Source organism: Phallusia mammillata, chromosome 1 (assembly GCF_965637545.1).
Source record: "Phallusia mammillata chromosome 1, kaPhaMamm4.hap1.1, whole genome shotgun sequence".
Classification (NCBI taxonomy): domain Eukaryota; kingdom Metazoa; phylum Chordata; class Ascidiacea; order Phlebobranchia; family Ascidiidae; genus Phallusia; species Phallusia mammillata.
The window spans coordinates 3468776-3612954 of NC_137252.1; the positions used below are offsets into that span (position 1 = coordinate 3468776).

The window sequence follows — 144179 nt, forward strand, 5'->3', positions numbered from 1 at the left end:
CAGGTGTAAGTCCTTTTATGGCAGTAACATGTGCTTCGAACATTCCTTTTTTGGAACCGTATCACCATATTTGTCGAGTGCCCTCCATATTTGGGCGTACGCTCCATCGCCATGTATTCATCCGCGCGCAAGAATGCGACCTGAAATTCGCCTTCCTGTTGATGCACGGCAAATTTATTTCGGTAAATTATGTAATGCATATATATTGAGTCAAATTGGATGAGTTTTAAACTAAATGTGTCGGCAAAGGAAGCAATTACCGCTGCGACAATTTTATTTTTTCGCGCGGATGGTTTGTTTCGTCACAAACCCAGTCAGCTGTTCGCGTCAGCAGCCAAATACGGAACTGAAGCAGCTGCGAACAACACAGCGCGAAATTTTAAGCCAGAATTCTCGTTTTTTGCAGATTTCGTAAATAATTTAACATTTTTTGTCAACAAAAATGAAAAGCCTGAAAAGATCAAGAATAGACGCTGGTTTAGACAACATGAGAGCAGATGAACATTTAGCTTTAGACTCAGACGACGACGATTCTTTGGCTTTGGACGATAATTCAAGCCATGGTTCCCGTCCTGGAACCCCGCAACCGAAATCAGGGAAGAAAACCCGCGGTCGTGTGAAGATTAACATGGAATTCATCGACAATAAACTTAGACGCTACACGACTTTCAGCAAAAGGAAGTCTGGAATCATGAAAAAGGTTGGTTTTATTGGTTAAAATTGTACTTTATACACGAGGTACTCAAAAGTTAAATATGAAAAATGACAGGCAAACTTTGTACAAAAGTTTACCATGCTATGAAGTACTAATCTAAGCAGCATAGTGCAAGCTTGTATAGAGTAAGTTTGAAAAACAGGTCATATTTTAAACTAAAAAATGGTAAATATATTAACTTTAGTCTCAAATGATTGGTTTCCTTGCAATGAATAAATGAATATAAAGTCAAATTTTAGGAATAGTTTTCAGAAGTATCTAGATAATATTATCAGTTACAGCACCATGTTTTCATAACTTAGCTTATTGTAAAGTGTGATGCTAATTGCTAACTATCTGTACCTAATGTACATGTGTTGTTGTAAATTTAGTGGGTCACTCTTAAATTAACCATCAAGACAGTGAATTTGTTTGCATTTTTTATCAGTGCTGATGTAAAACACCCAATTTTTTATTAAATGGTATCTGAATATAATAGCACGAATCAGATTATGTGTATTAGTAAATTGTGATATCATTTAGCACAGTTACGTAAACTACCTTCTTGAGTCAGCTTTTTCTGTTGAATCAACTGATCTGGTGTCATTGTATAGTACGAGAAGACGCAGGAAACGACTTGACGTCATAATTCATTCATAGACCAGTCAGAGCATGCCCTCACGTTGCAAGACGTACATCGCCCTCAGTTTAATTCAATACGCGTCAGTTGACCTTTTTGGCCAGTGTGATGTCACAAAAATTCCAAACATGGCCAAATTGCAGAGGATTCCTGTTCGAACCTTTCATACCAAATTATGTCACGTCCTACACACTATCGCATTCTGATGATTTCCTGGACTAATGACCAGCCTAATGGCACCGTTGCATGTAGTTTTATTCATAGAATCTGGTTTCCTTGCTACTTTGTCAATTGAGTTTAACATGTACTAAAGGTTTGCTTCCATATATGGTCAATCAAGTGAGTTTGTGTCTTCCTTATTAGGAAGCTTCTCATTGGCAGAAAGTTTCTGCTGAACTAAATATAAATTTATATTGATGTTCTGCCAACCTAATATCTTTGGCTTGAAATTGGTGTCAGGGGATAAGATAGCTGGTACATCATGCCCAAAAACATTACAGCTTACCATGAATTTGCCTTATTCCATGCTCCTTTTGTTTCATGAGCTAAGATTAAACTGTATTAATGTTTTTTATAAGAACATTAGTGAAATAAATACAATCACACATTGTAATATTGTTGGACGAAAAACAAAATTTTTTGTACTTTCTATTATTGGTGAAACATTTTTTCAATCTTTGTACCTTACTCCACAGGCACATGAACTTGCTACACTTACCGGAACTCAAGTAATGTTGCTGGTTGCCAGTGAGACTGGACATGTGTACACCTTCGCCACACGAAAACTTCAACCAATTTTATCAAGTGAAGCAGGTAATTACATAATATCACCAATGCAAATTTGTATGTAAGTGCCATTTCCAACCTAAATCTTCAAAAACAAAATGAATCATTTATTTGAATGTCCCTGAAGTAAAAAAATGCACTTGGGTATTAAAATTTGACTATTTTGCAAAAAAATTACGTTTCAAAAATTTTGATGACACTTTACAATTAAAACTTAACTGTCCCTTTAAATAGCCTTTTAAATTTTGCATAATTTTAAAAATTGAGTAGAGCATAGTGGGTATATCCATGTTACATTATATTAGAGTTTTTAAACAAACAATCATTTACCTGTGTTTGAAACCGGCCAATATAAATTTGATAAACATAATAAACAAAGGTCAATTACAAATTTGTGCAGGAAAGCAATTGATCCAGACATGTTTAAATTCTCCTGACCCTGGAGATTCATCGGCAGCTGTGAACTCCGCACAAGATGAACAACGCATGAGCGCACAAGGCTTCGAAGAACCTGAATTGTCATACATTCCTGAAGAAACAAAGGTAAAAAAATGCTTTTTCAATTTTTGGGCTGCACAATTAATGGTTAAAATCCTGCCAAATTGTATACAATAAAAAATGTTGCAACTCAACAAATTTGTAAAGCAAGTAAGATAGCATTGTGTTTTGTAAAATTGTTTGATACAGTTAGTAATAAAAAAAAAAACATTTCAACGAAAACACTTCTCATAATTTTTTTTACTTTCATTGTCATTCTTTGCTGCCAAATGTAGTTACTTACAATGTTCATTTTAATTGCAGGATGCAGTCCTAGCACAGAAGACTTACCATATCATGAACAGCATATCGTCACAACAGACCGAGCATTCACCAACTCCACCAGCTCAACAGGTAAGAAAAAAATTACTTGCAAGTCAACGAAATGTCCAATCTTCGTTTCTCGTTTAAAAAAACCGAACAATTAATATAAAAATAGATAAAGAATTTACAATAAAACATTTTATCTTTGAAAAAAAGGAAAAAAAGTGCTTGTTGTTTGATAGCTGTAATGTACATAGCTTTTGTAACAAAGCAATTTTTCGTTTTTAGCAGCAATCATCCCTGCCCGTAAACCTTGTGGCCATGAGCAATTCAGAAAGTGTGAAAGGGCCAACAATTCATCTGCCTTCTGCCCAGGGCCTGGCACTTATGCAGACGCACCATGGTATGTTTGCAGTTCTTTTTGATTCATATTTTGTTCCCCTGTTGGTGTCAGGTTCGAATTTCCAAAATGGTTGGTTTCAACCTGTGGCAAACATGTGTTTTTGTACTGTAAAACCATTTAGCAACTGTGCTAGTGTATCACAACACATATGTAGTCCAATATTATAAACAACACATACAGATAAAACATTTCATACATTTTCACTGCAAAACAACCCTGTTACCTTAAAAATAGGGTGTCAACTTGAAATACACTAAAAAAAGAACATAAAATAGGCCAGTGTACACCAAAGTATATGGTAGCATTATCATAGATAACAAGATTTCACATAGATAACAAGATTTAAACTTTTTTGCTTGTTTTAGTATTTCATTCTTTGTTGTTAGCTGCACTGTAATGTGAGCCATCGCCAACCACAAGTTTTTAATTGTATTGTGTTTTATTCTTTAGGTGGAACGCAATTGGATCATCAACACTTACTATCATCACACTCTCCTTCCAGGTAAACAAAAGTTTTTGTCATTTATTCACATTTGTTTGAGAGGCACATGGTCGAAAAATAACTGAATACATGATGTTAACAAAGAAAGGTTTTGTCAGTCCACATGAAATACATTGAACCCCGGACTGTTTTAACCCAAAAATTTGTCTGCATTAAGATTAACCGTTCCGTTTACAAATCAATTGTGCCTCAAGTTTTGTCCCAATTAGGCGAAGATCCAGAATAGCTGATGTCGATTAGTTAAAGCATGGGTGGGCAACCTTTGTCACTGTGGGGCCAAATACAATTGCAATAATTAGATTGCGGGCCGCACCTTTATATAACACAAAGTGATTTTACTTCGTTGTATACCAAAAATGCCTTAATACAAGTAAAATTCGCATTTGATTCTAGCAGCATATTGTCAGGTCGCAGAAAAATAGCACCGGGCGCATTAATCTGCTCAAAAATATATAATAGTTCAACTCGTTTGCCAGTACATTTGAAATTCAAGTGTCTCTGCGGGCCGCACAACTTTAATTAAAGGGCCGCAGGTTACCCACCCCTGAGTTAAAGCATTACCACTAGTGATGGAACGGGTACCTGGTACTCGGTACTCGGTATCGATACTCGTACTCAGTATCGAAATTTTTTGTCTCAGTTTTCGATACCAACGTGCGAGTACCAAAGGCCGATTTACACCATAAGAATACAGGAAACTTTATGCCAATATTTGCTTCGGACAGCATAAAATTGGAAAAGAGTTCTGCCAGTTTACGTATATCTTTTTCACTATCACGTTGAGATTACATTTTTCGGCATGTGTGTGTGCACGCTTGTACCCCGACCATGGCAGATAAATTAGCGAGTGATATACAACTAAGTACAACACTGTAGTTAAGTACTCGGTAATCGTACTCGGTACCGAAGGTATCTACATGTGGTACTCGTACTCGGTATCGATACTCGCTTCAAAACCTGGTATCGTCCCATCACTAATTACCACATTACAAATCTTTTGTAACTAGAGTTTTGTCTGAATTAGATGAAGATCCAGGTTTACCGCATCCAGTTAAACCAATGTTTACTGTATAACTGCATTTTTAGCAGGAAAGTCTCATTAAAGCTTAGTTTGTGTTAAGAGTTGTAGTTCTAAATTGACTCACGCTTAACATTTCCCTTGAAGAGGCGAGATGAACATGTTGTTGTTTTTGTTTGTAGCATGCACATGCTTCCTTCACATGACCCATCGACCAATATACATCACAGTCCACAACATAAATACCTTTACTGTAAGTAGAAATTTGGAAACAATTGTAAAAAGTAAATACTTAACTTTACTGTATAATTTTGTTCAAAAAAATTTGTAAAAAAGGTAAATCCTTTGTAATGTAAGTAAAATTTTACTGCAAGTAAAAACATACAAAAAATGATAAATATATTTCGTAGGTAAAGAAATAACATAAAAATGAAAAAAATACAAATTGGTTTTGAATGTTTTGGAAAAAACGTTCTAAAATCTAATTTATAAAAACTCATTGTTTTGTACTTCTGGCACACACATAACATTTAGGTGAAGTAACATTGTTTTCAATATGTAGAGAAGTAGTCAACTATTAAAACCCGTTCATTGTGTTTCTGTGAATTTAGATGTAGACACATATTTTATTCTTTATTTTCTTATTTCAGCTACAGCAAAAACATCAGCAGAAGAGGCACCGATCACTTTATTCAATTCATACGCTGCCTTCCCCAGAACAAGTAAGTCAACCTTTAAGTTGTTACATAACTCTCGAGTTGAGTCAATTGCAAATTTAATTTTATTGTGTACTGTGTGACCTAATTGCAGCCTTTCATTAAAAACTATTTAGTTAATATTTGTCAGTTGGGAGTTTTTGTTGCATAAATGCCTCTCCTACCTAATAATAGTTGTGGATGTTTTCCAAAGCAAGAAAAAATTCTTGTTCACATAATCAACTGAAATAATAAACAGAGAATTAAGTGGAAAAACTTATACCTTGTAGTTTGCATTCTTTGGTAAACGAGCATAAATACGATAAAAACAAATTAATGTAAAAAAAATTCATGAAACTCTTTTTTTGCAGACGTTCAACCATTATTGGTGGCAGATACAAGATCTTTACAAATGCAACAAACTCAGGTAAATAGGACTTTCCTCAACTTTACAAAAATTAAAAAATAAGTATAAACATATTGAATATAAAAGTGAATTAAATGTCATAACCCAATAAACCATTGTAGAAGTAATGAGAGTTATAAAAGAGAAACAATTCCCAAACAAAATTACCTTGCAATTTTTATTTTGGTTTTAAAACTTGAGTTAAGTCTGCATTTATTCACCAGTTTGTAAAAGTTGATATTTCAAAAAAAAATTATTGAAAAAGTGCCATGAAAAAAATGATTTCAAAGTGTTTTGCTTCTCTTTTATGGTTTGTTTGCATGTACACCACCTAGCGGTAGAATTAATTACTGTATTTTACGGACCATAAGGCGCAATTTAAATCCTTTTTTTCCCACATAAATTGATCGTGCGCCTTATAAGCCGGTGCGCCTAATGTATGGATCAAGTACTGCTTAATTGCCTAGGCTACACTCAAAACCAGTACCGATACTATTATTATATAAATAAACCACCGTCTTACACAATAAACTACGGTAAAGGCAACTGTGATATTCAGAGCTTTATATGGGACTTTAATGAGCTTTATACGGTAACCTATACTCCTTAAAATACGTTGCGTTCTATAGTCCGGTGCGCCTTATGTATGAACAAAAAACTAATCAAAGCAATTTATGGACAGTGCGCCTTATAATCGGGTGCGCTTTATGGTCCGTAAAATACGGTATTGTGTTGTCACAGTTCTAATTTTTATCATTTAATCTCAGGTGGCAATCCATAATCAACAGAATCACAAAAAAACAACACGATAATACAAGCTCCATCTTTTCGTCATAAACCTCATGACCCAAAAGTTGTTTTTCTTTCACATTTTGAGCCAAAGTTCCTGTATCGTTCATTTTGTATCACGTACATCGTATGCACTTGTTTTTTTTCTACCAAATTGCTGAAGAACAGTTAAAGAAAATTTTATAATAACTTGAGATCTATTTGTCATTTTTAAGAACTGTATTTCAGCACTTTGGCATTTCTGCTGTATTTAATTTTATGTTATTATTGCATTTTTACCCCGCTGGTAAAATACTCAGAACTAGTCCTATTTATATATTCCCCAACTGTGTTTGTTCACCAAAATATTTACTGAATTGCCAAGACAAATTTGACCATCTAACATCAAGTAATTTTATGTCAAGAGCAAAAAATTTGTAAGAAAACTTTAAAAGGGCACTTTTGCCTTTAATTGCACAAAATGTTCTAAATTTAATTAAAATATAAAAGTTTCTTTTTTTCCTTAGTAGTTTCTATCACATCATTGCCTGCCAATTTATGTCATGTGCCTTTACAGACGCTTATAAATTATTGTTTTTTAAGTAGAGATTACTCACTGATGTCAAAATCTGCCATTGATTTGTTTAGCGCAAAATTTTGTTTGGGCTTTTTCATTGCCATACCAAGCATTAAGTCCAAGTCAGCTGTGTATAAAAAAGGGGGTCTTGTGATCTTAAACAAATAAAAATGGGGTCTTGTGTAAAACAATCAAAATAGGGAGGGGGGTATGCACCCAGTATTAAGTTATATTTTTGTAATTTGGTTCTTCTTTTAAACATTTAATCATTCACAAATTCGACATTTTTCGGTTTCTTGAAATAGCATGATTATGTCCAAGTGTATTGACACAACCCTTGCGCTCACGGTGGACAATCACCAAAACCCGTTGGGCGGTCTGTGACAAGCAATTGCTACCTCCTGAAAATGGTAGATTACTGTGCTAACCCAGCTGAAGTACATTAAGCTTGGTAGCAGTTACTTTTGTCATAGTACATCAAGTATTTCTGGTTTAGTAACAAACGGCGTCACCTGCTGGCAGGACCCGAATATCGTCCAACTATTTGCAGTTCTTCGTTCATTGCCCTTTATTTTATCGTTGGTTTTGTTTTCAATGTTGCCTTTTATTCATTTTGTCGCACATATAAATATATGATAAGCGATTGCAAGAAAACGAGTCTTAAGTGTTATATGGGTAATTATGGGTCCTCTTTCCTGAAGGGGACACATATTGTTTTGTCCCTATTTTTTTTCTTTTTGACACTGGTTTTAGGCCAAGAAAGAGTGCTTTAAACTTTTTACTGTTGAACATTAGGCTGTAATTGTAAAATCTTAATCTTTATGGTTAGGCTACACAAATACATACTAGGCACTTTCCTTTGATGCTAAGATGTTCATTTCAACACAACTGCTTTAAATTCAATGGGTTGGTGCTTCAAAGCTCAGCCTGGAGTCAAACTCCATACACTTTCAGCCAGGCCCTATGTTCAAACACAAGCAATGGCATTTTTTGCCCACTCAGCAAAAATAAAACACTTGTGAAAAGAAACCGTTTGTGAGAAAAAGTGAAAAGATTGTGATATGGAACTTTATTTCGCACATCTGTAGAGGACAGTACCACTATACAAAGGTGCTGTGAGGTGTACAGAGAAAAACAAGTAATTTCATATTGACAAAAACGAAATATAGTTTATAACGGTCTTACTTTAGTTTGGGAAATGAACAGAACAGCTTTTGAAATTTGTGTGTCGTGCACGAAGTTGCTAATGAATTTGAACGTACAGTATATTGCCCATTCCCAATCGTTTTCAAAAAAGGCACAATCACATCAAACGAAATCACTTTTTAGATTTGGAATACTGTTTAGCATTTTTTTACTCCACATCGCCACCTAGCGACAGGGTATATTCTGAATTGTAAAAACCGACGTTCATTAAAAATTATTGTTAACCCACGAAAGTTGTTTCCTCGCAAATTTTAAGCGATTTTGTTGACGAATAAAGAAGAAACTGCGACGCAGTGGAAATTTACACACTAAAATCGTCTTGTGAAAAAAGTCAACACTACATAAACAACAACAACAACAATATACGTAAAATGGCTTCTACCATCAAGAATTTTCTCAATTTGCCTTTGAAACGTTAACAAATTTTTGAAATGCTAAAACAATTTGTGAAATTGTAGATTTTTGCAAAACGCGTAAAAGTTCGTTAAAGACAAAGTTTAGGAAGTTAAAAAGCTAAAAAACTGAAACGAAGCCTAGTTTATATAGGTAGTCGAGTTTGTATGTTATGCAAAAATGGGGAAGTATTTTGGTGTTGAAAATTAGACAACCTTATAAAGGCACATATCATTAAAACACCTTTATCGAAGTCTCAAGGAACAAAAAATAAACGCACCCATAACCTGACGAACGCAAGCACATAAAATCTCCTTTAAAGCACGATAAAAGTTGCAAAGCAAAATGTCTTGATACACCAATGTCAGAAAATGCAACAATTATAAAATCTACTAAAACGTTTTTTATAGATCAATTTGTCAAATAGATTTATACTAAATTATTCAGATAATGTCACATGTACTATTAAGTGGGATTTAAATGTGCTTCAGACCTTAATGAGTTAAGATAGGAAAATACTATTACAAAGTTCCGAAAAGCAAAAGCACTTTAACCCAAAACAACTAGAACAATGACTTGAAAAGGCCAAAAAAGAATCTTAGCACCAATATTTCACTTGGAAGCACCAGTCATTGCTACAAGGTGTATATGAATTAGCATTTAAAAAAACAAACATTACATGGCGAATCGACTATTTATGATACAGTTAGAAATAATCAAACATATATGACTGCACATTTTGTTTAGTGTACATTATTCACTTGTAGATGTAAATACTCTTAACTTGTGAAAAAACACATTAGTGTAACAATGCAATGCTATTCAAAATGTATAAAATTGGATACAAAAGTTTTTGCTTCAAATTGATAAAAAAACATGATTGAAAAAACTGTTTTTTTTAAGTTCTAAACTTTTTTTATTAACGACCATTAGGTAGGAGGACTATTAGTAAAAGATCTGGCCTTGTTGACAAACCAGGGGATGTAAAAAACATAACTTTCAACCTGCATCTAAGCCTTATTTAAATTTGTTTCCTATTGTGGTCTGTAGAACTTTAACGCTTGACATTAAGGGAAAACAAAATACAGTGAAAAAACACAACAACAAAATCAAAAGAGTGAAAAATAAAAAAGAACCAGAAAAGAGAGCAGCAAATTTGATTGACATGCATACACTGGTTGGCGTTAGAGTGAGCCACATTTGCATTGTGCAGCATAGGTGTATGTGAACAAGTGGAAACACCAAAATCGTTTGAAAACCTTTCACGCCAAGTCCATTTTATTGTTGTTGCCAATTCGAAGAGGTTTCAACTGCTCTTCCTAAAAATATGATTTATATGTTTTATTTGTCTAATCACAACACTTATTGCAATAATTCACAGAAAAGTTCTAACTTAACTTTATCTAATTAGCATTATTCTCTACTTTTTAAGTGCCTTTTTGTATGATTATTTAGTTTGCTTTATGAGTACAACACAACTGTTGATAAAAGCGTATGATTTAAAGCAGTGGTTCTCAACCTATCGTACAGATACCACTAGTTGTTCGCCGGAGCTTTAAAAGTGATAAGCAAGTAGCTTTTTGCTAAACTTTATTCAAGTTAGATCATGAGATGCAACTTCCATAAATGGTTTTGGATAAAACTTGTGTTTTCAACATTAGTTTGGAATTGCTAGCCTTGCTGGTTTTCGAAATATGGTTGTACGCAGAGATAAAAAAGTTGTAGTTGGTACACGATCACTAAGTTTGGGAAACACTGATTTAAAGGGAATTTACACACAATTAAAGTTTGAACAAATAAGTAAAAGCTGGCTGTTTAAAGTGGTGAAAAATATTACCTGTTGTTTTCTAAACATACTTCTTCGCTTCCAATGAATCACCTGAAAATCAACAAAAAAACATATAATTACCGCAAAATGGTAAATAAGTTACCTTGATAATCTACAACAACTTGAAAAATCTACAAAAAATGTGCTTTGGTGTCATTTATAGAACAGGAATTTTGTGCTACTATATGCTTAACGATTCTTTTTACACCAAGACCACACAGTTAGCAAAATGTTGGAAATAATGGTCTTAAACCATTGTAGACCTCATAAAATCATAAAGAAGTTTTACAAAAAAAAATAACAGAATGTACAAACCTTGCATGTTACAAGAAGAATGACGATAAAAAGAAAGACCACACAGGAGGCGATGATGACTTGTCGGATAATCACTTTCGATGTTTCAGAACCATTCTGAGATGACACAGCCTCGGGATTCGCAGTGATTGACGTCGTCAAATCCAACTCATCATCATCTGGTTTATCTTCATCAGGTGCTGCAGAACATAAACTGTCTTATTATAAACATCCGACAAAATAATAATAACAGCATATTGAATATAGTGTCATTGCCAGGCATGTTTTATGAACTTTCTATTTGTTCAACCGGCAAATATAAACAAAACATCCCATTTCGGAGTCTGTGCAGGGTAGCTGACATTACCCTGATTGAGACACTCCTAATGAGACGTCAATACATAGGATGATTTGTTTATTTTTGCTGGAAAATCCCCAAAATAAAGTTTTTGCAGCATAATGTTTGATGGGCCACCAGAAAATAGCTTGGCATTCTTAAGTTATATCAGAGTGAAAGGTAGCAAATCATTTAAGTCGACCCAAACCACTTATTTTTTCCCAAATAATGCAGTCATTTTTAAACCAGAATCAACACAAAAGTGGGTATTTTGGTCAAACAAAACCAAATAATTGCCTTTTTTTACTAAAATTTTACAGGTTATGTAGTATTCAGTCAGCGAACTGGTGAAAATACCAGTATTGAATACATACTAAAAACAGTGTAAAAAATTGCATGTACTTACAACTAATTTGTTCTATCATTCATGTGTGTAATTTTAATCAGTTTTTAATGGAACCACTGGTTTGCAAACAAAAAGTAAGGGCTATTACTATAAAGTCCAGGAACACTGGTTGACAAATTTAGAATATGGACAACTGATAATGGCACGAGTATTTGCTAAAACGTTTAAACAACTAAGCATGTGGCATTTACGTCTATTTGGGCTGTTATTTTCCTCATTAAACTTGGTCAGCTTTAAGAAATAGTAACAGATTTGTAAAATTTTGGCACCACGCCCAGATCAGTTCATAAAAGCTGGTTGTGCAAACAAAGCACTTGTGTAATTGAATGGCAGGTAAAAGTGGCTACTTGAGAGTACAGAGTCTTACGCTCGCTCGCAAACCAATCTTCATGTTGACACAGGGAGAAGCAAACAAACCACACGATTTAATAACTGCACAAGCGCTTTCGTGGCAACATAAAGAACTCCCAGCTAAAAATTCTTCCAGGAAATTTCACAAAAATGGCGTTTAAAACTTACCATGTGTGCAGTTTTAGGTTGCAATTTTATTGGTAAATGTTTAAACCCATTCTTGTAGAGCCGTTTATGAAACTGTTAACCCTATCAGCCATGTACATATGCACTATTTGAAATCAAAATGATCATGAAAGACAGTTGTACTCTATTACATTTTAGGCAACACAGAAATATTGACTAAATAATTCCTATTTTAGGGGTACACTAATACACTTTTTCCATGTTTAAAACCACAACCAATTCCAAACAAAGCTAGTAAGCCTGTAGATCAGGGGTGGGCAACCTTTGTTACTGTAGGGCCAATTATAAATGTCAAAATTGGATCGAGGGCCGCACATGTGCATCACACAAAGTGATTTTGCTTTGTTTCTTACCAAATATGCTTAACTACAAGTATAATTCGTGTTTGTTTCTAGCCACATTTTGCCAGATCGCAGAAAACTAGCATCAGGCGCATTAATCAGCTCAAAAATATGTAGTAATTGAACTCGTTTGCCAGTACTTTTGAAATCCAAGCACCTCTGCGGGCCGCACAAGCTTTATTGAAGGGCCGCATGTGCCCGCGGGCCGCAGGTTGCCCACCCCTGCTGTAGATTGTTAGAAAATAAACAAAATAATTTTTCTTACATAAACTTACGTATTTCACAAAATACTTTTTCTTCGTTTTCATCGATAAAGTACGAAGTACACGTGCAGTCATCCGTGACACATACAGCTTTGGGGTAATTACTACACGATATAAACTGACACACGTCGGGTAACGAGCAATCCTGACAGTTTCCCAAGTCATCCTCATCAATTTTATCCAACGGATTCTCATCATCTTTTTCTGAAATCAGACAAAAATAACTTTTATTCTTCACACTTTGCAGCAAAACATGCAGGAGTTGTTATTTAATTGATAAAAAGCAGAACAACTTTACAGAACAAGCCTGTTACATTTGAAATTTGCTTCTTTATTTCTATTTCTACGTACTTTCTTTCTATGTAGTTATTTATATGTCATAATGTTAAAGTTCAGTTAAAGCAACGTATATTAATGTAAAGCAATGGTTTCAGCTTTATGGAGATTACATAAGCAATGCACAATGCATAGAACAGTGGTTCCCAACCTGGAAGGAATTTCTCCCGAGGAAGAAATTATAAACTTGAGGGGAGGAATTTATTTAGATTTTTTACATGTGGTTTGTTAATAGACACTATAGCTCCGGGAATATAACCTGTGAAGTTGATAATATAACCAATTTCAAATAATCTTTGTATGGTTGAGCATCTACTATTTAGTATGTTAGGAACAAATATAAATGTTATGAATTGTTGAGAGAGGAATTCGTGAAAAAAAGTTGGGTACTACTGGCTTAAGTAGTTAGTAACCCAGATTAAGTTAATGTGGTAAAAAAGCTCAGAGGGTTTAACAAAATACGCAACATATAAGTAAAAGCAGAAGTCTACCAACTAATGTTGCAAGTAGTTAACTGACACGGCAGTGAAAAAATACAAGACTTTCTAAATCAGGAGGTGAACAAAATAGGGAAAGAAGATGTCAGTTAGCAAATATTAATTTAATGTGTTTACACTTGATTAAAGATACTGATGGTGCTATAAAAGCGAAATATATATATATATATATATATATCTTAAAATCAAATGTCTTGGACAAATGTCTTAATGTTTTTCATAAATTTCATAAACTTGAATAAGCATAAGGTTCATTATAGTCTTCAGCCACCAAGTAACAAACTGGGAGATTCTAGTTTAAAGTACAAGTATTGCAGTTGAGTGTAGAACTTTATCATAGGTTAAACCTTTTTTGACCATGTTATACTATAAGTTTGCTGAGATCTTTATTGATGTTTGTAACACCTGTAGTAGGTTACGAAACAGTGAGTGGTGTATTTATGAGTTTAACACGTGTTATGTTGGCTGACACATGTAGTAGGAAATGTTCTTGAGCGTTAATCTTACCAGTTGGATCCGGAATCAGTTGCAATCCAGGGATAAAGCCCCATGGTGGTTCTTCTACTTCTGTATCTACAACAACAAAAATTTTAACTATTTTAATGCAAATTTTTTAACTATTTAAAGAGAAAAGTTTCAAAGTAAAATTTAAAAAAAAATCATGTAAAACAAAAAATTAAAATATAAAAAATGTGACAAACTTTTTTTTTCATATATCTTAACAGGTATATAAGCCAAAAATATTTGATAAAGGCTACAAAAGTCATTATTGCACAAGTGTACACAACCATAAACAAACATCTAATTGCATTGTCAAGGACATATGCAAGTTTAGTTACTGCAGAGAAAATGCCAACTGTGCTATTTTTAAACAAAAAATCTGGTTACTAAAGAATAGCGAAACGAAATCTGGCTTTCGACCGCATTTTGCAAACAAACAGTCAACTTAAGTTGGCTAAACGAGGGATAGGTTGAAGGCAATGCAACTAAAGTGGCGTGACAAGCAGTTGAAAGCAGATGTAGCGGACCCCCGGTAATGACTCAACAGTCCAGGACAATGGCAACTGGTATTAAGTGACCCAGAGCGGACATAGGCAGACACCGCGACGCTGTAACACTCTCAAAAATGCCACAGGTTGCATTTGTGTTAAGAAATCTACCTTACTGATGGCTAGGTTCTTAGTCACGGACAATTGGTAATGCCTAGTACACAAATAACAGGGTTTAAAGTAGAGAACCTTAAAGGTAAAAGCTTTCATGCACAATGGCTAAAAGGGTGAGCAAATTCGCATTTTACAGACAAGAACTTTATAATCATTGCAAACACACTATAGCTATTTAACAACTGTTCTGGATATGTGTGCTATAAAATACTTTTCCTGTGAGAATTACCAGTGTTCAAAACCTTAAAAAGTCAAACACAACTTTAGCATCTTGTGATATAAACCCAGGCCACAGCTAAACATTTCGCAACAGTCTGTTATGCCACCTAGCCATGAACATACCAGAGGGCTTAGGAGTAATTTTGATGTCGTCCCTGCAGCAGATGGATAATGAAGCTTTCGCCACCGTGCATCGATAATCCTCTGGGCATTGATGCGCGTCGTTGCTGCACACCACAAGGTCGCCGTTGGACGCACGCATAGCGGCACTGTCACATGTCTTGTTCACGTCTGTGAAAAGGTTAAGAATGTCTCACATAATCGTTCTTGTATATAAGAATGTGGTAAAAGAACCACTTGAAAACATGAAAAAAAAAATGTTTCTGTGGTTTTACTTGGTTTAAAAGTGTCAGTTTAGAATTTTAGACACCCAGCTATTAAATGTACATTTTGAAAAAAAAATTAACCTCTATTTTTGGACAAATTTTGATATGAAAAACACTTGGGTTAGATGAAAAACAGGTTGAAACAAAAAAAGAAAACAATTTATATGCCCCATTTCCAAATGAGACACATAACTTTAAAAAAAACTTAAGTTTCATTAGTATTTGAGTTTCTGACAATAAATGTACTGCAATATTCATTTTACTGATAACCGGTAATTATAATGCCAATAAATAACACACATTCCAATCTATGTACTAGTGAATATTAAAGTTTTGGATATAATATATGTTTCTGATTGAGTCATTTCAAAAGTTTCAGTAAATATTTAAGGTGTATCGAATGGACATGACAACAATAGGTTTGGAAGAGCGCTAGAATAACAACATCTAAGAGAACAATAGCTCGGTGCTCGGGCACAAAACACAACAGACGCTTGCGATTTGAATTACAGATTCCCCTTGATGATTTGATCTGGGAAATATTTTGTTTCCCACGTGTGAAGAGCCTAATTGTATTGAGGTGAAGCTGGTTTGATGTTTAGGGATTTCGACGTTACTTTGATCAAAAATGCATGACAGGTCATTGTCAATGTGAAGTAAAATATTAATTGTGAATGCTTGATAGTTTCTATGCTACATTTATTACAAAATTATTTTCAACAAGCAATCTCTGAAAGAACCTCCAAAAAAAGGAAAAATTAATACACATTTACTAGACAGAAGACAACAATTGCATATTGATGTGCGAAAAAAAGAAATATATATTATATATATACTTCAAATAAAACATTTATCTGTGGGTGAAGGTGTAAATTGTGTGGATGTTTTTTAACTTGTTGATATATTCTTAGAGTATAAAGCAACATAATAAATCAATCTTTGGCATCAAGTTGGACATGACATATATCAAACAAAAATAGGGTTTTATCTAGCCCTAACTGTTAAAATTTCTAAACAAAATAAAGTTGAGTTGAAATTTACACAAGAGCGCCTCCGTGTTTAGCCTTAAATCACACTCGCCCACTATTATCTGCGTTGCACTGATGGGCCTTTTCATTTTAGCTTAACAAGACAAACAAGGGGTGAGTCAGGGCGCTTGACAAGAGACGGCTCGAGGCAGAGCAAGTAAGGTTGCCACAAGCATGTTTTAACACCCACACAAAACTACGAAGCACGCAAGCCAGGTGTTTTCTGACAAGAACATTATACTTTTACTTATAACCCTACCATTTTGTAAATCTATAGGGTCTCCATTAAACTTGAACAAAAAACTTTGGAATATTTCACTTTTTTTTCTTGTGTGAGTTTTTGTAAAAAAAAGCTTTTAACAAAAACCTTTATTCTTTTACTGACAGTTAATATTTATTCAACAATTACAATTTAATGTTGGTAAAGCTACAATGATACTGTTACAAAGCACACATAATCTTGATGACTGATAAATAAGTGGGTAGTATACTGTATGTACATATATCACATACGTTATTTGATAAAACAGATGTATATATATTTGCAAAAAAAATAATCTTAAAGTTGCAAATTTTTTTTTGTTAAAATGAGCTTTGGTATTTTTGATAACATGTCAGGGCTCATTTGAAGTTCAAAGGTTATCAAAGGTCGAATCTTTTTCATATGATGTCCCAGGTCATTATCCAACGCAGTGAGTTTGGGTCGCAAATTATTGGCTTAAAGTGGGAGTAACCCTATACTGTGTTTGGATAAAGTATTTAGTGAAATGTACCAATTTACAGTGGTATTCTATTTCCATCAAATCTTAATGTTGAAAAAAAATTATTCATCTCTTTTTGGTAGAGGATAAAGTATTTAGTGAAATGTACCAATTTACAGTGGTATTCTATTTCCATCAAATCTTAATGTTGAAAAAAAATTATTCATCTCTTTTTGGTAGAGATTGGTTTTATAATTTTAAAAGTGGTCAAATTTTAAGTAAAAATATTTTTTTACTACAATTTTGCAACCTTCATCAATTTTAAAAACTGCAAATTTTTTCTGTGGCAATAAATACATTTATAGTAATTTCAAATTTATCACGTTGACACGACATTATTCACTGTCAGTGTGTGCCAAGCCCATCTGTACTCATAAATCCTTGGGGCCAGGGAAGGGCTCAACAGAGACACAGGAGCAATCAATCAGCATCGTACAAACAGACATAATCCTTACCTATACACTGCGGTAGTTTGGGACAAGGCTTTTCATAGCAATGAACTTCAACTAAGATGCACTCTCTGCCCCCTGAACAGAAGTCCTGAAATTTAAGAGACAGTTTTATTATTGTTTTTTTACACAACAAATAGCACCTAGTGATGCGTGAGGCATGTGCAAGCACACGATTTTTTCCTGTTTGTTCGGTTTCGCTGACGATGGGTTGTTTTGTCAGGATTGAATTTCTTATTGGCACGAGCTTGTTTGTGAGCTTTGGTTGTTGCATTGTAAAGTGACAGAAATTACAGAAGTATACAATTATCAGTATTAAAAACATGTTTATTTAAATTTTTAGTTGGCATTTATTTCAAATTTAGAAAAAAGTAAAACAAACATATAAATAAATATGCCATTTATCCCAAAACCTGGAAATTTTACTGTTCATTCTTATGATCTTTGTGCTTCATACTTGAATATTTGTAAAACATTTTTTCCATGAACATGACTTTTAGTGTATGTTTAAAGCTATAGATAAAGGCAAACCAAATTGTCGATGTAGTTCGAATTACAAAGCTAAGTGTTGCGTGATGACACATTATCACATAACTGACAGAATTCGGCCCCAGGCAACAAATAACTCAAGTACATTTTTGTGCAGAAACGCGCTGCTGATCAACAAGCACAGCGACTCGGGCAAAAAACAAGCATCAACTGATCGGAACAAACATTTCTCTCATATCCTGAAGCGTAAAAGTAACTGGTCAACGAAGCGCTTGACCTTAAAATCAACGACCCACAAAGTTCAATTAATTTGACTTGATCAGGGCAAAGGTGTTGAGATTGTCGAATTGGAAGTGGTTATTTTGGGGGCTGGAATCTTTTTGAGTTGTAAAATGTCAAAGGGAATAAACAAACCTTTAGGTTTTGCACCTACACCAAAAAAGCAAGTAAAAACTTGTGTGGTATTGTAAACAACTTTGTAAATAAAGGCAAATTGCTTGCAAAATACCCTTTAAAAAAGTTGCACACAGAACAACATTCAAAACTATATATAACAGAAGTTTGGGCAGTTGCATTTTACCCTCTATCATAAAAGCTAATGCTTTGAAGGGGAATAACAACATATTTCTAACATCAAGCTCTTATTTTTACATTTATTATCCTTACAAATATGTCGACATTAAGAGTTTCACTCAACTCCCATATACAAGTTTCATTGTTGCCAACCATTTATAGTTTAGTTGTCATGTTCAAGATGGGCAACATGACCGCAAGAACATGAAAGGAAGTTTAATGGTTTTTCGATGTAAGAGGTTGTGGTTCACTTGCAAAGAGCAAGAATTCAAGTACTGAGTCTTTGTTATTCACTTTGCGCTGAAGATCCACCCAAGAAAAAAATGCAATAAGTATGAAGTCAAAAAAATGTGACTTTGGTGCCATATCTGTACCTGATTTTTTTTTTTTTTTGCATACACATAATATTCTTGTAAAGCAATGAGTTTTAAATAAATGAAAACTAAAGCAAAAGGGGACATTATCAACAGAAAAAAGGTATGGCCAACAGTTCATATTATAAACCACCAAATGCATTCAGAAAAAAAATGTTCTGTATTTTTTGCATATGCACACACATAGCATTTTTGCAATGCCATATTTTTCAAATGTATATGTCAATAAATACTAAAGCAAAATACTACATTATCATTGGAAAGAAAGTACGACCAACTGTTCACATTACAACTAGCCACAAATTGCTTTCGGAAAAAAACCTTCCTTCCGTATGGCTTCCTGCGGGGAAAGCAATTTAATCAGATTATAGGGAAGGGAACGCACTTGGTGTATACCACAGCTTTCAATCTAAATAGCTCCCAAAGCCACAAAAAGGGCAAATGGAGCTCAGGGAATTGACTTTACTTCCCCTAGGCCGGTGTAACTTATTTCCAAGGCAATAATGCAGGTTGAGTGCTTGAATATTGAACGTGACATACACACCACTAGAGCTCTCCCACTTGAGCTATTTCAATTCAATTTATATCAACCCCTGAACCTTTTTAAAACAGGCAAGTGTTTTTACAGTTCTGTATACATAATATCTTGTTTTTTACATTTTGTAGCGAACAAATGGTGTCCAAGAAAAAAATCTACTCAAGTTTTTTTTAGCAAAGGTTATTAAAAACACAACAGTTGGATATTTTTACAGCACATGTACACTAAAATATGTTTTTTACAGATTGCTGGTAACAGAATAAGAGACCAAAAAGACCTACCCACATTTAATTCGTCAACATTTGGAAAATCAAAATTATATTTATTGTTTTTAATCCATAAAAATTAAAATGTAACTTACTGAAGTACATGTAGGGTTGCAAATACAAGGCTCACATGCCATAAAACCACCTAGGCCACATTTCTCATGGCATTCTGGACAAAGAAGACCACTGGATGTGCCCAAAAGCACTACAGCTAAACATATAAAAACAGTTTACATTACAAAACGCTTGGAAATAAATTTTTAAATTTTAAACTGGATAAATTTCATTGCATAAACATCTAGCTTTGTTGGTAATTTGAAAAAAGCACAACAGCTGAAAAAATATGAAGACAGTTTATATTGCAAAATGCTTTGACGATATATACTTCATAAATTTGTCTTGCATAACATCTAGCTTTATTGGTCATCTGAAGAATAAAATCATGCAAATACCCTACAGCTTATGTAACATATATTTTATATCAAATACTAAAAACACAACATTAAAACAAATATATATCAACTTACCTATTATGAGAATACTAATCATGTCCACACATTTAACCCATGTCAATTAATCAATTTTACAAAACAACAACCTGTTTTTTTGAAAAAATATCCATTTGGTTAATTTTAAAAAAACTATAAATGTTTTAAAGACTATATATAGTTTATTCTCCTGAAAAAATTATATTTATTAGTAAAATAAGAATAAGCCACAGGTTTGGTATGGATAAGGCATCCAGTACATTAGATTAAACTGTAAAAAAATCTACATAACATGTAGCACTTAAGCTACAGAATTATCTAATTGACAAAAAATCTCCTTTAGAAGAAAAATGGACAGGTATAAAACAAGGCAACTGTGTAATGATTTATAACATGTATATATACATAACATTTACAGGTAATTCATTTTCAGATGTATTTACTTAACAAAATGCAAAACCAAAAACATATATATATATATAGAAAAATGTGCCACAAAAGTTTTTAAACAGACTGAACAGTGAACATCAATTTATTACAAACAGAATTTTTTTAGTGCATTAGTGTGTAATAGGCAACTACATGCCAATTTTAAATTCTAATCTCTGTAACAGAAACCAATAACTGCGGAAATTGGAGTTTCAAGTTACATGGAAAAGTAGCTACAGGTGGTATGAGATGAAAAGATATGGAAATTGCAGCTTGTTGCCATTAGGCAGAAGATACAAGTTTTTAAAAAATATAACAAAGTAAACCTGGTTCAAATTAAGCAATATGCTAAAATTAATTTCTCACTGAGCAGTCAGAATTTTGACACAAAAATTTTACACATCAATGTCAAATATTAGAGCCTAAAAAGCGGTAGAATGTAAAAATAATGCAAACAACACACACATAAATGTTACACTATTTAGGATCATTTTATATCAGAACCTTGTAAATTTCTGTTGGTTGTAGTTGTACATTCAGTTTTTACACAAAACATATTTTAATCTGTGCATAAATCAGGTAAATTCAAAAGTTCTAAATAAAAAGCAGTATGCTGTTGCTGCTAGTTAACATTTCACAAAAACAATAAAGTAAACAATGTGGAGTAGAATACAAGGTAAGTTTCCAGAAACTAAGCTGGGAAACAAAGGTAAATTTGACGATTTTTAAAGTTACATTTACATCACAAATTTACACAGCTATGCACCTTAGCTCAACACAATAAACTTACAATTAGATATAACATAACACAAACACTACGCAGGCATCGCACGTTTCTTATTTTTTAATGATGACCTTGTTTTTAATACTATTTTCGCTAGCGCATTACATCGACCATTTCTCAATTAAAAGAATCATTCACATCACATACAAACGGTTTCAATTACAATTTATAATGAACCATAACCCACACAACTACAGACAGTTTTGTCAAGGTAAAGCTAAGATAAAAACGTAACAAACTTAATTTCTTGAGCTAAATAACGAGCTCTTCACACTCCACCGCTACATCGCTATCGAAGTTTGCACGAAAAACGTTGCTCCAAAAATAATTTCGAGAAGAACTGTGACCTTTTCTCGTTGTGACGTCACAGTTGGATGGAATGTTGCGGGCGAAAACAAACAACATGTGACTCTGCCCACTAGATAGCGTCGTTTTCGCAAGGCACTTACCAAAAAGCTTCCAGAAAACGGAGGAATCCAATAATTGCGATTATTTGCCAATTTTCAAATTAAATATCTAATAATAGTTAATGTTTCTTTTTACTCAACAGAACCAACAAATGCACTTTGAGTTAGATTTGTGATTAACAGCGCTACCCAACGGCGTTCAAACATATTTGTTTTTCTCGCTAAAATAGGTTTCTAAGTTAATTGATTGCTTGTTTAAGCATTTTACTTGTATTACCGGCAGTGGGACAGTACTAAAGTAAGTAAATAGTATTTACACCCTAAATCAACCTAAAACTTCAAACTGCGCCAAAGCAACAGTTTATTTTCTATTACTTTTCCGTTTGAGTTAATTTTTCACCTAAACTCAATAGTTCTACCTTTTTAAAAAAATTGGGTCGCAGATTAAACTTTAATTGAAATTTTTTTGCAAAAATTCAGTTATTATGTAAGCAAATCAAATGTTTGTTGATTTTTATAGCTTGTGGCAGTGAAACATAGACGTGGGATTAATCTTATTATCAAATGTTTAAACATTATCTCATGACCTTTTTAACCTACTTACAGCAAAGGAGACATTATTTGCACCGTGACGTCACAATGAGTAATAAAACGATTTTCTAGAATTTCTAAATAAGAGGTCGCGACCTTTTGGTGGCTCGTTTTGTGATTGTAAATACGTCACGTGATAATATGCAGCCTAACAACCAAAACGTACGAAATGAATCTGAGTTAAAATCTTGTCAGGTTCGGGCTTAACCTTAGGCTACATAAAATAGGCTTGATTTTGGCCTGACTTCAAAATTTGCATCAAGTCAGACAAAAATTGGGCTTAGTCAGGCTTTATTAATTCAGGCCGGCTTTCGGGCATGTACTTCATGGTTTGGACCAGATTCGGGCGACAATTTCAGGCCTGTCTACGAATCTGGTTCTCATACTGTTACAAAAACAAAGAAAGTAGTCATCTAAACTTTACGTGACGCCATAAAAATGCGACATTATTGTTTTTCGAATTTATCGAGACCAGAAACGTGACTAACGTCATAGAAATGTGTCGCATATTGGAACTGAATATAAAGGTATGTGTCTCGCAAAACAAGGTTGCATTGCTGGCCTCGGTATGTGTAGAATAAGATAAAAGACAGTGGTTTCTTACATATTTTTGAAAAGGTATCTTTATAAATGTTTTGAGTTGGATTAGAAGTCAAACTAGATTATATAGTTGTTTAATAAAGAGTTTGCATTAACCAACAAAAAATATTTTGATACCTAAAATTATGGTTTTAAAGTGATAGCGCCAACAGGCCCTTTAGGTAGAGGTTCGCAATATCACAAAAAAACATCATTTTCACATTTTTGGACTTCTGAGTCTGACAGTGAGTCGTGTGGTGCAAAAATTAAAAAAAATCGTTTATTAAACGTTCAAATAGTCATTTGTGTATAGCATTAATATCTAAACAAGGTTTCTCCAAATAAACTTATTTTTCATTTAGTTGCGTAAAAAATAGTAATTTCATGTTTAGTTTTAAATTTTTCACTGTATCTTTGCAATGATGAACCTACGTTGGTGGTGTATTCTGTTTTTTAATCTTCAATGCATTAATCGATTTCAAGCAAAAAGTAAATAAAATTGTTTTTAAATCATGACGTTATTTTGTGTGTAAGAAAGCAAGACACTCATGAACGGTGCAATTTAAAATAGAACTTGGGTAATTCACGAGTTTTTTATTTATATTGGCTGTTTTTACCTAATGTAAAGGGTGCACGCTCTTTCATAATGTAATTTAAATAAGGTAAAAACTTGGTCTAACTACGGGCTACAAATATAGTGGATAAGCCTTATTAAGTTTAAATGAAACGGCATTAATTCGGTCCTGACTTTACACACGATCAAATACAAATTATATCGTAATTTCACTTTAGTAAATCTATGTTTCAGGCCTAATTCAGGCATTAAAAAATAAATACATATGAGTGGGATTTCGGACATGTACTTTCGGGTTAGGGTCCTAACTTCGACCTCTCTTACAAGTCAAACTGCATCAAGATTTGCTTTTGCACTTACAATAAGTAACAATCCTGTGTACATATTGGTCACCAGATTGCAGTTCAATAACTGCATGGAAGGATGTCGTTTATACGTTGTCAGATGATCTTGCTGATGCAAACACTGCACAGAGAAATTGTTTAGAACTCGGAGGTCATCTTGCTGATGTCAAGCATGAAGCGATTAATAAAACACTTGTACAGCTTATGACAGAAAAATATATTAAAGGTTTGGTTTCAAAAACTTTTAGTAAACCTCATTACGTTAAAGTTGTATGTGAGACATTGCATTTAGTTATCACAGTGATGGACGAATTTTCGACGAATTTCTCACTTATTAACAATCAAATAATTTTAATTTCCTTACCATTATATTACATAGTAGATTCTAAACTATAGCTACAAAGATCATTTCAAATTGGGTGTTTTATCAACTTTACAGCTTTTTTGTCGGCTAAAGTGTTTATTTAGGCTATAAACCACATGAACAAATTAAAGTAAGTTCCTCCCCGGTTGAGAACCACAGGTTTTTTATTCACTTAAATAGTTGGTACATCCTACGTGATTGCTATACGTTGCGAGTAGATTAAGTTCAAAAAAGGTTGAAGAACGTGTACATTAAAGCCGTTTGAGCGTACGATTATGTACATGTATATTTCGTCAACACCACTTGGACAAAAACCTAATAATACAAATGAATTAACCCAATCTGTATTTTTGTCAAGACTTTAAAAGGGTTTGGATTTATCACACCGACAACTATGCTTATTATTTTTCCTACATCTACTCATTTAATAAGAACGAGCTAGTGTCAGACAACAATGGACGATATCATATTAACAACAATATTGGTGAACTTTCGTATGTGGATCTTTATGAAAGGTTGGTCATAGTTTGATATTTTCTTGCGTTTGTTCTGAACATTTTTCCACATCAGAATTTTTTTACGTAAACATGTTGTTATAAAACTTATTGGGTTAAACAATAAGGTCAGATTTGAGTTCAGCATCAAAATTATGTTTTTGTTGCAGCAAGAATAACCAAACTGACTTGGAGATTCTGTTCTGTAAATACGACCACGATTCAATGGTGAATTACCCCTGGGTGTTTACTACAAAAGAAAATTGTCCTGTAACAAAAAATAGAAAAGGTATATAATACAACATGAGTGTTTTTACTTGTATCCTTCAAAAACAATTTTGTGCTTTTAGAATTTAGATTATAGTAGTCTTCAAACTTTTTTATCCTAGTTTTTTTTACCCCTTGTGTACAAGGCCTGATGACAAAAGTAAATCAGTTTGTGGCAATTGGTATAAAATGCTAAAGTAAAATTAATATCCTTTTCACGCATTTAACAGTGTTTGTGCATATTTTTCAACAAACAATCGAAATCATATTTTTTGCACATGTGACAACCTGTCGTGTTCTCTCAGCTTTGGTGTTTCTTACACAGAGGGAGCTTAGCTTATGCACCCCTGGGTAACAATCCCAAATTCAGACGAAAAACTTTTATTTTTTAAAGCAACTCAGATCGTATCTTATGCTTGCGGGTAACTTGTTTTCATTTCAAAAGCATGAGACAATACTGAACAATATCAATTGAAAACAACCTTTTTCAGCGTACATACCTGGATTTACGATGTTTGCACCACGGACATTTTCACCTGGTTACAAACAAGTTTTCGTGTACAACGCGCCAGTGACGCCCATGACCATTTTTTCAGACATTCAACGGAGTAATATTAGTCATATAGTCGACACATTCTATGTTCCAGGTACACATAAAAGCATTTTAAGCTTATAAGTTTATTTCTAAATGAAGTGCTGGTTTGGTCATTACCATTTGAACAATAACGTTTGCAAATCAGTATTAAAGTATAACATCTTCTGTTTCTAGACATTAACGTTCTGATTGGAGCTCGCTTCAACACGTCACGGAACACGTGGTTATGGAGCGACCAATCAAGAGCCGACATTTCAACCGCAGGCTTGAACACGTGTAAACAAAGAGCTTTGCATTATGGGGTCGATTGGGAGCCAACTAACACAAAATGTTCCGGCGATCCAAGCTATTACGCTTGTCAGGCTAAATGTAAATTATAATGACCTCGTGTTGATGCCTGATGTGCGAACTAAACATAATTTTTGTTGCAGTGACGTCATTTGTGACGTCATCATCTTGTCATCCTTGGCATGCGGTGGTGCAATGGTCGGGACTTTCCCAAGTAATTGATCAATACGAGTTGACCGCAACGGTAATGTATAAGTTAGACTTGAACTTTACCTTAATTTAAACTTCCTTTTGAATGCTTAAAATTCAGGTTATGATTGAGCTTTTTAATCACCACGTGGCCACAGCACCTTATAACCAATCGTCGATCTTGCTCACCAATCTATCACCCAACATTTACGTTCTTAAGGTGCGTGTCTTCTACATAGTTTAAGTTTGTTGAACTGTTTTAAATCATGCTAATTTCGTATTCGAGCCAGGTTAAAAATATTTAAAGCGTATGTTTAAGAATTAAAATAAATGGGTTTACGTTATGTCTGACAGAAACGATAGTTGAGAATTAAAATAAGTGGGTTGACCGATCGATAGTTGATTAAAAAAAGTCTGAACCAAGAAGTACAGACCAGCATCCAAGGTTTTATTTAGATATTAGGTTCATTAGAAGAGGTTTTATAATAAGTTTGATCAAAATCTAACTTTAAGAGAATGTGCAGTGAAAGCACTTTATCTAAATTCATTGACTGGTATTCACCACCAAAAAGTTCTCTTAAAGTTTGGGTTTCGTTACCCTGTTTTGGTTTGATTTATCTAAAAAAAACTACAAAGCCAAACTTTTGCCTTTTTTCACAGCTTATTGTGGATTTGTCTGGATGTGGCAATGTTTCAGTTACATCAACTTCAACCTTTTCAGTTTATCCCTGGGCTAATTGCACCTCAGGTACGAACTCGTTAACTCTTTTTTTTTCTACGCTCGAGAAACACTTGTTTGGAAATGGTCGATTCTGCTTATTGGACACCAAAATCATAAATTTAGAACAAGAGTCGTCAAACTTATGGACAACGTGCCAAAAATCTCTGAGATTGACTAGCATAGCTACCAAAACGTACAAGCCCAAATGTAGGAAAAAAGCTGCAGGAAAGACACCCAAAATAGTTACTCAAAATTTAGCAATTTAAACTTGAATGTAAAATTCGTCCAAACCAATGGCAGTTCTCCATGCGTGAGGGCTCGAGTTCATTAACCAATGTGAACCGTACGATTAAGACCCGCATAAGGCACGCAAGTTGGTGGAATTACGACAAAATGAGCCCGAGCGTGACGTCAGGCCCGAATGAAGTCAGTTTATTTAAACCGAAGCCGACCTAACTTAGAAGCAAGGTCGCTTACTTTAGTTTTGTGCCCCTGGTTTCAAAATTGTTGGTTTAAGATATCTGTGGCTGTAACGTTCACAAAATTACAACTGGTGTAGATTGTTGCAATAATCAAAAGACCGAGTGGAAGTATGTAACAAAACTTTATTTTTGTGCAGGAAATGATCAAATCTTTTCATCGAGTCAACGCGATGGGATTATTGTGGGGTGCGTCGTTGGGTTTTCAATTCTCTTTATTCTGCTTCTCTTTGCTATCGGTTTCAGGAGAAACAAAAGGTACAATTATGTATGAGATCATAACACACTTGTTGCAGACTTTAATGATTAAAACACAGAGACAAAGAACGTCATTATAACGTAACGATTTATTATTTCTTTTGCAAATTTAAAGGAGTGTTCAAATACTTTTTTGATTATAAAGCATCCAACTGTTTGCAATCATGTATTGACTGTTTTCAATTTTTCTGGTAGTTATACTTTTGGCGATAAGAAACAAGACTTTTTATTTTGCAGAAGTGTCAAACGGTCGAATAAGGAAGTTGTGACGAACGAACAAATTCAGAGCATCAATCCAAACTCAATACGTTTCCCTACATTATATGAACTTCCAACATATGCTGAGAGTGGGGCGATCTACACACAAACAGGTTTGTGTTAATTTCAGTCACTTCAGCATTTTTCTTTTATTAAACTCGAAATAACTGACTGTCAGACAAGGCTTGCCCCAAAAAATTATTGCACAAAAGCTGAAAAAAGGTTTCATACTTCCAAAAATGCCCTGTTTCCAGTGGTGGTATTTAATTTTTTGTCAGCTGGTTCTATCACAAAAGTCATATTTTTAGTCGGTTCTTTTACAAAAAGTTTACTGACAGTAACCAGTAATTGCTAACCGATTTGCTGATGTCACAAAATTTCATGAGACGGTTCTGTAGAACCTGTGCGAACCGGATGAATCCCACCACTGCCTGTTTCTGTGTCTTTGATGCAAATGTTGCTTCTGAATCTTCAATGTTATGTGCAAAATCAAAATGCAATGCAGTATTTAATTCAGATTCTCCCCATGGATCATATCTCCAGCCAATCCCGATGAAGGATTATGTCAATACTGAATCTACAAGGAAAACAGACTTCCAAGCATCAGTGTATGAACCTTAATACTGGATCACATGTAGTGTAAACTGTAAAGATTGTTTCGCAAACTCGTTGTAAATTTTCGATCTCAAATCGAACATATTGACCATTTGGTGATAGTAGAGACCTCTAAAAATGTTTACAATTTTATTTCGAAATTTCAGTTGTAATAAAATTAAAACACATGTTTTTTACCAACGTGATAAAAAAACAGGCCTTTATGTGCCAGGTTATAAAAACTGACCTAAACATAACATAAACAAAGGATTTTTTGAAAACATACCTTAAAACAAACTTACTTGGGTGTATTAAACGTACAGTTTAAGATATTTTTTGAATTTTACTCAATGGGTGGCAAAGCTCTTTGATTATTTTTATGTGTTGCTATGTTATAATAACCAATACAAATACATTCCATGAGTATCAAAAGTTGTGAGTGAATTTTTACCACAAAAGATTAGACTTGTGGTACTAAAACAAAAATTGTTAAACCTAAACACATACTTAGCCTGCATTCCTAGTACAACCGTTTTCTAATTCAAGCTAAGATTACAAACGCAACATCAAGTATCAGCTCAAAACTAAGGCTGAAGTGAAAAGAAAATACAAAATAATTTTGGTAAAGGAACCAGTCAGCCATCAAGTGTGACCAAGCTAGAAATGTTAACAAAAGAACTAACAGTTTGCCTGTTACGATGACAATAATACCAGAAGCGTTTATAGTCAGCAATACAGCGCGAATGTTTCAATTTAAAATGTTACACTAACGTAGATATTTCAAAAAAATGTAATAGTTTGGCACAGAATAAAACATACTGTTACATCTTATTTGCCAGTAATTGATGATTTCTATTGATTCCCGCTTTTCCTCACTACAACTTGTGTTGTAATCTATTGCGTTGTGTGGCGTAATAATCGACTGCCAGTTTTGTGCGATAACGCAACGTGGTTTAGTTCTTTTCGTTGCTGACTTCCGTGGAGCACGGTGCTGCGTCGGTTGAATTAGAAAAGGCTGTTTATTGTCGTGTTGACGATTATTGGTGAGTCACTTTGTACATATGTGTTTAATGTCTGCCCAAGTGTGAATTATTATGATGAATGCGAACTTAACTGCAATGACCTAGAATGTCATTCGCTTTGTATTAGTTGCACTGTACGTGTTGTTGGGTTTAGACAAGGTGCTTAAGTTGCATTTTATTTACGCAGTATTCCTGTTTTCTCCTCGCGTGAAGCGTGACTTATTCCTGTACTGCCGCCCAACATATCTTGGTAAGGACTGTATGTGACGTCATAAAGGCTCATTGTGTTGATACATGTTATTGTATGTTTAGGTGTGTACCAGTAATTGATGTGAGTTGAATACTCTTGCTATTTACTCTCTCCGGTTACCACAACAGTTGGTAAGATTTGTGCTATATTTCTGCATTTAAAGCGCAGTGTGTTAATGTCATGCTTTATGCAGAAACCGTTTCCTATTCGTTTTCCATCGTCTCTTACCGTCCTCTTTGTCCTGCATTCAAAGAATTCGCGTTCACGGGACGTTACGCATACACCGAATAAGTACAATGCACAGACTCGTAGTGATAAAACCTTTGAAATGGATGGCCCTAGTTCTTTTATGGTCTACTGCACTTAACCAGACGTGTTTTCAGGGGCAAGTGATATCGCTTAAGTTGCAATGAAATATTTTTAGTTGGAGTTTGATTACTGCACGATTAGGAGGTACATTTGAACAACTTTTTATCAAGGCAAAATTTTATTACAGGTAAGTTAACAAACAAAAATTAGGCCAAATTAGTAGAGGAATATGATATTTCTTTTTGCTTTGTTTAACGCAAGACCAGTAACGTTTCTAGTTAGCTTTCAGGCACATTGTTTGTTAAATTTGTAATTACTGTTTGTACACATTGGTATTTTTAAACCTTAGCGCTAATGTAATTGAATTATACGTTTTTTGACAGAAATGACGTCATGCACTGATGTTCCTATATGCCAGTATTTTGTAGTTGTTGGTTTACTTTGGAATATTCTTAATGCAGTTTCTTTCTTGTTGACGCTGAGCTGCGGATCTCCAGAGAACGAATGTTGCTGTTTTCGAAAACCTGCGTATTCATTGTTTTGTTTTCTGGGTGGATCGCCAGGAATTAAAGTTGCAATGTCCCTGAGAATGTTTTGGAATTGCACACAAAAAGAAACTGAAAATAGTTCGGAGTAGTTTGGTGCTTTGTGTGTGTTTAAACCTATACGATGTAAATATTTTGTAATACATTAAAGTTCTAGTTGTTTAACCCAAAGTGTGGGTTTAATTAATTGTCTCACAGTATAATTATAAAAGTGATGAACTAGTTCCACGTAACTTAAATGGATTGAAGGGCAGAAAGCCCATCATGCACGAGTTTTTTATAGTTTAGTGCCTGAACCGATATGATGTACATATTTTGTAACATATTAAAGTTCTAGTTGTTAAACCCGATGTGTGCGTTCTATTATTTATCTCTGAATATGTTCACAAAAGTAATAAACTACAGAACGTAAAAAGTTTAAAGGCGAATAAGCCGTAATGTGTGAGAGAGTTTCAAAGAAGTAGCAGGGAGTGTTCAACTAGACATGACTTCAAACATAACTGACAGTGTCTTTCAGTCAGGAAACAAAATGATGTTGTTTTAGTATTGCACCACCATTTTTAACCAGTTTTAAGACAAGAAAGTAAGAAAAATAAAGAATATGACAAGAGAACTTCATCGCTATCTTATGGCGGTAACTTGTGGAGATTTTTGGGGAGTTTTGTTTGTCCAGGTATGTTTGAACTAAAAGGGCCATAAAACATCACCAACGTCCCAACTCCAGTCGTTTTTACTCACAATACGCTAATTATGCGCACCTAGCATTTCAATGTTGCGCAGCTATCTCCGGCTTGGTGATTGTTTTAGTGCAATTTTGTCGCTGGTTTGTTCTTTCACTAAACGAAATAAACTCAACTCAACACAAAGCCAGATTTGCAAATCAGTCAGGCGTTCTATGGCGAAACCAAAGTCTCGAACAAGGGTAATTCCCAGCAACGCAAGATGTGATCTTTTTCAGTCAATTGTAAATCTGTTTTCATTGTAAACATCGAGGCCTTCAGTATTGATCGTTTGGCCTATTGTATGTAGCCTATACAATCCATTACTGTAGGTGTTATTGCTTTAGTGCAAGAGAAAGATATCAAGCTAAAGTCTGGTTTACTTTTGTCGAGGCTCTAACTTTTTGATATTCAATCTTCAACAAAAGTACATTGGTTAGGAAAGCTACAAGGAATGTAAGAGAAACTGCAGATACTTATTTTCAGTATACGTAAATGTTATGGTAATTTAATCGGCTCCTGTCTTGGGCTCGAATCCCGTCGCACGCTTGGTGTTTTCTATCCGATATGCATTACCATACATCACGCCTCAGCCCTCATGAAATAGTCTAGCTGCAGTCCGTTTTTTTTTAAGATTTGATAAATTTATTTGAAAGTTTACTTTTTAAAACAGGAATTTATGTGTACGTCAACAAAAGCAAATTGTGCCTTTTGTCAAATGTTTACTTTCTCGTTTAAACACAATCCGCAAATCCGTAGTGTACGTACAACATTCGTGGTAAACAATGTGTCACCCGTTAGAATCGATATAAGTAGTATAAAATTAGAACAGCTTTGCAAGATCTGCGGCAAAATTGAGCAAGCCAAATGGTTGCGATGGTAACGCAGCCGATGAAAGTTGTGTCTTGGGAATGTTGCACTCAGTAGAATTCTTTACTATTTTTGTGATAAGAACAGAATAAGTTACAACATATTATGGTACTTTGTCTGTTAAACTGATGTTTAGTTTGACCTTTGGGAAAAAATGAAAGTGTTCTGTTATGCATTTTGGTAGGCTATAGTTACGTTTTACCCTGTGAAGGTCGACAAAACAATGGCAAACTAACTTTTGTTTTTTATTATTATTGACATTAATGTAAATCTGGGAATTTGGTCTTGACAAATTTATTTACATATTTGTTTTGTCAGCGAGTAATGAAAGCACACTATTATGAGCAAAGCAGGTGGGACACCGGCAAAACCAACTTGAACCGAAAAACTAACCGCAAACTGAAATAAGACTGGACTGTTGTTCGGTGGTCTATATACTATGGTCTGAGATACGTTATTTTAAAACGAACTTGGTAAAACCAATACACATAAAAGTGCAAATTCATGTTCATGAACATTGGTAAAAAAACTCGAAGGGCGAAAAATGTAGAGAAAAACTGTCTTGAGTGGCGATAGCATGGAGCTGGTTAAATTCCTTTGTGGTTCAATGAACACAAGCTCAGATGAAAAGTTTCTAGTTTGAAGCGTCACGTTGAACAACTCGAAGGTACATTTTCAGCAAGTCTTTATCAAGTCAAACTTTTAACAAGGTCAGTTAATAAAAATAGGTACAGCTTCATTAAGGAAATGTGTGTTTGAAGTTAATTATATGACCGAATTGTTTTAGTTTGTGTAACAAAAGAGTGGCGGTTGAGATAACTTTTGAAAATGTATTTTGAGTCTGGAAGCGTAATAAAAAAACAGTTGTTTAGTGAATTTAGATATATGACATTTTTTTAGATGCCGTGCAACTTTGACGAAGATCCTTGGTTAATATTGTTCGCAATCATCGGTGTGTATTGGTTTGTGCTAAATGTTTTTGCTTGTTTATTCACCTGGAGCAACAAACATCCGGAACAGGAATGCTGTGGCTGTGTTATTGGAGTGTATCGCTCGTTGGGTGCATCACCAGGAATAGCGTTGGGCAAAACGTTGAAGGCAATGGGCTTTAAACCAGTCGAAAATGACAGTTTTAGTGTGGTGTAGCAGTGTCTTCTTGCCCCACGAGACTACCATGAGTTAAATATTAAGTTGCCAACTTGTTATAACAAGACAGTTTTTAAACTATAGTTTGCAAAGCAGTTTGACACGCCATGTTATCAAGGATTTAGCAATTGTGGTGTATGGTCCTTATTGAGCGTGTAAGGCTCTAAATGCTCAACAGGCATATATTTATTTGTGTGTGACGCAACACTGGTATAAGCAAGCGCGACTGTAATAGCATCATTGAAATGCAACCTGTATATACCAGAGCTTTCAACAAAGAAACAAAAAAAAACATATACCTAAAAAAATAAAGCATATAGCCTGAAAAACTTAAAATAGTTTATCAAAAAAAAAATGAAAACATTTCTAGATTAGCAAGTAATGAGACGAAACCAAACTTTCGAACAAGGGGAAATCCCAACGACGCGAAATGAGTTCTTTTGGTATAAATTAGTGGTGTCAACCGCGCCGCTTAGGCGGCCGCGTAAGTTTTCGGGGTAATTTTAAACGTACTGCAGCGGGTTTTAAAACTTTTTATGTCGCTTTGTATGTCGCCTTTTTATGTCATTACTTTTTATACCGCACACCGCGCAACTTGCTTAATGACTTTTGTATTAAAAAACATCGACAATATGAACACAAATTTGTTACGTTTTTCTATCGTAAAAGACATGATTGCTGGTTATGTCCACATTCCAAAATTCATTAATTGTTTTATAATTTTTAGAAAAGTGAATGTTGTATTTTGTCGTTGGTTTTGCATGAAATTTATGATTTTGTAAAACCGTTGCTGTTTGACTAATTCATGCAAACTTGTAGCTTTTCAAGATAAACAATAAAATGTGTTAAATGTTTGCGTTGCAGACTTAAGAAGTGATGTAGGAGTTTATGGTACAATATTAGATGCGGTGCAGTACAGTGTCAACAAAACTCTTTTCAAAATTTGCAGTTTTGGTGCAGTTTGCGAACAGCTTCAAATTTCGCGGTGCGAACAAAAATTCCATAATTTCTGTCCGCGACATCACTAGTCTAAACACTAACACTAAAACTCACGTCAGCCGCACAATTAGCTAGCTTTCGATAGGTGGCGCAAGAACTGAAATATTTAACAGCAAAAGAAGGTTAGGGTTGGGAAGTAAGTTTTTAAAATTTTAAATTAGAAAGTAAATTTTACTTAGTCTTATTGAAGTTTTATTAATAATACCTAATCCCAAACCTAATACCCCTAACCTCCAGCATATTGTGAGATATACTGTTTTTGATAAGGTTTCTGCTCTTATTTCGTTTCTATAGTTAAGATAAGAGAAACCAATTAAAAAATCGCGACCTGCATTACCAGAAAACGACCTGCATCTTTTCACACTGATTGGTGGTGCCCCGGCTACAGCATTTGCTATGAACAACTACATCCGGCAAAACCGTAGTAACGTGGCTTATCAGAAAGTGTTCGTGGACCGTGCTTGTTTCTCTTGTCTTCTGCTGGCAATATGTTCTGCCCCCACACTGTTTTATGGACTTATAAGCTTGTTGCCGAAATGAGACGATCACAGTATTTCTTTTCATTTACAATTGTAGTTTCCACCATATAACAAATAGCCCACTCTTGTGCTTCCAACATTGTACACTTTGTAAACCACGTGTTTGAATGCTATCGCACATAACTTGTTAGTAAACAAAAAACTTAACAAAAACAAATATACAGGCAATGTAACATAACTGTACGCCCGATGCCATTAGAGTTTTTCAGAAAACTCTATTAAATAACAAAACAAAACCCGCATATATTGATTGCGGAAATAATGCTACTTTTTGCTTTGTACAGCAAGAGACAAACCTGGGGATTTGGGACAGAATTTGAATCCTGGACCAATATTGATATATTTGGCAATGGTTGGTGTACTTTGGACAGTTCTTCACCTACTTGCATTTTTCTTGACGCTTTGCGGATGTGCAGAGAACAACTGTGTGTGTTGCGGGAAAGAAATGTATCGAATTTTTGTTTTTTTGGGTGGATCACCAGGAATAACAATGGCAAAAAAGCTGAGAACATGTTTGGGTTGTAAACCACCCAAACATGAAAGTTGTTTAGTGTAGTCTTGTATGTTTAGCTAATACGATGCAAATATGTGGTAATATATTAAGGTCCTGGTTGTTAAACCCTATGTGTGCGTTCAATTTGTCTCACAGGATATGATCATAAAATTGATGAACTAAATCCACAGAACTTAATTAGAAAGACAAATAGCCCGTCGTGCACGAGAGAGTTTAAAATGAAAATATAGCAGAGAGTGTTGAACTACTGGCAACGTCAAACTCTCAGTTAGGAAAAAAACAATTTGCTGTGGTTTTCGTATTGTACCAGCACTTTTACAATAAAACATCTGAACACAAAACCAAGATTGGCAAAGTCAGGCGTTCTCTGGCGGAACCAGGGGTAAATACACGAGATGTGTTCTTTTTCAGTCAATTGTAAATATATTTACATTGTAAACATCGAGGCCTTCGGTATTGACCGTTTGGCCTATTATATACATACAATCCAGTATTATAGCTACTATCGTTACAGCGCAAGAGAACGTTATCACAGTAAAGTCTCGTACGACCAACAGGTTTACTTTCGTCGAGGCTTCTTAACTTTTTAAATATTCAATCTTCATCAAAGGTACATTGGTTAGGAAAGCTACAAGTAAAAGAAAAAAAACAGATCATTATTTTCAGTATACCTATATGTTATCTATCGTTTGTTTAACGAAGTTAAAATCATAAAGGGATATTTCTCAAACTGTGTGCAGCTTAAAAAAATGGATTCAAGTAGGGTATATGTTTCATTTATGCCAGGTACATCACTTAATTGATGACGAATTGTGCGTGTGTGTGGTAAACATTACAAACCCTTATTAAAATTTGCCTTCACCGACGAAGTAACACTATAAAGTGGCAAAGTAATTTTGTACAATAATTGTGATTTGCTCTAAAAGTGTTCCACAGCTATCCAGTATAGTCTCAGTGACAAAACCAGAACAAAATTTGAAAAGGGGACAACAAAATTTTAAAAATACTAATAGGTGGTTAAAAAGCAAAAATATTCTATGAGCAGTTATAGACAGGAATAAAACTAAATAATTTTGGGAACTAAATATGAACGTTAGGTTTAGAGTTATTTCAAACGCAAGCAGAACAATATTGACAGGATTTTCTTTTACAATTATAATCATTTGTTTTTCCGCAAACCTAACATTAGTTCCAAAATTTATCTTAAAAAGACTTATGGTGTCCATTGATTTTCCCCTATTTTTAGTCAGAATATTTTAATGCTTGAGTTCTAATGAATGTTATTAAGTTGGAGTCTGTATGCTTAAGATTACCAAGTATTACCAAGTCAAAACTTTTTGAAGGTAAGGTAACAAAGAAAATACGTTTATGAATAGTATTTATCTTAAACCCTAAATAAACAAAAACAAAAATCAGGCGAGATTAATAGTGGAATGAGTATTTATGTTTTGTATACCACAAGACCATTGTACGAACTTCAGGCACATTTTTTGTAATAACTTTTGTAATAAATTGTAATTGTTGTTCGCTCGTTAGTCATTTTCAATTTTAGCGCTGATTTTAATAATTTATATGTTTCTTGACAGGCATTATGCCATACAATAATGATCCTGTATTGGATTATTTGATATTTATTGGTGTCCTTTGGAATTTTCTCAACGTAATGTCTTTCTTCTTGACGCTTACCAGCGGATCCCCAGAGAACGAATGTTGTTGTTTCGGAAAACCTTTGTATTGGTTGTTTTGTTTTCTTGGTGGATCGCCAGGAATTGGGATTGCAAAAGTGCTGAGGAAATCTTGGGGTTGCAAACCTAAAGAAAGTGAAAATACTAGTTTGGTGTAGTTTTGCGTGTTTAACTCATGTGATTATTCGTATTAAAGTAGTTTTCGTTGTTAAAACCGACGTGTGCCTATATGTCGTAAAAGTGATAAACTAGTACCCAAATGGTTTGGAAGGAGCCCGTCGTACATAAGAGAGTTTAAAAAAAGAGAACAGGATTTTGATCTATACACATGGAACAAATATAGAACTGCGAACGTCAAACGTTTAGTCAGAAAAACATTGTATGCTGTTGTTTACGTATCATACAGCACTTCTAACAAGGTATACCTATCTTGACAAATAAACAACATATTAAGATTTTTAGTTTTCGCCACTATATATGTTCATAACATTCGAAGATTGTTCGACAATTTTGTTCGCCAGGGTATATAAGGTAAGGACTTGAAAACAATTAGCACATGAGACAGACAAAGTTGTGAGTCATGTGGTGACGAAACCAATGGTATAGTTCGCTTCTGCGAGTAAGAAGTTATTTTTCATGTAATAACAAAGGTATATAGGTTATTCAAGGCCCGAAAAAATGGAAAAGAAAATCAATACACATATTTTCTATATATATACATATATGTAAGATTATATGTAATATGTTTAAATGCGTATGTTATGAGCGTTATTTATAGTATTATTTATAGTAATAGATGTTATTAGCCCACAAAGTGTTCCGGAACCATGGCCCCTCCCAAATTTTCAAAGTTGTACATTGATAAACTTAAATTTAGTGTAGTTTCGTCCCTCATCATTATGGTTTTGTCTCTCAACTGTCAAAAGATTGTATAAATTACCAAAAATGACTTTTGTCACCAAGTTGTAGGCCGAAATCCGTGCTTTTATTTCTGCAGACACGAAATAAATCAATAAAGCGTTTGGCTGTACCGTCAAACCACATCAAATTATTTGGCCCCTCCCAAACTTTTTGGCTGCCTACGCCACTGCTTGCACTGCTGTGGTTGAGTCAACACATGACATTGTGACACTTTTTTGTTCAATTGTCGTCTATAGTTTCCATGATGAATAAATTAGTTGGTGTTATAGTTATACAAAATGCCGGGCTTAAAGTCAAATCAGCAATTCCTATTTTTGTGCCACACCAATGCTGTACGTAGTATTCCATCACAACGAATTAATTTTGGTTCACATATTCTAACCGTGTTAGGCTATCAAACTTTTATTTTATATTTATTTTTAAAGTTGCAAGCTAATCTAGGTTCAAATTTTGGGTAAAGGCATCATTCAGACTTTAAGTGTGACCAAACTCAAAATGTTAACAAATGGGCTGATAGTTTGCCTGTTATGATGGCAACAAATAATGTGAAAAAAGAAATACATTAGACATGTAGACAAAAAAAAGCAGTCAACCGCGCTATGGCGAAACCAATGTTTCACAAATGGGTAATCCCCAAGTGCACAAGACGAGTTTCTTTCCTGGCAATAGAAAATAGCTGAAGCGTTAACTCGTTTCATTGAAAACGTTCGAATTTATGTTTTGGCCGTCCGACTGAACAATCCATTAGCACAGTTATTATCTCTTTATTGAAAGAGAACGGTTTCAAATTGAGCATTGTACGACTGAAAGGTGTAGGCCTATTTAAATCGTGGCAATTTATTCTTCAACAAAGGTAGGTATGTTAGTTAAGAAAGCTATAATACATGAAACAGAACTGATATATAACTATGTCTTGTTATACGCTCTCTATAAATATATGTTATAAACAGTTTGATTCTCAAACTGTGTGCTGCAGAATATTCGACACATGTCTCTTTTCATGTTATTTGACTGGGTGACGTTTTGTAAGTGTGCATGGCAATCTTATAAATCTATTTTTAAGAGTTTTCCTGTAAAGACAAACTCATACATCGCATTGAAGTGGCAAAGTAATGTTGTAAATAATGATTATGGTTTTAGCCGCTGAATTTCGTTTTTGAATCCAGCGCTTAAGTCAAATGTTCATTTCAGGTATTGCAGAATAAACCACCGAAAACTATCACGTACAAAAACGGTGTGTTGCGAAATCAGTCAAGCTTGAAAGGTTGGAAGAAAGAAGGTAAGAAAGTCCCAAGTTTAAAACACTGCTTTGCACCTTGTGGCATGTTTGTTGTCAAAAGGATCACAACAACTTTTATGTACTGAAATATAACTTGCGATCGAAAATTGTACATGTTTTGTTGTGGAAAATGTTTTACCCTTTTGCCGGCACGTCGCGTTTTACGTAAGATCACACACATATTTTATCAGTTATGCTGAATAAAAGCCACCAACTCAAAACATGCTAATATGAACTTCTGCTAACTTACAATTATGTCAGATGGTTAAAACTAGTGATGTACCGAATCGGCTAAATTTCGATTCGGCCGAAACCGAATATTCGGCGGTTTTGCCGAATAAATTCGGCCGAATCAACCGAATCATTTTTGACGTCACGCGAAGTGGTAGGCTACGCTTTTGACATAAAAACATAAGTTTATCTATCAGGCAATTAGTGCAGAATGGTTGTGTTTCGTCCTCATTTTGGTTCTGTGGGGTTTAACATAGCCTTAAGCATAATTTGCAGCCCGACAATGAATTACTGATTAGTTGTCTGCAGTGGGAAAAACGATAATGTGTCAAAAAATACAATTATTTACGGGATTTTCGTTGGTACAAAGGAGAAGAGACACGCTTAACGCTTTAAATGTGTGTTCGTAAAAGATTCGGTTTCGGCCGAATCGCAACAAATTATTCGGCCGAAACCGAATCTTTGCAAAAGTGGCCGATTCGGCCGAATAAATTCGGCAAACCGAATATTCGGTACATCTCTAGTTAAAACCCTTACGTGGGCTGTCTTAATAATGTTTACGACAAAGGTATCATCACCATTATCATTCAAACGTCAATGAACTGATAAGGTAAACATATGCACATACTGGAATCAGCCATGAAGCGTCCATGCAGACCTGCGATCACGGCATGCTTATAAATCAAAGTGCGTCAGTCCCATTGAAGTCTGTGGTACCGAAAGCTTCTAGCCTGGGCCTTGCTGTATGGGATTGCTTGGGAGACCGGCTTGATTCGGTATCACTCATACAATAGGCCTGGCGTAACAGGAACCTTCAATGAAGCACTACAATTTGCGATCTATTTTGATCATGTGTTTTTTTAGGACGCTTCAACCAGGTTAATTAACATTTTTTGTTTAATTTGCATAAAAAAAGCGACATTAACTGGAAGCATTTTGAGGCAGGTTTTAAAAAGTAATCAAAAGAAAATATAAAAACACTATTGGAGATGACTGGCTTACACTGTTGCATCATCGATAAAGCCTATTAAAACGTCACATGATGAACTTATGATACGTCATATCCTTCAAACCTACGCACGCTAATGTGTAAGAGCAGGGCAAAGCGCTTAGCTGGACATAAACTTTAAACGGTCGCTGGACTTGTCATGAATCTTGTATGTAACCGTAAGGTTGGGCTCAGTTGCAGAGCACTCTATTATAGCTGTAGTTCGTTGTTAGGTAGTATCATTTTTTCATTTTCTCAGTTTATTTTTGCAACAAGATCTTTATATTTATATTAGTCAAATCGATTTATTTCAGTGACATAGTTTCTGCTGTTTTGGTTTTTTTTGCAGTTGATATTTAAATTAAATTATAAACACAAATATTAAATCTATGAAAAAAATATAAAAATGTGAAAACTAACAAAGTTTATGCTTTATTAGACGAAATTTTTGAAAAATAACTTGTTTTATAAAACAAATTGAAATTCTGTTATATTTTTCTCTGATATGTTCCCAATAAATACACACACAATGCAACGCAATTAAAACTGATGATTTATCACGTGAATAACTGAAACGTCATTTCCTTTACTTTAAACAACAACGGTATGTGGAGGTGGAATTGTTTGTCACAAACGGGCAGACAATTTAAAAATGGTAGATCAGTTAATCTGTTGCCGATGGCTTTCTGCAAAACTTGATTTAAAACTCGATAATGCAAGTCAGCCAGTCTAAAAAACAGTGATAATGTTAATTTGACGTTTTTTTACGTGACTGCAAATAAATATTTGGCTTTGTGCTAACGACACACCTTAGGGTGTAGGGTTGGGTGTTTCAAAACAAGGATTACAGTAGGTTGGTGTATAGAATGAACAGTTTGCATTATCTTAATGAAGATTATAGTGCTAAACTTGCTGTATAAACAGCAGTTGATTTATATTGCTTTACAAGTGAATATCATCTATAAGTTTGTTTCCCTATCTGATATTTTTCTGATTCGCTTGTTCACACTAATTAAACGACAAGTCATAAAATTTGGTAAAAAGTCAGCCAGTAATGTGTTGTTGTTTTAGTAAGATTATTAGGTTGTTTTTAAGTTTGGTTAAACATCCACACCAGAAGTTGTAAATTAAGCAAACTTTCTTCAACTGACAAGCAAAATCTTCAATCGACCGAGAATGGTATTTAACTTTTCATAACTTTCCAGTCATTGTTTAAAAGGTAAAAGGTATTCAAGTTGGCTACATGTTTTATTTATGTCAAATACAGCGCTTAATTGGTGACGAATTGTGAGTGTGTCTGGTAAAAATTGCAAACCCATTTCAAAATTTGCCTTCACCGACGAAGTAACACATTAAAGTGGCAAAGTAATTTTGTAAATTAATGGTGCTTTAGCTCTAAAAGTGTTTCAAAGCCATTCAGTATGGCCTCAGTGGCAAAACCAGAATAAAATTTGAGAAGGGAACAACAAAATTTTGAAAATATTAATAGGTGGTTAAAAGCAGAAATATTCAATAGACAGGGATAAGGTTGGGAAGTAAGTATAAAGGTTAGGAGTTATTTCAATTACAAAGCCCCACTCTCTTTCAATTTGCCATAAAAAAATTTGACAAAATCTTCTTTTCCATGTAAGGCCAGTGGTTATTACGCCACCTATCGACATTTCCTATGTCTTGTATTGTAAGAGTTATGGTGTCAAAAGATTTTCCGCTATATTATTAGACGAAAGTTTATGCTTTATTTTCTTTGAATTATTACTTAGTTGGAGCCTGACTGCTGCACGATTGAGAAGTACATTTTTACAAGTCAATAACAAGTCAAAACTTAACGGTGAGTTAACTAAGAAAAACAAATGTTTGTCTGAAACCCTAAATGAACAAAACAAAGTCAATGTTATTTCTTACAAAAAAAATTTGTATTGTAAATCGCAAGACCCCGATACGAATTTGAGACACATTCTTGGTTTAACTTTGTAATTATTGTTCCTACACATTGTCTGTTTAATTTTGATTTCGCTGATTTTATTGAATCGTACGTTTTTTTACAGTCATGGCGCCATGTACTGATGATCATATATTGGCGTTTTTCACATTTGTTGGTATCCTTTGGACCATACTCAATGTATTTTCTTGCTTGTTGATGCCTGACAACGAACCCCCTGAGAAAGAATGTTGCGGTTTAGGAAAAAAAATATTTAAGTTTTTTGTTTTTGTCGGTGGATCGCCAGGAATAGAACTGGCAAAATGTCTAAGAAAATGTCTCGGATGCAAATCCAACGAAAATGAAAATAGTTTGGTGTAGTTTTAGTCTATGTGTTTAACCTACGCGATATACATATTTTGTATTTGTGATTAGACCCGATATGTGCCTCCGATTTTGTCTAAGAAGGAAAATTAGTTTAGTACTTTGATACTTCACTGGTTGTGTTTTATTTATACTTTCATTTATACTGCTTTTATTTAGATCAGGGGTCATCAAACTATAGCCCGCGTGTCAGACGTTTTTTCATCCGGCCCGCTAGCGTATTTCTTTTTGTTATATATCTAATATGTTTTCTGAAAAAACTGAAGCTGTGGTCAACCGTTAAAATTTAAGTTAAAGTAACGGTATTTCTGCAACAACCTCTAGGATTAAGTTCACCTAGTTTCACAAAACGCATCAAAATATTCAAAAGCTGTTTGTTACATCACCGATAATACTAAAGTATCAATGTCTCCGTTATTGTGCGATAACAAACAAACTTCTATTGTTAATTGTGATGAAATAAATAAGTTTTGCCAGTAGAAAAGATTCTGTCCATAATTTTCAACACAATTTTACTATTCTACTGTAGCACTAACTGATTCTAAATGAGACTGTACTCGTGTTGGTCCCACAAAAACGCTTAGCGGAACAAAGTTTGGGAGTGGGCTGTGTTAGGTTTTGTAGTCTATGTGGCCCTCGCATGTTATTTTTAATTTATATCCGTACCGCCATGAAAAAAAGTTTTGTGACCCCTGTTTTAGATGAAGGGCAAGAAACCATAAGTTTATTGTATTGTTGTTTTATCCTGTGGTTTTGGCTTACACTGTTATCGATAAAGTCTATTAAAACGTCACGTGATGCTATAGTACGTCATATCCTTCATCTATACCTACGCACGCTAATGTGTAAGAGCAGTGCACATCGCTTAACTGGAAATAAACTTTAAAAGGTCGTTGGATTTGTAATGAATCTTTTGTGTACCAGTAAGGGCGGCTCAGTTGCAGAGCTCTTGTTTTCTAGCTGTAGTTCATTGTTAGAGTTAGGTAGTATCATTCTTTTGATTTTCTTTTCATTTCAATGTTCTTGCTCTATTAGACGTTAATAAAAAAAGAACTTGCATTATAAAACAAATTTAAAATCTTTTATATTTTCTGTACATTTAGCTAAATTCCGATAGGTGGCGCAGAAGCTGAATTATTTATTTAGCGGATAAACATGGGACCGTCTCGCGGGCTACCAAAAACCATTTCAGGTAAAGTGTTTTAAGTTGACAGATTAACACATTAAAAAGTTGTAATTACTGTAAAGCAAAAGTGTAACAATACATATTGTGAAACTAACTTAGACTTCTAAATAAAGTTACGAACTTTAACATAAATGTATAAGTAGGCGAAGTCATTTACCAGTTGAGTGAGGTTGAAAAACGATTCTGAATTGAAACATACAACTCGAAAAGTTTCTATAATTTTGTTCCATGCCTTTCCAAATGTATTTCTCGAAATAATAAAATGTAACTTGTTACTGCCCAAGAATATGCAGACCTAATGTAACGGTTTTGACGGTTAGATTTTTGCCCAGTCTATTACATTGTGCCCCGAAATGACGAAACCAAAGTACATTTGACAGAAACCTATACAAGATCATTATAATGTATTACATTAAAAGAGACGTAATTAATTCACAAAACTGAGACAAAAACTACTCAGGCGTATTGTTTCAGCAATTTTTTTACCTCACTAATATGAGTTGAGGAGCGAACAAACAAGTTACGTCAACTTTTCAAGCAACTTTCGTCCAGGGATGGAACCGACTGTTTATGAAAAGTCATACGCTTTATGTCCAATATTTAAAAAAATTATGAGATACTTGTTCCGATGTTCGGAAGATTTGTTTTCATTCTAAGCATTGTTTTTGTTATTCTCTTTGACATTTTATTGCAAAAATCAATGTCAATTTTTTTTGTATAAGTTACCACACAACTGCGTTTACGAATTTAAAAACAACATATCACGTTCTGCTCAAACACAAATCTCAATTTGGGAAGTTTGCAAAGGCACTTCGTATTTAAAAGAAATATCATCAGCTGGTTCTGTCACATGTATGTTCAGAACTATATCCATCATTTGGTTTATTATGAATTAAGATGTTCATCAAGAAAAGGAAAATTACTATTTACAAGCAAAATCATCACTCACACCAAATTAAAAACCAGAAACTTTAAAAACAAACAGAATACAAAAGCGAGAACAAAAAGAAAATATTAAATGTAGGGGGATTTAAATATATAAGACCGTTCCGATCCGCCGACAACAAAGGGCATATTATGTACAGAAAAACTTTTTGTCGTCAAAATACTCGCAAACAATGGTTCTCCCGATAAAAGTGATGCAAATAATATTACATAGTAACGAGTTCGGTATTAGTCCGGCGAGCATAAGAAGCACGAGCTTTCTTACATTTCTCCAAAACGCTGTCAATCAAAGATGAATAAAGCAACGGATTGAGGGCGCTGTTGATCGGAAGCAAAACCGCAGCTGCAAGCACATAAACGATGTCCGACAATACTACACCACCAAGCGACAAATAACTTAGGATGCAAATCGGAATCCAGCAACAAAAATCGGTCAGAAGCAATCTGGATATTCGCTTTTGCATTTTAGCGCTCGTATCATTGCTTTTTGCCTCGGCCATGCGATTGCTGCGACGATAAATAAGAATATAAGCGACTACCATGAAAATAAACAAGACAAAATCGACTGTGATAATGAACAGTGAATATCCCCAAGCTGCATGACTTTCTGAAGCAAAGAGCCTTGGCAAACACACGCTGGTTTTGGCGTAGTAACCAAACTCTCCTTTGATGGATTGCCCCGACATGTTAATGTCGATGACTCGTTTAGCGTCGTGCCATGATAGCAAGGTGCTGTTGGTGGGTGATATACGTTGTGCCAAAATCATTGCAGCTTCAAAAGAAACAAAATCACGTTTGTGAACGAAATTAGGAAACCAGATTGTTGTCACAAAGTAACCAGATGCAAAATCAATGGTTGGAATAATGGCAATAACCAAAGCAACACACCAAGCAAAGAAGCACCCCAATAAAATCCATTTAGACCCAAGTGACATAGTAAGAAATGGCTTCCACACAGACACAAGTCGATAGACTGATATCAATGCCATGGTTAAAGCCGAAGTCTGAGATGAAATGACACACAGTGCGCCTAAGATCGAGCATTGTGTGCTTGAACGCCATTCAGAATCAAAATAACAATAACTCCCAGAAAACTGGACACCTTTGACTGCAACAGCAAGTAAGTAGATTCCCATTAACATGTCGGAAACTGATAGGTTGACAATGAATATTTGAGTGCATTTATTTACGCAATTGTCGGTATTCCAATTCAGATATGTCTTTTTAACAGCGGTTGCCGCCACTATAAAATTGCCAATCAATGCAAGGATGCCCATAAACCATACGAACGCAGTCAAAATAGGGTTGGCAATCATTTCCTTCTGATTGGAGAAGACAGTGTTACGAGAGCTGATACGTGGGCATTCGTCACTGCCGTCCGAGCAGTCTTTGATTCCGTCTTCCTTGTCAGCAATGGGGACTGATAATGGATTTCCATTAAGACAATAAAATCTCTTGTTCTTACAACGAACTTTTGCCTCATCCGATTTATCGTCACAGTCGTAGTTTCCATCGCAAACTTTCATGACGTCAATACTCGACAAACCTCCATTGTTACAAATATAGCGTTTGGGACAAATTGATTCGTTGTAGAAGCTGCCTCGCATTCCGTCACACATCCAGTGTTGTTCTGCATCTGACATAAATTGGGTGTCATTGCAGAACGCTTGTGGTTTTGGGCAATTATGGCACTCATCAGTGGCATTTAAACATTCAGGTCTTCCATCGCATGCTACTCCTAATGTATTGCTCTTGGGACATATTATAGAGTCAATTTGTGGATAGCAATGTTTGCTGTTACTCATGTTCAAGCAATTCACCGATTCGTTGCACAACACAGAATCTATTGGAAGGCAATCTGTTTGGTTGTAGCAGTGCATATGACCTGGTGGACAAGTTGACTGGGAATCGCCAAGCACGGCTTTGCACACCGTCTGATTCTCGCACAAGCATTCATCTGACAGGTCGTAGCAGTCAATCACGCCATCGCACACCTGCTTCCTTGAGATGACCAGTTGCTTGTCAAGGCAAAGGAAACATCGGAATTCTCCGTTGACGAAACACAGATCAGATTTGTCAGCGCACTGGGCATCTTGGTCGTAAAGATTGATCTGTGACAAGCTACATGGAAATGTTAACCAATATCCAAGACATTTAAAACTCGGTTTCGCATAATTGTTGTAGTCATCTGGTGTCATATATGGACAAAAAGCAATCAAAGCGATTTGATAGCCTATGTTAGGATCTAGATAAAAAGTAGAAGATGATAAGTCCTGTGGTTGGCATTGAGGAATGTTGCAAATCCAGTAGTCATCAGTACAAACTTTGTCCTTGTGTCCTTCACACGGTCTGTGATGCTGAACGCAATGTGAAGAATTGTTTGGTTGGTACCTCAAAAACCTTTTCATCGATTTTTCACTGGTGCAATTCATTAAGATATGTGCGCAGTTTAAACCATAAGCCTGTGCTAAATGATAGTCGCAAGGTTCGTCGCTTTCATCAATGCAGTCCGGTTTACCATCGGCCACTGTTGTGTTAGGTATGCATTGCCCAGTAGCAGGACAGATCTGATCAGCATAGATGCATCCGCACATTACTTGATAACCACTACATGTGCAATTGGTTTCGTCGCTGCCGTCACCGCAGTCAAAAATCCCGTTGCATTTTAAAGATAAAGGAATGCATTTAGAATCGCACTCAAATTCATGTTTCCAGCAAGGGCAGTTGACTTCATCGCTGTAATCTTTGCAATCATCGACCCTGTCACATACTTTGGAACTTGACAGGCAGCCACGCAATCCAGCACACGTGTTACTTTCGTAACAAGCACATTGAAACTCATTTACTGGGCAAATGCAATTCACTTCGTCTGTTCCATCCAAGCAGTCGTAGATGCCATCACATATTTGTTTCTTTTCGTAACATCCAAGCCCATACGTGCAATTACTGTCCCTTGGAAAACAGCCGCATTGGAATTGGTTTGCTTTGCACGTCGCAGTTACATTGTTGTCTTCACATCTGTCGACTGGCACACATTGAGACGCATTAAATGTAGTTGAAATGTTGTCAGGTCTTGTTGCTGGGCAACCACAGGAAACCTCTTGGGAGCTGCAAAAATACCGCCAATGCCGACATTCCTCTGTAAAAATAGTGATTACACTTAACAGGCATAGGAGTGCAAAAAACCTAAATCAGTTATTTATTTATTTGCCAAAAGGAGTCGTTAACTACACTTCTGATAAACGAATAAGTCACTTGCAGTGGTGAAAAATTAATTGCTATTAATAAAATGGTACCGAGCTTGGCAAAGTTGCGTTGCACCTGCTGTCTTGCGTTTTTTACCACACCGTAACATACTCACAGTCCTGTGCATTTCCTAACAGTTTAATCTAGGAAAAATCTAAATTTACTTACCGTAAGTGACAAAACCGTTGGATGGAAAGTTGTTGATCAACAGTACGAAAGATAACAATAGCACAAACCTAACCATATTTAACCTGCTAAATTGTTGAGTAGTCTGAACACAAAACAAGACATATATTGTTTGCTCAAAACAAAACCTTTTACAAAACCTTTGAACTAATTTGGTGATAATTGCTAAGTATCGCTATTTATGGTCAAGATAAACTAAATTTCTGAGTTGTTAAACCCTATGGATACTTTTTATCTTTTGTGCTTGCAATTTACAACAAAAGAACAACAGCATATCTTTAAGCAAAAGTTTATTCCAGCTCCAACATGTTGCGCTTCTTTACATACTTTTCCGATCATAAGCCACAACAATATACTAAACCAGGGGTCGGCAACCTTTTTGGCGACACGTGCCAATTTGCTTGTTATTTCCATATGTTAATGACCTCGCGAGCCAACGTTTTTCGAAATAATAGTGGTTCGTGCCAGCAGATATCAATAATAAAGAGAAAGCAGAGTGTTATGTGCATGTAAGGCTGAATTTTATGACCGTAGCATGATAAAACTATAAACAAGCAGTGCAACAGGTTAAATTGTCACGTCAATCAAATCGGTTGGCGTGCCATGAAAAAACCACGCGTGCCAGAGGTTGCCGACCCCTGTACTAAACCATCTAATGCTTGGCATGAGTAGGGGGAAGTCGCTGATCAAACGTCATTTATCTCAAGCTTATATCAATCAAGCTTTTTCGGTTGCAAATTGTTCTGGCATAAACCGGATAGAACACATTTTTAGAATCGATTCACATATTAACCAATCCATAGTAAGTATAGTTGTTTAATCCATGAAAATGTGCCAACAATGATTTTTGTCAAAACGTGCTGCCGATAAAATAGCGTAACTCGCGTTCGATTTTTCCTCGGGTTTATCAGTGCTTACAAATTTGTGCAAGTTACTTATACTTCCTCCTGTCTTGTCTAACGTTTCTCGAAATTACTTGTTTGATACAAATCATGTGAAAAGTGCATCAGCATTCAAGTTGTGCAAGTTATTCTGTTTCAGATTAAAAACCGCATTTACGATAACAATTATATTCCACTACTATACTTTTAGCATTCTGATTTAAAGATAATTCCTTGAACAAGCTTCTAACGTTTGGTATGAATTACTCTTTAAGCATCACAGCAACAGCGGTTTTACCTCTCAACGGCAGATGCGACAAAAATATGGGTAAAAAGTTCGGAAGAGATATCATAAACATCCTGCCGCGTTTCAGCAATAAACTGCCTCTGTTGGAGAAACTAGTTTATATGAGACCAAAGTAGAGCAACCAAGTGACAAGTAATCAAATAATTCACCCTTTCATTATTGTTTCATTTGCTGTTACTGATTAGTTTGCAGATACGTTCTGTCACAAAGAACAATTTTTTTTTTTTTACTAGCCTGCATGTTCGTGGCGTAGACAAAATATCGCTGTTAACGTTTGTGGCGAAGATGCCGGGATAAAGCAACAAACGCTTATGTTACGTGAAAACAAGTAATTTGCAATATTTTTTTGATTTTTGTTTAGTTTAAAAGCGACAACGCAAAATTAAAGTCTAAATAATGTCAACCAAATCCTGTACAAATGCGTTTGTTGTGTTGTATCATAGATCCCATGAATTTCTGCGAATTTCTATATATACCTTCACTTGAAACACAAGAGGAAGTCATTGCACGTGCATCCTGTCTTCAACCCAACAACTGATCAGCAATAATTAACACGTTGACTGTCAACTACGAGTTATCTCGTAGTTGCCGATCTAGCCAGACTTGCCAGATACGAGTATACTCGTAGTAGACATTTTTGATTATAACGCGCTTAAAACGAGCTGGCGTCTCGAACTAACGTCGTGGATGCGTTGTGGCAACATCGAGACACCCTACATTAGCATGTTACCTACGAACTCGTAAGCATGGCACCAGCGAAGAAAAATATTTCGACTTCCTGATTTTAGAAAGTCACTAAAACATATTTGGCAAATTTGAGCACAACATAGGAATGTCCCTTGGTAGTCAACGTGTTGGAAACCGGGTTAGCTCAGTTGCGGATAAGCTGTTCTATTAAAGTCAATGACTTCCTATAAAAAGTTGTATGCGGTTGCAACACTAACACTATATGAGTTTGACTGATAGAAACACGATCATGTTCTGTTTGTATTCAACAATCTGGGATTAAACCTTTTTAATTGATTGTGCAACAGTGGTGAGCAGATGCTCAACCTATTTAATTTTCCTTTGTGTGTTTTAAACTGATTTTTTTAAATACTCTCTTTGTCGGTAATAGACTGAACTACAAACATTCCAATGGCTGCAAAAGAACACATCAAAGTGCAATAAGGCAAACAGTCGTTTTAATGATTCAAATCCAAGATATGTCTTCATTTTGATCAATCCAAATCTGAACAAAACTGTAGCAAGAACATCAGTTACAAGCGCTTTACGTAAAAGGAACAGAAGGATCATACGTACGTGTACACAAATAAAATAAAGCGGGTAAAGCAGTAAAGGTATTTTTAAAGTACTGGTAACATGTGACATAATAAAAGAAAACCACAAAGAGTTAAATGGCAACGAGTTCAGAAGTATTTTGGCGAGCAGAAGCCACATGAAATTTCTTACATTTATTCACAGAGCTGTCAATCACGCAGTTGAATAAAGCAACGAGTTGAGGGCGCTGTTGATCGGAAGCAAAACCGCAGCTGCAAGCACATAAACGATGTCTGATAATGGTACGCCACCAAGCGACAAAAAGCTAAGCATGCAAATCGGAATCCAGCAACAAAAATCGACCAAAAGCAATCTGGATATTCGCTTCTGCATTTTGGCGCTCGTATCATTGCTTTTTGCCTCAGCCATGCGATTGCTGCGACGATAAATAAGAATATAAGCATGAAAATAAACATGACAAAATTCAATGTGATAATAAACAGTGAATATCCCCAGGCTGCATGGCTTTCTGAAGCAAAGAGTCTTGGCAAACACACGCTGGTTTGACGTAATTTTACGAGTTTCTTTCCAGGCATTAGAAAATAACTTGAGCGTTAATTCTTTTCGTTTAAATCATTGGAACTTTTTGTTTTAACCGTCCGACTGAACAATCCATTAGCACAGTTATTATCGCTTTATTGAAAGAGAACGGTTTCAAATTGAGCATTGTAGAACTAAAATGTGTAGGCCTATTTGAAATCGTGGCTATAACTTTCAATTTATTCTGTAACAAAAGTACAATGGTTAGGAAAGCTATAATAAGTTGCATGTAATAGAACGGATTGATAATTATTTCCCGTTATTTGCTCACTATTAATATATGTTATAAACCAGTTGTTCCCAAACTTTTTCATATTTTTTTCAAAACGGTCCGTTTGCCATTATTTCGAGGGCTCGCGGTCCTTAGGCCTCAATGTGTATTTCACACAAACGAAAGTTGATTGCAGGATTTTAGCCAGTTATGCAAAATTGCGCATAACAATCATCCAAAGACATCACAAACAGGACAAAAGACATTACGATTGTGCGCGAACAATTGCATTTTTGATAGTTGTCATTCAATAAACGCCATTGTTTAGCAATGGAGACAGTCGATTCCCAATTCTACTTTGATTTAAACTTATTTAGTGGCACAAACTGACGCCAAATAAGATTATTGAATTACTTCAACCGCTTCGCGGTCCCCCTAAAATTGCCTCACGGACCCCTAAAGGATTGCGGACCCCAGTTTGGGAACCGCTGTTATAAACAGATTGTGCTGTCTCATGAAGTTAAAAGTCTTAACTTGTTTTCCCCAACGTGTGTTGTCATAATTTTTATTACGACAGGGTATCATCACGATTATCATTTAAACGCCAATGAACTAATAAGGTGAACATATGCACATACTGGGATCAGCCATGAAGCGATCATGCAGACCTGCGATCACGGCATACTTATAAAAGCTAGATTACGGCATACTTTTAAAAGCTAAAGCTAGATATTTCTAGCCTGGGACCTGGGCCTTGCTGTATGCGAATGATTGGGATGACGCCCTCAATAAGCCCGGCGTACTATATAGTCACATGAAACGTCAATGAAGCGATTAATAATTACGATCTATTTTGATCACGTGTTTTTGTGAGGTTGTTTCAACAAGATTAACCAACATGTTTTGTTTGTTGTATAAAAATTTTGACATTAACTGGAAGCATTTGCAGGCAGGTTTTAAAAAGTAATTAGAAGACAATATGAAAACAAGATTGGAAATGACTGGCTTAGACTGTTGCAACATTGATAAAACCTCTTAAAACGTCACATGATGAACTAATTGTACGTCATATCCTTCATCTATATACCTACGCACGCTAATGTGTAAGATCAGTGCACATCGCTTAACTGGACATAAACTTTAAACGGTCGTTGAATTTGTAATGAATCTTGTAAAAACGACAATACAGAGAGCAAGTCAGTCAGACGGGAATGTGATGTTATCCAAAAGTTAATTCAATTCTTTTCATTCATGCTTACAACCTTTAATCGGAGAATCTGTAGATTGAATAGCAGCGAATCTATTTTTAGTTCGACACACCTTCGGGAAATTAGGATTGCAGCCAGTTGGTGTACACTGTACAGCAGGAGTCACCAAACTACGGCCCGCGAGGTCATTTCATCCGGCCCGCGACCAGCTTTTTTGGTTTGTCAAATCGTATTGATAACTTTGTAACTTTCAAAAATTAATCTACTCCTCACGAAAGATTTCCTGTGTGAATATGTAGAATAATATTACACAGTTTTACAGGAACACAACGCCCAGAATTGATCCAAAGTCTGTAAGTTACGTCACAGACAAGACTACAAGCGTCAATTGTGCGCAAACAATTGCCTTCTTTTGTTACTTGTAACGTAATATTCAAGTATTGATTGTGATGTGAGGCGACCTATACAATTTAACAGTCGCATCACCAGGTTTTGAATGGGATTGTACAAAGACCATATCTTGGCGCACCTGGAAATATCGCCTTGCGCTTGCAGCTAAGTTAAAGGAAAGACGGCGCTAGGACATGAAAACTACTTGGCCCGCGCGAATCATTTTCAAACTAATCCGGCCCGCAGCGAAAAAAGTTTGGTGACCTCTGCTGTACAGCATGAACAGTTTGCTATAGTTTAATAGAGAGTGCAGTGCTAAACTTGCTGTCGAAACAGCAGTTGATTTTTTTTGCTTTACAAGTGAATGTAAGCTGTTGAATAGTTTTCCTTCCAAAGTATTTTCTGAATCGCTTGTTGACACTTGTAGGCTAAAGGCTGCCCTCTGTCACAGTGCAAATCAGAACAAATCTCGCAATGCGATTTCATAGGGCACGCAGCAGGTATAATGTTGATATACCCTGACTTTGCTTGATCTATATGGGAATATAATATTATTGGTCTCAAGCAAACGTTTGTAGTGTAGAAAGAAATTAATAATAGCATCTTGTACCGTGGGTCCAAGTCTACTGTACCCCATCACAGTTTATTGAAACAATCAAACGGCGGAGTGACAAGTTCATATTGCTTATGCGGTCGTGAACGTGGTTGATTTATATGGAACATAGCTTGCACTACAGATTTCACGATTATTAATTAGTTTTCACATATGTGACCAACGTAAAGCGGTTGTGATTATAATCGTTAGGTATTGCAGCCTCTTTTGAGTTGTTTTGGATAGCTTTGGCTCGCTTTGTTTGCGTTGCAGTTATCGATTTTTGGTTTGCATTTGTTTGTAATATAAAAAGTATAAAAGTGTATTAAAGTATAAAAAGATAACAAGTACAAAGACTTTACGTTAGTTTGTTTTCACATAAATATAAGTTAATGTGTTATTTTGACAATAAAAATATTCAAATTACCAGTTACCTTGGTATTTGACTTGTTGTCAGACTAAAACACACAAAAAAAACAAACAAGGTGAGACGATGTATTTGCCACAGAAACAAAGATAGAAAATGCGGACAGTTATGCATAACTAATTTGCAAACAGAACGCTTGCTAAGAAGGTATTGTTTTTGTAATTTATGATGTTCATTCCTATTTATGTTTAACTTTATCATCTCAGCCGACGTTTTTGTCCAAAACTAGTAATTTAAAAATTGGGGTTCAATGGTTTGTATTTGTAATTTTTTGGTAGAGAGAGCAAAAAAGTCATCACATTTAGTAAAAGGCCAAACAGTAATTTGTTTCTGTTATAGATCATTAGTTTGTTTTTTAATTAGACATTTAAACTCGAAATTAAGCATTAAACCTTGGAAGCTTCAAATTGACCAGAATACATCGAAGTTTTCTTCACCTGGCAATCAGCATCTTTAATTGACCCAGAATGGTATTTTTACTATTTGCAACTTTTCAGTTATTGTTAAATGCAAAATTTTGGAGGGCATATTAAGGATGGCACTAAAGACAATGGCTTATAAATTCTGTGCGGTCCGTCTGTGGTTTAATCAGCCTAATTATAAATCACCCTTAAGTATGTAAAGTTGCTCTAAAATTTGTTGTCAAGTTTACAACATCTAGGTTTTTCCAGACTTTTTTTTAAGAATACACAAATTTGGATTTTTGAAATAATATATTTTTAACATTAAAGTCGTATGAATTAAACGTATAATCCTCCTGAATGTTGACTGTTTCTTCGACTTTGATAATCGTTTTAATATTCTTTATCTATCAACAATAAATCACTTTCCATCGATAAAATACACACAACTTGCATAAGTGATATATCTTTTTTAGACAAAGCACCACTATCGTTCGTTGGAGGACAAAAATCACGACAAAGAAGATTTGCTTCACTGGTGTTACTTTTTTGGTGGATTGACATTTGTGTTGGAGGTTGTTACTTGTTGTTTGTTGTATTTCTGTACTTTGCAATTTTCCAGTTTAGGTTTGGCTGCATATTTTGCTCTCATTTTAATATTAACCTTTACTGTCAACGTTATTGACAAACGCATTGCTAAAAAAAAATGTTGTGACTGCTGTTATTTGAGAGTTCCCAAAAAAGTGTTGCATATCTTTACACTGATTGGTGGAGCGCCTGCAACGGCATTTGTAATGAGTGACTGTTCCATAAGACATAAACGCAGCAAATATACTTACAAAAAACGTTTTATTTGCGTGGCTGCATTGATCGTTAACATTTTGCTTGCTATTTGTATTTACTTGGCGCACACTGTTGCTGTGAAATAAGTTTCTGATGTTGTATTGAAAACTATTGTGTGTGTTATTACTTGTAAATAAAAAATACTTTGTAGTGAGCTGGTAATTTGAATTACTAAACAAATACAGTGACACAACAAGAAAACTACGTCGGGAGTAAAAGAAAAAACGCGTTTAAGAAAAGATCAACTTGGTAAGAAAGGCTTCTGCAACCTGCAACCTGATGATTTTCTGATAACAGCTGCAATCAGCTTACAAATATTGGCCATTTGATGAAACAAGTTAACTCAATGTTTTTTTTCAGTTACTTTAAAATCACTCTTTAAAAATTACATCACACAACATGTAGGCTATGTCAGACCATAGAATTCTATGGTTAGACCCCCTGGGCAAATTAGGTCAGGCGAAATCCCGTTCACGAAACTATAGTTTCCCTCTGTCTCGTGATAAAAAAGATGGCGATTCTGTTCACAAAACGCAGCGCTACGTGGCTTGTTTTATCCAAATAAAGTGAACCAACGTTAACAACGCGCTATTGCTTCATAAAAGACATGTCACCAAGCGGGAAATACATGAACAAGCTTAAAACTTGTAGCAATCTCTTACTGTGGTTGTAAACAAAATAAAAATTGAATGATTATAATTATGATTATGATCAAACACTGATTACGTATAAGATATTATCAAAATGATCCAAGGTGATTTTGTTGACCTGTTAACGCGGATACCAATTTTAAACCAAAAACATTTTTGTTTAGTTGCAACTAAGAAAAGAAAAAAAGGTTCAGGTTCAAGTTAAAAAATGGGTTGAAATTGAGCCTGACTCTACACTGGGAACATTTCTGTTGTAGTCTCACCTTGGCAAATGTAATCTTCGGACAGGATTTTGATTTTTGTAAGATACAAGTTCGGACCAAATTTTAGCTTGTACTTTCGAATTCGGGCTCGCTCACGCCTTGTGCTTTGCATTTGTATGTGCCAAAACGACGAAACGCGATGGTAAAATCGTAGCAAGGCGTGAGATATGGAGCCAGAGAGAGAGTATGAACAAATTACATATATGTAGACAGGCATGACGATATCGACGCTTATTTAGGAACAAAACTGAGTGACAAAGTAATTTAAAGTATTTTGCTGCTCGTTGCACACATCACATACCTTCTATTCATTTCATAATTCATCACATGGTCTAGTTAAATGTGTTTACGTGATGTTGCAACCAGTATGTTACCCAATTCCATGTGTTCTTGTCAACAACCGTTACATGTGATTTGATTGGTCCAATAAACTTGAATAACAGCGTAGCTCTTCCATGTTACTCGTGGTTGTTTTGGTTGTTGTGAAAACCACTGTCAAATAAGATCCTGACGTAGCAGTGATTACTTTCGTGAGTGCATTACTTGTAAATAATAAATATACTTTGTAGCGCGGTGTTAATAGAAAATTATCTAAAAAAAAAATTATCCCCAGAGAAAGTTTTTGCCTATCTTCTATCGTTTTTGCATAAAACCTAAAAGAGCAAGAGCATGTCTAAACATTATTTTGTCAAAACAAACCCGGCAGTTAATGGGTTAATTTAAGGCGCAACTGAAACAAAATAACGCAAAAGACGTGAATGAAGGATTGAAGCATAGATAACTTAATTCACTAGATGCGCAACTCGGCGAAATCGCTCAGACAGGTCACGCTCGAATGAACCAGTACACATGGGCTTCTTTACAATGGCGGGCAATGGGCGAAGAGTGAAGATATTGGCAAAAAATCGCAATTTCTTGCATTAAACGTCAAATAACTTTGGAATTGAAGTGATAATAAACTTGCAGGTTACGTAAGTGTCATGTATCTCGTGTATTTTATTCGTTTTTAAAAGTTTATTGTGTGTTTTAAAAGGATCACTAACCGTTTTTGTTTGATTGATTTTTTATGTTAAATATACCGTGGACAAGACTAAATTCTCGTATTTGTGATTTAGTTGTATTTCTGTGTAATAGCTACGTTAGCCACACCGTGCCAGCCAATGACAACAAACCTTTGTTTAAAATTTGCAATCCTGAACTTCAAAGCAACTCTGATATGAAGAAACATTGATTTCCTTTTAACCCACTTCTGTTGTCAAAATCAAACAGTAATTCTTTTAGAGCATTCATATGTGAAGATCACTTTGAAAAAAGCGATCTGCTGATTATTGGTTGCAGAAAAAAGTTAAAAATTGGTGCTTTGCCATCCAAAAAATTCCTAAACAGCAGTACAGGACAAAATTGGTAACCTTGCCCATGAACATATAAATGTTTATTACAGCTAAAATCATTTGTTGTGGCCAAGACAAGCAGAAAAGCACCATTTGACCGAAAGGTTCTTTCATAAATTCAACACCACAGCGTTAAAAGTGTTGAGAAAGCTTTTAAACAATTAGGTCCTCAGCTGAAAGTTAGTACACACTTCTTAAGTTAACAATTCATTTTAAACAACAAGTTGTACAACATTTAGAAAAGTGGCCATTTTATAGAAAAGGCAAATACCTTTTGGTAGAACAATATAAAAATAAAATTGTTAAAGCATACATAAGGTACAGTTATGTTTATTATGAATTAATCTGGGTTTCTGTATGTTTTTGTGGTAGACTTTGCATCTCAAGCAATGTTGAGGTTGAATGGGCTCCATTTTATGGATGGTGAGTTAAACCACTATCCTTGGGTAATCAACTTTAAATGCATTTTTAAGTATAACACCTGCTTTTAAAACAAGATAGTTTTTACCATTAGGAGTTGGATAACTTTAAACTTTGTATGGGAGTAAGCAGGAAAAACAAGAATATTAACAAACATGTCATACAAGCATGGAACACCCTGACAGGCACAACCATAATTCGCTCACCTCACTGCAAAGTAGCCAGTAGATATACACAACACATTTAAAACTAGATCACCTAATATTCAAACACAGTAACAGAAAAATGTGTAAATGGGCCGGTAATGTGTAAAATGTGTGCAAAGTATGGCAAAAAATGGAACGCAACAGAGTGCAGCAAATGAAATCCAGTGCAACTAGTGAAGAAGAATTGGTAACAGCGGATGACAGAATTCATTAGCATATCTTGGTATGCAGATTCAAATGTTTCTCATTTAATTTTGGAACAGTAATGTGTCATTTCCCATCTGCAGGATTTGGTTGAAAGTCAAAAACACTCACTAATGAGTGGCAAGCCTCATTTTTTAAAAATGCAATGTAAAAATGCTTCAAAGACCATTAATCGGAGACGGTACCACCCTGATGTGGTTCATTGGGTAATTGAGTTGTTTGCTAGAGCTTCAGCAGCATATAATCATCTCAGAACCAGTGGTGTTCTTATATTGCCATCATCACGTACTTTACAGTAGTACAGGTATAAGTTGCAATTTTACACATAATTTTTTGAACTGACATATCATCACACAATCCTAAAAAACACTGTATGGTAGATTGTTAAAAATATTGGCTCTGGTGCATGTGGTATCAATATCAACCAATTGGCAGTCAATGCTCTGTGGATGAAAAGTTAGTTAAAGCAGCAATTTATGCACTTTTTCATGTTTTTTTACATTTATTATTTTCATGTAGTCAAGAAAATTGGTATTCTAGGAAGGCCACTTAGTTGGATTTATTGACTACGGGGCCAGAAATGCAGACACCATAATGGCAACCCATATATGTAGTTATGTAGCAAGGTGGTACACATAATGCAAATTGTCCAATTCAGCGAATTCAAAGTCCAAACTTGCTACATAAATCAGGTTAATTGCCACTTTTTTATGATATTATTAAGAAAATTCCAAAAACTAAAACATTTTTATCAAACTAAACGTCGCAGCTCAAAAAAACTATCGACAAGAGGGCAAAATATGTGTATGTTCTTACCTATGCACACGAAATGTGTACTTGTTCATTCAAGCGTGCAACGTCTGAAGGAAGGCAAAACCAATATATTCGCGTTCATGGTAATTAAATTAGATGTGTTAAAATAAAAATGTTTAAAAAATACATCAACATAACATAACTACACATTAAAAGTTACATCTTGTTCTATGTAGTAATTCACCCGAGAGATTTTTTTAATATTTAGTCGGCAGACGAGTTGCGCATCTAGTGAATTAAGTTATCTATTATCCCGTTTCCATGGCCGTTGGTTCGATCGGACTTTTCCGCTATTTCAGTCCGATCGGACGCAATAAGGAATGACTCAGCATTTTTTTCAGCGTTTTCGCGGACCTGCTCGCGAGGAGGTCCGATCGGACTTTTGAAAGTCCGATCGGACCAACGGCCATGGAAACGGGATATATGATTGAAGCGTATCGGAAACAACAAGTCAGTCAAGCGTTAAGCTGAAAGGGAAAATCCCGTCAACGAAACCATAGTTTCCCCCTTGCACGTGACAAAAACAAAAAAATGGCAAATTTTTATCTCAAAAGCCAGTGTTAGGTAAATCTTTGTTCGTGCTTCTTGAATCCACGTTAAAATAAAGCCATTTCATGGACTTGAGTGGTGTTTGTTTCGCTTTGTTGAAAGAAACCATTACCAAACCGGAAATATTTGCGCAACCTCAGAACCTGTAGCAATAAAAAGGTAAATGTAAATGAACTGTTTTTTGAAAGAGAACGATTTTAAATTAAGCATTATACAGCTGACAGGTGTAATCGAGGCTATAACTTTCAATTTACTCTTCAGAAAAGGTACATTGGTTAGGAAAGCTATAATAAGTTGCATGTAATAGAACAGATTTATAATTATTTTCTGTTATATGCTCACTATCAATATATATATGTTATAAACAGTTAAACAACAGTTATTATAAACAGTCAAAATCTTACTGACGATGCTGTAATAGCGAAATATATATGTATCTTTAAAACCAAAGGGTGCACGACTAAGTGTTTTTCTGAACTTACATCTGTTTTAGATCATTAGATTGTTTTTAAATTATATGAAACACCAAAACTCAAAATTTTCAAATTAATCAGAATACATTGAAAAGTTTTCTTCACCTTTCAAGCAGCATCTTCAATTAACCCACAATGGTAAGCTTATTTATACTTTTTGTAACTTTCCAGTTATTATTAAATGCAAAATTTTGGAGGGCAAATTAATGATGTCACTAAGTCCAATGGTTTAAATGATGTGGTTTTATTAGCCTAATTATAAATTACCCGTAATTATTTATGGTTGTTCTAAAATTTGTTGTCAAGTTCACAACATCTAGTTTTTTTCCAGTTTTTTTCCAAGTCAAAACACAATTTTGAGTTTTTGAAATAATTGCAAATATATTTACATTTTGGCATTCTTACGATAACACCAAAACAATTGACATTAAAGTCGTATAAATCAGTGGCGGCTCATGCCTAAAATTTGTGGGGATGCTGCTCCAAATTTTAGCCTTTATTGAACAGTATATATAAGTTGGCAATATATAGAAAATCTACAGCCATTGTTTTGTGAAGAAAAACAAGTAATACAAATCTTAATTAGCAACTCCATTGTGACATAATGTTTGTTATGCAATAATGTACACGAGTGTAAACAGCAGATGGTATCATTTGTGTATTTTGTTTACTTGCACAGCGACGGGCCAAACACTACAACATGCAGTAGTAATGTGGAACAAAAACACACATGACACAGACTCTAAACGAAGCGGTTGTAAAACACAACAAGAATATAGAAAAAAACAATAAGAAAAAAAAGTAATGAGTCGCAAAAAGGTCGAAGTATTTCAGTTCGACAACATTTAAAAAAATTGGTCATGTTTCATTTAAGTACACAGTCACGTTTTCAACATCATCTATGACACTTCACAGATTTTATTGTCACAACTAGCCATACAGATGTTTATTGGTATCATAACTGACAAATTTAACTGTTAAATTTTAACAACCACTTTACATTTGTGTCAGAACTTATATATTTTAACATATTTTCTTTTAATTTTTGTGTACAGAGTATTATTTGTCTTTCAGATTCTTAACTGCCATACTTGCTGCTTTATTTACTGGCAAAAGGCTTATAATTGTTTTTTTAAGTGCAAAACTCCTTTATTAAACCTTATGCTTCCTTTTTACAACCAAAATGAATCATAATTTATAGTTTGGGCATGATAATTGATAGCTTCTTCTTTGATTCCAAATGACAACTAAGAAACTGTTTTTCTATTTAGTACTAGCACTGCAAGTGCAAGTCTTTTGGAAAAAATGGTGTTCCTAACAAAGGTTTGCACCCTTTTCAGTTTTGAAAAGAACTGTTTTGCCTTTGAAGGACTCATGGAAACAGCAAAAAGAATTTTTCATCCTAGTAATTTCACTTGTCAAAACATCATCTAGACTATTTTCAAAGCAATCATGAACATCAGATCTACAGAAACATTTTCATTTCAGTAACTAGCTTTTCTTTGTCAACAATAGGATGTGCTTGGTGGTCACTACTATCTTGTCTGTAAAATGTTCATTCTTAAGAAACACTTCATGTGAAGTAATTTAGCAACTACTGTTTAGAGAAACAGTACATGTCCATTATATCAATGCACATGATTGCACTTGGTTGCAAATACTGTCCACATGGTGTGTTAAGAACCCAAAACTTATTGTCTTCACTTAGGTATTTCAAAAATCCTGTTGCTTCTGCAATTGTTTGTTCTGCATATTGTCTGAATTTCAGTGAGGCATTTAACTTCACAGTCACAAATTTATTTTTTCTTTAGTAGCATTAAGAACTAAAACTGAGTATTTCTTGTTGTTGCCTCTTCCTGCATGGCATTAGAGTAGCAGATGTTTTATTCCATTAACTTTTTAATTCAGTTATTTATCATAAAGGTTAATCGTGACTTTTCAAGGTGCAAGATGACTTTTTTTCTTTTTCAAGGTGGTAGTTGCACATCTTTAATTCAATAATAACTGCAAAAACGGAAACCCACTTACAGTCATCTTAAAAAGTCACGACTAACCTTGAAACAAAAAAAGTATAAGATGGCAAAATAATTATTTAACTGCACTCACTGTCGAACTTAAATATACAGTACAAGGGTTTGGCTTTGGAGTTCACTGACGCGGAGCAGACAACACAACTAGCGCTACGTCACGGGAGGGGCTGTGCGAGCCACAGCCCCCTGTGGTCTATTTCGCCCGGCATGTAACTTTTCCAAGTGCGCATGCGCACAACTGAAAACGTCATGAAACTTTACGAAACTGGAGCTGCAGCTCCACCATAGATAACATATTAATGCAATAATTTTTTTTCAAAAAGGAAAATTATTGCATTCATATTTTTTTAAATGCCGATCAAGGTTGAAATTATACTTATCATATATTGCCAAAGAATAAACAAAAAGAAGAATAATGAAAGTTATCTGTAATATTGTGGTAGGAATATTAAGTAAAAATATCTAGGGGGTGCTGCAGCTCCGCAGCCCCCTCGCACGAGCCGCCCCTGGTATAAATTAAACTTATAATTCTTCTGAAAGTTGACTATTTCTTCGACTTTGATAATCGTTTTACTATTCTTTATCTATCAACAATAAATCAATTTCCATCGATTAAATACACACAACTTGCATTAGTGATATATCTTTTTCAGACAAAGCACCACTATCGATCGTTGGAGAACAAAAATCACGACAAAGAAGATTTGCTTCACTGGTGTTACTTTTTGGGTGGACTAACATTTGTGTTGGAGGTTGTTACTTGTTGTTTGTTATATTTCTGTACTTTGCAATTTTCCAGTTTAGGTTTGGCTGCTTTTTTTGCAATTATTATAATATTGACTCTAATTGTCAATGTTACTGACAAAAACATTGCTGAAAAAGAATGTTGTGACTGCTGTTATTTAAGAGTTCCCGAAATAGGGTTGCATATTTTCACACAGATTGGTGGAGCACCTGCAACTGCTCTTGTAATGAGTGACTGTTCGATAAGACATAAACGCAGCAAATATACTTACAAAAAGAGTTTTATTTGTGTGACTACATTGCTCGATACCATTTTGCTCGCTATTTGTATTTACTTGGCGCACACTATTGCTGTAAAATAAGTTTCTGATGTGTATTGAAAACTATTGAGTGTGTTATTACTTGTTAATAAAAAATACTTTGTAGTGAGGTGTAAATACAGTGACACAAAAGAAAACTACGTCACAAACGATGAGAGTGAAAGTAAGAACGCGTTTAAGAAACAATCAACGCAGTGAGAAAGGCTGCTACAACCTGTTGATTCTCTTATAACAGCTGCAACCAGCTTACAAATATTGGCATTTCGACAAATCCATTTAATAAAACAAGTAAACTTAATATTTTCTCGGTTACTTTTTACACTCTTTAAAATTACATCACACAACATGTAGGCTACGTCAGACCATAGAATTCTATATGGTTAGACGATTTTTATCCGCCGTTGGCAAATTAGGTCAGGGGAAATGCCATTAGTTTCCCTCTGTCTCGTGATAAAAAAGATGGCGACTTTGTTCACAAAACGCAGCGCTACGTGGCTTGTTTTATCCAAATAAAGTCAATCAACGTTAACAATACGCCACTGCTTCATAAAAGACATGTCACCAAGCGGGAAATACATGAGCAACCTTAAAACTTGTAGCAATCTCTTACTGTGGCTGTGAAAAAAATAAAAATTGAATGATTATAATTATGACTATGATCAAACACTGATTACGTATAAGATATTATCAAAATGATCCAAGGTGATTTCGTTGACCTGTTAACGCGGATACCTTTTGTTGACCTGTTAACGCGGTTTGACCAACCACGAGGGGTAACGGCACCGCGTTACCAGGCGTGACGTGCCCGAAATCCATCGCTTCGATGATTTCGCGTTTGTTTGTTATAATCGCATTGTGTTTCGCATTGCTCGTTTTTTGGCGGCTCAATAAACAAAAGATGTTAACGCGGATACCAATTTTATGCCAAAAACATTTTCGTTTGGTTGCAACTAAGAAAAAGAAAAAAAGGTTCAGGTTCAAGTTAAAAAAATGGGTTGAAATCGGGCCTGATTCTACACTCGGAACATTTTTGTCGTAGTTTCACCTTCGAAGAGGATTTTGATTTTTAAAAGATGCAATTTCGGACAGAATTTTGGCTTTGCTTTGCACTTGCAATTATGTTGACACCATAGCAAGGCGTGAGAGGCACAGCTAAAGAGAGTATGAAAAACCAAAATATGTAGGCAGTCATGACGATATCGATGCTTTGGAACAAAATTGAATGACAGTACTTTTAAGTAGTTTACCTCTCGTCGCACACACCACATAACGTCTATTCATTTTTATAATTCATCGCCGTTAAAGGTCATGGTCAAGTTAAATGTGTTTACGTGATGTTGTAACCAATATTATATTCAATTCCATTGGTTCGTGCTAACAACCGTTAAATGTCATTTGTTTGGTCCAAGAACTTTGAAAAACAACGTAGTTATTGAAGTTTGGCGCACCTGCTGTTTTAGGGGGAGGAGTTTTACTACATGTAGTAGTCGACTACAACCGAAACAGTTTCGGTTTGTTCTGTGGAAAGAAAATGAAAAACAGTTTGCAGCATAGGTATACGACGAAGCTATGTCGAGCTTTGTTGTCCAGAAAGTTTGATTGATTTTGTAGTAAACAAGCTGTTTATTTTTTCATGTTTAGCATTTTAAAATCTCTCTAGTAGACCAATGTTACACAACTATGTGTAAAGTTTAATGAAAAGGAAGGATTGTTGTTAATTGCTATTTTCATATCTAGGTTGTTTGTTTTCTGATTTTCAAATGTATATAAATTGACCAGATTATATCACAGCTTGTTTATTGAACAAGCACTGACAACTATCACATCAAAATGGTATTTAAATATTATTAAGAACAATTTTTGGCAATAAGAAATGTGAAATGCAAAATAGGTATTCAACATGAACAGTGACACTGCTGCTGGAAAGTTAGTAGTTAGATTGCCTTTTGGATAGAATGGAATTTCATGAAAATATTTCTGCTTGAGCATCATACTAGAAATACTTGCTATTGATCAAAAGTTCTGAAAGTTAATTTTTAAAGAAGCGCGACATTGTTTTTTTTAATTCACATTTAATGCTGTTCTTGCTGTTTAGGTCGAGAGAAACGAATTAGAAAAGTGTTACCTGGATGGATGGATTGCTTTCAAAATGGAAATTTTCTTTTGTACTTTTGTCTTTGTTGTTTTTGGTGATCATACATGCGGGATTTTTGTTGAATATGTTTTCTTCATTTTGACATCTACTCTCGGTGTAAATATCCTGGACCAAATCTTCACACGTCGTGGATGGCAACATTTACCAGAAAACGACCTACATCTTTTAACGCTGATTGGTGGTGCTCCAGTCACAGATTTTGCTATGAACAGTTACATCCGGCAACACCGTGGTAATGAGGGATATCAGAAAGTGTTTGTGGACCGTGATACTGTATTATGAACTTATAAGCTGGTTGCGGAAATGAGATAATCACAATTTTGTTTGATTTATGATTGTAACTACCATGGTATAACAGATATTCCTTTGCTTTCTCCTATTGTACATTTTGAGCACCAGGTAGTTGAATTCTATCGCACTTGTAACATAATAGAAATTACAGAAAAACGTATGTAATGTATTATTATTTTGAGAGGCCACACATTTTTGGTGTGGAGGGGGGAGGAACAAAAGTGTTATGGCTCTATACGGGCAAGTTCAAAACACCGAGCTCTGGGACCAAAATAGCACATTATGCAAATTGTGGAGGCATGACCCGATGACCCTATGAGCACCCGTGGCTACGTCAATACAGGACGTTGTGACAGTGCTTCATTTATCTATCACGCGCAAAATCAGTTGGTGTTATCCAAAGGGTTGAGCTATTAAAGTATTGTTTAATCGATTTTTTTACACGTGAAAGGAAAGTTCGTGAAAGAAAAGAATAAAGAGTTTTACGTCGGATGGTTTAGCACGACATACCAATAATATAACAGTTAACATGCAAAGTAGTATTTCAGCAAAGTTGTCGAAAATTAGGCGTTAATACCAAGTTTTCATCCGGGGTCATTTTCAACACAGTAATGTGATTTTAATGTTTAGGAGTACAGGGTCAACTGACTACGACTAAGTTATATTTGCTAGTTTAAATGTCATAAAACTATGCGTTTTTTAGACAAAAACTAACTAACACGACACCCAAAGCGAAAATATAAACCAACAATACAGTAGGTTTGAGTCTATATAATCATAATCAAATAAAAGCGAATGGTCAGACACAAACATTTAAAGGGAAAAACAAAACAACAGTTAAAGTAAGTTCACAATGGAGAGTAATGATATTGAAACCACAAATAAAGCCGCATCCTTTGTGTTCAGTTGAACAGTTGGTTATAAGAGTAAATATTGTTTTCCCAAATTGGGGAATCAGTTTCCAATTCGAACATTGAACGACTGAGAAACTTTTACATTTTTAACAAGTCTTAATCTTAAGAAAGGTGAGTTAGGGAATAAAAATTGTTTATCATAATAACTTATAGGTTAGTTTGGTTTTTAAATTTGATATGATTTTTAAAACAATCAGTTTTGGTTGATTCTCAAGTTAGTCTTTGCAAGTTTGAACGTTTTTTATTTTTTTATTGTGTTTTCAGAACAATGACATGCAACTTCCATGACGATCCGGGTACAACCATTTTAGCATTCATTGGTATACTTGGTTGTTTTGTCAACACAGTAGCTTTTCTTTTCACATTTACTTCTCAAAATGGACGTCGGGGTTTTGGAACCCGCATGTATCTTGCGTTGGGTGGTTCAGCTGGAATATCAGCAGCAGAAAAGCTGAAGGCAATGGGTTGCAGAAATGTTAAAAACAAAAATGGTCCGATGTAGCAAGATATATTTTGCTTTTGATCCTTAATAGTGTTATAAAATAAGTTATTACCTAATAAACGTTCTGAACTAATATTTTATTATCCTTCTTATCATCATCATTTATTATTGCAGCTTTCACGATATAACATTTGAACGCAAAATTTTAAAGGCAACGCTAATTTTTATTAATAAAATATGTAACACAACAGCTGCGCTTTACGTGCAACATAACATCTCTGAATTGGGGGATAGTCACAGCTGTAGCTCACGATCTAAGCTTATGATGCACATAAATGTGTGGCTACGGCCTGTACATCTAATGTTGCCCATCTAATGTGGTCCTCAGTGTACTTAGGGAAGTTGTAGGTATACCAAGACACATGAAAATACAGGCAATGTAACATAACTGTACGCCAGATTCATTTTTCTGGTCAACAATATTACCTCTACACTGCCCTCTTGTGGATTACTCGTTTATTCTCTATGTACAATAATGTCCGCATTGCTCCAAGCAAGTGTGTGACCCCACACGCACATCGAATGAGACTCACAGGTACTCAGTGGTTGGGGTAAGCTTGTGTGTATTTGCAGACACATAAAAATGCAACACAAAAACTGGTGTTTGGTTAAAACGTACATCAGAGTAAGCAGGCCCAAAATTCGAGCACAAACCCGAATCCTATATTTTTTAAGAAGTTCCTTTAGTAGGCCCAACAGGCCTCACATAAAAATCCTACAAAATGTACTAAACTCTACAGAATATGATTGAAAACGGCGTTTTAGGGACGGTGGAAACTAAGTTCAGCAACTAGCTACTGAGTTGGGTAATTTTATCTAAAAAAAACGAACACCGAATTCAAAGTCAGACACCCACTCAAGCCCATTTGTTTAACAAGACCTAAGGCTGAACCCGACCCGAACCCGAAATGGACCCGAAAAGCCCTGCCCGACTTACAACAGGCGTGCACATCTAATGTTGCTTATAGTGTCTTTCGGTATACTTCAGAAGCTTGAGTGTATGCACAGACACGTGAAAATCGATTATGCACATGAACTGGCGTGTGGTATTTGCGTTGACATCTTATGTTGCTTACATTTGCTCCTCGGTACACTTAGATACGTTTAGGTGTGCCCAGGCACCTAACAAATTAAGTAAAACATAGTTGTTGAAAATTTTATACGCGTCTTTTCTTGGCTTATACATCTTTTACAGATGTGAATGTTCCAAATAAATATACTCACCATCAAGTTCATAAAACTGTTCTGGCAAGTATTTTTATTCCGACGTTCTGACGTCCTATACAGGTCGCCTTAATCAGGGTAAATTAGGTGAAGTTGAGCAATTATAGATACTTAGTTCGGTAATTTTATCTGATAAAAAACGAACAAACAATACACATACCATGCTACGCAATTAAAAACTGTTTGATGACGCATAACGTTAATAGCTGCAACGTCATTTCCTTTAGGTTAAACAACAACGTAGCGTAGAGGTGGAATTGTTTGTCACAAACAGATAGACAGTTTAAAATCAGTAGATGAGCTTGTGGGTGGCCTTCTGCAAAACCTGATTGAAAACTGCATGATGTAAGTAATAAGATGAAAAATAACGGACCTACGCTGAACTCAGCCAATTTGAAAACAGTGATAAGGTCGTTAGTTTGTTCGTTTGTTTTTTGATTGACTGAAAAAAAATATTTAGCTTTGTGTTAACGACACACCTTTTGGTGAAGGGTTGGGCCTTTCAAAACGGGGATTATAGTAGGTTGTTGTACAGCATGAACAGATTGCTATAACTTAACAGAGAATGTAGCGCTAAACTCGCTGTATAAACAGCAATTGATCTATATTGCTTTACAAGTTCATATGAGCTGTTGAATTGTTTTTAGAAATCGCCTTTTCACACTTTATTGTTCAGAGAGTAATTTGTTGCTGTTTTTAGATTATTTAGGTTGTTTTTCGGATATATTAAACATCCACACCTAAATTGACCATTACATCGACAAGTTTTTATCATCCGACAAGCAACATCTTCAATTGACCCAGAATGGTATTTATTATTGTAACTTTGAAGTTGTTGTAAATTACAAAACGTTGGTATATTTAGCTATTGGGCAAAAATATGGAAAAACGGAACGTTCAAAAAGCAAATGTTATAGCAGAGGCTCGGATACACCTGCGGCCACGGTGGTATATAATGTCATAATGTCACCAGAAATTTTAAAGTAATAATGTCACCAGAATTATTCGTTGTGATGATTTAAAACAATGCACACCCTGCTCTGAAGTACAAACCCGGAACCGACCCAAAGGTTAGCCCTAAAGCGGGTGTTGAATTTCTTCTGGGTTAAGAAGCAAAACAAGAAAATATAACCTGCTTAAATCGGTCATAGTATTTCAGGCCTATGCAAGGCGTTTTACCGAATCAGCCGGTCTCTGATTCGGTATAACGATTTTTATAGGGCTTGCGTACTATAATTTATCGATAAGTATGCCGCAATTGCTGGTCTGCATCGACGCTTCAGGACTGATCCCAGTATGAATTTGTTCATCTTAGCTGCTTAAAACTAATTACAGCGAAAAAAAAATTACTTGTGATTTTACAAAGCTTATTTGAAAAATGATTATTTTCTGTGCAACGACCTAGTTGTGTTTATTGTTTAGGAGTGGAGTAATTCCAACCGATATCATTCACGATTTGAGATGCAAGCTGCCAACAGGAAACGTTTAGACGAATGCTATGGCGCTGGAACTAAAGTGTTTACTCTTGAGTGTGTTTTATGCGTGATTATGTATTATGCTGTTGGTAAGTTTGCATGCATCGTATGCGCGGCATATTTTGTTGGTATTTTAAGTCTTACTTTGTTTTTAAATGTGTTTGACAAATGTCTTGCACGTAGTGGCTCCAGCGAGCGCATTCCAGAAGATATGCTGCATTTTTTCACACTGATTGGTGGTGCTCCGGCCACAGCATTATCCATGCATGATCCCATTCGACACAAATGCAGTAAAGTTTCATATCAAGAGACGTTTGTTTTTTGGGCATCTCTTTGTTACATTTTGCTGATGTCTTGTGCTGTCCTCACACTATTTTATAGACGAGAACTTCAAAATCTGATGGCAAAAGTAGAATGGCTAAAAGGGCGTATCAATTAAATGTGTTTCTTCAAAGATGTAACACGTATTTATAACGAACTCTTTGTATAGTATGTTCAGTGCTCTTTACTGGTATATTGTACGCGCTGACAAATATATTCAAAACAAGAAAGTAATGTTCAACTTAAAACTGTTTTAAAAACTTAGTCAGCAATATTAGTTATGGTTGTCGACCTTTGTAGCACACTACAAAACTTGATTTGATGTCATGTTTGCCCAGACAAAAACATTTAAGGAATAGGGTTGGGACCCCTGGAAATTCTAATCCCGGGACTGCAGCCAAGCTGGATATTACACTTAATAGGTTTTTTTTACAATTTTTGTCGCGGAATATCATGCTAAAGTTATTGCGTGGTCTCCTACATTTTCTACTGGGATTCTACTGAGACGTGCTCATTTATTTGCGGATGAATAATATTATGAACGAATAAATGTTCGTGTTGCCATTACAGATAGACAGTATAAGATGATATTTGCAGAATACAGCTTCACATTAAGCATTACGGAAACCTAAAGGAATAATAAAACAGCGATGCTGGTTGCAATGCTGTCTGCTAACATTGCATTAAATCGTCTGAAATTTGCGCAAAACACGAAAATCAACCTGCTCGTTTCAGTTTGGAAAGAACAATTATATATCTTTCTTAAATATGCTTCGCTAAGAATCGTACAAAACAATGCGTGAAATGCCACGTATCTAATCCCGAGAAACCGCGGATTGAAAAGTGAAAGCCCCGGGAAATTACATGCCAAATACTAAATTGAAGAGTAGTTTAGGCAAAACTGTTTCAATCATAATATGTAGCTTTGGCGACATCTTCTGTTCACTTTTTACTTTATTCATTCAAACTATTACCAAATCCTAGTTTACACAAATCACTTTGCTGATCCTCATTTGAAAGAAAACCGAACACTGGTGTATAATATTTCTTAAAATAAATCTTTAGTTTGGCTTATTTGAACAGTTTTCTTACGGAAAATAGTACCACAGGTTTTTTCGGTCTTTGGTTCATCTGATTTTTAATATTTTGGATCAACTCCTTGCATGCACCGGCTGTTGCTTTCGCATTCCATAAACTGTGCTGCGTTTTCTCACAGAGTTTGGTGGTGCCCCGGGAGTTTTGGTGATTCCTACTTTATGCATCACATTGTTGTACATTTTATCAACATTATCAAATATTTGCAACAGAAAACAAATTGGGCATTGACAAATTATAAAGTACAATGCCCTTCCAGTTAAAACACGTTGTTTTGATGTAACCTTACAAACGGTACATACAATTTTCTATAATTTTTACGTTTGTAAATTGTAGTGAATCTTTTTATTGTGTTTTAATACAAAACAAAAACAGCCTTGAAATGCTTGCAGCCATTGTTGTAAGAAAATTTGATGATATTTGCAGTTACAGGTATCAAGTTGGTACGCAATTTGACAGGTAACACTCAACTCTAAAGGTGTTGTAATGCAGTGGTCGGCAACCGCCGGGCCGCGGCCCGGTACCGGTCCGCGAGGGGTTAGTTACCGGGCCGTATAATTTTTCAGGTTGACGCTTTGAACATTTTGCCCTTTTATGCACGAACATGGCGATCAACAGTGTGCACGAGTTTGACAAATCACGGACACATGTTTTCTTAAGTTGTACTAACTCTGTGAATTGTTTATGTACTAAAACACATGGATTTTCATTCAAATACCTTTTGTATTTTACGTCTTACTAGATGGCATCGTTGTATTGCCACCAGGTATAGTGTTTAGTCGACTAAAGCATTTAAATTAACAATTGTTAACAAACGTAGCATGAAGCATAAAGATTCCATTTTTTTTCGAGGTCTTGAGTTGTATATTTTTTAAAGACTAAATTTATAACACAAACATCGTTGACTTGTCCAATGCTGACCAACATTTTTGTAAAAACATAGAGCTTTTTTTTTATTTTTCGTCTATGCCTTTGCTTACTGTGTTTAATGCAATGTTATCTGCGGTATGCGTTAACAGACTGGAAACGTATTTTGACCATGAATTTTGCTCTGTAAATACTCTTGACTTACATTCTTTATTCATTAAACGGGGGTAATGAAGGTATGTTGCTTTTTATATTGGTAATTTCGTAGCAGTACAGCGTATCGGGGTAGCTGTTTTTGTTACCCTGAACAGCAAATCAACCTAGAACAGTGGTTCTCAAACTTTAAAACTGTCTCTTTGCCATTGGTTCGAGGGCTTGCGGTCCTTAATCCTGAATGTGTATTTTTAGAAAAAGCAAAATCGCGCATGACAATGATCCAACGACCGATTGTGACACCACAGATAACACAAAAACATTACCATTGTATGCGAAAGGCTATTGTTTAGCAATAGAGACAGTCGATTCTCAATTATACTTTGATTTAAACTGATTCAGTGGCACACACTGACGCCAAATAAGATTATAGAAGTACTTCAAACTTCAAACCTTTTCGCACCCCCCCCCCCCTCAAATTGCTTCACGGACCCCATAAGGCCCGCGGAACCTAGTTTGAGAACCTAGAACGTTATACAGCAGGCGCAATTAACTTGGTAAAACCATTTCAAGCAGAAGTACTGCGTCGCAAAATAAAATATACTTCACTGGGGTTAACGACTGAGCTGAGTTAAGGTAATGTAGACATTCCGACAAAGCATTTGACGAAACAAGCTTTACAGTTCTTCAGTCAATTTTCCGCGTGCAATACGAATTAAAGCCAGGACAAATTTGATCTTATTTTGGAAACAGAGTTAATAAATCTAGCAATTCTAAATGTATATTGATTTGCATTTATTATTTCAACTGTATATCACGAGATTTACACTGGAGTTGGACCGAACAAACGCGTAAACAAAGGAATAAAAATCTGCAAAACAGAATATGCAACGTTACGTGGTTGTTTTCTTTGCTGACGAGACTAGTATATCAGTGTGTCTAATATGCAATGAAACACTAGCTAACAACAAAAAGTCGAATGTCATAAGACTAAAAACGTTTTGCATTTTATTTTAAATTTTAAAACGGCTTTGTGGCTCCCAGTGTTTTTTTTTACTACGTGAAACTGGTCCGAGTGGCTCTTTGAGTAGTAAAGGTTGGCGACCCCTGTTCTAGGGTATCGCAACAAATACCAATGGCTATGCAAACGGCTAAAAGATTCTATCGCCTGACGTTTTTGACACACTACTTTGCGAAGTTTATTGCAATATCTTCGTATGTTTGAGACGTTTGCTGTTTGCTTCTGGGAACATATGATACGTGTCGGAAATGATTTACCGAATCAGCAATATTCCCAACAGTTCAGTATGTAAGAATTACAAAACACAACAAAAATGTGTTTAACTTGTTAAGCAATGGCTACTTTGCGCTGCAAGTAATTGGACCTTAACTGAGGTTAGGATCTAATTTAAGCCAATACGAGGCTTTACAAACGGACACTAAACAATGCCTATTGCAAATCTGCACAAAAACATCTAAAAATCGCTACAAGCAACACACCTTAGATTCTTTCAAGTTGACCCAAGGAATTTCTTAACAAACGTATTTAGTATGTAGTTAATTACTTTTTGATAACAGTTTTGCCTTGTCCCATACAATACGGGCAGACCCAGATTGAAAGCTTTGTATCGGGCCAACCTTGATTTTTACGTCAAAAGTTTTCACAGCATTGCTGTTACATCGCAATGTACCATATTTCAACACTTTGAAATTATTGTGATGCAACTACAATGAGATAAAGTATTTGTAAATCAATCACATTGTCAGGCATGGATTCGATGATAAGGCAAATGCCGAGTGTTAACTAATCTTAAAAAAGCAAAACCTTTTACCTAAAAATGGCAAAAAAAATCATGTGGCTTTTAGCAGAAAAAAAAAACATTTCAAGCCCGTACACAATATAACATCACAGTCAGCAGTTGGCTTTAAATAACGTTTGGTAAGATATCCATTATATAACGGTCAGAAACTAAAATCAAATGGTCTTAAATCAGCCCAAATGGAGATATGGGTTGATGTAAAGGACACACATGTATTTTGTTCGATTTTCAACCAAGGGAAAATGCTATTCAGATCAACCGGTAATGACCCTCAAATTTATAAAATCACGTTCTAAGGACGCAATAATAGCATGAATCAAATTTCGGAATAGCAGTGTCATGCGGTTAAATAAATTTCCAAAGCCATTTTGAAGATCGCATTTTGACCGAATGAACCCACGGCGCGGTTTAGCTATAGGTTGAGGCATTGTAATTCCATCGAAAGGGTAGTCTTGAAATAAAAACCATTATCTATTCTTGTCGTGTTGCTGTCAGATTATTCTTAAAACAGCGGACATGGCAAAATTAAAAAAAATGTTGGTACTAAGAAACCTTTCATATCAATTTCATATAAATTTTTGTTCTGCGGTTTACATATATCCGTCAGGACTGTATATAAGAGTACCAACTGTGAGCTACAAATTACAAGCAGAAGAGTCATCAAACAAAAGAATTTAAAGTAAGTAAATTATTGCTTTATTGTTCTCGGATTAACGAAATAGTGTAATTTTGATTTATGGTCATGGTTCATATTACAGATTCTTTTGCAGAACCGTTAATTTTGATGGTTATGTAATTGCTGTACATAAATACCGCCAGGGTTTAAGACATAATGTCACCACTTTGTTATATTTTATCGAAAAGCCCTATTTGCTGCATGTTTGCATATTTTTTGTCATGCGTAATCAAATGAAAAAATGTTATTTGTGCAGTTCAGAAAACATGTTAACGTTACCCGTTCCTATTTGATTTAATTATTCTGGCGGCGCTGTTCAAGTAAAATAACTTTATCCACGAAACAATAGAAGAATACGATTTAGTGTTTTTTATTTACTGCAATATATTTTCATGAAATGCAAGTACTTCTGCTCATTTTTAGATATAACGTCCAAGATGAAACTACAAACCATTACTTTAGTCTTGCCCTTCATTGTGGCTGTCAGTCAGTCCTTTCCCTATGAAAGCACGTATCTGAGGTGAGCATGTTACAAAACGGTTGTTTTTATCACTGATTATAACACAAGCATTTGCCGAACGTTATGTAAATAAAGCATGTCGCTTTTTAAGTTTGTTTGGGTCGTTAATTTTCTCATTGAACTTATGAACATATCCGTGTATAGTGTTCCACGCTTGTGGTTTTATCGGAAAAAATATCTGATGCTATTTAGAAAAAGTGAAAGTTCAATACTGCAAAAATACCCATAAAACCACTCAATAACCATTTACATTTGTCAGGGACTTCCGTTCGTATATTTACAAGAACAAACGGTCTACTTGCCCAATAGGTGAGAAACTTTCCATTGTCGCCGACTATTTGTCTTACAAAGAAAATTAAAATCGCATGCTGACAAAATATAACAAAGGTTTTTAATTCAAAAACTTTTTTGTATAATTTCAAAAAGTAAATAATTTCTTCGGATGAAAGAAAATTTCAGTTAAAAGTATCATAATACGGTACATCTAGGCGTCACAAGAATTTTAACATGGTAAGACGTAGGCTAGCAAAACCTAGCCTGCTGTGGATTTCGAACAGCACAGGATTCTTTCCGGCACTCGCAGTGTACCAAATGAGATACACAGGCCCAGAGCTTAGGGCGCCGAAAGTCGAATTACAAGAACTGTTTGCTTGCCCCGTATGCTGCAAATTTTAGCTTTGTGTAGTAGGGGCTCGGCATGTTGACCAGTAATCGGTTAAAATGAACAGAAATTCATAACTGCGATCATCCTTGTTTATTGCGGCATTTTTAGTTAAAACAGGCATACCAACATCACTCAATTTGTTTTACTATTTAAAAATACAAGAATAGGGTCAAATGGTAGGAATAGTGTTAATAAAAGCCTAAAAGAACCTAGAACCATTTTCGTTGGATCAGAGCCATGTGTATCTGATATGCGAATAGACAGTCGCTCCACTAGGTGGGGTCCTTACCCTTTTGTCAGCCAAACTCAAGGCTGCTAGCTACTTAGCATTGTAACCACGATCTATAATATGATTACGCTTTTAAAAGCCAAATCTCTCTGTTCAGACGTAAGCAAGTTATCCATTTAATTTGGTTTTTCAGATCCACCTAATTTTTTTTCCTAAAAATCGATACCCACCGCATAATCTTATAGAAGATAACAAGTTATTTTTCCTTAAAGGTTACCTTCCGTCCACGCGCTTTACTGCAAGATATTTACAAGGTGCCACATCCAAATGCATATCCTGCGGACAGACCTGCTGCAAGAAAAAACAATACAGTGACGATGAACAGTTTGCCAAGAGAATCAGTAAGTAATTCAGTTGGTTTACTGCTGCAAACCAAACAAACGGCATAAGATGTTTGACGGAACTTTTGAAAGGCATTTGTCTCTTTGGCAACACCAGTAAAACGCAACATACAATAAAGCACCACTCTAATAAAGGGGTTGCCTAAATTTAAATTATTATCATATACATTGCAAGGTGAAGCTAAACATTTGCTCTCACAGCATTCAATTACATTTGTAATTGGTTTTTATTTCATGTTAAAACGCTTACGTTGTAAACAACCGCATTTCCAAATTCCCAACCTATTGTGCAGGAAATGGAAGAAAAACAAAAATAGGTCAGTTTCCATGGTCAGTAGCCATTTTTAAAAGATCTCCCATTGGTTGGAAATTTCATTGCGGTGGAGTGTTGCTCAGTGACAACAAAATTGCTACCTCCGCTCATTGCATGTAAGTAACTGCAATTTGGTTAACACAATATAAGCTTAGTAATCATACAGTTTGGTTGATGAACAAAAGCGGATTTATATTGTAATCTGAATTTGACTCGAAATTTCCGGCTCTTACGATGATATTCATGAACCTACTTAACATAGAAACACTAACTTGCAAAATGGATTGTACTTTTCGATACATTGTAGTTTTTATCTACCTTGTCTGTAGGATATTCAACGCTTCTGGGCTGTTGCCGATAATGAATACAGAGTTGTAAACGGTCCTGAAACTGCAACCCGACACGAACCCGAATGGTTTTCAGAAGGTCCGACATTAGGTCAGGACCAGCAACTGGCTACTTAGCTAGCTCAATTTATTAAAAAAAAATGCTGACACAACGTGTACATTCAGGCCCGAAACGAGTCCGTTTTTTTTAAGAAACCCTAGTCCAAACCCGGCCCTGATACCAGTCGGAACCCGAACTTGGCCCGACTTACAACTCTGAATCAATATATCTTGCCTGTAGGTTATGTTAATCCGAACATGAATATTAATAAAAGTAAACTTTTCACTGAATATTACTCATAAACAAAAGACAATGCTAACACGTTTTGCCGTCGTTTGATGCGCATTACGATGCACACAACAAAGATTGCAATATCAAAACAACAAAAGTACTTTTGGCACCAAATCAACTTTCTGCAAATTTTAATTTTAGCCCAGACGAAACGACGAACGATATCGACAACACCTTACGAGTAACAATCGGGGAAAATAACATTCACGTGGATAGGGAAACAGGATTAAGAAAACGCAGATTACATCTTTTGAGGGATCTCAGTGTAGATGGTAGTCACATATTGGTGAAGCCTACGTTAAATCTACGTGGCAACAAAATCGGAAACATCAGAGGGTAATTAATGATTCATTATTACAAATAACAATTTGCTGGAGATGTACGCGTTTTGTATAAACGTTTGGTTCATTGAATTGCCCCTACATATTTAATGAAAATTAGATATCGCTTTACAAAATAAAAAAAATGGCAAAAAATAGTAAACTGTTTAGCACTTAAAAATACATTGAAACATTTGTCTCGTTATATGCAGCAGTCTTGTGTAACTAACGCGAAATAACGTTTGTAGGGATGATCTCGCCATACTTCAACTTGCGGAGTCAGTGAACAAACCTAGAATCTGTATTCGAAGCGCAAAAACCTGGCCGAGGGAACCTGTATGTTATGGAATCGGTCATGGGTATACAGGGACAGGTAGTATTATCAGTTTTATTTGTTTGCTTTTTTCCCAGCGTGCAAATCTTGTTGAATTCCATCCTTAGTGGATTTTTGACTGTTAAATCATAATCACAGCGCAGAGATTTTGCTGTTGTTTTATTAATTCGAGAAAAACTAACCTTAACAAAACACAATTGATGCGTTAGCCGCTGCTGACAGGGACCTATTTTCGACCTACACAAATAGACCGAAGTATGGGCGCCGCCACGTAGGGGCAAGAGGGGGCACTTGCCCCCCCTGGAATTTCACTGTACCTCAATTTAACATATTTTGCAGCAAACCTAATTAAAGTGGCAGCGTGGGGATTTGTTACATCGTTAAATGCTTTAACTCTTAGGCAACTCAATAGTGAAGTACACGATGTATGGCTTCATATGTAACAAATTCTTGATGCGGTAAAGTATCAGCCAAAATTTGCCCCCTCTTGCAAAATTTTCTGGCGGCGCCCATGGACCGAAGTACATAAGCTTAACTATCTTGTAATGGCTTCATGCTTTTACACAGATAATATACCGTTTTTAAAGACAATCTAAACTGTTTTGGCTTTCCTTTGCAATTACACATGTGTTTAACTTACTAGGATCAAAGTATTAAATAATATTGTTGTTTAGAACCAAACATATCAAGTAGACTGCGATTCACCAGGGTAGAGTTAGACTTTAGTAACAGTTGCATTGAAATATCCAATGGCCACATGTTGTGTGCCACAGGACCTGAAGAAAGAACCGCCAGTTGCCAAGTATGTATTTACCAAAATGTGGCTTAAATAGCAACAAATCAATAACCGTTCAAGTTTGCTAAATCAACTTTTTATGTTATCAAAAAATTGTGGTCGGTAAGGAACTTGTCCGAATGGTCTGGCGCGCCTGACCCATATACAGACATAAAAAAAACTGATCGGGATCCGTCCTGGGAGTGTCCTGGGCTCGAACCCCGTGAAAAAAAAAGTTGTGATCGGGCACGAACTTGGCCAAATGGTCCGGCGCGCCTGACCCAGATGCAGATATTACACCCTGATCGGGATTCGTCCCCGGGAGTGTCCTGGGTTTGAACCTCGTGAAACGTAAGTTGTGGTCACGCCATTTGTGCGTTTCATGTGTACTCAACAAATCATGTAACTTTGGAATACAAGACGTAACCACAACTTATTAGATTGAACGTTATTCCACCTAGGCATAAGACTGTATTTTTTTTCTTGGATATGCACCATATAACGAAGTAGGGCAGGGCATTATAACAGTCATTTAAAAACTTCTAATTTAAAGCGATTGTTTTGCTCAATACTGACAAGTTTGAGGGCAATGTTTAATGTACGGTCTGGTTATCATTTTGACCGGTTTGCATTAATTTAGATGGATAGCGGGAGCCCAGTGGTTTGCCGAATCGACCCTGGAGATGAATGCTCAAGCTTCTTTCTTGCTGGTATATTTTCCTTCAAGCCAATATCGTACAATGGTTATTGCAATGGAAATTTTTCGGTGCTCACTAACTTATTAAATAACGCTATCGAGGAGCAAACTATTCAACATAGCGTATTCTCTGCATCTAAACTAGATTACTTTCAGCAAGCAGATGAGAATGGGGTAATGAAGAGTGCACATCGGTGTTAGATAAATATAGGCACATGTTACAATAAGTTTGTTGTTTATTTCAATGCGTGTGGTGTATTGTTTCAAATCACGTCTTTTCAGTCGAACAAAAAACTGACGTTTACAATGCACTTTTCAAGCAGTCATGACTTTCCTTGTTTTCTGCACGTGTTTGCAGTATTTTCACACCAAGTTGAAAACCTTCGTGATCTACAAATTATCGTGTATCATATCCTAATACTAAATACCCACGACCGCCTATGATTTAATGTTTTATGCCATATCTTAGTGTTGTTGTACTTTATTATTTTCGTTGTGCAATGCTTTATCGGACCGGAAACGTATTTGACCATGATTACCGCCTTGTACATATTTTTGGTTTAGTTTGTCTTTACATTACACGGAATGAATTTATTGTCTTTGCAGCTTCTGCAGCATGTAATCACAAAGAAGAGACATGGTAGTGCTGCTGGCGTTTGTACTGTTGGTTTATTCTGAAACACTTAAGTTGCCCTTGGAAAAGATCAGATTTTGTAGCTAACAATGCTACTGTACATATTTAACACACCTTAGCACAAAACAACAATACATGCCTTTAATGAATAGAAACAATATCAATAAAACCACATCACTTTTTCCACAATCACATAGAAATATGATACCTTAGTTATCTAACGTTTGAAGATGTTTAAAACGTTCCATCGTATTACAATAAGATAAATTGAAATATATTTATAATGGTGAACGCATTAGTTTTGACACTTGCTATTTTGTTTTTCTTTAATGAAAATATAAACTAGATTTGTTAGACGAAAGTCACATATTGGAATTTTACACCAAATCAAACTAAGATGGGTACACTATTCTTGTTACGCCTACTAGAAGGTGAATTGTGGTTTATGAGAACCGCAGCGCGATTTTATGAAGAGCAAAATGTCAGCAGGTCAGTAAATGTAAATCAGCCACAGACTTGGGTTGGTTTTGTGGTTGGTAAATCATTTAAATTCTTCTTAAACGAGATCGTAGCGGTACATTTTAGGCACCTTGTATTTCCTGTAGTGGTTGGATGGTATTTTGTTCTTGGCCTAATTCCTCATACTTGCTCGTTGAAACAGAAAATCCTTAGGTCATTGCTGGTTCTGTGCTGCACATTTAGTGGTAAAATTATGTGTTACAAAGACATTAAGACAGTAAATACCAACTGTTCGCGGGCAACTGCTCTATGGCCACTAATAAAAACGATACAAACACAAATGACACATTCTTTCAACTGAACAATTTAACGAATACAAAACACTGATATATATGTTAATTATTGTAGTAGCTTGCCCAAATCAGAAACACAAACAGTTTGTTACAACAGACAGTATACCTAAACCCAATAAAGCTTACCCTCAACAAGAAGTTGAAACGGTACTTTAAAATAAATCACATTTGTAGTTTTAGTACGTCAAAATTGAAACTAATAAACATGAACTAATATTTGTGGTAAGGTTTGGTTTTGCGTTGAAATGCGACGAGCTTGATTCGAGCATTACTTTACACTCGGCATCATTTTTGACTCATTTTTTCCAGCTTGGTTTCGGTTCGAGTTTTGTACGGTTGAGTTTGACCGAGTTCGAGTCCCAATTTCATGCTCAATTACCACTCTGACTTGATCAAGCCTATTCGATAACAACGTTGGAAGAAGCATGAAAAAGATTTGGCTTTACCAGATCAAATTATAATAAAAGCTATAATACAAGCTACAAGCTATAATACAAAATCAATAAAACGCATTTACAAAAATGTATTTGGACATCAATAATAATTCAAAAAGAGTTGATGCTCTGTTTATGGGAGGTTCGTCGTATGCGCTTTTTATCAGCAAAAAGTTTGATAAAATAGAAAAACAACACTGTGAAACCAAACTTGTTTGTAAATTTTTAAACGCATTTGCCCAAGCATATTGGTACTCATCTGCATTGACCTATGAAACAAGCCACAAACGAAACACGCGGCAGAGGAAACCAAGATGTTACCATAAGGTATCAACCGAATTAATTGTGGTCATGTTTACCTGGTTCAATTTCCTGTTGTGTCAGTATATATTCAGGTTGATTTGGTGGAATATCGATAAAACATCAAAAAGTGTGGACAGAAGAGAATTCTTGAAAGGTAAAGTAGTTGTGTTGTAATGACGGTTATTCGGAAGCCCATGCTCCGATTATAGATTTGTAACGTAGTTAAAACTATAGTCTTTCCTCTTTTAATGTTACTGTAGGTTCCCTCTGTCAGTGACACTTTTTGCGAGTTTGTCAAATAACGATGTATATTAACACCGACAAGTTCACGCCCAAAAGCGAACCTTCGTTAACTAAAACGTGTGTCCTGAAGTTTCGGCCTGAACGTCACTCTATATATTTTTAGTTTGCCTACCTCATGGTAAATTTGTATTTTTTTACTAGGGGAATCAAGAATGGTTCGAATTGAATTGTTTGCCTTGGTGTTTGTCAATATTCTTCTTTTCGTTGAACCAAAGTCGGGAATATGGCCAAACATACGGTAAGCAATAAACTTGTATGATGCAACAAACTGGGCAGGTCTAGCTAGCATTTGCAAAACAAAGGATCATGTAGTTGTAACATAACATTGATTAAAAAAACTTGAGAAATGCCAAGTAATGGACATGGTTGTACACATTTGTACAAACCTGTCTTGCCAAAATTTTTGCGGTTAATAATAGATATAGCTCTTGTCAAGTTCAATGAAACTAATTATTTATGTTGGTTATAAAAATTCTAATTTCGTTATAATTCAGAAGTTCGGGTGACGAAAAACTTATTGCTTCAACATGCGTAAAGTTACCTTGTTTATTTGATTCTTTCTTTTCAACAATACGTTTTTTAGATCTCAGAATGCCAAACGAAGTGTTTGTTCACGAGGTTAGTTAACCTACCGACACTTAATACAAATATTAAAATATTTGGATTTATAAACATATGGACAAAATTCCTTGAAAACACCCGTTATACTTGCTGGGTGCGTTTATTTTGTTTTCTTGTAAACCGGGTCCAAACTTGATTTGAAAAAGGTGTTATTAAGCCCAGATTATTTCGAACAATTGGATTTACTTTGTAAAGTATGACCCAAACATCTACGTTTTATTCAAACTGAATCCCAAATCCACGCTGACTTACAACTTTGTAATCCCACAAAGTTTCCAAGTTACCACGTTGCTTGCAGGTTATTACCCGTCAACAGCATTTACAATGAGCTACGACTTTGAGTGCATTTCTTGTGGGCAAACCTGCTGCAAGAGGAAAAGGCGGGTAAAAAATTGGAACGAAGAGCTCCTCGACAAGCGAATAAGTAAGCGATGCGTTTTTTTACGTTTGAAATCAACAAACGATACAAAATAACGACCACAAAACAAATTGGTTATAAATGCAACAAGCAAAATTCCTTCTTTCAAACTGTATGCATTGAGAATGAAGACAACAATATATAAACGAGCAGAAAGTCATACCAAAAAAATAAGAAAAACAAGCCATTTCCTGACATGTTAATATTCAATTAAGTTGTTAATCTGGGCTGTGGATAAATATTTGGGCTTGAAATCGATCCAAGTCTGGCATAATTTGGGGAATCAGCCTGCAGTAAAATACTAAATTTTGCTGTACCTGTATTGTTTATACGTCACCTGGCAACAAATCCTTCATGGATCGGTACTTGACTGCTGCGTTGCTCATTGGTTCCTCGCTTAGAGGCGCCACAGAGCTTCAGTTATCTTTAATAATGTTCTAAAACAATTCAGGACATAAAAAGTTTATTTTATCGTTTACAAATACAAATATTTTTTGTCAGTTAACCAGCATTAAAACCACTGCTATTCCCGTTAACATACCAGTGCAATGTGACCTCAAATTGCATCAGTACGCTTCCTCTAAGACGCTTAATTTCACGAGAAAATTTTAACGTACACACAAAAATTACAACTTGGGACACTTTAATGTGTGCGACAGACACAGGCACAATCTTATGTCGCAAATAAATCTTGCTTAAGTTTTTTACATGTAGATGATTTTTTTCAGGGAATGGAAAAAATGCACGACGTGGACAGTTTCCTTGGTCAGTGGCCATTTTCCAAAAAAAATTTGTAGGTAATTTTATGAAATGGAAATACATCTGCGGCGGCGTTCTTCTAAGCGGGAGTGTCATCGCTACAGCTGGACATTGTATACAGTAAGTTTCATCTGATTAAATACTATGGCAGTTAAATATTTGATCCAAGGGCAGTGTCACATGTTTTTTGCAAGTCACTGAGTGATCTACGCTTATATTTTCAAACAAGATAAAAACGAAAATATTTTGTCTTGTATGTCGAAAAATATGAGCAGTGGACCCCTATTTCTTTCAGGTGTTATATTTTATGTTGCCAAAACGATTTGTAATTGCTTATAAAAACACATCAAAAATCTATATTATTACCTATTTCGCAGTAACAAAACTTTTGTTGAAAATCTACGCGTGACGGTTGGTGAGGTGGATATCGAAATTGATAGAAACGGAATAAGGCAACGTAACGTTACCGAGCTGAAACGTCTCATACCCTCCAAAACGAAAATAGAAAAGGATGATCAAAAGCCCGATAGAAAAGATAAATGGACTGGACCGCGTATTAGAAGGTTAGTTTAGGCACGTGCAAATTTGTTATCTTTGCGGTAACTGTTAAAAAGTTTGTTGATGATAATTTGAAACTAAAAAGTTTGCTGAGCTTTAAACGTTTTTTGTTCGATTGTTGCACCTTTACCTACGATTTTATCGTTAATTACGAAGGTTATTGTGTAGCTAAGCATAGGCGCCGGCAGAAAACGTACATACTTGTACATAAATTTGTACATATAGGTATAAATTATATGCAGTAGATTGGCGCTCCCTAAAGCGTGAAACTATCTACGATGTAAAAAAAATAATTGTAGCATCGATCACGTGGACCATTTTGTAACGTTAACGAGAAACGGCATTAACAAAAATCTGACGGACATCGTTCAAATCGCTTGTTCATACGTGCACTGACTGTCTCTCCTTTACTTCTTTCGAACATGTTACATTTTAAATCGTCCTTTTTAGGCACAATATCTTAATTTTGAGATACATTAAAATTCCAACTGCTAGATAGATTTACATTATTGTGAAATGTCACAGAAGGGATTTAGCCTTGTTGATTCTGGAAGAAGAAGTGACAAATCCACGCATCTGTCTTCGAAATAAACATATTCGTCAGAATGATCCCGTCTGTTATGGCATCGGACATGGAAAGAATGAACAAGGTGCATAATGTTGGTAGAGCTATTAACACCATACCTCACGGGAGACCCACATTTAGCTAACTTTTGATAGGTGACGTAAAGAGCTGAATTATTTATTTAGCGGCTAAAGATGGGTTGGATTGGGAAATAAGTTTTTAAAATTTTACATAACTCACTAAGTTTTTTGCTTTTTAATTGAATTTCAAATGTTAATACCTTACCCCGACCCTAATAGCTCTAACCGAAAACATTATTAGAAATATAACGTTTCAAATGTAAAAAGTGTTCTTTTCGCCACCTATCGAAAATTAGCCAATTTTTTTATGTAGTTAGTAGATTTTCCCATAATGTTTTTTCAATGTACTGACTCGAGTGACATTAATTTTTGTTTCAAATTCTGGAGAATACCAGTTATGTGCCCGAAAAACTGCCGTTGAAAAACGGATTGAAAACTCGACCTCTTATATATCACAAAAAGTGGACTGGCCATGGCAATGGTTCTCAAACTATGTTAATAAGGGTAAAAAAATCCAGAAACTTTTTAGCGTTTTATTATCAAAATTGCGTTAAAAATAAAATTAAAAAAAATAAAATTAAAAAAAATAAAATTTTAATAACTTCCCTAGGCAGCATGTCAAGTCGGTTGCAATGGGCAAAAATTGAACTTGACTATAACAACGCCTGCTTGCAAGGTAAACTTCACAACCCGGAAAACATGCTTTGTGCAAGCAATGGTAACTTTCAAACCGTCAGTTGTAAGGTAAGTTAACGCTAAAAATATAGCCTTGAAAGAGCTTTTGCTAGCATAAAAGAGCTAACATAGTGCGCAAAATCTGAAAAACTAGAAACTTGATAGTTCAGTACGCCAGATCTATTTAAGGCGCCATGTCGTATCAAGCCGATTGGCCAAGCATTTACATATGCCAAAACTAGAGTAAAATCTGAGGTAGATTTTAAAGCCACGTTACGGCTAGCGCTCTACCAATTGAGCAGCGCAGGCTGAGTGGTATCAAGCTGAAAGTCGAATTATATCGAAGCTTTGTATGTATGTTTAAAGGCTAAGTTACAACTTTATATTCATTTTTACGATTTGTAAGACCGATTAGAGCCAATGTTTAAGATATCGGCGAATACAAGTATAAACGAAATTTTCATCCAGCTTATTTTTTTTCAAACAATAGCTTAAAATAAATTGACAAGCACAGCATTAGTTACCTTAACGGACAAGTATAAACTAAGTTTTTATCTAGTTATTTACCAGCAAACATTATTTTGCAGTTTGACAGCGGGAGTCCCGTGTTTTGCAAGCTTGAAAAGGGTCTTGACTGTTCAAGCTATTACTTGGCAGGCATATTCTCATTTAATCACCATCCAACTGAATATGGTTGCAATGGAAATTTTACGGTGCTGGCTGATTTAACAACCACGAAAAACAGCGCATTGGTACATATTGCCGCAGATGCTGTGTTACACGACAGCCTTCAAGAATCCTATATGTTTGATCCTGGCGCGACTCTCTGTTCCTCAATGACCAGAAATTACTAACCGGGAAATTTGTCACGAAGCAGTAATTAGAACCAGTAAATGAATTCACAACACATTAAGGCGTAGTTGACACTTATTTTGTAGTTTAGTCAAATCTCTAACCAAAATTGTCTAGTTTACTTTACAGTAAGATTGTAAAAAATCAATTGGAAACTATCCCTCATTCCACTAATGTAAAAATAATAACTAAAATTAATGAACTTGTTAACGGACTGGAACGAATTACCGATCACGATATTGTCTTGTATATATGTTTCTTTTTTCTTATATTCACACCTGTAATAAAAACAATCAATACATTAAAGAATTCAAACTTATGGCAAAATCAGCACGAAACAGTTAGTCTTAGTCTGCACTTTCACTTTATTTATTTTTTGATTTCTCAAAACACCACAGACGCAGAACAAATACAAGGCTTATCAAGTGTAGTGATTTGAGTTTGAGTTGAGTTTATTTCGCTTGGCGAAAGAAAACAAAAAACAAAAAACAAAAAACAGTAGCACTAAAATACCAACCTGAAAAAAGCTGCTTTGAGGGTTAGACAGGAAGACAAACCACCGGAAGTATCCCTGTCGAATAGATTCAAGCGCCAGAAGAAAGAACACATATAAAACGGTGATTACATATCAATACTAAGTTTGGATTATTATTACATTAGTAATTAAGAAATTCGTATGAAAATAGGTCATTCACATTAAATAATGGCGAAGGCAATAGATTAAAGGGACAAATAATTAAAACAGCTTAACGATAAACAACAGATGAATAAATAAACAAATCCACAAATAAATAAACAAAACGGAAAAGAACAATACATGCACGGCCTGAAGATCGATTGATAGTCTTCGTGATGTATTTCAATCGCGCTTCCATCTAAAGATAACCATGTATAACGATAAAGACAAACAGCAGCAGGTGACCAGTTCCACGACGAAATATGCAAAATCTACCCAACAGCTCAAGTCTTTGTTAAATAAAAAAACACATTGTGTAAACGCAGAAAACTCATAGGTGATATTTTAGTGTTATGGTTATTGCATTAAGCCATTCATTAAAATGTGTGAAGACTTATAGCGGCGTGACCGCAAGGTTTAGAGCCACCGAATGTGTAATGAAAAACAACAAACGACAAATGTGCAATCGGTGGTGCGTCGGCGGCTTCAGTAACGAAAACCAAACTGAATTGATTGATTGAAGCGCTTGGGTAAAAATAGTGAATGGTGCTTGTGATGTATGTATTTACCGCTAGATGTCGTCCCTGAGTTATGACGTCACCTTTCGTATATAACCGTGTACCGCGTCTTAAACGTGGCAGTCAATACAGGTAACCGCTTAAAGGTGTGTGCGTTCATGACATGGTGTCAGAAGTGGTATTTCAAATAAAATGGAAGGTTCGTTCTCACTGCCGGAAGCTATGCAATGGAGTGGCAATGTGTCACAAAACTGGGTTAAGTTTATTAGGGGATTTAGGCTTTATTTGACAGCTGTTGGTTATGACGGAAAGGCTGCAAAAGTTAAAACATCTATGTTGCTCCACGTGTTGGGAGAGCAAGGTCAAACCATCCACTCAACATTTAAATTTGAAGAAGGACAAGAAATGCACTTTCAAACTGTGGTCAATGCCTTCGAAAGGTACTGTTGTCCGAGGAAGAATATCACCAAGGAGCGATACAGGTTTTTTTTCCAGAAATCAAAATGATGGTGAAAGAATAGATGTTTTTATAACCGATTTAAAAAAACTGTCTAAAAGCTGTGATTTCGGTGAACTTTGCGACTCATTAATCCGAGACAAAATTATTATTGGTATCAAGTGTGATCAACTTCGTCAAAGTTTGCTGCGGGAAGAGGAACTAACGCTTGAAAAAGCTATTAAATGTCCATAACAAACGAAACAGTAAGATCGCCAATGACAATGATTCGATCAACAAATTCTACAAGTTTTAGCTTGGATGCTGTTCAACGCGAACCACGTGGTAATCAATTACCAGCGCCTCGAGTTTGCAGATTCTGTGCCTTGCGACATGACGTCAGAGCGTGTCCTGCCTGGGAAAGGCGATGCTTGAAGTGTGGTGGAAGAAACCACTTCGCTCGATGTTGCAGTGCAGCTAATCACCCGCAAGCGCAACGCGCGGATACAATTCAGACGTACTACAACATGCAATCTGTAAGTACTACTAGTTCACCAAAAGATTGGCTTGTTGACATTTTTGTGCTTTCATGTACACTTCGTTTTAAGATAGACACGGGAGCCCAAGTAAATATTCATTTACTCTACCATTTGTTGTTGTGGAGATTAATGCATTGCCTATTATAGGATTAAATGGAGCAGTAACTCTTGGCCTAATAAATAAACTGGAACCGGTTGTCAGTGACGAACAAAATTTGCTGTCCAGCTTTTCAGATTTATTTCAAGGGTTGGGTTGTGTTCCAGGTTGTCACCGAATAAAGACCGATAGCAGAGTTTGTCCCGTAGTCCGTCCCAGCAGAAAAATTCCATTTGCACTCAAAAACAAACTACAACAGGAGCTACAAAGAATGGAAAGCATGCAAGTAATCAAAAGAATAGAAGAACCAACTAAGTGGGTGAACTCTCTTGTAATAGTAGAAAAGAAAAACGGAAAACTAAGAGTTTGCTTAGATCCGCGAGATTTAAATAAAGCAATTTTGCGTGAGCATTTCTGTCTTCCGACTAGAGAAGAAATTATTAGTCAATTTTCAAATGCTAAAGTATTTTCTAAACTCGACGCTTTGTCTGGGTTTTGGCAAGTAAAGTTGGATGAAGATAGTTCTGAGCTTTGTACGTTTAACACTCCGTTTGGACGGTATAGATTTTTGCGCATGCCGTTCGGCATTTGTTCTGCGCCAGAAGTGTTTCACAAGTTGGTGTACATGATGTTTGAACACATGAACGGCGTTGTAACGTTTATGGACGATATTGTGGTTTGGGGTTCAACTAAGCAAGAACATGACATGAGGCTTAAAAATGTGTTAACGGTTTTGCAACGCAATAATCTGAAACTCAATAAGGAAAAATGTGTGTTCGGTGTAGACAAGATTACTTTTCTTGGTGAAGTTGTTAGTGCTTCAGGTGTTCAACCTGATCCAAATAAAGTTCATGCAATAGAGCAACTAAAGCGTCCTCAGTCTATGGGCAACTTGCTGAAATTTTTGGGAATGGTCACGTACCTAGGTCGTTTTATTTCCGACTTGTCTACTAAAACATCTTCTTTGCGTTTGTTATTGCATAAACGGAGCAACTGGGAGTGGACGCAAGCACACGAAATGGAATGGAGGAATTTAAAACGGCTGGTCACAACTGCCCCAGTACTTCGGTTTTTCGACCCCAAGAAATCCATCAAAATTTCGGCAGACGCATCTAAACATGGACTTGGAGCTGTAATTTTGCAACAGCATGACAACATGTGGCAGCCAGTGGCGTATGCGGCAAGAGCTTTAACAACCGCTGAAACAAGGTATGCACAAATTGAAAAGGAATTGCTTGCTATCACCTTTGCATGTGAAAGATTTTATCAGTATGTTTATGGTCAGAAATTTGTGGTAGAAACTGATCACAAACCTCTCATAGCGTTGTTTCTCAAGGAGTTAAATAACTGTCCGTTGCGCATTCAACGTCTAATGATCCGGTTGCAAAGATTTCATTTCACCGCAGAGTTTACTCCAGGTAAATTCATGCACACAGCTGATTTGTTATCAAGATGTGTGGAGAACAGTGTGTCCGTTCAATCGCTTTCTTGTCATAGTGTATGTGAATATGTAGATCTAATTATATCCGCTATTGCTTGTATGCCATTAGTTAAACAAAAGTTACAAAGTAAAACCATATGTGACGAACAGTTGCAAATTGTAATGCGTCTTGTAAATAATGGTTGGCCTTTACATAAACGTGCTTGTCCTGTTTTAGCAAAACCCTTTTGGGATGTCAAAAATGAACTTTCTGTTGTTGACGGTATTTTGTTTCGTGGATCTCGAATAGTTGTTCCAATGTCTATGCGCAGTTATTTTTTAGAACGTGTGCATGAAGGCCATTTGGGTGAAGTAAAATGCAAAGGACGAGCTCGGGAAAGTATATATTGGCCTGGGTTATCCAACGACATATCTGGTTTGGTTTCTTCCTGTGCCATTTGTGCAAAATTCAGGTCACAGCAACAACGCCAACCGTTAGAACCTCACCAAGCCCCTTCGTATCCGTTTCAGAAAGTGGCAACTGACCTGTTCTATTGGAACCGAAAAATGTTTTTGGTAACAGTGGACTACTACTCCGGATATCCAGAAGTAACCCCGTTGACTACAACTTCTGCGGCGTCTGTTATAAGTGGTTTGAAAACTATTTTTTCCAGGTTTGGAATTCCCGAAACTGTTATTAGTGATAACGGTCTTCAGTTTTCTAGTGAGGAGTTTGCAAAATTCGCCGAGGAATGGGGCTTTGTTCATTTAACCTCGAGTCCACATTATCCACGATCTAACGGACTGGCTGAGAGGAGTGTCCAGACAACGAAGCAACTACTTAAAAAAGCTCACGCCAGTGTACAGGATTTTAACAAAAGTTTGTTAATATTTAGAAGTGCTCCTCTCCTTTGCGGAAAATCACCTGCACAGCTTCTCATGGGTCGGCAAATCAGTCCCACGATGCCCCTGGATATCAAAACGTTAAAAAGTTCAACTTGCCGTCCGTTTGGAAAAGAAAGAAAACAACAAAAGAAGTATTATGACAGGGGAACAAGAAACATGCTGCAATTACAAGTGAACACTCCTGTAAAACTGTACAATACTCAAAACAAATTATGGGATCAACAAGGAACTATAGAAAAACAGTTATCTCATCGCTCTTATCTTGTAAAAACTAGTGATGGTGTATTGTATCGGCGTAATCGTGTTCATTTACGTCCATTGAATGTTATTGTGAATCCTTACCCTTCGAGACGTCAGTTAAGTTCAATTTAAACGAAGGGAAGTTGTGATGTATGTATTTACCGCTAGATGTCGTCCCTGAGTTATGACGTCACGTTTCGTATATAACCGTGTACCAGAGGAGTACGGAGTCAAAATTTTTAGACTCCGACTCCAATCCGACTCCGTAAAAATTAACTCCGACTCCAATCCTGCTCCTGATGAAAGGCCTAAAATCAGACTCCGACTCCTGATAATACTCCGGTGTCACAAACAATTCCTGTTCCTACTTTTTAAGTTAATATTACCAATAAGACCTGCAAATAAATGAACATAAACTGAACAGAAAGAAGGAATAACACTTGTTGCAAAGGTAATTAAAGGTTAAATCACTGTGATAGTATCCAAGCAAAACAAAACAGTTATGACAAAAACTTTTCTTTTCTTTTAAGTTATTAATACCAATAAGACTGAACAAAAAGAAGGAACAACACTCATTGTAAAATGTTTTGCAATTGAAACTAGAAAAACAACTCCAGTATTGTGAAAAAAAAACATTCCTGACAAAAATCCTGGTTCATATGATAACAGTGTAAATGGTAAGTAAACATTGGCAGTGGCAATGACAGGACAGTACATTCACAGCTTTGTAAGACATTCATAGAAAGAAAAGAAAAAACATGCATAATGAGGATAATAAAAAAACTTACTGGGGTAGCACTTTCATTTACAATATTGTTTTACAGATATGTGTATAACTACTTTAGGCACTAATTTTTCACTGCATAGATCTTTTTTACTATTTAATACTATTCACTTGATTCACTCCATAAGCCATGTTTTCAATATTTAACAACAGTGACAAATTCACCAAACTTCACTTTGTGGACCATCGTTCTGTTTATCCACCATTTTATTTTTGCTCATTAATTCTGTTAATTTTTCACATCAATATTCATGGTTGCTCACTCTAAACTGTGATGCTGCACTGTACACTGACACTCCAAACTGTAGTCCTGTCAAAACAATTGTGTGAAAACATAAGGCAATGTATTTGGACTATTTGCAATGCGATAGCAAGGTTAAAGGTCAAATACATATATCCTATGAGGGCAAATAAAAACATCAAAAAATCACCAAGACATTGATGAAAGTAAAATAGAATCCGGCTCCGACTCCTGCTCCGGCTGATCTGAAATAACATAAACTCCGGCTCCGTATAGACTCCGGCAAATTTTAGTAAACTCCGGCTCCGGACACTCCGGTACTCCGGATTGTGTACACCTCTGCCGTGTACCGCGTCTTAGACGTGGCAGTCAATACAGGTAACCGCTTAAAGGTGTGTGCGTTCATGACAGTGCTCTAGGATCGCAACCGACCGCATTGCCTCGCGGGGTACAGTCAATCACATCAAGCAGTAGTTGATCCCGCAGGTTCTGTTGGTCAAATGAAACGCGCCCAAAAGAAACATTAATGCAGTTTCTCAGGAAATTTCCTGTGATCCGTTAGACAGACTCAAGTGTCCCAAAGACAGTCATTCAAGTTGGGACACAGGTGGTCCGACAGCATCAGCCGAACATCGCCTCATCTGTTTTTGTTAGTTTAAACTGGTCACATGAAAAACCTTATTGACGGATAAAATACTTCAAACAAGCAGAAGTTAAATGTTAGAGATCATCAGTGTACCCAGTGGAATTTGGAAAGATATAGCTGTTGTTCCAAAATCCAAAAGATCTATTCAGACTTTCTACCCGCTATATCAATGGTAGGTTTGTAGCTGCACCTTTTTGTCCAACCTCCGTAAGTGTACCAACCGCGTGTATCAACCGCGTGAAGTGTGCCACTGGCCAACACAATTTTTGGTGTCTTTAATGTTAAAACTGATATTGACTAATTTTGGGGTGCTGATTTCAAAAATCATTACGGTTTTCTTCAATCAGGTAAACTTTTTAAGTTATTTACAAAATCAAAATTTCTGACCATATTGATTCGATGACTTTGAAATCACGCTTTTATGTGTTTGTTAAAGTTTTGTTACATTATACACATCAATTTCCTACAGTGCAGTCAGTTTCATAGCATGAATACGTGTTCTATGCTTATGCTCTGTCTGAAAATAGTTGGTGCAGGCTAGTGGCAACTTTAAACTATACTTGTTTTATGGAGTGATTTTCAGACTAGTAAAGCAAGGTGGTAAAACTAAAATTAATAGTGGCTAGGTCATCTATAAGGTGTTGCATGAATTACCAAAATGTTTTATGCTACATTACTGGTGAATACCCATACAACACAACTAAAAAGAAAAGAAAAAAAGATCTGTATCAAATGTGCATATCTTGCACACTTCGATGTGGCTTTAGGGGTTTAGGACAAGCAATGGGCTCTACCTAATATTGATTGAAATATTGCAGTAATGGACAAAAACAGTAGAAAGGGACTGAACTTATTAGAAAAAGTGCATAATTAAGTTATTAAGCGGTCTAAAAAAATCGGTCCGAAAATGGGTATAAAGCTACACTTCCCTTAAAACGTAGGTGATATAAATGATGAGAATTAAGCTGAAGGTTCCAACAGGATATTAGTAAAACAAAACGTGTAAGGGAAAAGGGAATAATGTGGTCCTGGCTAACTGCTGTTGGTCAATTAAACTTGACGATATTGGTGCCAGTCAGTTCCGAAAGGTACCAAAGTACATGTGTACAGGCCTATACCTGATGTACAGGCCTATACCTGATGACTTACAAATTTGAAACCTTTTTTTTGTTGAATTTTATTTGTTAGGAGTGTCCACCTGTTACATTTAAAATTAAATTTGAAATTTTGTTCTTGCAATAACGATAATTCCAAAAAAATACTCAAAACCAGTTTCACTATAGTGTATATCATATAGATTGTTTTTCAAACGTGGATGTACCATAACAGTAAAACTAGACGTGATTCAGATAAACCGATTGCATTTTTGAAATCAGGGCACTAGAATTAGTCAAAATCAGTTAAAACATTACAGACATCAGAAAAAAAAATATTTTGTTGTTGCTTGGATTATAATCTAAGCAGAATATTGTGTGGACAATAAGCGCTACCTGTGGTGGGTTGCTTTACAAAAACAAGCAAGCAAAAATACATTAACATTGTCAAGGTTTGGAGTAGCCTAACAATGCCTTTAAAATGTTTCAGTGAGGATTGACGTGACGTGATTCCGGTTCGTATCGATTGGCATAAACAGACATGGCCACGTCACGATAGCTGATCATAACATCGCTTCTACCCAGACAAAAACATGTCTATTTGCGAGAAAATAAACGCGACCGGATGTTGTGTCTGTCTTTACTGACTCCAACGCCATGTTGTACGTTTGATCTTGTCTGAGCGCATTGAGTACGTGGCGAATTGTCAACGCTTAATTTTAGAAGAAAAGAAGTTTGGAGCCGCAGAATATAATAGCACTGTAGTCCGATCTCCTCTAGCAGTCTTTGTAAAGCATGTGAGCAGTGGTTCTCAACCTTTTTTCTTTCGTGGCCCACTTTCAATGCACAAAAATTCTGTGGCCCAGTATCAACAACAAAATAGGTTCAAACCAAAAAAAAAATGCAGAACATATTTTAAACAGATTATAAGTTAAAAATAACTTAATGCAAAAAAAATCATAAAACAGCACTTTCCCTTCTTTAATCAAGCACTTTCAGTTATGACCGAGTAATTGGACAATGGATATACTGCTATTATCTGGCTTTATTGTAGACACAAAGTAGTTTATTACATCATAAACATAAAGCATTGCAGAAATTCAAAGTAACTTTGTACTGTAAATAGAATAATTCAAATAATTTACATTCCTTCTCAATTCCTTCCAAGCCATTATTCTTGTAAAATTAAGTGTAGTGACACAAATAAAAGTAAATTCGTAAAAAAAGCTTTCCTATTGATTGGTCTGTGGCCCAATCCAAATGTTTCCATGGCCCACTGGTTGAGAACCGCTGATGTAGAGGAAAGCAGATTTGCCTACATTGCAAACGTCAAACTGCTTTTATGCCAACAGTGATTCACAACTACTTTTGGGATACAGGAAATCATAGGGGTATAAAAGTAAAATGTTGATTAAAAACTTTCGAGTCATTACTATCATCGTTTCAATCGTTCTGCGAAAAACACGGGGATTTGAAGGTTTGTATATTTTACCTGTTAATGTTAGATTTTAACATATAAAACTAGTTCATATAAAGTTGTTTAATAATTTAAAAACAAAAAAATGATTCAAACAACAGTTGTTTTGTCCAAAAGCCTTGTATTTTAGCCAAAAGAGCAGTTAAGTAACTCCCCGTTAATCGTTTAAAAATTACAGATTAGAGTAAAACATATATGACTGATCTGTTTTTTTATACTTTTTGCAAATAGTGAAAATCAATTCATTTTTCTAGTTTAAACTAAAGAGCAAAACCATCTCAAACATTACTGTCGAAAAGATTACTGCAAAACACTTTACAGTGACTTGTGACACGGAGTTTTCCGATGTGAAACATTCCATCACCAATGTTCTCTGCCCAGCCAACTGTTGGAGGCAATACTCGAACTTATGCGGCGACAGGATTTACTCCAGGGGCCCAATATGTCTAGCTGCTATGCAGGATCAATGGATTGATGGTATAGTTTCGACTTTTAGACTTGGTTGTTTTACTGTTATTTTCAACATTGACGATTTATTGTTCTTAAAAACCACATTTATTTAATGCTGGCTCACTAATTAACAACAAACACACATTTTCAGTAAAAATAAGAGAAAGAACTAATTTGCGCATTTTAGGTGGTTGATATACACTTAAATAAGAACTTGCTCAAATTTAAGTGTATGCATTTTAATATAAATATTAATCACAAACCAAATAGCTTATTAAACCAATGCATTACGCTAGTTTTTAAAAAACGTCATAGCATTGCTCGATGCAAAAATGCTTAACTCATATTACAGTTTTTGTCTATTGTTTACGTACCTTATTTTGAGATTAATTCTGCAAAAATAGGGTCGGTATAAACTAGATCGGGACGCATGAACTTTATAAACTTAAACTAAATATCATCCCTTAAACTTAAAACATGACCATTATTGATTTTCTAAACGGTGACTATTAGGCACCATTATCAACTTCAAGACTAATCAAGTGAGCAAGGTTTCAATTTGTTTTCATAGGCGGCGGTGGGCCAGTGGTTGTTTACCGCAGCCCGGGAAAACGCGGTAATCACTACAGCGGAGGAAACCGCAACGCTGTGAAAAGTGAATCTTGTTCAGTTGATGGGGATTCCTATTCATTTGAAAGTGAGTAAGGTTTAGCGCCACTTTTTTCGGGTATGTCCTAAATTTATGGATGTTATGTTTTGAGTTTGTTTGAACATTGCCCACCAAGTTGTCAATATTTGCAATTTTATTTCTGGTGCGCAATTCAGAATTAGCACGTGTCAAAAAAGTCATTTGCAGGTTTCTTTCCAAACTACAATTCGTTTCTCAACTTATTTACAACAATGCTGTTAAAGAACTATTATTAGAAGTAAAAAATATGACACCAAATTAATAAGAAAGATATTATTTTATGCAGTGACATGCTCAACACAGGCAGACTCGTCAACACTGGTCACCCAGGTTGACTGTCCAGCTTATTGCAGAGGAGAAGCGGTGTACGGGTCAGGAATCTACAGCGACAAGTCATCTGTGTGCAGAGCTGCTGTACATGCAGGAGCTTTACCAGGTCAACGCCAATGTTTGAAAGCGAAATCACGTAAACAAGTTGATTTGAGAGAGTTCGGAGATTTGATTGACTTTATATAGAAATTTATATATATTCATGCATATAACATTTTCATGAGTATTTGATGGGGCACCTACAGTATAACTATAGCCGCTAGTATAATAAATGTTTGTGATGTCGGTTTAGATAAAGGAGGAATGGTGATATTTTACACCACCTTGGGTCAAAGTTCATACACTGGATCCACGTCACACGGCGTCACAAGCAAGTCAGCTTCAGCATCTTTAGCACATCGAGCCTTTGCCTTCACAAGTAAGTCACACTGTGCCGTGACGTTTTCATACATACATATACACAAACCGGTTTTGGATAGTTACAACTCTGGTATCGGCAGTAAATTTGTTCTATTTATAACATGCAGCAACTAAAACTTAAGTGCGACACAAATGCATTTACTAACGATTTTATTTCTGCTGTGACAAACGATGGTTACACCGTTGCAAAACAAATGAAGACATGATAAGAATTTCCATGGAAACGGCGAATTAGGCGTCTTGCGTATTGTTTTCGTTTAGATATCAACGAATGTGTCAACAATGCTTGTGAACACGGAAGTACTTGTGTGGATGGGATAGCAGAATATTTCTGTGTATGTTTACCAGGATACAATGGAAAGTACTGCGAAAAAGGTAATGTAACTGTTTGTAGAACACTGCCTAGGTCTTTACACAAAAACAATAAACCAATATTTTATGATTTGTACGTTTTCAGGTCCGCACTGAAATGATATTAGATTTTTATTTTTGACCAAACAACATTGAAACAACTGCATTTTTTTGTAAAATAAATACCTGATACACTTACAATCCTTAGTGAGGGTGAGCTATTTAATAACTAGGATCCGCTTTCAAGAATGGCCAAGTGTGCCTGCAGCTGCAGACTAATGGTTTCAACGCTTATTTCAAATGTTTACCCTTAACCCATCAAAGTTTCTGCACCCCAATTGTTAGTCTTAGCAACTATTCATGTTTTCATAAAACAATTCGGCAATGCAAATTGCGACCCTAACACGTTTTTAAGCCCTCCAAAACCGCCTTAATTTATAACTATAGTAAACTATAGTTATGTTTGCCAGAGTTCACTCATTGCTGGAACGGAAATTTAACTGGAAATTTTATTATGAAATCTGGAGTTGAAGTTGTTTGTAACAAAGGGTGGTTGGTAAGAAAATGTTGTTCATAAGTTTGCACACATTCAAGTGTGTACATACTAATAAACAGGAGTGAAGAAATCAAATTTTTAAGACATTTTTACATCGCGAAAAAAAATAGGTTTTCAAAAAAACTTGAACAAAGGTCTTTTAAAGCCACACTTGTTTCAAACACAATTGTCCCACTGCCGTTTTGCAGGTCTTCCAACGTCGGTTTGACGGCAGCGTGGATTTTCAAGTCTACTGGTCAGACTACAGATACGGATTTGGATGTTTAAATGGCGAGTTTTGGTGGGGTGAGTATACAAATTATAATACTTTGCAAAACAGTGGTCTTTGCGACAGTAACAAACTATGAAAAAGCATGAAATGTATTTAAACAAATAGGACGCACCCACTTTGGTAAAGAGGTATAGACTTTCGCAAAGATGCCTGACGAAGTAACAATACATTTTCACAAAGTTATTTGTAAATATATTTCAAGAAGGCGTTCAATTTAAACCAATCCTATTCATTGACGTAGTCGGAAGTACATGCACAGATTACTTGTTTTTATCACGGGATAGGGCTTCAAAACATTCACGAAGCGACAAAAGCTTTTCAGTGTAAACAATGTCGACTTCGTGTTGACCTCAATGACATCGACGAAGAAACAAGTTACGCAGAATACAGGTACATTAATTCATAAAATGCTTTAGGTACAAACCTTTGAAAATACTCTAAAGGCATACCAAGTGGTAAAAAACCAAGTGTTTTCATTTTTTCCCTAAAACAAATTCCTTTTTATTTTGATTACTTACAATGCATCTACAACCAACAGCTATTAATCTCTAGTAAGTTTGGTGTGGGTCCGGAAAGCAATGACTATCAACTCTGTGTGGGAGGATACACTGGAACGGCAGGGGACAGCATCACATATTCCAAATACCTCAATTCAAACGGAGCAAAATTCAGCACCAGAGATCGTGATAACGATTTTGCGGCGTCGTAAGTTGTTGATCCAAATTGCAATATAAGACAAGCTTAAGTTTCACCTTATATTAGATTTAAAACGAGAGCACGCAGTAAGTTTTAAGAAATATTAAAAGCGGTATTTTTTAACAAATGCATTCCGTTGGGATGTATATCCAGTGCGTGACATTCTTACCAAATATCCGAGGTGTGTGGTGAATGTTATTTCTATGTTGTGTTCCGGTTTACCTTGATCCGTTTTCCTTTCCGTTACGTCCCGTTACTTCCTTCCGGTCATTAGTGTTTTGTTTCGTTAGCGGTAGGATGTCTAGTTTTCTCTTGCATTTGGGCTTATTTGTTTTCTACATTTCCTGAGTCATTTATTGTTTGTGTTGCAGATACATTGCTGTATTTTTACTTTAATAAAGCCAGAGTTAATTTAACTCCTCAATGGTCATCACAATTTTTTAAAGTAAATTAAATTTTTATCATGGAAAAGCAGCAACTTTCCAGACCGAAGGAACTCACAATAGACACAACGGATCCTGAAGCTTCAAAAATATTTACATATTGGCTAAGGACCGTTAAAGACTATATTGCATATCTTGAAGAAGGCAGAAGTGGTTCCTCTCCGGCCGTTAACAAAACTCGAGTAATTATAAGTTGTCTTTCACCATCTGTGTACCCACTAGTGGAAGACGTCGAATCTTATGACGATATTGTGGCAACTCTGCAAACCGCGTACGTAAAGAAAAAGAACAACGTGTATGCTCGTCATCTTCTTGTCAGCCGCCATCAACAAATGGATGAGGCCGTAACAGAATTCGCACAAGCTTTAAAATCTTTGGCTAAAGATTGCACTTTTAAAGCTGTATCGGCAAGCGAGTACAGGGATGAATTAACCAGAGATGCATTTATAAATGGTCTCGTTTCGCCATTTATACGACAACGAATACTGGAAAAAGACGAGCTGACACTTCTCCAAACGGTAGAACTTGCTGATAGCCTCGATCGCGCACAGAAGCAGGCGGCAAGCATGGGCAGAAGCCAGTTAGCTGTATCTGCTGTGCCTGGTGCTCAATCAGCGGAACAACACTCACCAGTTTCACGAGAAGATAATTTAGTATCGTCAGAACTGTTGGCCGCATTCAAAAGTGGAAAAGCGCGCAAAAGATGTTATTTTTGTGGTGGTGGCTTGCACACCAGCCGACGTTTATGTCCTGCACGCAATGCAATGTGCCACTATTGCAACAAACGTGGCCATTTTGCAAAGGTTTGTTTAGCGAAACCACCTGAGGCCAACAGCGCGGTATCAGTAGCTTCTGCTTCAGGCGCTCTTGCTTCTTTGGGCTTGTTTGCCGATAACGCGCACTGTTCATCAGGAATAATTGCGTCTGCCCCAAGCGGGCTCGGTCCCGCAGTTGCCAAAGGAAACGTTAAAGGCCGGATTGTTGACGTGTTGATAGACACAGGTGCATCAGAAAACTTTATCAACAAGAATGCTGCCGGGCGATTGCAACTTACAGGACGCGGGGACTCGGAACAAATTTCGTTGGCAATGCACAAAATGGAGGCCAAAATTGAAGGAAGAACAGAAGCTAATATCACATTGTTGGGTCGTGAATATTCCAATTTGCAACTCGGTGTAATGCCAGATCTCTGCGCTGATGTAATCTTGGGACAGAATTTTCTTAAACTACATTCGGAAGTTATTTTCCAGTACGGCGGACCTAAACAACCGTTAAAAATACCTCTTGTTAAGACTCGCCCAGTGCTTAATGTTTCAGCTGCCAAACTGAAACCTTCGAGAATATTTCAGTTCTTAGATCCGAGCTGCAAACCTATTGCCACAAAGTCACGCCGATATAGCCCTGATGTCGGAAATTATTTTCCGATCGAATCGGAAATTAAACGTCTGCAGGCGGCAGGAATCGTAGAACCAGCAAAATCACCTTGGCGAGCCCAAGTGTTGGTAGTGGAACAACACGGAGGAAAGAAGCGTCTTTGCATCGACTATTCAGTAACTATTAATAAATTCACTTACCTAGATGCTTATCCTTTGCCTCGAATCGAAGACTTAGTGAACAAGATCGCAAATGACGCTGTATACAGTTCATTGGATATGAAGTCCGCTTACCATCAAATTCCACTGTTTCCTGAAGAGAGACCAATGACCGCATTTGAAGCCAATGGGAGGCTGTATCAATATCGCCGACTGCCCTTTGGTGTAACTAATGGAGTTGCAGCATTTCAGCGAGTTATGGACGAATTTATACAGCGCCATAGATTAATTAAAGTGTATGCGTATCTTGACGACTTGACTGTAACTGGTGCTACCGAAAAAGAGCACAAAGAAAATCTTGATCGTTTGCTGGCGGCTGCCAGAACTGACGGTTTGACTTTTAATGAAGCAAAGTCAAAAATTGGTGTGAGAAGTTTGGACCTACTTGGATATCTTGTGTCCCACGGGGAAGTACGTCCTGATCCAAGCCGTTTGCAACCGTTACTCGATATGCGCCCGCCAACTTCTGCCAAAGAACTGAAACGGGTGAATGGATTATTTGCATACTACGCGAAATGGATTGTAGATTTCTCGAAAAAGGCTCTACCCCTATTGTCAGCTACTGAATTTCCTCTGCAAGGTAAGCCTCTTGAAGCTTTTAATGTCTTGAAATCTGATCTTGGAAAAGCAAGCTTAGGGGCAATTAAAGACAACGTTCCGTTTGAAGTAGAAACCGATGTATCTGATTATGCCGTAGCAGCGATATTGTCACAAGATGGTCGACCCGTGGCGTACATGTCCCGTACGCTCAACAAATGCGAGCGAAATTATCCTGCTGTTGAAAAAGAAGCTTCGGCTATCATCGAAGCCTCTCGTAAGTGGTCTCAATTTCTCAAAGGCAGGCATTTTACTTTAATCACAGATCAACGTTCCGTTAGCTTTATGTTCGATAAGAAAAATCGAGGAAAAATTAAGAATACAAAAATACTTGCATGGCGCCTTGAACTTGGTCAGTTTAGTTACTCTATTCGTCACAGACCAGGAATTCAAAACGTTGCACCCGATGCCATGTCTCGCATTTGTGCTTCCGTCACATCAACCAAAACCTTACGTGCGATTCACGAACAGCTGGGTCATCCAGGTTTTGCCAGACTGTATCACTTTATCCGGACCCATAATCTTTCATATACAAGTGAAGAAGCGAAAAGCGTCGGGCAGCAGTGTCAGACTTGCGCAGAAATTAAGCCTCGGTTCTTTCAACCTGTTTCCCAATCCCTAGTCCAATCAACTAAACCGTGGGACCGATTGTCAATTGATTTCAAAGGACCTGTGAGAGGACCAAATCCATACTTACTTGTAGTTATCGATGAATATAGCAGATTCCCTTTTGTCTTTCCGTGTTCTGCGATGACATCTAAAACAGTAGTTAGTTGTCTAAATACTCTTTTCTGTCTCTTCGGTTTTCCTGCTTACATACATAGTGACCGAGGTCTATCGTTTATGAGTCGCGAAGTTAAACAATTTCTTTCAGAACGAGGCATTGCAACAAGCAAATCTTCTCCATACCACCCAACAGGTAATAGCCAATGCGAACGCGCAAATCAAACTATTTGGCGCACCATTAAACTTCTGTTACACAGCAAAGGTTTGTCAGAAGAAAAATGGGAAAGTGTTCTAAATGAAGCTCTCCATGCAATTAGGACATTAGTTTGTACAGCAGTGAATGAAACGCCACATGAAAGAATGTTTCGTTTCCGAAGAAGAGCTATGTTCGGAGCATCGATGCCAACTTGGTTGTTATCAGAGGGCCCCGTTCTCTTGCGGCGCCACGTTTCGAAACATTATGCGATGAAATATATCTAGTCGATGCGAATCCATCATACGCATTAATTCGCCATTCTAACGGAAGGGAGGACACGGTATCCACATCGGATCTCGCCCCGTGTCCGCATTCTGGTATGGACAACATAAGTCCGTCGATTGAAGCTGCCGAAGAAGAAGATGTTTATGCAACGACACCCGATAATGTAGCTGAGCCTTCATCTCCTAGTGTTGACGAAAGTGAAGAAACGATGTTGGAGGAGAACGCTCCAATAGCACCAACTCCAACCCCACGGAGATCACACCGAGACCGCAGGCCCCCTAATAGATTTGGGGAATGGACAGCTGCGATTTTTCAATCATGAACATTTGTTTCCTGTTTGCTCCCTATTTTTCTGTGGGGGAGATTGTGGTGAATGTTATTTCTATGTTGTGTTCCGGTTTACCTTGATCCGTTTTCCTTTCCGTTACGACCCGTTACTTCCTTCCGGTCATTAGTGTTTTGTTTCGTTAGCGGTAGGATGTCTAGTTTTCTCTTGCATTTGGGCTTATTTGTTTTCTACATTTCCTGAGTCATTTATTGTTTGTGTTGCCGATACATTGCTGTATTTTTACTTTAATAAAGCCAGAGTTAATTTAACTCCTCAATGGTCATCACAAGGTGCAAATTGATTCCTGGTTAAAATAGAATTCTATTATTCCTGGTTTTAAATTAAGACTTCAATCGCTGGTGATAGAAGTTAGGCATAAATTTTAATCATAGATAAACTTAACAATATTTTGCGCTAATTATTTATTATTCTCCATATTTTGTTGCAATACCGTCTATTGTAACCTGTTCCATTTATGATTGTTTTATTTTTTCAGTGTACACTGTGCTGACTACACGCGCCGGAATGGTGGCTGGTGGATTAACGCTTGTGCCTTTGCTACTCCCAACGGGGGTTGGAATACTTATCCTGGATGCCCTTCGCAGATAAAATACCCATGCCACATTTACTGGGGTACTTGGAAAAACAGTATAAGGCTCATAGGCACTGAACTGAAAATTCGATGTGTTTAAAGTATCTAATACAGCACAAGCCTTAAGTTTTGCAATAAGTTATGACAATCGCTTTCTAAATCCAAGATACCGTTTTGACAATGGGTTGAATCCAAATTATTTCCAAACGTTATTTTTTGTCCTTTTTTGGATATATCTACAACCACTTCTTGAAACTTTCTCTTTCTTTATTATTTTTTGAAATACTTTATTGATCGTTTATCGTCTTCCACCTTCTGGCACAAAAACAGGATTTTCTCAACATGGAATTACACACATGAACATTAATATTTAAATGAGTGATATTCATTTGTTGAGTTCAATTGAAGCAAGAGGAACATTCCAATGCCAAAATGCTCTCTATTCGTCAATAACAAAAAATTATCAAGGGTAAAATTTCCTACTCATTAATTTGCATTAATTGAAGCTGGTAACTGACTTGACAATACATTATCAAGGCGTAGAAGGACATTTATTATCGCGGTTTAAATTAAATTCAGATTGAAACTAAAGTATCCTACTGTGGTAATAACATTCAGTAACATTTTTAAGCTTGTTGTCGGACTGGACTGGTTTACCGACCACGATTTTCGTATTGTAAATATGTTTTTTTTTATCTGATTTTCATATTTGCAATAAAAAAGAAAGAAAAATAATGAATTTAAATTTATAATAGAATCAGCACGAAATAGTCAGGCTATTGTTTTTAATTTGCATTGTCACTTCATCAACTTTCTCACAGTTGATTTTATAAAATACCGTATTACTTGACGGCACAAATCTTAAAATGGTGGACCCGGAAATTCTGTTGGTCAAATGAGTTCCGTCTAAACTAAAACGCTTGCGCGGTACCTCATAAAGTTCTCTGTGATCCATTAGGCACACTCGAGTGTTCTGGAGACAGTCATTCAAGGCGAGGCACAGATGGTCCTATCATCATCTCCTTTGATCTTGTGACTCATATCTGGTCATTTACAAAACATTATTCACTAATGAAAAACTTCAAATCAGCCGAATGTTACAAAATGCAGCTATTTGAAATGTTGCTTTTGTTGCCAAACTCAAAGAAATAATTCAGGTATTATGCTTGCTAAATAAATAATAGCTGCGCAACGGCGCCTTGTTACCCAATACCTTCGTAAAACAGTCATCAACCACCGTGAGGTTCGTTTAGGGAGAATAACAAATATCAAGTTTTGAAAACGTGTGGAACATAAGTGTCCCATGTTGTGGTTCGCCTAATAACAAAAGGAATCCAGCAAAATTAAATACACACATTATTCGATCCGGTATAGACGTGACGTAATTCGGTTCGACGTGAAGTAATAAATTTGGTCATCGAATATTAGTCCCAGGCACTTGGTTGTGCTGGTTCTTGCAATTATATGGTTATTAATGGTATTATTTGGGGATATGGTTGACAAGTTTAGTAAAAAATCACGTAACTGGTTTTTGTGTAATTAAGTATCAGTTTGTTCTCGTTCATATATTAGCTTGTACAATGCCATTTTGCATTTTCGTTAGGTTACTGCCGTGTGGAAATCATCTACATAAACTTGAAACAGGGTTACAAAATAGAAAATACTGCCGTGAGGTAAGCTGGAGTGGATGTTTAGTTTTTTTTTTAATTTTTTGTGTTGTTTTCAGTTTGTGATGAAACTGTTTGTCAATTCAAGTGGTCCACCTCTAATGTCATAATGTTGTAGTTTTTATTTCAAAGTTTGATGATCAATGGTGTGGAAAGCTTTGGAAAGATCCATAAATATAATGCTTTGGTGTTTTTGGTGATCAAAGCTATGTAAAACGTTTTCGTATAAATCAGCTGTGAGAAATTATGTTGGATATTTTTGTTGTAATCCAAAGTGGTGTTGTAAAGTGGTATTATTTTTGTTTATAAATTTTAGTATCTATTTACCGAATATGCGGGTTGTGGATATTGGTTTGAAATCAGAACATGTGGGTAGAATTTTTATCTTTGGTATTGGTCTGATGTGACTTATAAATTTGTTAACTGATTGGAACGTGGAATGTTGTTATGCATTTAGTGTAGAGATTTACCAAACATGGATTTGCTACTTTACTGGTCTGTAATTTTACATTAAATCCGCTTATAGGAGCCAGTTTTTTTTTTAATTTGTGCGAAAGGAATGTGTGAGTTTGCAATTCATTGCAACAAACTGCTACATCGCTGTCTATTGGCTGTAAGAACTGATCATTTATCAGCTATTGCAAGATAGGTTACAAGCAGGGATTAATGAGTCATTATGATTTAACTTTTTATGGTTTACAGCCCCAAAAAGTTTTCTGTAACCTGGAACGCCTACCCCTAAATATTAAATTCTGTGGACTACAGTGGTTCTATGTACCCCCGGTTGGAGGAGCCACTGGGCTAGTTGTTTGGTGCAATTAACACAGTGGCAAATGTCCACTGTAGTCCATAATAAATCAAACTTTTTCGTAGGTTGTTCGCAAAAACGAAACATATTTCCATAACGTAAAAAGTGTTTAAATAAGCGCGAAATTACAGCCTATGTGAAGAGCGGCGTTTGATGTTTCATACTTGAAGTATTTGTTAATTTATGTGCATTTGTTTCTAACTCAGCTTCACTTTCTCAATAATAAATGCATTTCGTGCTGGTTGGAAGGAATGTAGTACGCTTTACCTTTTCATGAATTAATGTGTTTAGAATATGATAGTTTTCTGATGCCAATTTCTAATTCATGTGTGTCGAATAACAATGTTTATTTGTAGCATTATTATTTTTTCACTGTTGATGACAACTGATTTTGTAGAAACGTTTGCTTAATGAAATGTCAACGTTTGCTACATCGCTGGCATTTTTGTTTTAATAAATCTTTCTTTTCAGTGGGAGTTTCATGCTTGTTTCTCTGAAAGAAGACTTCTAGCCAGGATATGAAGCTATCATTCATTTGTAAATCGTTTTTGCTGTAGGCTATTTCAAATGTCAGCCGTCTGACAAATCTTGACACGGAATCTTACAAGGAATTTTCTCGGAAGAGGTTTGGAAAATGCTCCTCGGGCGCCAAAGCATACCCACAACTCCAAAAATGTTTGAGGATATAGCCTAAACATTTTATCAAAACCCACCGCCATGCCAGCAACAGGCCTTAAGTTGAACCTCCTGGCCTTTAACATGGCAGTTGGCCGCTTTAATTTAAATCATGGGTCACAAAGTAGTCACTTTGAACCTGGATAACTGTTGCCAAAAGTGAAAAACTAAACCAAAACCATTCGATTTGTTTTCAGAAATGTCGTTGAACTTATTCTACACAGACATGACGTTGCCATCATCCGATTTATAATAAAAGATTTTAGCCCAAGTCCAGACAAGTGCATGCAGTCACACAACTTATTTGTGCTCTAGCTAGTAAGCAATACAGATCAATACAAATTCAGAATGGAAACTACTATCTATTAAATTTCAACACTGTACCGATAAACTAACTTATATATAATCGGGCGGGGTGAATTGTGTTCATTTTAGCATACGATTTTATCGTCTAGCCACTTGTTTGTTTTTTTGAAAAAGATATATACGACTTGTTTTATCCCAACCTAACCGTTAACCGATTCAATTAGTAGTAAACATCACATTTAATGTTAGAATATAGCATGTTCATCACTTTAGGTAAGCTGCAAACAGTGCACTGCACTGTTTCGACCTTTGAGGTCTCATCAGTGCAACTGACTCAAGACATTGGCGGTTTGAGCTAGTGTACCACCTCAGGGCACAGTTTGTTTGCAATAACAGACTATAGACCACCAAATCTGTTCGGTGCCACTCCAGGGCATAAACCGCAGTGTGCACTGTCTGCGGCTTAAATGTCACGTAATGACTAGATGCTATTGCCACATCTGTTGTTAGAACATTATTTTTGTCAAATTGGCAGTTCAAATTTGCACACAATTAATACACTAAAACCGTCGTATTAAAATTCCGGAAGTCTAAGGACAATATTCAAAATGTACACCATCAGATAATACGGGATGAATAACCGTTTGCCACCTCAACAACCTTGTTGTTTATGAGTTCTTATTTCAGTAGCGTTTCGCCTCAAGCAGTATATGATGTGCTAGTCTAATCCCTTGCTGTGTGGCTGTGTCGGTGCCGTGTCAGCCTACCAGTCTTAAGTAGCGTGCTACGAGTCTTAATTAGCGTGATACTAGAACCGTAGGCAAAACAATTGTTTTTTGTTTGATGGGTGAATCAATTAGGTTTAGGTCAACTGAGATGAATTTTTAAACTGAAAAACTGTCCTTATTAGATGGAACGTTTTTACTTTAAAAATTAATTGTATTCTCAAGCAATCCACTTGGTACATGTCCCTCCAAACCGTCTGTAATTGTTGTTTGTTTATGTCCCTCGGAATCCCTAAACTCTCCAGGAAAGAATCCTGGAAACCTATTAATATAGGAGGGATCCTATTATAGGTATGTTGACATTATCTAGTTTAAAAATGAAACCGAAAAAAACACATTAATGAACTAAAACGATCAAGGGCGTATGAAAGCAATCTTTTACTTAGCGCAAATTAAAGCGACACCGATGTCAAATCTGGACTGCAATAATCATTCATGGGTTCAATTTCTGAAAACTTTTGTTGTTTGTTTTAAAAACACAGGTTCATGCACTTGTGCATGAAAATAAGCTTACATGCAATCACTAACCCCTGCAGATTCAAGGTTTGATTCATGCACACGCATTCAAGGAATTGGAACAACCAGTTATAAAGCACTCAAGGCTTTGAATAAGCCAATTGGCCACCAAATTTTCTGGGCCAGAGGTATGAGTGTGAATGGCACCCACTACTTTAGCAAATGACAAGAAGAATGTGTTTTTGACCCGAATGAAAAACAATATCTGCCATCTGTGCTTTTACGGGAGACCCGTTGAAAATGATGCATGACCATGGACACAAATGAGCTAAAAATCTCGAGCTTATATCAACCCCATTTGATTAAAAATTTGACACCAGATCACAGATCAACCTTAGATATTCTTTTTTCTTTGATTGGTCCACAGACAGTTTCTCTTTTTTTTTCTCTGTTAAGTTTTGCTTTTTTGTGGTTAGGTTTATCTGTCAACTTTCACCTACATAGTTATGGGCAGCACGACTACACTGCGCTCTGCGATTAACATCAAATGTGGTGCTGCAACCTTTTATTTGTTTAGTGCATAACGTTTACTAGATTTGCAGCATTGACATTTTAGCAAATTCAAGTACATACTACAAAGAGCTGAGGGTATCAATTAAACAATAAATTGAACTGCCCAATATGGTTATCTCTATCTAACTGGTTTTGTTCATGCAGAATTAACAAAATAAACTTAAAAGGTTGCATTATGTTTTTTTTTTCTGAAAGCGTTTTCAAAAAAAGTAAAGAAACAGCTTCAACCAGGATTTATTTTACTATGTTTTAGGAACAGAAGTGTAACTTAACCTATTTGAGTTTATACAAACAATAATTCTTACCCACTAACAGAAAAGCTTCATATACTGTCCGCAAGATATACTTTGGCTAAAAGATCCAGTTAATTTGATTTCCTTGCATTTCTTCCGCCATTCCACATCGAAACTTTGATAAACAAGTCACATTACAATTGTGAGCATTTTTTAAATGGGCTGAATGTTCTAGCTCGTTAGTGTCCAACTAACCCAGTTTCCTGCAGGTAACAATAAGGGCCACTTCAAAAATATTGCGTATTACTAAAAACCTTGGTCGAGTTTCAGGCCAAAGTATGATGGTTGTAGATATCAAATCAAACCAATCAGACTCTTTCCTGCTTTGCTTCAGTCAATATGTTCAAATTATCAACATCATAAACTTTAGGACATGTGAATTTTAATATGAGGGACTATATATAGCTATATCCACAATGAATAAACATGCGCTTAAAACAATCATCAAAAAAGCTAAATGAAAAATCTCATTTCAAAAACTTTCTATTTGGACTTTCTTAAAGAAAGCAAAAAAATATTTGTTTAGAGTCACCTTTATTATGATAGGCACTTTAGAAAACGGCATCAAATTCTTGGATCTTTTGTTTGTTTTTCTAAATTAATTAATTCTTTAATTAAATAATAATGACCCGCTTACTTATATACATGAAAATTTTTTATATTTACAACAAGAGTTTTCTATTTTTTGTCACCAAAATATTTCTAAAATTAGAAAAAGTTGTAACCAAACAGTTGTAAATTTAGATTACTCGTAGCAAATCATTGTAAGTGGGTAAAAAACATTTTCTACATTAAACATAGGCAATAGTCCATGTTTCTATCCTGGTCTTGATACTTCAGTATGTTACAGCAATAAGTGACGATAAAATGAAAACCTTTCGATCTAAGATAAGCCTTTTTATCAACAATGCATCTGCTGAGATTTTGCATGTCGTTTTTCCTCGAAAACAATTTGATGCATTATCTAGCCTTATAAGTTTCTTCTGTACATATGCTGAAACAAGAGCAATGCCCTACACCAAACAAGGTTGCTTTAAATTTGCTGCAGATTTTTAATTATTTTTTATTTGTGATTTTTTACCGGCGTCCTGTCAGTCAACAGATACGACACTCATAAACATGCTAAGTTATATGTTACTCAAGTCTTGCAAAGGTTTAAAATAGTATTGCAAAGTTACTTACTAGCATTACTTACAGGCAATGTTTTTATAGCCGAAAAAAGCTTTTCCTAAATAACTATTGTAGCAAAGTCATCTGCCATGACTAACCTGTGCCGTGACCACTAAAGCTGCTTACATGTAATCTTTTTGAGTTTGCATGTAATGCGTTGGCTTTTGTTTCACGGCTTTGGAACAAGAAACAGCTTATAGCTAGTCTAATAGAATTAATTTGCATTTACCACCATTTTATTTTTGTCATAATTACCGGTTCTTTTTTAGCACAGAAAAAAAGCACGAAACCGAAAAATTGCACCATAATAAACTGCCGTTTTTTACATCTTAATTTAAAGCAAAGATTTTTTTTTTAATGTTTGAAACAACATGCATTTACAAAATACAAACGAGATCTGCATATGTCATTTAAATTCAACTTACAACTGACGTGCTATCTTCTGACCAAAACATCCAAGTGCTCACAGAGCAGTAAAACATACACATGCGTACTTGTAACCTTGTTTTTATCGCACTATACTGTAGATACCAATTGACATTATTAGTCGGCCATTTTAGTTTATAGCTACTAACAATAAAAAAATACTAATTATTTTGCCCGAAAAAAATACTTACAAAATGTAAACTGCTACCACTGTGAAGAAGTGATGTAGCTGCGGTTTCTTAAACGCCATTTTGGGTGTTATTCGGTTGTCACCAAGTCCAATGCTGGAGTGTTGTTTTTTTGGCAACGATTTTTCATAAACTGTTTGATGATTTTTTCAGCAGTTTCCCGAAATACTTGTTTTTATACATGTGCTACACAAGAGCAATGCACTACACCAATTAAAAAAACATAATATTTACTACAAGCTTTTTTAAAAAATGTACCGGTTCTATCACAAAGGTAATATTTTTTAGTCGGTTCTGTTACAAAAAGTCATAGTTCCATTGACAGTAACCAGGAATGCTAACCGATTCGCTGATCTCATAACATTTCGTGAGACGGTTCTACAGAACCGGTGCGAACCGGCTGAATCCCACCACTGGGTACGTTTACAGTGAATTCAATAGATATAACATTTTTACCTATGTAATAATAGATTACTTAAAGTTTTGTTTTGTAAAAAATGATTTCACAGTTTGTTGTTTAATTCATATGTTGTTACGACTGTAGACAGCCCTTAGTAATAAATTTTAGTAACAATGTCACCTGACTTAAAAAAAAATGGTTTGTGACCTTTTTTGCTGCCTATATATAGTTTAATAGATGTAATGCATTGACTTCTGTAGTATACTATTTGCGAGCAACAGCCTATGGCCTTTAACAGCTTTAATTTTTATTCACCACCAGTCGTTGCTACACAATTAGGGAAACTAATATAAAAAAAAACTAAACGTAAATAGCGCTTTATTAACAAAATTGTAGACATTAAGCCATGCGGTTTATCTCGCATCAATACGACATTTTAACTTTACAGTCCACTTTTGTTATTTCCCATTTAAACGGTTCATTTCTATTGAAAGCCAAGCGATAACCGACGTTTAAAGAAAGTTTGTCGGCTCTTTTTTTATGACAGAAAAAATGCACAAATGAGACCTAAACACTACAGCATAACAAGCTACCTGTTTTTACATCTCAATTTAAAGCACGCACGATTTCATGTGAACATTCCTCCAAAAAAATAAAAAAAATAAAAAAAATAATATATTTTTTAAGTGATTGCTTAAAATCCTACAACAACATAAATCTACAAAAAACAAAACAAGTTAGGTCTGTGTGTTGCGTTATTTTGACAAATACAACTGCCACATAAATTCAACATAGAACTGACTTATTGTCTCATAACTAAGTTATCACATCAAAGGTTTCACAAGGCAATAAAAACAAACACTTTCGTGCTGTAACTGAGCTTCTACTGAATTTTACTTATGATGTTAGTTGTCATTTGTTTTCAGTTGCAATAACTTGTGCTGTCAACTACAAACATTATAATTTTTTTTGTTAATTTGCCCCTACAATTTACTGTCACATACTGGTAAAAAACTTTTATATCTTAATCGATTGGACATTACAAGTTATCATTTTGCCAAAAACTTTCTCGCAAATAGTTTAAAAATTGTTTGGCAATAGCCCTTGACGGTACTTTCTCTGCATATGCCATAATGTGAAGTTTAAATTTAATATATCAGCTTATCTAGCTTGTAAAACTTAGGTCGAAACTTATCACAAATTATACCTAAAAAGTAAAGCCTTTGAGAAGGAAAAAATGTAAAATTAGTAACAAAGTGAATAATTGCCAAAGCCATCTTATTTTTGTAGATAAATAAACATCGTGCAAGCGCCATTTTGTATGTAAAAAGCATCGATTTTGAAATTGACAGTCACAAATTGGTAGATGTTAATATAAGGGCCTAATGTCACCCCTTAAGCAACAAAAAGAGTAAAAAATATTTTGTACTTTCGATATTAGATTTGACATTTTTTTTCTGATAGATGTGGTTTTATTTCAATGACACATATGCTAACTACTTGTGTAAAATGATTATAACACAAACAATACGTTAACATCGAAAAAGCACACAAAAATGACAGCTAAACCGTATTAGAAAACGAGGTGGTAATACATCTTAATTGCGTCAAATAAATTGCGTAAATTGCCTAATGATTGCGTAAATGCGTAAAGGCCCAATGTCACTTTTTGGATAAGCACAAAAAAGCGGTAAAAATTACATGTACTGCATATTTTTATTTTTTTAAATATGTGTTAATTACTCAAGTAAAAAATAAATAACTGTAGAAAGACGTTAATATCCTAGAAAGTAAAAAAACGTCAGTTGAACCATAATATGAAACGAGGTGGTGATACACTTAAATTGCGTTGAAAAGGGATTAGGACCACAAAAATGAGAAATTAACAAAACCCAAATTGTGAAAAAAATGTGTATCTTATCTCATTATGTGCATCTTACACTGTTTTTGTTTTTCAATACCAAGTTTAATTTTTTTCACGTTTTCGTGTTTTAGGTAAATTAGGTTTTTAGCAACTTTTTTTTCAAATAATTAGGCAAAAGTGTGGTATTTATTTTTCTTAGTGTTTTTCAGATTGGCGAAGTTGAAACATGGTTTGGCAATCGAGTTGACTCAAAGTGTTGGACTATTTGACTTTTTTGAGAGCTTTGAGACAGCAAGTCAAACTAGCTAACTTTACTTGTGTAAACCAATTGGTAAGCGAGCAAAATTTGCCCAACTTATAATCGCAATATACAACAAGTCGTAGTTTTCTTTTTATGATTTCTAGGATCAAAACGTTTTTTTAAAACCATTAACACTCTTAAGTGTAGTGTTTTGTTTTAAATGTTGTCAAACATTTCTTAAAATAGGCCCTACAAGATAACGAATATTCTCATCTGCCCAAGGCACAACAGATTACATTCAGATTATGTGGTACGTTTGCTTTCAAAATCTGCAACGGTTTTACAGCAACGAGCTCAACATCATTATTTTTACACAAGCTTTTCAACAAGTCACCACTCTTGTCAGTACTTCACCGAAGAAGTTAGATGTAACAATTAGTTTGAGAGATATTTAATTGTCGAAAGGAACTTGCAAGATACAACAACTTCGATATTTGGCGTCGGGTAATTGCAGCAAATTGAGGATTTGTTCCACTGACTGCATGAAAAACGAAGGTCGACCGTCAAACGAAACCCAACGCAAACAATCACAAACAGAGTCTGAAGAGGGAAACACGATAGACATCTGGCTGTAACAAAGAATACTAATAACTTACGTAATGTAGTCAACCAAGCAATTTGTTTTGAAGGTTTATTTGACGCAACTATTTTTTTATTTCTTTAATTTTTCATTTCTTCAATTTTTCATTATTTTTAACGTCTTATTTGTCGCAACTAGTATTTTTTCTTTCTTGATTTCTTGATTTCTTGATTTCTTGATTTCTTGATTTCTTGATTTCTTGATTTCTTGATTTCTTGATTTCTTGATTTCTTGATTTCTTGATTTCTTGATTTCTTGATTTCTTGATTTCTTGATTTCTTGATTTCTTGATTTCTTGATTTCTTGATTTCTTGATTTCTTGATTTCTTGATTTCTTGATTTCTTGATTTCTTGATTTCTTGATTTCTTGATTTCTTGATTTCTTGATTTCTTGATTTCTTGATTTCTTGATTTCTTGATTTCTTGATTTCTTGATTTCTTGATTTCTTGATTTCTTGATTTCTTGATTTCTTGATTTCTTGATTTCTTGATTTCTTGATTTCTTGATTTCTTGATTTCTTGATTTCTTGATTTCTTGATTTCTTGATTTCTTGATTTCTTGATTTCTTGATTTCTTGATTTCTTGATTTCTTGATTTCTTGATTTCTTGATTTCTTGATTTCTTGATTTCTTGATTTCTTGATTTCTTGATTTCTTGATTTCTTGATTTCTTGATTTCTTGATTTCTTGATTTCTTGATTTCTTGATTTCTTGATTTCTTGATTTCTTGATTTCTTGATTTCTTGATTTCTTGATTTCTTGATTTCTTGATTTCTTGATTTCTTGATTTCTTGATTTCTTGATTTCTTGATTTCTTGATTTCTTGATTTCTTGATTTCTTGATTTCTTGATTTCTTGATTTCTTGATTTCTTGATTTCTTGATTTCTTGATTTCTTGATTTCTTGATTTCTTGATTTCTTGATTTCTTGATTTCTTGATTTCTTGATTTCTTGATTTCTTGATTTCTTGATTTCTTGATTTCTTGATTTCTTGATTTCTTGATTTCTTGATTTCTTGATTTCTTGATTTCTTGATTTCTTGATTTCTTGATTTCTTGATTTCTTGATTTCTTGATTTCTTGATTTCTTGATTTCTTGATTTCTTGATTTCTTGATTTCTTGATTTCTTGATTTCTTGATTTCTTGATTTCTTGATTTCTTGATTTCTTGATTTCTTGATTTCTTGATTTCTTGATTTCTTGATTTCTTGATTTCTTGATTTCTTGATTTCTTGATTTCTTGATTTCTTGATTTCTTGATTTCTTGATTTCTTGATTTCTTGATTTCTTGATTTCTTGATTTCTTGATTTCTTGATTTCTTGATTTCTTGATTTCTTGATTTCTTGATTTCTTGATTTCTTGATTTCTTGATTTCTTGATTTCTTGATTTCTTGATTTCTTGATTTCTTGATTTCTTGATTTCTTGATTTCTTGATTTCTTGATTTCTTGATTTCTTGATTTCTTGATTTCTTGATTTCTTGATTTCTTGATTTCTTGATTTCTTGATTTCTTGATTTCTTGATTTCTTGATTTCTTGATTTCTTGATTTCTTGATTTCTTGATTTCTTGATTTCTTGATTTCTTGATTTCTTGATTTCTTGATTTCTTGATTTCTTGATTTCTTGATTTCTTGATTTCTTGATTTCTTGATTTCTTGATTTCTTGATTTCTTGATTTCTTGATTTCTTGATTTCTTGATTTCTTTATTTCTTTATTTCTTGATTTCTTGATTTCTTGATTTCTTGATTTCTTGATTTCTTGATTTCTTGATTTCTTGATTTCTTGATTTCTTGATTTCTTGATTTCTTGATTTCTTGATTTCTTGATTTCTTGATTTCTTGATTTCTTGATTTCTTGATTTCTTGATTTCTTGATTTCTTGATTTCTTGATTTCTTGATTTCTTGATTTCTTTATTTCTTTATTTCTTGATTTCTTTATTTCTTTATTTCTTTATTTCTTTATTTCTTTATTTCTTTATTTCTTTATTTCTTTATTTCTTTATTTCTTTATTTCTTTATTTCTTTATTTCTTTATTTCTTTATTTCTTTATTTCTTTATTTCTTTATTTCTTTATTTCTTTATTTCTTTATTTCTTTATTTCTTTATTTCTTTATTTCTTTATTTCTTTATTTCTTTATTTCTTTATTTCTTTATTTCTTTATTTCTTTATTTCTTTATTTCTTTATTTCTTTATTTCTTTATTTCTTTATTTCTTTATTTCTTTATTTCTTTATTTCTTTATTTCTTTATTTCTTTATTTCTTTATTTCTTTATTTCTTTATTTCTTTATTTCTTTATTTCTTTATTTCTTTATTTCTTTATTTCTTTATTTCTTTATTTCTTTATTTCTTTATTTCTTTATTTCTTTATTTCTTTATTTCTTTATTTCTCTTAACAAGGCAAACTAGAAACTTTCAATAAAATTACAGAACTTTCTGCTGACGGCCTGAAGCATTTTGTGTGGTGTTCCACTGAGTAAAAAGAATGTGGCGCGGACTAGACGAAAGTTCAGATGCAATGAAAATGACATGTGTTGATGTTATGTAATAATCCTAATGCAAAAGAAAAAAGAAACTAACTATAAAACGTTTTAACCAGTTTCATTCAAGCAAGGTATTGTATTTGCACGGATTGAAGTTTTGTGGATACAATATGGCAAGGTGAATGCAAAATTGTGAAAAAGTGTCTTTAACATTCGGAAAAGGATAGTTCCTTGCCGGCTAAGCTATTTGCTGTAAAGGTAGCTGTTGCAAAGTAATACCAAACGCTATTAGCACTGCAAAAATAGCATGTTCTAAACCCTTAACAACATCATGCTTTTTGTTACATGTTTTGGTCAACGTCAGAAGCACACAACCACGTATAAAGACTGGAGGTTGGACGTTCCTAAGTACTTTACTGAGTTCTTGTATTATAGTACTATGTGTCAAATTACTACTGTAAACGGCGTGTTGACTGTTAATTTCATGTAATTTACATTGATAAGACAAATGTATTCATAAATTTAATATATTTTAATATTATAATGGGTCACTAGTTGACTATGATGGACGTGTTTGCAAATGTTTAATAAAATTCTTTTTTTGGCAAATTGCACGAATTTCACGCAATTTTAACTGACATTTACTTGTAGTGATCATCGTTTTCCTGGGTATTGCATGTTTAGAAGTGGCGGGATCTGTGGATGCAAAACAGAGGCGGTTTGCTGCAGCGCTTCATGAGAGCTTAAATATGTTGTGCAACACATACTCTGTACGTATTATTACAACAGTTTTGTGAGTATTTTAACGTGTCCGTCTATTTTAATATGGATTTTTTTAAATTGTACCCTCAAAACGACAGTTTAAGTTTGAGATTTTAGACATATAATTTTATCAGAGAAGTCAAAACCGCAATTTTTGTTCTTGAACAAATAGTACTGCCAAGGCAAAGTTAATGACTTAAATCGCACTTTTCACATAAATACAAAATAAAAACATTTTTATGTAGGTCGAATCTCAAGCTGTTTGCAAGTCTGTTTCACAATTGAATTGGATTCCACATCCAAGAAATATTAGAGACGTAGGTTTCTCGTTGTCCATTTGTATTAAAACAATACTCTGACGATTGTTTGTTTAGATGAAGTGCGACTCAAATCGTATGCAACCGGTAATTGAAAAATTACGTCAAACATGCGTTAAAATTTGCCAAATCAAGGCTTCACGAGTCCCACCCCAGGACAGCATTTTAAGGTATGCAGGCAAAATTAGATACTAAAACAAAAATTTTATTTTATTTAATTATTTCTAAAACTATTTTATTTTTGGCCGACCCTGGCAACGTAAAATCTAAAATCCGCAATGAAAAAAGATATTATATGTTTTTGAATAAATATTCCTATGGGTTACATATATTATGTAGAACAACTTATGTTATCTTACCCTAATTTGTAAACTTTTAATTTAGATATATACATTTTTTATCACACCTTTAGAACAACCCACCTTGCATTCTGGGCCAACATTACAATGGTTTGCGAACATCATCTTTCCCCCAATGTCATTCAATTTTGCTTGGTAAGAGCATCTCAAGATGCAACCAGTGTTTAAGGATCACAATTTGTTTCTGAAAAAATGAATTTATTTAGAAAAACGAAACGGAATTGCACTGCGACCAACTGGCAACGAATGGCACTCGTAGAAACGATGAAATAGCTTTGGTGGGTTTCGATTAAATGGAGTATGTATGAGTTGTAGTGTGTTTAAACTCTTTCGTGGCGTCGATATTTAGAGAACGTGCGTCCTTCTTTACCCCAAGCGGCTATATTTAGACGGAAAATAAAATCGCCATAACAACGAGAACACAAACTGTAACCGCACAAAACTGCCTTTAGTGAAATGCAATTGGATAGAAAACAAATTCTCCTGCAAAAAAAGAAATGAAATTTACTAAAAAAAGTAGGCATTTTTGCCCTTTTTACCTGTAGCGCTATTAACACAGGAACTCAAAGTACGCCGGTTTGGCAATTTCTGATAAGTGGTTCAACGAAGCATAGGTGTATACTATACTTTGACAATAATTGCTGAGTCAGCATTTTGCTAAATTCTATGTTTATACCTCTACCATTTTTAACATGTCATTTGCAATCCAGCCAGTAAAACGCCCTAAAATTAGGTTATAAGTATTTCATTTTCAACCACACCTCAAAGTAGACATTTTGCCATAAGCAAACTAAAATTGCCTGCTGAGTTTGCGATTTGTGTGTATATTTAGATTTTCCTAGAATTTTGTTTATAATTCTCAGGAAGAAGTTCAACCAGTTCTACAGAAGACTGTTCAACTCATTCATAAAATTCAGTGTCTTTCCCTGACATTCAGCCACCAGCGTGCAAACCGTCGACAACAACCAATTTGGAACTGAAAACAACCAAATTAATTTACAAAAGCCTGCTATTGCTTTGTTAATACGCTTGTGCTTTTTCATGGCATAGCCATACCGTATCATTAAAATAAAAAAGTAACGCTATTAAACGAAAGAAACATACAATTACAAATGACTGTATAAAAACGTCGCCAAACAAACAAGCTAACACCTTTCAAATGACAGCGACATACCAAATATTTGCTTGACCTAATGTTGGGTCGTGCTCGTTACACAAAGCATGCTTCAAATGCAGCCTTGTAACTTGCCATGCTTCTTTGCTTTCTGCGTATAGTTGCACAGAAAATTATTCATTGCTCATCAAAAAGTGAAGAGTAAATCTGAATCAAGAATTTGTTGTGACTAATTTTCAAAATTAATTCCAAGCCACAAAATGAAGTTGTTTTCTCATCTAAATTATAATTTGTCACAAGCTTGGTATTTCCGTAAATACAACATGTGCTGTGTTTTGTGTCAAATACCGTATTGGGACTTTTTAGGTATAAGTAAACCGCTCGTTCTTTTACAATGTATTGCAATGCGTAATGTCATCACATTAAATGCATAATATTAACATAAAAGTAAACTTAATAAACTGATGTTGCAATGGACATGTCCGAGAAATTCCTGACGTCTGGTAACCATATGGTGTAAATTAAATGAGGCTTTAAAAATGTCAACAAAAACCAGATTTACAAAGCAGTCATCAGGCCTATGGCCAAAATCCATAGAAAACACAAGTTGTGGGGATGAAAATGGGCGAAATTAGCGCGAATTTTGCATTGCGCCTTATGGGGCCGATTTATAAAATGATTAATTTGGATACTTTTGCGGTGTTTGATTTTGCAATTTCTGCAAAATTTTGAATAAAAATATAACTACGCTTAACTTATAATGTTTAAATGGAACTGATGAACATGAAATAGAGTTTAAATTAGGTTTTAGCGGGTAAATTTTCCAGTAGATATACATGTAGCCTACTTAAGTCCCGAAAGATAAAAAGGTTGTGATGTATATTCATCTAAAATTGGAATAAATAGTTTGACCAAGGTCCTCTAAGGTCAGAAAAGTCATGACGTAATAGTGACGTCATCGTTTATTTACTGCATTTTGACGCTTTTAGCACATACTGAATTTTGAAAGCTTTTGGTACTACCTTTGAAGGTGTTGCACAATCTTTCCCTCTTTTTTTAATTTTTTTGAAAGATATTTCACACTTTTTAGTGATAAAAATATTTATTGCATTAATTAAGGTCTATATACCATGTTGAATATGTGTACTGTCATATGCAACACAACCACAAGAAAAAATGCAATATAAACAAATACAACTAACATTGATGCATAAAACAACCAATATCAACAAAATTGTTAAATCTTCTTGAATCTATTCACCTGTACAGCACAAAAAGTCTCGTGGGAAATTTTGCATCCAAAGTGGCACTTTTTTCATTTATTTCAGTTTCAGCTGATACTTCCCACAATACATGTTATGTGAGGATATCACAAAAAATCCAAATGATTTCATTAAGGGCATAAAATAACATGCAAGAATTATTAGCATTTTTCAAAATTGGTGATTCCATAAAATCAAAAAAGTCAAAAGTCAAAAAAAAGAGACACACTGCACAGTATGACATGTTTTTTTAAAGCTTCATAAACTCAAACACAGTAGTTACATGAAGTCCAATAAATCCTGTGTCAGCCTTCTAAATGTCACAAAATTACATGTAAATCAATGAATGTTATTTGCCTTTCCATCTTGTTATGCATTACTATTTTATGTCATTATTTGTGTCTGTTTTAATCAAAATTGTTGCAAAATAAAACATTGGCATTTATGTTTTACTTTTTTCTGAGTCTATATGCCTGTTGGTATTGCAAGCCAGGAGCCATGCCAAACAGCAACTTCTTACACAGGTTTGGTGCCATGGGACACTAGATAATTCTTCTTCAGTAAGGATACTTTGAAATCAACGGCTTGTTCTTTTAAAAGCCCACCCATCCACCAGTTTCTTCATTATATTGGTGCACTTAACTGGCCACCAAACCACTTTTTTTACTATTTTAAGTTGCAAGTTTATATATATGAACACTTTATTCATCTTATCATAGAACTGTTAAATGTATTGCAAATTTATGTAGGTTTGCACTTTTTCCAGTAGCAAAAAAATAAGTATACCGTTAACCTAAATAAAGACTTTAAAAAGTATAACTTTGATAAACAAACTGCTTTGGTTAACACTTATATTTCTAAGTTTTTGAAATATCTGTACAATCAACATTTTTTATTACTAAAAACGGTCGGGATCATTTATATTTACTACACTTTATTCACAAATTTGCTAGCAAACGATGCAGAAAATTTTTTTCGCTAAACTCGTGCCAATAAAACTGCTTTCCTGCAAACATTGTGCGTTGCCTGGCAACCAATGACGTCATTTTTACGTCACGCATAAATTTTCTTGTCAGCAAGGCAATTTAGAAATAAAAAATATTTAGTCGTTAAGCCAGGTTATTGAAAAAAACATCCAAAACCCTATCCTTTGCGTTGTTAAAAGCGTGCAAAGTCGCCCCTTTTCACGCTCCATGAATTCTCGTGCGACAACTTGTGTTTGATAGATAGACTTTGGCTATGGCGACACCAAAGTTTCGAACATGGGTAATTCCCAAGTGCGCAAGACGAGTTTCTTTCCAGGCAATAGAAAATAGCTGAAGCGTTAACTCGTTTCATTGAAATGATTAGAATTTTTTGTTTTGGCCGTCCGACTGAACAATTCTTATCATAGTTGTTATCGCTTTAGTGAATAAGAACGATCTCAAATTGAGTTCTGAATAATACATGTAACAGAACTGATATATAATTATTTCCTGTGATATGCTCTCTATAAATATATGTTACAAACAGTTTGTGCTGTTTAACGAAGTTATGACCATAACACAGTGATTCTTAAACTGTGTGCTGCAGAATATTCGAGTACATGTCTCATTTCATGTCATTGCAGGGGTGACTGTTTGTGAGTGTGCATGACGATCTTATAAAACTATTTTTAAGAGTTTGCTTCTAAAAACAAACTCATACATCGCATCGCAGTGGCAAAGAATTTTTGTAAACAATGATTATGACGTCAGTGGCGAATCAAGCAGAAACTTTTTAAAAAGGCAGGGTTTTGTTTGTACTTTTATTATTTTGGGGAGGGGGTGGAAGAGGTGTGAGTTATGGGGTCGAATACGAGCTTCACACAATTAGAAGGGGAGCCTTTAAGCTACTTCACTGCTTGGGGTTGTGACACTTCTTAATTCATTTGTTGTTGATTGTGTACAATTGAATAAATCGGTTGCTGTTATAGTTATACAGATCTTCAAGCCTGGTCAAATCAGTGGTTCTTAACTTTGTTAAATTAGCAAAACATCAGGATTGTAGGCACCACTTTAAAATTCCTCATGTGCTCTCTTCTTTAAGCAATAGTTTAATTTTAGTATGATTTTTTAAAGGTGTACAAGTTAATTTAGGATCTTGCATATGTGTAAAATTACCAACTTTTCTACTCATCTTGTACAGACCCAAAATACTTTTTTTGCTTTATAATACTGAAGGTAATTCAAATGGTAAGTGATACGCAAAACGAAGGCTAGCTTTTTACTTATTGACAAATGTTTTAGCTCAGACAACTTGTTATCTGTAATTGTCTCAGAGAAATAAACTCGTACCACGTATATGATCAGATAGGTTCCTATCGTGGGTTTGAGCTAGATTTTTTTAACCTATCTCTTATTATATGGGAATTATTGATATTTTTGATAACACTTTATGTATGTACCATGTCATCATTAATTTGTATTACGCTTAATTTTGGTCAATCATGGGTTACTTATGACATAATATTCGTTCAGAAATGGAAACGACGCAAAAGTAAATCCTATTTCAATCGCTTGGATGGAAAAGAAGATCTGCATGAATGTTTTAAATACGGAACAGTTGTACTTGTATTTGAAATAATTATTTGCGTTTTAAACTACTTGTTCGGATTCCGAGCGTATGTGCTACTGTATTTTGTTGTTGTTTTGATTTTTACTTTTTTCTTAAATCTTGCAGACAAGTGCATTGCTTGCAACTATTGTTGTCATTCCTGTTGGCAAGTGCCAGAAAAGGTGTTGCACTTTTTCACACTGATTGATAGGGCACCTTCAACTGCTCTTGCGATGCACGATCGTTGTTTTCGACATAAATGCAGTAAACTGGAGTATCAGGTTGTTTTTGTAAAAGTTGCAAAACTATGTGTTTGCGTTTTGTGCAGTGTAATTATGATGTTTATCTTGTGTTTTTATTTGAGTAATCGTTGAAAACACCAATAAAGCTTATTTCTACGAAACTGACTTGGTCTAATACGAAGATAATTTTTAATTTACCCGCTTTGTTGATGCAACCGAAGCACCATAGTACGCCAGGCCCATTGAAGGCGCCATACCGAATCAGCCGGTCACCAAGCATTCACCACCATATGGCAAGGCGTAGGCTAGAAAAATATATCGAACGGCGATGTGGTCTATTAGATTTTCTTTTGGGAATTTAGCGCCCACCAAAAATGGTTTACATCTGTGTTTACCAATCAAAGCAGCAACTTTAGAATTTGTAGAATTACCCACTTACAGCAAAGGCGAAATCAGTCAGGCGTGGAGGGTAGCTAAGGAAAGCGCAAACACCTGAAAAGTCCCGCGCTCGAAACCGTGGTATGATGGTTGCCACAAGAATGATATTAGCTTTTTAGCAAAGAAACATCTACTTGGGGCCGACACTTGTTCATAATCTGCTGCAACACGATGTGATAGTCTAGTTTACAGTACTATATTAACAAACTTTTGTAAACGTATTTTTTTCGTAAGGTCACAAACATATTTTTCCTGTTACGTTCACATAAAAAACCACCAATCAAAAACATGCTTATTTGTGATCCAAACAACATTAAAGTAATGGATCAAACCCACAATCATCAGGGCTTCAACTGAAGATCACTATACTTTACTTTTTTAACTATGAAACAGTAACCGACGACTAAATCATTAAATAGAACAGAATCGGTCAGTTTTAGGTAAGTTAACATATATTTTGCCTACATATACTATACACCTAGATTTTAGATAGATTTCCCCTAGATAGATTCTTTCCTTGGATAACTATAACTTGTGTTTTGTAACATGTACGTCATTCCAACACGTGATAGGAGAAACATTTGCATTCCTACGTTACCCACCGCGCGTCGTTTTAATTTTCGCGCAATCTACTAAAATGTTCTGTGTTTGTTAAAAATGTGCCACGCCAACAATAAACTAACATAAAAACACTGATACTTATTGTGAATCTATACGAACAAGAGACAATGCTAATGAGAATAAAATATTATAGGTTTATTTTATAAATTGTGTTGACTGATTTTAAAACACAGCTGCAGATTGCAATGCTCCATCGCTGTTGTTAAAATACAACCACAAATTCATAATCTAGTACGGATTAGAACTAACACACAAAAAAACATATAGCCAGTCACTCCAGTTTGTGGTGAGCAACAGGGTACAACCCCATACATCACCCAGTCTGTGCGATGCCACAACTGGGCATACAGCACAAATGAAACTGGCTCACAGTGGCCAAGCAACTGCTTGGGAACCACAGTGAAGTCGGCTTAGTGTCACAGTATCAATGTAAAAGCAAGTAAATATTGTTTTCCCAAATTGCTTTTACAGAGTAAATATTGTTTTCCCAAATTGGAGAACCAGTTTCCAATTGAGGTCTGAACACTGAACAACTGAGAGGTTTGGACAATTTCAACAGGTATTTACGAAGGCAAATCTACAATAAAGGTACGTGAACTCAGCTCAAAATTGTACTTGGTTTATGTAATCTACAGTTTGTATAGGTTTTTAATTGTAGCTAAGTTTAAAATTAATTTTGACATACATTTTTTGGTTGGTGCTCAAATGAGTCTTCACAAGTTTGAAAGTTTTTTATTAATATTGCATACTTTGTGTTTTCAGAACAATGTCGTGCAACTTCACTGACGATCCGGCTCCAATTATTTTAGCATTCATTGGGATATTTTGTTGTTTTGTCAACGCAACAGCCTTTCTTTTCACACTTCGCAGCAACACTCCACAAAATGAACGTCGGAGTTTTGGAATCCGTGTGTATCGTGTACTGGGTGGATCTGGAATAGCAGCGGCAGAAATGCTGAAGGCAATGGGTTGCAGAAATGTTGAAAACAAAAATGGCCAAATGTAGCAAGATAAATTTTGCTTTTGATCCTTCGTAGTGGTATAAAATATTACCTAATAAACGTTGTGAAATGCTCAATTGTAATGTATGGTTTAAATTTGGTCATAAACTATAATTTTATCGAGTTTAGCTTTTTAAGTTGGGTTGGGTTTTATTTCGCTCGGTAAAAACATCGCAGTAACACAATTGCACTAAAATATTCATCTTGCCAGAGATAGCTGCGCAACGTTGAGACGTCAGAGAGCTCGACAAAGTAGAGGGTATAGTTGGTGGGGATATGGTAAACGCGCTGCAGCTACACCGTTATTATAAGCGTTATGTTGCGGGGAGGATTTTGCGTTGAGTTGAACAACATTAATTCACAACTACAAAATAGCAGAGAAGGTAAACCATTTTTATTGTCAACATTGAGGGCTTTGTTTCGACGTTGGACAAAAGCATTCGTTACCAGAAGCTCAGCGCGAAAGAATCATGTTTCCATTGAATGTACATTGCACAATCAGGTGGTGTATATATATTTTCACAAAGGCGTCAGTCTTCTTCAGAAGGCGTCAGTCTTCTTTGGCGCGGTGTTAATAGAAAATTATATACACAACAACTTTCCCAGAGAAAGTTTTTGCCTATCATCTATCGATTTTGCATCAAACCATGTCTAAACATTATTTTTTGTCAAAACAAATTCGGCAGTTAAAGTGTTTGTTTATGGCGCAACTGAAACAAAATAACACAAAAGACGGGAGTGAAGGAGTGAAGCGTATCAGAAACAACCAGTCAGTCCGGCGTTAAGCTGAGAGGGAAAATCTTTTTAACGGGACTATAGTTCCCACTGTCACGTGACCGAAACAAAAAATGGCAATTTTTATCTCAAAAACCAGTCTTACGTAAATCTTTGTTGGTGCTTTCGGAGGCCACGTTAACTCAAAGCTATGCATGGACGTGTGGTGTTTGTTTCGCTTTAATTAAAGAACAAGCTCACTGAGAACCACTGTAAGCAACATGTGCATGCTGTGAAAACACATAAGTTCGTGTGCAGCATAGATTTTTATGTATCTGGACATACACACAAGTCTCCTTAGTACACTGAGAAACACTGTAGGCCAAATTAGATGTGTACGTTGTTACACAAACTATCTGTGGTCACACACTAGCTTGGAGCAACACGGACATTATTGTGCACAGGAAATAAACGCGCATTCCGCAAGAGGGCAGTGTAGAGGGAATATTGTTGACCGGAAAACCTTTAAAGAAACTGACGTTGAGGTATGTTACGTTTGCCTGAATATTCGTGTGCGTGTAATTTTTATTATTTAACTTGTGCGATTGCGTTAAAATATATGATTTATAACATGTACAATAGTGAGAAGCAAAGGAATATCTGTTATATCGTGGCAGCTACAATTATAAATAATGCTAAATATTGTTAGCATCCTACTTCAGCAACTGGTTTAAAAGCCTATAAAACAGTGCGAGGGCTGTACATCTTCCCAGCAAACGACAAGAGAAAATAGCACGTTCCATGAACACTTTCTGATATGCCTCGTTACTACGGTTTTGCCGGATGTAGTTGTTCATAGCAAAAGCTGTAGCTGGTGCACCACCAATCAGTGTGAAAAGGTGAAGATGATCTTGTGTCCAACATTTCCAGCCAAAATTTTGGTCCCACACATTTACACCGAGAGTAACGATCAAAATGATCACAAAATATCGAACAAAAATCACGCATGTAGCTTCACCAAAAACAGAAAACACACAAATACAAACAACAATTTCTATGATGAAGACAGCGAGTCCTGTCAGGTAACACTGTTTCAATTGGTTTCTCTGATCCTAAACAATAAAAACGAAATAAATGTCTATGCTAGAAATTTTGTATTACGTTGTCAAGCTTCTTTAAAATTAACTTTCAGAGCTTTTAATCAATAGCAAGTATGACTAGTATGATTCATTCAAGAAGAAATATTTTAAAAAATAGACAATCAAAGTACCAACTTTTCATCATAGGTGTCATTTATGTTAGGCCTAAATACCTATTTTTTATTTTTTGCCAAACCTAAATTAAGAATTTTGAATAGCTACCATTTTTGATATGATAGTTGTCTGTGTTTGTTCAATGAACAAAGTTGGTTGTAATCTGGTCAATTTTTAATCCTTTCGGTGTAAAATTTGTGGTGAAAACAACCTGGAGAAGGATATACCAATTAACAACTTTCCTACCTATTCATTAAATTTCACGGTATAGTTAACATTAGTGCACTTGCGATTTAAAAATGCTAAACATGAAAAAATTACCAGTTTGTTTTGCGTTAAAATCAATTAAACTTTTTGGACAACAAGCCAGAGTTGTAAACGGGCCTGAAATTGGAGCCCGAACCCGGCCCAAACCCAAACGAAACAAGCCTGAAACCCGGCCCGAATCTGAATCGTTTTTGAGAGGCCCGTTAAGGCCCAAAAGTTTGATTGGCAGGCGTATAAGCCTCAGGAAAGACCGAGACAACCAACACAATAGAATAGACAAAAGGTCTTGAACAAGGCGCTGTTTGACATTACGTCCGGTCCAGAAACTGGCTACTTAGCTAGTTAATTTTGTTCAAAAAAATACTGACACTGAGTGTAAAGTCAGGTCCAAATCAGGGCCGTTTTTTTTTCAACTCTGCAACAAGCCTCGATTTACCTTGAACGTTTCGGTCGTTCATATTCTGCAAACTGTTTTCCATCGATTACCATGAAACGCTTCTCCTGTTATACTCCACCCTTTAAACAAACGGTTCACCAAACCTCAATAACATTGCGCTGTTGTTCAAGTTCATTTAACCAATCAAATCACGTGTAACGGTTGTTGACACGAACAAATGAAATTGGGTATAATATTGTTTGCAACATCAGGTAAACACATGTAATTTGGTCATGGCTTTTATCGGCGGTGACCTATACAATGAACAAAAGTTATGTGGTTTGCGAGCAACTGGCAGTCATTGTGCCTTGCCCACATATTTCGGTGCTGGAAGTTGCCTCGGTTCTTTATGTTAACAGCAACGTCACAGAATTAAAGTTACGTCACAGAGCGAAACCATTGTTGCGGACTCGAGACTTTCCCGGTTTTTATACCCTCTTTCAGCGTTACCTATAACCCCCGTACTGGTGTCACCGTTGTGTAACGCCGTTGATGTGCGTGCAATTGTAAGGCATATGTGGTTACAGGGTTATAAGCGGGCCCGAACCCAAAAGTACAACCCCTAAACCCGATTCGAACCTACATTTTAAGATAGAAATTCCCCTCGAATTATAGATTTACACAGGTGAAACTACTACACAGTTGTAAAGTCAGATTCGATTAAACCGGTTTCATTGAAACTAGAGCCCGAATACTTTCTTTTTTCTTAGTTGCAAACAGACAAAATGTTTTGGGCTTAAAATTGAGATCCACTATAACAGGGCCAACAAAATCAGCAGAAAAAACCGGTTCATTTACCTTTTTAATTCCACAACTTTTGAGGTTGCGTATATATTTCCGGCTTGGTGTTGATTTCTTTCATTAAATAGAAACAAACACACCTCAAGTTTTGCCATGTTTACATTTTGTCACGTGACAAAGGAAAACTACAGTTTCGTTGACGGGATTTTCCCTCTTAGCTTAACGCCTGGCTGACTTGTTGTTTCTGATACGCTTCAATCCTTCACTCCCGTCTTTTGTGTTATTTTCAGTTGCCTTACACAAACACCGCGCTACCAAGTATGTTTATTATTTACAAGTAATGCACACCCGAAAGTTATCACTCCTACGTCAGGAACTTATTTATCAATGGTTTTCACAACAATCAAAATAACACAGACAATAACCAAAACACCAACAAGCAACACAGAAGCGCAAATGAAACCTTGTTTGTAAGTATATTTGCTGCGTTTATGTCTTATGGAACAGTCACTCATTACAAATACTTTTGCAGGCGCTCCACCAATCTGTGTAAAAATATGCAACACTATTTCGGGAACTCGCCAATAACAGCAGTCACAACATTCTTCTTTGGCAATACGTTTGTCAGTAATAAGAGTTGACAATAACAGTTGATAATAAAATGACAGTAAAATATGCAGCCAAACCATGACCGAAAAGCACACAAATAAAGCAAAAATACATGCGGCAACTTCTAATGCAATGTCAATCCACCCAAACAGTACCACCAGCAAAGCAAATCTTTCTTGTCGCGATTTTCTAACAGTTGGTAGTGATGGTTTGCCTAAATTCGCCTAAAACCTAATTTTTTTAAGGCCCTAAAAGACATGTGTATCAAACAATACCATACGTGAATAATGTGCGTAAGTGATAGATGAAAAGCGTTTCATTTGTAGATCAAAATACACTGATGATCTAAAGTTTACTAATTAGTAACAGAGGATTATAGGCTACGTTTAATCTATACCACTTACAATTTTAGATGTTTTGTGTGTTCTGAGGATGCAAAGAAATCAAAATAGAATTGAGATTTTTGTTCCAGGAACCCAAACATTTTTATGCTCTTAAAACAAAAAAACTTTACCTGTGATTTTACAAACTTATAAACAATTTCTTTTCCATGCAACAGTCTAATTGTATTTATTGTTTAGGGTTGGAGTAATTCCAACCAATATCAGTCACGTTTTGAGATGTAAGCTGCTCACAGGAAACATTTAGACCAGTGGTTCCCAAACTTTATCTACTCGCGTACCATTATTTGGGTTCATGCAGCGTTCTCGTACCACCTACAGTCCTACAATAATTGTTAGAAAACTCTTCACAAATTCACAAATAAAAAATGATGGGCAAAATGTTTAATGAATAAAAATGTTACTAAACTTTACTAACTAACTTTATCTTTAGTAACCAAAAGCAAAATTTAGTCAAACTTTTACCGCCCTCGCTACAGTGCTACTGTCAACACAACTAGTAGCTGATTACCAAATCTGACTTTAAGGATTTATTACGTCATAATAACAGATTCATAACGTCATAATACACCTGTTTCGTCACAAAGAAACCCTGCTTTACAGTTCGATGCGTCAATACATCAAGGAATTAGAATTTAGTAGGGAATGTAGTATGAAATTTCACGCTCTACGTAACTTGTGTGAATTAAAATAATGCTTACGATAATCACTAGAACAGGGGTCTCAAACTCAAACTGCTTTGGGGGCCAAAAATAAACTTCTAAGTAAGTCAAGGGCCGCACTATATCGATATCAAACAAAATATTGCAAGATTAAAAAATGAAATGTTCATTTGTGCCATTAGCTACATTAAAAACAATATTGTATTAAATAACAAACAGATATATGTATGAAATATGACGCAACAATCTCAATTGCTGATTCTAAAACTGAGCGAGTTTGATTATCTTGTGAAAACGTGACATATACCACTAATAGAAAAATGATTGTATTATGTAAACTTTCTAGTCAAAAACGGTATTCCGCCAGAGTAAAACACAACTTTTAAAAAGTTACTTCGGGGGCCGCACAAAAACCCTTGGCGGGCCGCGTGTTTGAGACCCCTGCACTAGAAGATCATTTGCGATCGTTTGGTGTGAACTGAATAAGTTGCTCGCGTACCACGTTGGAGACCTTCGCGTACCACTAGTGGTACGCGTACCATAGTTTGGGAACCACTGATTTAGACGAATGCTATGGTGCTGGAATTAAAGTGTTATATTTGGAGTGTGTCTTATGTGTGATTATGTATTGTGCTGTTGGTAAGTTTGCATGCATCTTATCCGCCGCGTATTTTGTTGGTGTTGGCTTCGTTACTATGATTTTAAATGTATATGACAAATGCCTTTCACGCAGTGGCTCCCGCGGGCGCATTTCAAAAAATATATACTCCATCGTTTCACGTTCATTGGTGATGCTCCGGCCACTGCTTTTGCTATGAATGATCCAATTCGACACAAATGTAGTAAAGTCTCCTATCAAGAGAGGTTTGTTTACTGTGCATTTGTTTGTTGCATTTTGCTGATGTTGTGTTCTGTTTTCACACTATTTTATAGACAAGAACTTAAAAGTCTGATGGAAAAGTAGAATAGCTAAAAGGGCTTATCATTTAAATGTGTATCTTCAAAACGTATCATGTATAAAGATATTTTTGTGCGGTATGTCCAATGCTCTTTATTGCTGTATTATACGCGCTGACAAATATGTTAAAAACAAAAATGTAATATTCGACTTAGGAACAAAAGGGTTCGGGCTCAAGTTTTAATAAAACGGGTTTAAATCGAGTTGACTTTACACTCGGCCACAATTGTGTAGTAGTTTCACTTCTGTAAATCTAATTTGCGACGGGATTTCTAGTTTTAAATGCCGGTTTGGATCGGATTTCGGGCTTGTACTTTCGGGTTCGAGCCCGCTTATAACTCTGTATTCACATGTGCCCTACACTTGCACGCACATAAACGGCGTTACACAATGATGACACCAGTAAGGGGGGTTTATGTAAAGCTGATCACTGATCAGGGTATGAAAATTGGGAAAGCACCAAGCTCGCAACAACGGTTTCGCTCTGTGACGTTGCTGTTAACATAAAGAACCAAGGTAACTTCCAACACCGAAATATGTGGGCAATGCACAATGACTGCTTGTTGTTCACAAACCACATAACTTTTATTCATTGTATAGGTCACCGCAGATAAAAGCCATGACCAAATTAAAAGTGTTTACCTGATGTTGCAAACAATATTATACCCAATTTCATTTGTTCGTGTCAACAACCGTTACACGTGATTTGATTGGTTAAATGAACTTGAATAACAGCGCAGTTATTAAGGTTTGGTGAACCGTTTGTTTAAAGGGTGGAGTATGAAGAGAAGCGTTTCGGTGCAGTTGATGAAAATCAGTTTGCAGCAGAGAAACTACAGAAACATTCAAGATAAATCGAGGTTAGTTTATAAAAAAGTTTATTAATTGTAATGCAAACAGGCTGGTAATTTCTATTTTTCGCGTTTTGAAATTGCTAGTACATAAATGGTAATTAAACCGCAATGTTATGTGAGATTTAATGAAAAGGTGTAGGACAGTTGTTAATTGCTATTTCGATTTCTAGGTTTTTTTCAAGCATCAATTAAACACCGAAAGTGTTATAAATTAACCAGAAGTTTGTTCATTGTACAAGCACTAACAGCTGTCACATCAAATGGTAACTACTTTTGATTCGGGCTTGGACTATAACGAGCAAAATAGATATTTAACCTTAATAGTCAAACTGTTACTAAAATCGATTGTATTTTGGATAGAATGAAACTTTTCGAAAATACTTCTAGTTTAAATAAATAGAATTAATAAAAGCTGAAACCTATTATGCGTATGAACTGGTATGTGGTATTTGCGTTAGCATCTAATGTTGCTTACATTGCTCCTCGGTACACTTAGAAACGTTTAGGTGTGCCCAGGCACCTAACAAATTAAGTAAAACATATCTTTGAAAATATTATAAGCGTCTTTTCCTGGCTGATGCGTCTTGTACAGATCTGATATGTTCCACATAAATACACACCATGCTACGCAATTAAAAACTGTTTGATGATTTAGGCTATCACGTAAATAGCTACAACGTCATTTCCTTTACGTTAAACAAAAACTTAGTGCGGAGGTGGAATTGTTTGTTACAAACAGGCAGACAGTTTAAAAATAGTAGATCAGTTGATATGTTACCGATGGCTTTCAGCAAAACTTGATTTAAAACTGGATAATGTAAGTGGTAAGATAAAAAATAACGGGCCTACGCCAAACTCAGCCAATCTAAAAGCAGTGTTAATGTTAATCTGACGTTTGTTTTTGTTTTTTAATATACAGCAAAAAAGAGTTGGCTTTGTGTTAACGACACACCTTTTGGTGAAGAGCTGGGCCTTTTGAACGAGGATTATAGTAGGTTGGTGTACAGCATGAACAGTTTGCTTTAGCTTAGAAGAGATTGCAGTGCTAAACTCGCTGTAGAAACAGCAATTGATTTTTATTGCATTGCAAGTGAATGTCATCTGTAAGGTTGTTTCCCTTTCTGACCATTTTCTGATGCACTTGTTCAATCTCATATATTAAACAACAAAGGTCATAAAATTTGGTGAAAAGTCCGACAGTAATGTGTTGTTTTTGTTTTAGTTAGATCATTAGGTTGTTTTAAAGTTAGATTGAACGTCCACACCGGAAGTTGTAATTTAAGCAAACTTTCTTCAACCGACAAGCAAAATCTTCAATTGACCGAGAATGGTATTTACACTTTTCATAACTTTCCAGTGATTGTAAAATGCAAAAGTTGATATATGTAGCTATTGGGACGAAAATCTGGAAATCATTGGACGTTTTAAAGCAAGTGTAATAGCAGAGGCTCGAAAACACCTGCGCACTGTAAGTTGCGCCTATAGAGCCAACTTAATCACTAATTTTGTTGATTTAAAACAATTTGCATCAGATTAAACTGCGGCCCAACCAAAACAAAAGTTATATCTCTATAAGGTCCAGACGACGTACGAAGGTGAAATTACGATACAAATGTTGGCAGTTTATAGCTAGACCCGATTCAAGCCCGTTTTGAAAAGGGTGGAATGACATAAATTTTTAGCTTAACCCTAAAGTGGGTGTTGAATTTCTGCTTGGTTAAGAAGCAAAATCAAAAAATATAACCTGCTTTAAAGCTGATTACAGCGAAAAAAATTACTTGTGATTTAAGCCCACTTAAATTAATTTCTTTTTCGTGCAACAGTCTAATTGTGTTTATTGTTTAGGAGTGTGGTAATTCCAACCAACATTGTTCACGATTTGAGAAGCAAGCTGCCAACAGGCAACTTTTAGAGGAATGCTATGGTGCTGGAATTATAGTGTTTACTTTTGAGTGTGTCTTTTGTGTGATCATGTATTTTGCTGTTGGTATGCTTGCATGCATATTATCCGCGACATATTTTGTTGGTATTTGCGCTTTTACCTTGTTTTTAAATGCATATGACAAAAAACATGCGCGCCGTCGCTCCAGCGAGCGCATTCCAGAACGTGTGCTGCATGTTTTTACACTGATTGGTGGTGCTCCGGCCACAGCTTTTGCCATGAATGATTGCTGCATTCATCACAAATGTAGTAAAGGGCTCTATAAAAAAGTTTTTTTAAACCGTGCAGGTTGGTGCTGCTTTTGGTTGGTGATTTCTGCAGTTCTTTTGCTGAGTCTAATATATTAAGCTAAATTGTCTAAACTTTCACACTATTGCTACTCACAACTAGTGATGTTTTTACAAAAGTACATCAAATAAATGGAAAGTCAAGCTTATTATTTGCTTCAGTTTGTACATAAGTCGTTTTTTGCATTATTTTTCTTTACATGTTGGTAACCATATGTGAACCAAATTTTCTTTCGTTTTTGCAAAATAACTTATCGCTTTTAGATAATTTGTTACGTCTTTTTCTGGCCTATACATCTTTCACAGATCAGAAAGGTTGCCAATAAATACATACACTACACTATGCAATTAATAACTGTTCGATGACGTATCACGTTAATAGCTACAACGTAATTTCCTTTGCGTTAAACAACTACGTAGTTCGGAGGTGGAATTGTTTAAAGCAAACAGTCAGACATTTTAAAATAAGTAGCTGAGTTTATCTGTTGTCGATGGCTTTCTGCAGAAAACCTAAATTTAAGACAAGGTAATGTAAATAGTAGATGAAAAATAACGAACCTACGCCGAACGCTGCCAATCTCAAAACAGTGATAATGTTAATCTAATTTGGCTCTGTGTTATCGACCTTTTAAGGTTTAAATATATTCATGCCCAATGTTGAACAGCTTTTAGCTTTTGTTGTGTGTTTTTTCAACAGTTTAGAACTTTAGTTTTTAATCTTTAAACGTTTATTCATGCTGTTGGCATAAATGGAAACACATAAATAATGGTAAGTAGAATTCATCTTACAGTTTTACGACATGACAGTATATGTAGCGGTATAATTTAAAATCTAAAAAGTAAGGTGCCATTACAAGTCCATCTCATAGTATTTATAAGCTGTGCCCTTCGAAGAAAAAAAACGTTTTATACAAACATATCTTGTAACTTTTTTTACAAAAGTATTTACCACATGATAACGAAATTTGTATTTAACCTTTAGGATCAAGGCAATTCAAACTCACATCACTTATTTTACGAACCACAAACTACAACAACAAGTTACTTTGATACTTGCCAGGGCGCGGGAATTTTCATATTTGTTCTGGAAATTGTATTTTGTGTAATTATGCTTTGTGCTGTTGGTGCAAATGCATATGGCATATTCTTGATATATTTTGTTCTCATTTGGATCCGGACTCTTGCTGTAAATGCTCTTGACAAGGGCCTAGCATGCGATGGCTCTCCCCAGCGAATACCAGAAGATATGCTGCATTTTTTCACACTGATAGTTTCCTATCAAAATAGGAAAGTAAAGTTTCCTATCAAAATAAGTTTTTGAGTTATGCAAGCTATTGCTGCATTTGGCTGATGATTTTTGCCGGTATTGCAGTTCTTAACGCAAAATGGTTTGCAGTGTCCCTTGTTCTATCAATGTAGCTTGTGCTCAATGTTAGAACTAAATGTTTCACCAAACTATTACTATAGGCTCAAGTTTACGTTGATATGTACAAAAACACTAAGTATTGTTGTGGATGTTATACATCTAAAAACGACAACGCAAAGAGCAATTCAATAAGACAGAGTTGTGGTGTTATCCAAAAGTTAATTTAATTCCCTTTATTCATGCTTACAAGCATTAATCGGAGAATCTGTAGATTGAATGGCGTTGAATGGCAGCGAATTCAACACCTTTGGGTGAAGGCTTGGGGCCTTTTAAACTTTTATTATACGTTTTGGTGTAGTCCACAGCATGAAAGCTTGGTAAAGCTTAATAGAGTATGTAGTGCTAAACTTGCTGTCCAAACAGTGAATGATTTATATTGCTTTACAAGTAATTATAAACTGTTGATATGTTTTTTCTATCTTATTTTCTGAATCCTATGTTCACACTATATTTTCAATGCATTTTTAATGATAAAACCTTGCCCAAACCCTAATAGCTATAACTGTGAGCATTTTTTGGAGATATACGGTGTTAAAAAGGTATTTGTGTTCTATTTCCCACCTATCGAAATTTACCTAAAGGTGGGTCTGCCGTGGGGTTTGTGTTCGTTGATTTTCCAGTTATTACAGTGTTAGCAGCTCTAACAAACTGACGCAAATAGAACCAACCCAACTCCGTTTAAAAATCATTCAGGCGTTAAACGTAGGCTCGTAGGGGAAGTAAACTGGAGAAGAAAAACGTGATCAAAACAACAGTTTGCCTTATGACGAGACTGAAACTTTTTTCTTTCTTAAAATGATTTGAACATCAAAAACCGTACAATTAACGGTTGTGTTGATAGGCGGGTAATGCATCAAACGGGCTGTCAGATATCTTCATTAAGTTTGCAGTTCAATGTCGCTAAACTTGTGCGCAATGGAAGTGTTAAATGTTTCACCATACTATTGCTATAATTTCAAGTTTACCTTGATATGTGGAAACGCAGTAAAATGTTGTGATATTTGTTATACATCTGAAAACGACAATACAAAGAGCAAGTCAGTCAGACGGTTTTCCTTTCATTCATGCTTACATCCATTAATTGAAGAATCCGTAGATTGAATGGCGTTGAATAGCAATGGATCCATTTTTAGTTAGACAAACCTTTGGGGAAAGGGTTGGGCGTTTTGAAACGAGGATTACAGTTGGTTGGCGTACAACATGAACAGTTGGCAGCAGAAACAGTATAGCTTAATAGAAAATGTCGTGCCAAACTTGCTGTAGAAACAGCAGTTCATTTATATTGCTTTACAAGTAAATGTAAGCTGTTAAGTTGTTTTCCTTTCTGACCGTTTTCTGTTTCGCTTGTTCGCACTTGTATATCGAAAAACGGAGGTCATAACATTTGGTAAAAGGTCAGCCCTTCTTGTTGCTGTTTTAGATCATTGTGTGTGTTTTTTAAATTAGATTAAACATCCACACCTAGAAGTTGCCATGGCATTTCGGCAAAACATATTCAACAGTTTGTAAATTGAATTATAGTCTCCTTTGTTTATTTGTGACGTCGTATTTTATCGTAGGGTGAATCCGATTCGTTACTAGCCCCGTGTCTGTTATCATAGATATTAGTTGGATTGCTACCGCTTGCGAATTGATCGTGGACTTCCCCATGTTGAGATAATTGCAAAGTGTCGTAACTGACTTCATCCAACTGATTGTGATCGTATTTTCGAACATGTGATTGTTGTCCATTGTCGTGAACCTTTGTTGATTGTTTCAACTTTCTGACCTGAGCATAGACATCGCTGCTTCCTGCTGCTGGCTTTGCAACTTCGCCAACCGCAATGCTTTTGTGACGTGCTTCCTGGATTTCGTCATAATGACTGACTGCATGTTTTTGATGACGTGTCGAAGGTTGTGTTGAATGGTTGGCGAAACTGTTTTCTTCGTTATGAGGAATGTTGTACGTTTCTTCGGGTTCAAATTCGTCGCCTGTAACACAATTAATTCGATCCTGTTTAATTTTTTCAGCAAGCCGAATAGTTTTATTCTGAAACTGACAATAATGGTTGTAAAATGGAAACAACAATTATGAAAGGTAATACAGTGTATGTAAGTTTACCATTGTTGAATTATTTTTCAAAAACAAACAAATTATAGTTTAAACAAGTTATAGTTACTGTTATAAACAACTGTCGTATGTTTTCTACCCTCTACATCATATTCAATCACTGCAGCTGCGTTCACCGGTTTGTTTCTCCTGCGGAAGGAAACGCCGAATTTACTTTCTTAAAGAGTGAGAAAACATCAGTACAAGTGACTTATTGCAAACTTTCAGAGAAAGTTCCAAAATCACAAAATGATTTTCCTACTTATAGTCTTACTTGGACAGGTTGTTGATCAAATTTGTCCTATGTGTTGAGTAAAGTAAAGTTATGTACAGAAACCTACTGCAGTTACCTTCTTTTCTTGTGTGACGTAACAAAGAAAACGAAAATGCAGATTATGACTAATATGACGCATCCGCTTGCTGTTGAAGCAATGATGGCTGTGTTAGCATTCGTTATGGCTGCAAAAATCAGAGAAAAAAACGTTTTAAATTTATCAACAGCATACACTTGACAAAATTAAATGTGATGTTTCGTTTTTCCGGGTTTTTGTGTCTGAAAATTGTTTATTCAACAATTTGTTCCGGTAAGTTTCTAATCAGTCAATTTGGTAATTGTTTCTTACCTTGTGTAGTGGTGTCAGTTGGCGAAATTTTGGTTGTATTTCTTACTATGGATGGTGTTAATGTAGTGGAAATAGTTGATTTGGCAGATTGGCAGATTATAGTAGGTTGGTGTACAGCATGAACAGTTTGCTTTAGCTTAGAAGAGATTGCAGTGCTAAACTCGCTGTAGAAACAGCAATTGATTTTTATTGCATTGCAAGTGAATGTCATCTGTAAGGTTGTTTCCCTTTCCGACCATTTTCTGATGCACTTGTTCAATCTCATATATTAAACAACAAAGGTCATAAAATTTGGTGAAAAGTCCGACAGTAATGTGTTGTTTTTGTTTTAGTTAGATCATTAGGTTGTTTTAAAGTTAGATTAAACGTCCACAACGGCAGTTGTAATTTAAGCAAACTTTCTTCAACCGACAAGCAAAATCTTCAACTGACCGAGAATGGTATTTACACTTTTCATAACTTTCCAGTGATTGTAAAATGCAAAAGTTGATATATGTAGCTATTGGGGCGAAAATCTGGAAATCATTGGACGTTTTAAAGCAAGTGTAATAGCAGAGGCTCGAAAACACCTGCGCACTGTAAGTTGCGCCTATAGAGCCAACTTAATCACTAATTTTGTTGATTTAAAACAATTTGCATCAGATTAAACTGCGGCCCAACCAAAACAAAAGTTATATCCCTATAAGGTCCAGACGACGTACGAAGGTGAAATTACGATACAAATGTTGGCAGTTTATAGCTAGACCTGATGCAAGGCAGTTTTGAAAAGGGTGGAATGACATAAATTTTTAGCTTAACCCTAAAGTGGGTGTTGAATTTCTGCTTGGTTAAGAAGCAAAATCAAAAAATATAACCCGTTTTAAAGCTGATTACAGCGAAAAAAATTACTTGTGATTTAAGCCCACTTAAATTAATTTCTTTTTCGTGCAACAGTCTATTTGTGTTTATTGTTTAGGAGTGGGGTAATTCCAACCAACATTGTTCACGATTTGTGAAGCAAGCTGCCATCAGGCAACTTTTAGGCGAATGCTATGGTGCTGGAATTATAGTGTTTACTTTTGAGTGTGTCTTTTGTGTGATTATGTATTTTGCTGTTGGTATGCTTGCATGCATATTATCCGCGACATATTTTGTTGGTATTTGCGCTTTTACCTTGTTTTTAAATGCCTATGACAAAAAACATGCGCCCCGTCGCTCCCACGAGCGCATTCCAGAACGTGTGCTGCATTTTTTTACACTGATTGGTGGTGCTCCGGCCACAGCTCTTGCCATGAATGATTGCTGCATTCATCACAAATGTAGTAAAGGGCTCTATAAAAAATTTTTTTAAACCGTGCAGGTTGGTGCTGCTTTTGGTTGGTGATTTCTGCAGTTCTTGTGCTGAGTCTAATATATGAAGCTAAATTGTCTAAACTTTCACACTATTGCTACTCACAACTAGTGATGTTTTTACAAAAGTACATCAAATAAATGGAAAGTCAAGCTTATTATTTGCTTCAGTTTGTAAATAAGTTGTTTTTTGCATTATTTTTCTTTACATGTTGGTAACCGTATGTGAACCAAATTTTCTTTCGTTTTTGCAAAATTACTTATAGCTTTTAGATAATTCGTCACGTCTTTTTCTGGCTTATACATCTTTCACAGATCAGAAAGGTTCCCAATAAATACATACACTACACTATGCAATTAATAACTGTTCGATAACGTATCACGTTAATACCTACAACGTCATTTCCTTTACGTTAAACAACTACGTAGTTCGGAGGTGGAATTGTTTAAAGCAAACAGGCAGACATTTTAAAATAAGTAGCTGAGTTTATCTGTTGTCGATGGCTTTCTGCCAAAAACTTAAATTTAAAGCTGGGTAATATAATTAGTAGATGAAAAATAACGGACCTCGGCCAATCAAAAAAAGTGATAATGATGATTTGACGTTTGTTTGCTTATTTTTTAATTTACTGCAAATACACATTTGGCTGTGTGTTTACGACATTTTAAGGTTAAAGATATTCATGTGCAATGTTGAATGCTTTTAGCTTTTGTTGTGGTTTTTATTAACAGTTTACAACTTTAGTTTGCAATCTGGTATTGTTCACTGATTCTTGTTTGTTTTCCAAAATGCTGTTGACCTGAATTGAAACAAATAAAAAAATGGTATGTAGAATTTATTCTGTAGTTTTTAAAGATACGAGATTACCAAATGTGTAGCGGGAAAGTCGAATAATTTAACATTAACTGAGCGGTTACAAATGCATCTCATAGTATCTAAAAGCTGTGCTTGAAAAAAAAAAAACGTTTATAACACACTGACCTACGAAGAGTTTCTGTTTCAACCACAGAATAACGAAATTTGTGTTTAACCTTTAGGATCAAGGCAATTCAAACTCACATCACTTATTTTATGAACCACAAACTGCAACAACAAGTTACTTTGATACTTGCCAAGGCGCGGGAATTTTCATATTTGTTCTGGAAATTGTATTTTGTGTATTTATGCTTTGTGCTGTTGGTGCAAATGCTTATGGCATATTCTTGATATATTTTGTTCTCATTTGGATTCTGACTCTTGCTGTAAATGCTTTTGACAAGGGCCTAGCATGCGATGGCTCTCCCCAGCGAATACCAGAAGATATGCTGCATTTTTTCACACTGATTGGTGGTGCTCCGGCCACAGCTTTCGCAATGAATGATCCTATTCGACACAAATGCAGTAAAGTTTCCTATCAAAAGAAGTTTTTGAGTCATGCAAGCTGTTGCTGCATTTGGCTGATGATTTTTGCCGGTATTGCACTTCTTAACGCAAAATGGTTTGCGGTGTCCCTTGTCCTATCAATGTACCATTCCATTCACTACTACAAAAATAACGAGTAGTTACCACGAGTAGAGTATTGTCTGATTAATAAAAGTCACATTTTTTGCAAGTTGTCACTAAATGTTTTTCATTTTTGCATCCCGTCCATCTGCATGCAAACATATTGCAAAGTTTATGAAGTATTGTTTCTATAAATCATGTTTTTTTTTAATGCCAGATTTTGTTGTTACCAGTTTATAGGTTTGCGGTTCATTTGATATGTGATGTATTGTTGGTGGGCAAATATCTTTCATTTTGAATGGTTATAGAAAAAGTTTCAAAAGACCCCTTGTATTAGCCTATACATACAAGACCGAGACTGTAGATCAGGGGTTCTTAAACTTTGGGGCGCGCCCCCCTAGGGGGCGTGAAGGGTTGGCAAGGGGGGCGCAGCACAATCTGGCTGCAAAGTTTTCACTTGCAAACAATTGTAAATGAATGAATTGGAAATATGTCGGCACTGATTTCGAACTTATTGTTTAAAATAAACGCTTCATTACTCTGAAATGGATGTCCAGTTGTACTAACCAAACTTTTCTACATTGCGGGCCGGATACGTTTAATACTAATTCGCGCGGGCCGCATAGTTTACATGCCCTAGTGCCGTCTTCTCAAGCTTAACCCATGAGGCTATTTTTATGGGGGTGCCAAGTTTTTTTTGGTCTTTTCAAAAACCCATTTAAAATCTGTTAAATTGTATAGTTAGTCTCATCTTACAAGGAATATTTACATATTACGTCACAAGTAACACAATAAGGCAATTGTTTGCGCACAATTAACACTTTTTGTTTTGTCTGTGACGTAATAAACTGACTTTGGATCAATCCTGGGCGTTGCAATCTTGTGAAAGTCGGTAATATTAATTTTACATGTCGTAACAGTAAACTTTCGCAAGGAGTAGATCAATTTTTGACAGTATGAAGTTATCAATACGTTTTGGCAAACCTAAAAAATGGGATCGCGGGCCGTAGTTTGGTAACCCCTTTGCTATATAGTCGGCCGCACATTCTTTATTTTTTCGCAATTTCGCATTAGAGAATGCCTTGACTTTGAGTGAATCAACAATTTCTGGGCAACATATGCGTAGTTTACAAGAATACTGGCAACGGGGCTCTGTGCGCGCAAAAAAAACTGGTTTTCGCAACTTATCAGTGTTAAAGTGGCTTTTTCTAACGATTGGAACTAACTTGACAGTAGCTTAAGGCGGACCTACGATGTATGTTGTTTTCAAAAAAACAAGACAAGCATCATCAGTGCTAACGTTTTTTAGGGGGGGCGTGAGAATAAATAAATAGTGTCAAGTGGGGCATGGCCGAAAAAGTTTAAGAACCCCTGCTGTAAAAGAAACAGGTGTGCAATTACTGGGAATGCCCCTTACTCGAAACAACAGTTTCGACTTGCGACTGATGAAGAACAGAACCATAACAACTACGCGGTTGATGTCTATGTAAAGTTTATAAACAGATCTCTTGAACCATTTGGTAGAGTTTAATGTTTTTGCACCATCGCTAAACTCGGGTGTGTTTTATTAATCATACACAATTAATAGGCTATTTTTATACGCGATTTCGACCTACATTGATATTTCTGTGCCTGTATGCTGTTACGTAAAAACGAGTTGAATA

General features: G+C 35.5%; 6 protein-coding genes, 3 long non-coding RNA genes and 1 pseudogene across 11 annotated transcripts; 8 read left to right on the forward strand and 2 right to left on the reverse strand.

Annotated features, from left to right (window-relative positions):
• Positions 1-329: 329 nt before the first annotated feature.
• Positions 330-7944, forward strand: LOC145222935 (uncharacterized). Of its 2 annotated transcripts, none has more exons than XM_080089197.1 (10): positions 330-700; positions 2030-2147; positions 2521-2663; positions 2922-3011; positions 3213-3324; positions 3775-3826; positions 5027-5097; positions 5495-5566; positions 5911-5966; positions 6713-7944. In XM_080089197.1, exons 1-10 carry the CDS (start codon positions 443-445, stop codon positions 6755-6757), a joined length of 1017 nt encoding a protein of 338 aa, XP_079945323.1. In that variant the 5' UTR covers positions 330-442; the 3' UTR covers positions 6758-7944. The 2 variants fall into 2 exon arrangements, with proteins under 2 accessions (XP_079945323.1, XP_079945315.1); XM_080089189.1 differs by having other exon boundaries at positions 332-700; positions 3210-3324.
• A 400-nt stretch (positions 7945-8344) lies between these two features.
• Positions 8345-20590, reverse strand: LOC145222949 (uncharacterized). The gene is made up of 9 exons (XM_080089211.1): positions 20502-20590; positions 20070-20185; positions 17741-17825; positions 15234-15401; positions 14236-14301; positions 12908-13099; positions 11033-11211; positions 10727-10768; positions 8345-10208 (listed from the first exon to the last, which is right to left on the reverse strand). Exons 1-9 carry the CDS (start codon positions 20521-20523, stop codon positions 10152-10154), a joined length of 927 nt encoding a protein of 308 aa, XP_079945337.1. The 5' UTR covers positions 20524-20590; the 3' UTR covers positions 8345-10151.
• A 21869-nt stretch (positions 20591-42459) lies between these two features.
• Positions 42460-43894, forward strand: LOC145204635 (uncharacterized). Its single transcript, XR_013853517.1, has 2 exons — positions 42460-42522; positions 42740-43894. It is a non-coding gene; the product is annotated as an uncharacterized LOC145204635 (long non-coding RNA).
• Positions 43895-45137: 1243 nt separating this feature from the next.
• Positions 45138-48617, reverse strand: LOC145213699 (uncharacterized). The gene is made up of 2 exons (XM_080082106.1): positions 48542-48617; positions 45138-48266 (listed from the first exon to the last, which is right to left on the reverse strand). Exons 1-2 carry the CDS (start codon positions 48615-48617, stop codon positions 45334-45336), a joined length of 3009 nt encoding a protein of 1002 aa, XP_079938232.1. The 3' UTR covers positions 45138-45333.
• An 11970-nt stretch (positions 48618-60587) lies between these two features.
• On the forward strand, positions 60588-63847 carry LOC145208886 (uncharacterized). Its single transcript, XR_013854953.1, has 2 exons — positions 60588-60786; positions 63332-63847. It is a non-coding gene; the product is annotated as an uncharacterized LOC145208886 (long non-coding RNA).
• A 1641-nt stretch (positions 63848-65488) lies between these two features.
• On the forward strand, positions 65489-66348 carry LOC145209026 (uncharacterized). Its single transcript, XR_013854986.1, has 2 exons — positions 65489-65575; positions 65838-66348. It is a non-coding gene; the product is annotated as an uncharacterized LOC145209026 (long non-coding RNA).
• An 8775-nt stretch (positions 66349-75123) lies between these two features.
• On the forward strand, positions 75124-80760 carry LOC145231462 (chymotrypsin-like elastase family member 2A). Its single transcript, XM_080096343.1, has 9 exons — positions 75124-75238; positions 75659-75755; positions 76015-76064; positions 76921-77049; positions 77343-77478; positions 78182-78376; positions 78609-78733; positions 79369-79496; positions 80110-80760. Exons 2-9 carry the CDS (start codon positions 75673-75675, stop codon positions 80365-80367), a joined length of 1104 nt encoding a protein of 367 aa, XP_079952469.1. The 5' UTR covers positions 75124-75238; positions 75659-75672; the 3' UTR covers positions 80368-80760.
• Positions 80761-88464: 7704 nt separating this feature from the next.
• On the forward strand, positions 88465-91256 carry LOC145208936 (uncharacterized; annotated as a pseudogene). The gene is made up of 2 exons (XR_013854967.1): positions 88465-89346; positions 89614-91256. The product of XR_013854967.1 is annotated as an uncharacterized LOC145208936 (transcript).
• A 4973-nt stretch (positions 91257-96229) lies between these two features.
• LOC145229771 (uncharacterized) lies at positions 96230-98410 on the forward strand. Its single transcript, XM_080095104.1, has 5 exons — positions 96230-96254; positions 96576-96731; positions 97276-97401; positions 97679-97828; positions 98015-98410. The coding sequence occupies exons 2-5, from the start codon at positions 96710-96712 to the stop codon at positions 98254-98256; spliced, it is 540 nt and encodes a 179-aa protein (XP_079951230.1). The 5' UTR covers positions 96230-96254; positions 96576-96709; the 3' UTR covers positions 98257-98410.
• On the forward strand, positions 98355-100054 carry LOC145213787 (fibrinogen C domain-containing protein 1-B-like; the record flags this gene model as incomplete). Its single annotated transcript, XM_080082220.1, has 5 exons — positions 98355-98517; positions 98964-99049; positions 99238-99334; positions 99605-99710; positions 99873-100054. Coding segments are annotated over 5 exons (609 nt in total), but the record flags the coding sequence as incomplete, so codon positions are not given.
• Positions 100055-144179: the final 44125 nt, after the last annotated feature.

Coding starts and splice junctions, on each gene's coding strand:
- LOC145222935 (XM_080089189.1), top strand. CDS start 443: ATGAAAAGCCTGAAAAGATCAAGAATAGACGCTGGTTTAGACAACATG. Junction 2,148..2,520: donor AATTTTATCAAGTGAAGCAG/GTAATTACATAA, acceptor AAATTTGTGCAG/GAAAGCAATTGATCCAGACA. Junction 5,567..5,910: donor CGCTGCCTTCCCCAGAACAA/GTAAGTCAACCT, acceptor CTTTTTTTGCAG/ACGTTCAACCATTATTGGTG.
- LOC145222949 (XM_080089211.1), bottom strand. CDS start 20,523: ATGATTAGTATTCTCATAATAG. Junction 20,186..20,501: donor GATTAGTATTCTCATAATAG/GTAAGTTGATAT, acceptor TTATATGTTTAG/CTGTAGTGCTTTTGGGCACA. Junction 17,826..20,069: donor GCAACCCTACATGTACTTCA/GTAAGTTACATT, acceptor CTTAAATTTCAG/GACTTCTGTTCAGGGGGCAG.
- LOC145213699 (XM_080082106.1), bottom strand. CDS start 48,617: ATGGTTAGGTTTGTGCTATTGTTATCTTTCGTACTGTTGATCAACAAC. Junction 48,267..48,541: donor CAACGGTTTTGTCACTTACG/GTAAGTAAATTT, acceptor CTATTTTTACAG/AGGAATGTCGGCATTGGCGG.
- LOC145231462 (XM_080096343.1), top strand. CDS start 75,673: ATGAAACTACAAACCATTACTTTAGTCTTGCCCTTCATTGTGGCTGTC. Junction 76,065..76,920: donor ACGGTCTACTTGCCCAATAG/GTGAGAAACTTT, acceptor TTTTCCTTAAAG/GTTACCTTCCGTCCACGCGC. Junction 79,497..80,109: donor AAAGAACCGCCAGTTGCCAA/GTATGTATTTAC, acceptor GCATTAATTTAG/ATGGATAGCGGGAGCCCAGT.
- LOC145229771 (XM_080095104.1), top strand. CDS start 96,710: ATGCAGGATCAATGGATTGATG. Junction 97,402..97,678: donor GGATTCCTATTCATTTGAAA/GTGAGTAAGGTT, acceptor TATTTTATGCAG/TGACATGCTCAACACAGGCA. Junction 97,829..98,014: donor ACATGCAGGAGCTTTACCAG/GTCAACGCCAAT, acceptor ATGTCGGTTTAG/ATAAAGGAGGAATGGTGATA.